Source organism: Eretmochelys imbricata, unplaced genomic scaffold (genome assembly GCF_965152235.1).
Source record: "Eretmochelys imbricata isolate rEreImb1 unplaced genomic scaffold, rEreImb1.hap1 Scaffold_35, whole genome shotgun sequence".
Taxonomy (NCBI): Eukaryota; Metazoa; Chordata; order Testudines; family Cheloniidae; genus Eretmochelys; species Eretmochelys imbricata.
In genome coordinates this window covers 1-112024 of record NW_027554347.1, presented here as the reverse complement: position 1 = coordinate 112024, position 112024 = coordinate 1, and the positions used below count along the sequence as shown (strand labels likewise).

The 112024-nt window shown below is 62.1% G+C and overlaps 11 protein-coding genes across 12 annotated transcripts; 8 read left to right on the top strand and 3 right to left on the bottom strand.

Annotated features, from left to right (window-relative positions):
• The first annotated feature begins 1346 nt into the window (after positions 1 to 1346).
• EFS (embryonal Fyn-associated substrate) lies at positions 1347 to 5921 on the top strand. The gene is made up of 6 exons (XM_077806916.1): positions 1347 to 1439; positions 1856 to 2155; positions 2347 to 2445; positions 2545 to 3114; positions 4147 to 4251; positions 4532 to 5921. Exons 1-6 carry the CDS (start codon positions 1434 to 1436, stop codon positions 4943 to 4945), a joined length of 1494 nt encoding a protein of 497 aa, XP_077663042.1. The 5' UTR covers positions 1347 to 1433; the 3' UTR covers positions 4946 to 5921.
• Positions 5922 to 7763: 1842 nt separating this feature from the next.
• Positions 7764 to 11041, bottom strand: PABPN1 (poly(A) binding protein nuclear 1). Of its 2 annotated transcripts, XM_077806929.1 has the most exons (8): positions 10912 to 11041; positions 10290 to 10404; positions 9621 to 9688; positions 9435 to 9541; positions 9201 to 9288; positions 8777 to 8928; positions 8338 to 8361; positions 7773 to 7910 (listed from the first exon to the last, which is right to left on the bottom strand). In XM_077806929.1, the coding sequence occupies exons 2-8, from the start codon at positions 10369 to 10371 to the stop codon at positions 7901 to 7903; spliced, it is 531 nt and encodes a 176-aa protein (XP_077663055.1). In that variant the 5' UTR covers positions 10372 to 10404; positions 10912 to 11041; the 3' UTR covers positions 7773 to 7900. The 2 variants fall into 2 exon arrangements, with proteins under 2 accessions (XP_077663054.1, XP_077663055.1); XM_077806928.1 differs by having other exon boundaries at positions 7764 to 8361.
• A 3069-nt stretch (positions 11042 to 14110) lies between these two features.
• On the top strand, positions 14111 to 15200 carry PPP1R3E (protein phosphatase 1 regulatory subunit 3E). The gene is made up of 2 exons (XM_077806930.1): positions 14111 to 14527; positions 14742 to 15200. Exons 1-2 carry the CDS (start codon positions 14111 to 14113, stop codon positions 15198 to 15200), a joined length of 876 nt encoding a protein of 291 aa, XP_077663056.1.
• Positions 15201 to 16158: 958 nt separating this feature from the next.
• On the top strand, positions 16159 to 23362 carry HOMEZ (homeobox and leucine zipper encoding). The gene is given in 4 exon segments (XM_077806918.1): positions 16159 to 16233; positions 16236 to 16288; positions 20869 to 20930; positions 21100 to 23362. Coding segments are annotated over 4 exon segments (1503 nt in total). The 3' UTR covers positions 22413 to 23362.
• Positions 23363 to 46334: 22972 nt separating this feature from the next.
• Positions 46335 to 56527, top strand: SLC7A8 (solute carrier family 7 member 8). The gene is made up of 11 exons (XM_077806914.1): positions 46335 to 46461; positions 50015 to 50219; positions 50300 to 50451; positions 51836 to 51961; positions 52544 to 52697; positions 53037 to 53160; positions 53748 to 53851; positions 54050 to 54146; positions 54357 to 54506; positions 55989 to 56166; positions 56352 to 56527. Exons 1-11 carry the CDS (start codon positions 46335 to 46337, stop codon positions 56480 to 56482), a joined length of 1548 nt encoding a protein of 515 aa, XP_077663040.1. The 3' UTR covers positions 56483 to 56527.
• A 1864-nt stretch (positions 56528 to 58391) lies between these two features.
• On the top strand, positions 58392 to 60125 carry CEBPE (CCAAT enhancer binding protein epsilon). The gene is made up of 2 exons (XM_077806915.1): positions 58392 to 59129; positions 59793 to 60125. Exons 1-2 carry the CDS (start codon positions 58749 to 58751, stop codon positions 60096 to 60098), a joined length of 687 nt encoding a protein of 228 aa, XP_077663041.1. The 5' UTR covers positions 58392 to 58748; the 3' UTR covers positions 60099 to 60125.
• A 1370-nt stretch (positions 60126 to 61495) lies between these two features.
• Positions 61496 to 63218, bottom strand: CUNH14orf119 (chromosome unknown C14orf119 homolog). Its single transcript, XM_077806907.1, has 2 exons — positions 62921 to 63218; positions 61496 to 62526 (listed from the first exon to the last, which is right to left on the bottom strand). The coding sequence occupies exon 2, from the start codon at positions 62524 to 62526 to the stop codon at positions 62173 to 62175; it is 354 nt and encodes a 117-aa protein (XP_077663033.1). The 5' UTR covers positions 62921 to 63218; the 3' UTR covers positions 61496 to 62172.
• Positions 63219 to 63372: 154 nt separating this feature from the next.
• On the top strand, positions 63373 to 83255 carry ACIN1 (apoptotic chromatin condensation inducer 1). The gene is given in 19 exon segments (XM_077806906.1): positions 63373 to 63630; positions 66807 to 66872; positions 67373 to 67484; positions 68493 to 68587; positions 68948 to 70279; positions 72832 to 73014; positions 73252 to 73337; positions 75410 to 75551; positions 78683 to 78728; positions 79054 to 79190; positions 79592 to 79744; positions 79857 to 80001; positions 80405 to 80550; positions 81439 to 81546; positions 81629 to 81736; positions 82008 to 82311; positions 82475 to 82575; positions 82732 to 82874; positions 82876 to 83255. Coding segments are annotated over 19 exon segments (3675 nt in total). The 5' UTR covers positions 63373 to 63492; the 3' UTR covers positions 83006 to 83255.
• A 9141-nt stretch (positions 83256 to 92396) lies between these two features.
• On the top strand, positions 92397 to 101498 carry CDH24 (cadherin 24). Its single transcript, XM_077806913.1, is given in 16 exon segments — positions 92397 to 92600; positions 92848 to 93142; positions 93228 to 93347; positions 94176 to 94337; positions 94934 to 95015; positions 95017 to 95113; positions 96208 to 96461; positions 98203 to 98339; positions 99845 to 99966; positions 100075 to 100189; positions 100505 to 100603; positions 100606 to 100697; positions 100700 to 100757; positions 101137 to 101235; positions 101238 to 101362; positions 101364 to 101498. Coding segments are annotated over 16 exon segments (2196 nt in total).
• A 2179-nt stretch (positions 101499 to 103677) lies between these two features.
• On the bottom strand, positions 103678 to 104590 carry PSMB11 (proteasome subunit beta 11). Its single transcript, XM_077806922.1, has one exon. The coding sequence runs from the start codon at positions 104588 to 104590 to the stop codon at positions 103790 to 103792; it is 801 nt and encodes a 266-aa protein (XP_077663048.1). The 3' UTR covers positions 103678 to 103789.
• Positions 104591 to 107067: 2477 nt separating this feature from the next.
• Positions 107068 to 109472, top strand: PSMB5 (proteasome 20S subunit beta 5). The gene is made up of 3 exons (XM_077806926.1): positions 107068 to 107299; positions 108230 to 108536; positions 108962 to 109472. Exons 1-3 carry the CDS (start codon positions 107096 to 107098, stop codon positions 109261 to 109263), a joined length of 813 nt encoding a protein of 270 aa, XP_077663052.1. The 5' UTR covers positions 107068 to 107095; the 3' UTR covers positions 109264 to 109472.
• The last annotated feature ends 2552 nt before the right edge of the window (positions 109473 to 112024 follow it).

Below are 112024 nucleotides of genomic sequence, written 5' to 3'. Positions count from 1 at the left end.
TAAAAACATTCTGGATTTCTGCATTTGCCTAATTTCTGGAATTTTTGATAAATTAATTAGCAGAATTTCTCAGCAATTTCCACCCCAAGATAATGATTTTTTTGCTAGCTTTGCTTAGAAAGTTTGCAACATTTCTGGATTTGTGAATATGCACCACTTCTTCTGTGGAAGGAGATTCAGGATTTAAGGACGCGATTTTGGTGAGGGTTCTGGAGTTTTTTGAGAGTTAGATTATTTTTTTCTTTCATTGTGGGGAAAAAGACTTGTCTAGATTTGTAGGGAGTCTGTGATTTTTCTGGAGATTTGAACTTGTTAAAAAAAATCTGGATTTGCAAAACCAGTATGTTTTGAGGGATATTTCATGGCATTTCTGGTTATCCAAACTTGCAAAAAAGGGCGGAAATTTTGAGCTTTCCAAAAATCGTCTTGATTTGGGAACGTTTGCAAAAGCAGGAGTGTTGATGCTTGCGAGAATTCTGGAGTTTGGAATGGTGCCACATTTCTGGCTTCTTTGGCTCAGGAAAATGGTCTAAATTTGGGGGAAAGGTCGCAAGATTTCTACACAGTTGCAAGATTATTTTGCAAAAAATTGTCTGGATTTTTCGCTGGCAAGATTACGCAAAGGTTTGCAAGCTTTCCTGGATTGCCCAGGTCTGCAAAACCCCAATCTTGGATACTCTGAGCTTTGGGGAGGACCCTCTGGAAATGCCTGCCCTTTGCTTTCTGGTTGCAACTCAGTCCTGTTCTTGCAAAATAGGATTTTGTCCTAACTTGTTGAACCTCCTTGCGTGCCTCCCTCCACGCACCATGAAAGCAGCCAGGCCTCTCTGCATGCGTCTGTGCTCGCTGGATGTATTTTGCTGACCAAAGAAGCTGTTTGCAGAGCAGAAAAGACTCCTCGATCCTCTGGAAAATGACCGGGATTTTGCTCTTCCACGTCTGGACTTTTTGAAAAGAGTCGTGTTTGGATCCGAGGGGAAACCCAACGGATTTGCTGAGTTGGCTGGAAACTACTTAGGCTCAAAGTATTGGGCTTGTTTGTTTGGCCTCCAAAACTCATGGAAGAAAGACTGAGGGACCTATAAGGAACTGGGACACTTTGAAATGATACTTTGACAAAAGTTTACAAGAAAATTGTGATTCTCTCTCTATCTCTTTCTTTCTCTCTCTCTCCATCCCCATATGCCCCCCACCCCCCATTCCACAGCAGAAAGAACTAAACAAATCTATAAACTCCAACGTATAATCTAGGCCTTAATTTACAGTTTAGAGGAAAGCTGTGATTGTCTTTCTTTCATTTCACACTCTTTTCTTCATCATTCACACCCTTTCCCAAGTTCACTCCCTTTGCTTTCTCCTATCACCCCACCTTCCTTCCTTCCTTCCTTTTCCCATCTGTCTCTTCCAACACAAGACCCCTCCCTGGAAGCACCATGTCTGTAAGTAGATTGAAGCTTGGGGTTACAGCCTTCCCATTTTCACTCTGACCTGGAATGGGTTGGCTGGGAATTTGCAGGTGGTGGGGGGTTGTCTCTGCCACACCGACTGGGGGAAATGAGCCCTGTACTGGGGGATACTGGTCTGCCACCAAGCAGCACTGGGAGTACTGGTCCCTCTGCACACAGGCCCAGCCAGCCCTGGGGGTCCCAAACTCTCTTCCGGCAGGCCTCGGGGTCCCCGGTCTCTCTCCTAGCCAGCCCTGGGGGTCCCTGGCCTCTCTCCCGGCTCCCTGGGGGTCCCCAGCCTCTCTCCCAGCCGTCCTTGGAGGTCTCCGGCTTCTCTCCCGGCTGTCCCTGGGGGTCCCTGGTCTCTCTCCCAGCCGTCCCTGGGGGTTCACTGCTCCCTCTGCCCCCAGGCCCAGCTGGCCCGAGCGCTGTTCGACAATGTGGCTGAGTGCCCAGAGGAGCTCTCCTTCCGCCGGGGGGACCTGATGCTGGTGCTGCAGCCCAAGGTGCCTGGCCTGGCCGGCTGGCACCTCTGCTCGCTGCATGGGCAGCAGGGCATCGTCCCGGGCAACCGCGTCCGCATCCTGCCCGAGCCGGGGCCCCCCGACCTCTCCCCGGCGCCCCACAAGGAGAGCGCACCATCCACCCTCTACAACCCACCCCGGGGCCAGAGGAGGAGCAGGGCAGGGCAGAAGGAGGAACAGCAGGAGGTGAGAACCCAGGCGTCCGGGATCTCCCACCACCGCCTCCCTTCCCCCATCCAGCCAAGGAACCCAGGCTTTAGAGGTCCTCCAACACAATCACCCCTGGGGATCCCCCGTACCACTCCCCATCCCCATCACCCACAGCTCGGCCTGAGAACCCAGGTGTCTGGGCCCTGACCCCTCTCTGGCCCCCCCAGGTGTACGTGGTGCCCCCACCTGCCTGGCCGTGCCCGACCACCTGTGATGATATCTACAAGGTGCCCCGTGCCACCCGGAGAGACAGGGACCCCAGTGAGGTGAGAATGGGGGCTGGTGGGGGGAGAGGAAGGGGGCAGGGAGATGGGGGGGACCAGTGTCTGAGCCTTGATTCACTTTCTTTTCCCCCCGAACCCCAGGTCTACGACGTCCCCTGCTCCCTCCCGCGGGACGCTGCCCTGTCTGATACTTATGACACCCCCACGCCCTTCCCCAAGCAGGCAGCGCCGGACACCGACCCCTACAACGTGCCCCCCCGAGCCGTGCCCCCCCTGGGCCAGGAGGAGGAGGAGGAGGAGGAGGGATGGGAGGAAGAGCCGGCCCCCATCTACGCCACCCCATCCAACCTGCGCCGGGCGTCCGCCCTGCTCAACCTCTATGAGTCACCTGAGGAGCTGCTGGGGGGGGAGTACGACCTGCCAGGGCCTCCCCCGCCAGAGGCGGCCCTGGGGGGGCTGAGCCTGGGTGAGACGGGGGGCGTGGGCGGGCGCCCCCGGCTGCCCTCAGCCGAGAGCCTCTCGCGCCGCCCCCTGCCGGCTCTGCCCTCGCCTGGTGCCCCCCGGAAGGGCAGCATCCAGGACCGTCCCCTGCCTCCGCCCCCGCCCCGGCTTGGGGGACTGGCTGGGGGGCTGGATGAGGGGGCGGGGGATGGGCACAGCGACTACGAGGGGATCCGGCTGGCAGAGGAATACGACTACGTCCACCTCAAGGTGAGCCGGGGGTGCCCTCGCCCCCCGAGCCCGGCTACCCGAGCCCTGACCTCTGAGCCCTAACTCCAACCCGAGCCCGGCTACCCGAGCCCTGACCTCTGAGCCCTAACGCCAACCCGAGCCCGGCTACCCGAGCCCTGACCTCTGAGCCCTAAAACCAACCCGAGCCCTGACCTCTGACCCCTAACACTAACCCAAGCCTGGCTACCCACTCCCTGACCTCTGACCCCTAACACCAACCCGAGCCCGGCTACCCGAGCCCTGACCTCTGACACCTAACACCAACCCGAGCCCGGCTACCCGAGCCCTGACCTCTGAGCCCTAAAACCAACCCGAGCCCTGACCTCTGACCCCTAACACTAACCCAAGCCTGGCTACCCACTCCCTGACCTCTGACCCCTAAAACCAACCCGAGCCCGGCTACCCGAGCCCTGACCTCTGAGCCCTAAAACCAGCCTGAGCCCTGACCTCTGACCCCTAACACTAACCCAAGCCTGGCTACCCACTCCCTGACCTCTGACCCCTAACACCAACCCGAGCCCGGCTACCCGAGCCCTGACCTCTGACCCCTAACACCAGCCAAACCTGGCTACCTGAACCCTGACCTCTGACCCCTAACACCAACCCGATCCCAGCTATCCGATCCCTGACCTCTGACCCTGGTCCTGACTCCAACCCAATCCTGGCTACCTGATCACTGGCCCCAATGCCAGCCTGCGCCTAGCTACCCAATCCCTGACCTTGGACCTCTGCTTCATCCCAGCTTTCTGTCCAATAACCTCTTACCCTAATGCCACCCTGACCTCTGACCCCAGCCCCCAACCTCTGACTCCAGGTCACTGACCTCTGACCTTGACCCCAAAGCCAACAAAGCCCCAGGGTCCCTCACCTCTGACCTCAACCTCAGAGCCTGCCCCAAACGCCAATCGGACACTGCATTCCCTGACCCCTCATGTCAACCCTGTCCCACAATCACTGACCTCTGACCCCAGCATCGACCCTGACCCCAAATCTGACCTCTACCCCCTCCAGGGGACAGACAGGCTACAGCCCCCGGCTACAGACTGTGACCCCCCAGAGGAGGTGACCGGCCCCAGACTCCAACCAGAGACCCCCATTTTGCTGGAGGAGGAGGAGGTAGGAGTGGTCCCTTCCCGGATGCTTGGGTCCCTTTCCCTGGTGGTGGATGGGGATCAAGCTGTCCCGGGTGCCTGGGTCCCATTTTCAGAAGGGTGGAGTCCTTCCTGGAGGGTGGGTGGGTGAATGGGGGGCATCAAGATTCCCTGGATTCCTTGGTCTCATCTCCTGGAACAGGGGGTCCCTCCCGGACTCCTGGGTCCTTCCCACCCCCTTCTCCCCAGCCTGGGGCAGGAATGACCCCTTCTAGCACTGACACCCTCCCTCCGCTGCCCCCCAGGTGCCCCCCAGCCCTGAGGACGCCCAGCTGTTGCAGTTCTACGCGGGCCAGTGCCGGACACACTGCGCCACCCTCCTGGCGGCAACGGAGGCCCTGCTGGCCAGTGCCGGGGCCAACCAGCCGCCGGGCGTCTTCGTGCCCCACGGGCGCTTTGTGCTCGTCACGGCGCACAAGCTGGTCTTCGTGGGCGACACGCTGGCGCGTCAGGCGGCCTCGGCCCCCCTGCGGGCCCGGGTGGGAGCAGCTGCCGGCGCACTGTGCCAGGCCCTCAAGGGGGCCGTGCTGTCAGTCAAGGGGGCGGCACTGAGCTACCCCTCACCCCCTGCTGCCCGCCTGCTCCGGGAGCGCCTGGCCGAGCTCTCCCGGCGGGCCCAGGGCTTCACCAGCCTGCTCAGCACCCTGGCGCCCTCCTGACCCCCGGGACCTTTGACCTCTGACACCAACGATCCTTGGGTGACCTCTGACCCCCTCCCCAGGGTCCTCTGTGCCAATGAAACCCATGACCTCTGACCCCTGCCCATTAGCCCTGTATGACCTCTGACCCCCCTCCCCAGGGTCCTCTGTGCCTCTGCCACTTGGTCCTACCTGACCTCTGACATAGTCCCAAAGCCTCCTAGCAAATTATCCCCATGTGACCTCTGACCCCAAAAGCCCTACCCAAACCAATTGTGACCTCTGACCCTAGCCCAAGGCCCTCCCAGATCCAATGGCCTACTGCAACCTCTGACCCCTGGCTTGTTTCCCCTAAGCCATGACACTGTGACCCTTGCCCTTTGCCCTTTAGCCTTCCACAACTGCTCTTCCCCTTTGCCCTCCGCCCCTCTTTGACCTGGGTGCCCCGTTACTTTCACTCTTGATTCCACCCAAGGGCACCCCCTCCTGGCCTGGCCCCCCAACCAAAAAGCCCCTTGAGCCTTGCCCTGTGACCTCTGCCCCAGTCTAACTCTCACCCTGCAAAGCCCTGACCCACTTCATAGAGGGGAATCTTCGTATCATTGATAGTTCAGGTCTGGACCCATGGAGGGGGATGGACCTCACCCCCCCAGCCCCAGGGACCCCAGAATTGCTTGGGGGGGGTCAGAGCAATGCCAAAGACTTGACTGCAGTTGGGCAGCACAAGAGGAACACCCCCCCACCCGGAGACGGGACAGCAGCGAGGGGGGTCAGCCAACACCAGCGGGGAGCAGAGGATCATGGGAGAATGGCCAATGCCAAGCAGAGGATTACAGGAGACTGGCCAAGGCGACAGGAAGCAGAGGAGTCTGGGTAAAGCTCAGCAAAGGGGATGGTCCCCGTCCGCTGACGACTCCCCAGCCCCTGTACCCCCACTTCACAGCCCTGCCGGTGCCCCTCACTCCCAACCCGCAGCCAGGGAGCCCATGGGGTGACCTGTTCTCTCAGGAAAGATTTTTTCTATGTTTGTAAATAATAAATCAATGAAAAAAGCCAATTGTCTCTGTTCCTTGGGTGGGGGGAAGGCTGTGCACGTGTGCCCCCCCCCAGCAGTCAGCCTGCCCCTCTGGGGCCAGATCAGAACCAGCAACCCCCTCCCCCCATATTCTATTCCCTAAGAAAGGTAGGGAGGGGACGGAGGGGCTGTTGGGGGGATTAGTTGGGAAGGGGCTATGCTGGGCGGGGCGGGAAGAGAGTCTGTGAACAGGAGGGGAGTTAGAGGCCAGGCTGTGGGCTCCAGTGGTTAGAGCAGGGGGGCGTCTGGGAGCCACGGGAGAGGGGAGTGAGGTCTAGTGGTTAGAGCAGGAGAGGTTGGGAACCAGGACACTTGGGTTCTTTCCCACTTCTGGGACGGGAGTGGGGGCTCGTGGTTGGGAGGCGGAGGGGACCCAGGACTCCTGGGTTCTCAGCCCAGCTCAGGGAGGCACCACCACCCCAGGACTCACAAACAAGCGCACACTGCTAGGCCCATCCAGGGGTGTGGGCGGGCCAGGCCCAGGAACACGCCTCGCCAGGTGACCATGTGAACTCCACGCCAGTGCCACACCTGGACTTATGGCAGGCCTGTGCCAGGCAACAACACGCCAGCAGGCCCGTGACACGTGAGGAACATGCCAACGACATTGCCAAGTGCCCAGCACACACACCAGCAACACACCAACTCCATGCTTGGCACATGCACCCACCCCATGCCCAGACATGCAAGCACACACGGGCACCCTGCCAGCACCACACATGGGGCCAGGCTGACAGGCCAGCTGGCAAGGGGCATCCTCCAGTGGTGGGCAGTGGGATAACAGCCTCCTACTGAGGATGGCAGGGACCTGGGTTCAAATCCCAGACACCCACTCCCACCACCTCTGCACTGCCCCCCCTCACCAGCCTGGCTCCCACCTCATCTCCCCTGACATCAGAGGAAGGGGGCCAAAACATCTGGGCTCCCTGGGAGGGTGATGAGGTCTAATGGTAGAGGGGGGCAGCGGGCCCCTTGTCCCTGCTGTCTGCCCCCACCTCAACAGCTGAGACACCCCAGGGGGATGCCCCCATCCCTCTACAACTCCCTAACCTTTACTGGGGCCTGCTATGGCCTCAGGGCCCCCCCCCAACCTTGCCAGACCCCATCATTCTCTGGGGTACCCCCTAACCCCCTTTGACCCCAAATGCTCCCAGGGATTCCCCATCCTTATCAGGACCCCCCCCCAGTCTCCCCAGAACCTCCAGAGGCCCTCAACCATGCTGGGACCCTCCCTCTTCTATGGCACCTCTCACAGGACCCTACCACCCCCATCAGCAGAGACCCCAGAGAACCCCACCCCCGACAAACCCCCAACTGAGAGACCACCCCCCCTGCCACTGTCAAGGGCCCTTTTCACAGCACCTGCCCCCCATGACCCTGGTCATATGACACCCACTCCCCAAACACCCCCTCCAACCCAAGTCACATGATCAAGAGAAGACACCCAACAGACTGGACTCAAGAGCCTAGATTTAGGACCCTCCAAACCCCACTCCCACCAAGGGACGGCAGAGCAAGCCAGCAGCTCAGGTCCCCTCCCCCGTGGGGGGGGCTGGTTATCCAGGGACCCCTTGCCCCAGGCTAAGATGCACCCCCTAACAACCCAGGAGTCCTGGTTCCCCACCCCCACCACAAGAGAACCCAGGTGTCCTGTCCCCTCACAAATCACCCTTAACCCCCTTTTCTTTCTTCCAAAAACATCTTTTATTTTTTTTCCACCCTCAAAACATTTTTTTTAAGTTTTTTTTTCTCCCCCCTGCCCTTGCCCCCCCCGCCCCCCAGCCTGGAAATTAAAATAAAGGGGGGAGGGGAAAGGCCCCCCCAATCCCTGCTCCGCCCCCCTCCCCCGAAATAGTTAATCTGGTCGCAAGAGCTCCGTGCGGCTCGACAATTCCTTCAGGCTAAAGCCACCTGCAAAGATAAAGACACTGAAATACGGCAGGTAACAGCCCCAGCCCGGACGGAGGGAAGGGGACAGGGGCAGCGGAGGAGAGGAGAGAGCCGGGCAGGGGGCAGAGCCAGGGCCAGGGCCCACCCGCAGGGGGGCGGGACGGGGACGAGACGGGGGGAAGGGAGGAGTGAAGCGCCGCCTGCCCAAGGCGGAGAAGTGAGGGGCCGGGCGCAGAAAGCGGGAAGGAAGCGGGCCGCCCTCGGACGGATGGCGCGAAAAGGGGGAGCGAAGAAGGACAGAGAGGAGGAGTGCCCTGTGCTCAGCGAGCCAGCCCCCGCCCCCCGCCGCGCCCCACGGGGCTGCTGCAACACTGTCACATTCTTCTCTTTTTTTTTTTTTTTTTTTCTTTTTCTTTCCCAAAAAACACTTTTTTAGTAAGGGGAATACCATGAGGTTGCTCTTGCCCGGCCCCTGCAGAGGAGAGAAGAAGGGAACGAGTTAATAAACCAGGGGGAAGAGAGAGGAGAAGAGAAATACAACCGAAGAACCCAGGAGTCCTGGCTCCCAGCTCCTCCTGCTCTAACCATTACACTCCCCCACCCCCAACACACACACACCCTCCGCTCCACTCAGGAGTCCTGGCTGCTAGCCCCCACTGCTCTAATCACTAGCCCCCCCACACTCCCAAGCTGAGCAGAAAATCCAGGAGTCCTGGCTCCCAGCCCTCCCCCTTGCCCCTGCTCTAACCACTAGCCCTCACTCCTGGGATAGAACCCAAGAGTCCTGGTTCCCCAGCCCCTGCTGCTCTGACCACTAGACCCCACAGCCCTCCCAGAACCAGGAGAGAACCCAGGCATCCTGCCTGCAGCAGCCTGGCCCCCCAGACCTGTATGAGCGTCCGCGGGCTCGGCTGCTGAATCCACTGTAGAACCGGGCCCGGGAGCTGGTGTAGCCAGAACCGCGCCCTCGGTACCGGGCCCGGGGAAAGCCCCGGTCTGTGGTGCTGATGCCGGGCCGGTTGGTCCGCTTGGGGATCACCTGTGGGGGAAGAGGGGGGTCAGAGAGGCCCAAGCAGGGGGAGGGAAGCGGGGTGCAGCAAGGCTCAATGAGGAACTTGGGGGCAGGGGAGAGAAATGGGGTTCAGACCCAGGCTAGAGAAGGGAAGGTGGGGCTGGGGTTCAGGGACAGAACCTTGGGGTTCAGGGTGATGGATGAAGCTCCTGTAAGCCAGGAGAGAGCCTAGAGATCAGGGCAGGATAGGGGCCCAATCTCGGGATTCGGGGGCCTGGGTTTTAGGGTGTGGGGCTCACCTTGATCTGTCGCCCCCTGAACAGGGATTCATCTAGCGCCATGGAGGTGCGCACAGACTCCTTGTCGGAGAACTCGATGTAGGCGAACCTGGGGGGGGATCCCACATTAGACACCCCAAAAACATAGCTCCCATAAAAACCAGCCCACAGGGCCACAGCTTCTCCTCCAGCCCCTCCCTTATGATCCACACTCCTCCTCCTGCCGCTCCACGAGCCCCCCAGAATCTCACTCACCCTTTGGGGTGCCCACTGTATTTATCACACAGGATGGTGACGCGGTTGACAGACCCGCAGCCGTGGAAATGAGCCTCCAACTCTTCAGCCGTCGCCCCATAATCCACCTGAAAAAGAGGGGGGGCAATGGGCTGAGAAACAGTGTCCCTTGAATCCCCCCAGCCCCTCCATGGCTCCCCCACTTACATTACCCACGTATATGGATCGAGCGTCTGCCTCCATCTTTTCCTCTAGGGACATTATGACTGGGCCAGCTGTGAAGAGAGAACGGGGGCTTAGTAAGGGGGGGCTGTACCCCAAATCTCTTCCAGGGCACACCTCCTTTCCCAGAACAGAGAGGGGAAGACCCCCCTTTCTGCATTGGATTTATACCAGCATCTGGCATAACTAGTATAGACAGATGTATAAACAAAGATGTTTATACAAGCCCTACACAAACAACCCAAGGGGTAGCGTTTATGTAGGACCTACCTAAAAGGTTCAGAACAGCATGAGTGAGGTCGGTGTTTACATAGGTCCTATGCAAACCAGATGGGAACATTTATGTAGGTACTACACAAACAAAATTCAGAGGGGCATAATTTGCACGTGTCTCTAGGCTTTACAATCGCCAAGGGGGTCTGAGTTTGAATGTGGGGGGCGGGGAGGTTACAGTTTACATAGGTCCTACACGAATACAATTCAGAACAGTGAGACCCCCCTGGAGTCTGGAAATCACCACCATCCACATGGTCCAAGGGCGATATTGCAGGGATGGTTCAGGGCAGTGCAGTTCACAGATGCCCCCTAACTTCGCCACGTACAGGGGACCTGAGGTTTATGGGGGGCCAGACAGGGGGTGCGAGGAGGTCTCACCGTTGCCAGGCGGGGGGCTCATGTTCATCTGCTTCTCCACCTCGTTCTGCAACTCCTTCAGCTTCTCCGCTTCCTCCTCCATCTCCCGCACACGGGCTTTGATGGCCTCCAGCTCCTGGGGCGCAGGGGGGGGAAGATTGGGGGCCTGAGTCACCGCCCTCACTCCCCCGTTGACATCTGCCACCCCCATGTCACCCTCCCCCACCAACTCCCCCCATAGCTCTGCCCTGGCCCACAAATCTCCTTCCTACCCAGGACCCCCAGCAAAGAGCCCAGCGCCCCAAATCAGCACCCCCCTCCCTACAGCCCCCTCTCCTGTTTAGTCCCCTGAAAACTAGCCCCACCCAAGACCAGATCTGCCCCCTCATGGACAGCCCCCCCCTCGTGCCCCTCCCCCCCACGGGCCCCAGATCCCTCCCCCCCTCCTCGTGCCCCAGATCCCTCCCCCTCCTCGTGCCCCAGATCCCTCCCCCCTCCTCGTGCCCCTGATCCCTCCTCGTGCCCCAGATCCCTCCCCCCTCCTCGTGCCCCTGATCCCTCCTCGTGCCCCAGATCCCTCCCCCCTCCTCGTGCCCCAGATCCCTCCTCGTGCCCCTACCCCCCGTTCCCCCGCCCCGCTCACCGGGTCCTCGATGGCGGGGTCTCCGGGGTCCCCCTCTCCCAGCCCGGCCTCCTCCTCCAGCTCCTCGGGGGGGCGGTGGGCACCGGGGCCCCCCCCAGGCCCGACCCGGGGGGCGGAGGCGGAGGGGGGGGGCGGGTGCGGGGGCCCCCCCCCGTGCGCCGCCCCCGGCCCGGCCCCCCCCGTCCAGCAGCAGCTCCCCCTCCTCCTCCTCTTCCTCCTCCGCACCCCCCGCCCGCCGCGCGCGGGGCCCCGCCCCCAGTTCCGGCCCCCCGCCCAGCCCGTTCCCGTACTGCGCGGGGGGGCCCCCGCCCGCCTCCGGCCCCTCCCCCGCCCCGCGCGCGCCCCCCGCTGCCCCGCGCCGACGAGGCCATGGCGGCTGCGACTCTGCCCGCGCTGGGCCGGCCGCTGCGCCGCGCGCCGCTCCTCATTGGCTGCCCGAGCTGGGCCCGCCCCCTCACCCCCACGCCATTGGCTGGCTCGGCGGAAGGGCCTGGAGGGCGCGTCTGATTGGCCGACGGCCCACCATCGCTCTATTCCATTGGCGAAGGCGCCCGCTCGTCTACGGAGCTCTCCCGTGTGATTGGTCGTCCGCCGGAAGGGCCGTGCCCAAACCTCTGATTGGCCCAGTGTCCGCTATCGCTCGAATCCTATTGGGGAAGAGTCCCGCCAGTCAAGAGATCGCTGCCTTCCGATTGGCTGCCGGGGGCCAGTGGCGGGGCGTACACTCTTGACCGGCTGAGCATCATGATTCGTCACGTCCCTCCCCGTGGCTGCGGCCCTGATGGGATAAACCGGCCCAGCCTCATTGGCGGGGGGGCTCCGCCGCCCTGAGCAAGCCCCGCCCACGTCGGACCTTTTGACCCCAACTTGAGCCCCTGGGCCCCTGACCCCTCCCTGCTTCACCCCTCCCAGGGGCCTGGCCCTGAGACCCCGCCCCCGCCCCCCAGGTCGCTAAACCAACATGGCCGCCCCGGGCCTGAGTCAGTCCCCGCCCCACGCACCCCCCACCGGTCTGGGGCTGCCGGGGCCGGGGGCTTCTTCAGGCTCCGTGATGGCACCTGCTCCCGCCCCGCCCCCGAGCCCCTTGCTCCCGCCCCGCAGCCCCCTCCTGGCCCCGCCCCGCCCCCACCCCCCGGTGCCCCTCACTCCCGACCCGCAGCCCCCCCGGCCCCGCCCCCACCCCCCCATGCCCCTCACTCCCGACCCGCAGCCCCCTCCTGGCCCCGCCGCGCCCCCACCCCCCGGTGCCCCCTCACTCCCGACCCGCAGCCCCCCCGGCCCCGGCCCCGCCCCCACCCCCCGGTGCCCCTCACTCCCGACCCGCAGCCCCCCCCGGCCCCGCCGCGCCCCCACCCCCCCCGGTGCCCCTCACTCCCGACCCGCAGCCCCCCCCGGCCCCGCCGCGCCCCCACCCCCCCCGGTGCCCCTCACTCCCGACCCGCAGCCCCCCCGGCCCCGCCCCCACCCCCACCCCTCCGTGCCCCTCACTCCCGACCCGCAGCCCCCTCCTGGCCCAGCCCTGCCCCCCGCCAGCTCTGCCTCCCCTCAGTCCCCCCCACACCCATTCCCTGGCTGGCTTCCCAGGATCCATTAGCTGCATCTTGTCTCATGAATTATTGATCCCAGATTGGAACATTTTAGACCCTTCACCTCTCAGGTACATGGTGTCCCCAGCTGGGCCTAGACTCCCGGACGCCTGGGTTCCTGCCAGGTTAACTCCGTATGGTCTGGAAGGAGCAACTACCCCACCCCCACCTCCTGGCCAGGGGCGGGGGGGAAGGGGGAGCCCTGAGCATTGGAAGGAGGGGAGAGTGCTTGGAGGGGATGTGCCGTTTCTGAGCATTACAGTAATTGCCAAGTCAGATTTTGTGTGCACCTGGACCAGGAGGGATGGAGGGATATTGAAAGAGGGAGAGAGTGGGAGGGAGGAGGGGCGTCTGCTGGAGGAAAGAAGGTGAAAGAGACAGAGAGAGAGCCACGGTGAAGCCCCCTCGGAGCGACAGAACGAGACAGAGCAATAGAAAGATGGATCGCAAGGAGACAGAATGAACCAGCGGAGAGATCAAAGGAGGCAGTGACCAAGCCAGACAGAGCCCGGCCGGAGCGAGAGAACGAGAGAGTCTGGAGGAAAGGAAAGTGGCAGGCAGAGTTACGGCAGGATAGGAGGAGAGAGGAGACAGCGCAGAAGCGACAGAACGAATCAGAGCCTGGACAGAGAGAGACACTCAGACTCTCAGGAAGGGAAGAACCTGGAAGACAGAGTGACGGAGAGAGAGAACAAACCAGCGCCTGGCTGCAGTGATAAATTGGGACTCTCCAGAAAAAAGGAACAAGAAAGCAACAACAGAGAGATAGAAGGAGGCAGAGTCCAGACGGAGACGTAGTCTCGGAAACTCTGGAAGGGAGGAACGTGGAAGGCAGCGAGGAAGGAGTAGAATAAGCCAGCGCCCTACCAGAGCAATAGAACAAGACACGGCCGAGACGGAGAGAGAGAAGGAGAATTTCGGGAAGGGAAGAACGTGAAGATAGCGACAGAGCAACAGAACAAGTCGGGGTCCAGACAGAGAAACAGACTTGGACTCTCTAGAAGAGAACAATGTGGAAGGCAGCGATGAAGTGGTAGACTGAGCTGGCGCTGTAATGGAGCGATAGAATGAGACGCAGCCCAGATGGAGTGATAGAAAAAGGGAGCACTTTGTTGAAGCAGTAGAATGGGCAGAGAGCTAGGAGGACTCAAAACCCAGATAAAGCGATAGAGCGAGCCAGGGCCCAGAAAGAGCGATAGGAGGAGGCCTGGACGGGTGACAGAAGGACACAGAGCCTGGACGGAGGGACAGAATGAGGCCTGGACGGAGCAACAGACAGGTACAGCTCCCGGATGGAGCAACAGAATGAGCTGGTTCCCAGACAGAGTGATAGAACAAGCCAGCACCTTGACAGACCAATAGACCGACACAGTGCCTGGACAGAGCGACAGAAGGAGCCGGCGCCCGGGGGGAGCGACAGAAGGAGCCGGCGCCCGGGGGCAGCGACAGAAGGAGCCGGCGCCCGGGGGCAGCGACAGAAGGAGCCGGCGCCCGGGGGCAGCGACAGAAGGAGCCGGCGCCCGGGGGCAGCGACAGAAGGAGCCGGCGCCCGGGGGCAGCGACAGAAGGAGCCGGCGCCCGGGGGCAGCGAGCTGGCCTCCACCCCAGGCCCCATGGCACGCGCTCCCCCGCCCCCCAGCGACATCCCGCGCAACCTGAGCTACATCGCGGGGCTGTACGAGCGGGCGTACTACCGCACAGTCCGGCCCAGCCTGGGCGACGACTCCGACTCCGAGGCCGAGGGGCGGGCCCGGGGGGCCCGGCCGCGGGGACGGCAGAGCCGCGAGGGTGGCGGGGGGGGGCGCCGGCGCCGCAGGGCCCGCTCCGCCCCGGCTGGGGGCCCCGGTGGGGGATCCCGCAGCTGCAGCCCCGGCTCCCGCAAGCGGGTGCGCTTCGCCGACGCCCTGGGTCTGGAGCTGGCCAGCGTGAGGCGCTACTGGCCGGCCGAGCTGCCCCAGGTCCCTGAGCGCGTCCACACCCAGCTCCGGCGCGACGCCCTGCGCCACTTTGCCCCCCTGCGTCCCTTCCAGGTAACGGGGGGCGCGATTGGAGGCAGGGGAGAGCTAAGGGCTGGGGAGGGCAGGGGCAGGCAGGGTGGGGGCAGGGAAGGGGATGAGAGCTGGGGGGCACGTGCCTAGCTCTGCCCCCCCCAGCAGGGGGCACCGGGGTCCAGGGTGGGGAACAGCGTGACATTAATTTTCTTTCTTTCTCTCCATCCCCACCCCCACCGCCCGTTTTCTCCAGGACCCCCAGGACCCCCTGGAGGGGCGCCTGCCGCTGGCACCATGTTTCTGGGACCCGCTGGGGCTGCCGGACTTTGGGGCACGGCTGGGGGCGCAGGGCGTGTGTCTGGAGGGGGTGCGGGCCGGGGTGATGGGGGTGGCGGGGACCCTGCGGGTTCTCAACCTGGCCTACGAGAAGCGGGTCAGCGTCCGCTACAGCTGGGACGGCTGGGCCAGCTATAGGGAGGCCCCCGCCGCCTACGCCGGCCCCTCCGCCGGCCCCCCCTCCGACCGCTTTGCCTTCCGCCTGCCCCTGCCCCCTGGGGGCACCCTGGAGTTCGCCCTGCGCTGCCACGTGGGGGGCCAGGAGCTGTGGGACAACAATGCGGGACAGAACTACATCCTGCGGGGCGGGGGGCGGGCCGAGGGGCCCCCCAGTCCCCTGCAGGATGGAGACGGGGGCTGGATCCACTTCCTGTAGGGGGCCCCACATCCTCTGCGGGGACTGAAACGCGGGACCCCAAAGCCATGGGATGGGGGGGCAGAAATAGGGGGTGAGATACAGGGAGCGTGGGGGAGGGGCCTGATGGGTGGAGGGGGGAGACAGGACTTCTAGGATGGGGTGTCCAGCGGAGGGTGGGGCTAGGATGGGGGCGGAACTCAAAACAAAGACGCCCCCCACATCAGGCACTGCCCCCTGCCCTCTGGGACCTGCACCCCCACCCAGGACGTTGGGGGAGCCATTGCCTTATAGGGGACACTAAATCCCATCTGAACCTGCCCCCAGCTCGAGGGGAGGGACTGGCTGTATCGGGGGGGTGGGGGGCAAGGACATTGGGAGGTCATTAACTGGTGGAACTCCCTGCTGGTGGACAGTGCTGCACTCAACCTGCTGCAAGCCAGGACCAGTCAAAGCCACCCGACAATCTGGGATGGGGGTCCGTATCACAGTGGTTGGGCCCCTGGGGTGATCCAGGGGGGATGTACCAGGCTGGCTGTTGTGGGCAGGTTTCCCCCACGACCGCAGCCCAGAGGGGGGAGGGAAGGTGCCACGTTCTCCATGGCACATTTGTCCGGACACCAGGGCTGCCCACATCTTGGCACCCAACCCCCCCTCGGACCAGCCCCCTGCTCCCCCAGCCCTGCCTCTGGCCTCTGACTCCCAACCTGCAGTCGCCTGCCGCCCCAGCCCTGCCGGTGCCCCTCACGCCCGACCTGCAGCCCCCTGCACCCTGCCGGTGCCCCCTGCAGCCCCGGGGGCCCCCCTGGCTCTATCGTGGGCCGGTTTCCCCAGGGCAGCAGCCGGTTTCTCTTCCAGCCCAGAGTAGCGTCTGTGTCTGAGAGAACCCAGGAGTCCTGGCTCCCAGGCCCCGCAACAGGGACGGAACCCAGGCGTCCGGCTGGTGGCCGGGTTTCCGGGCTGGGCTCTGTGGCAGCCAATGGCCGGGCCGGTCCCGCCCCCCGGGCCGCGGCCTCCAATCCCCGCCCGGAGGGGCCCAGGCCAGGCCGAGCCGCGCCGGGCAGGGATCGGGATGGTGCCGGCCCAGCCCTGGCAGCACCGCAGGGAGGGTGAGTTCGGCCGCCCTTCCCCCCCCCATCGGCGCTGGCCTGGGTCAACCCGTCCCCGCTTTTGTGTCCGGGCTCCTTGCCCCCTCCCAGGAGAGAACCCAGGCATCCGGGCTCCCAGCTCCTTCCCCTCCCAGGAGAGAACCCAGGTGTCCTGGGCGCCCTTAAAGGGCCAGTGCAGGGGAAGCCCCGCCCCCTGAGTCTCCATTACCCAGGATGCAAGTGGAGCAAAGTCCCAAAACTTGGGAGGAAACTAAAATCGGAGGAGGAGGGAACGTGTGAGTGGGGGGAGGGGCTGGGGGCTCTTGGGGGAAGAGAGGAGGTTTGGGGGGAACCCCGGAGAGAAAGAGGGGGATTGTGGGGGGTCCCTGGGGGTTGCGGGATACCAGGAGGAGAGACTGAGACAAGGGTCGGTGTCGCAGAGAACCCAGGAGTCCTGGCTCCTAGTTCCCCCCACCCGCTCTAACCCACTGGACCCCGACCTCTCAGAGCCAGGGAGAAAACCCAGGCGTCCTGGCTCCCAGCCCCCCACCCCAACCCACTGGACCCCCCGCCCCGCCCTCTCAGAGTCAGAGAGAGAACCCAGGTGTCCTGGCTTCCAGCCCCTCCCCGCTGTAACCCACCAGACCCCGCCCCTCTCACAGCAGGGATAGAACTAGGTGGGGCTGGGGGTCTCGGAAAGCGTAGGGGGCTAGAAGGGGGTCGGAGGGAGCTGGGAATTGGTGAGGAAACTGTCTGTGGGGAGGCCGCTGGGGATGGCTGGGGGAGGGGATGGGGAATCTCTGTGGGGTTGGGGGAGCTGGGGGATCTTGGGAAGAAGCTGGTGTGGGGGTCTCTTGGGGAACTGGGGAGAAGCTGGGGTTTGGAGGAGCTGGGGTCAATGGGGAGCCTCTGGGGGAGGGACTGGGGAGAAGTTGGGGGTTTGGGGAGGTATCTGGGGTTTGGGGGCCTCTGGGGAACAGCTGGAGAGTGGGGATCTCTGGGGGAGGAGTTGGGGTTGTGGGTGTCTGGGAGGTGGGGAAACGGTAGGGTTGGAGTTGGGGGGTCTCTGGGGGAGGAGCTGGGGTTGTGGGTGTCTGGGAGGTGGGGAAATGGTAGGGTTGGAGTTGGGGGGTCTCTGGGGGAGGAGCTGGGGTTGTGGGTGTCTGGGAGGTGGGGAAACGGTAGGGTTGGAGTTGGGGGGTCTCTGGGGGAGGAGCTGGGGTTGTGGGTGTCTGGGAGGTGGGGAAAGGGTAGGGTTGGAGTTGGGGAGGGTCTGGGGGAGGAGCTGGGGTTGGGTCTTTAGCATATTAGGAAGCTGTATTCGCTTATTTTACACAATTCCCACATGGTGGAATTTCTGGGCAGTTCCCTACTAATTGGTCACTGCTGAGGAGGCTGATTGGCGGATAACCACCAGGGACTTGCTGGATCTTGGGTGACAAATCAGGATGCTCTTTTCTGGAGGTGGAGGCGGGGCACCTATAAGACCAAGGCCCTGCAGGGATGTCTGGTCACCCCCGGATTGAATCTAATTCCTCGTTCTTCAGGTTTGTTGGGCATTGCTTGGCCCATGACCTGGTAATTGCTAATCACTCATCCGTTATTTCCGTAACGAGGGGCCCGTCAATTAATAGTGGAGTGGTAACGAATAGGGGCTAATTTCAGGACTGGTGAGTTCTCGGTCCAGCTTGGTGAGCAAGGGAAAGACCCGATTGGCCCCAGTGATCTTGTTAATGTAGGGTCTGGGCCATTGTTACATTTCAATCATATTGACAGGATCAGTGCTTAGTTACTTTAATTAGATTGATTGGTTTACTTTAATGAGCTCTGTTCTTTGGGGAACAACAAGAACTGTTGCTGTACGTCTGCTGCAGGTTAGGAGCCAGGACTCCTGGGTTCTATCACTGGCCCTGGGAGAGGAGTGGGGGTCTAGTGGTTAGAGTAGCAGAGCTGGGAGCCAGGACTCCTGGGTTCTAGCCTTGCCTCTGGGAGAGAAGTGGGGTCTAGTGTGCCAAGCATAGTGAGGCCCACCCCTCCAATCAGTGACATTTCTCTGTTTGTCTGTAACACGATGACCTTTGAATGCTGCATCCAACCGAGTCCAAAACGTCCGGAAATATGGCAGGCGTTGGTGGAGAGAACCCCATCTGTTGGGAGTGAAACCCGGAGACACAACAAATGCCCTCACACTGACAACCTGCTCGGCCGACATCGGGTACAAAGTCTGAGACCCCAGAGCGAGCCAACGGTTTTAGGGAAAGTGGTTTATGACCGTTAGGATTGCTAAAAATTAGAAAACCAGCAATGGCTCCTCTACTTAGAGCTCTAAAGGTTGATAGTTTGTGTGCTCCGGTACCACTGGGTTGTACCTTACATACATTCACGGTCCTAGTTCCTCTGGCTGCGTTGCTCTTCTGCTCATCCACAATAAGGATTGGTTGATAAACCTCAAAGACTGTGGGTTGGAACCGAACTAATGAGGATTCGTAGAGGTGACAGCCAGTTGACACACTAGATCATCCAGTTTGGATCACAAGCTGTTCAATTTACCCATTGTCCCTCTATTTAGCCTTAATAACATGCATTGGACTAAAGCGTATTTTCCAGTCTGGATTTGAAGAGCTCAAGATATGGAGATGCCACTTCCCTTGGCTGTTTGGGCCAATGGTTTTCTTCCGGAATTGGGGCTGTCTTTCCAATCGGAATTTGTCTGCCTGCCGCGTTCAGCTGTTGGTTTGGATTCTGCTTTTTTCCGCTAGATTACAAAGCCCTTCGGCACTGGGTATTGGTACGTAGACACCATCGGAGAAGGTGGAAGAATGGACAATGTTCTTCTAAAAAATGGGGTTCTCCAGTGCTCCATCCTCTGGGCATTGGCTGAGCTGAGGAAGCCCTTATGTAGGAGTGATAAGATCTGATTTTGAATTTTATAGTTCACTGTCTATCCTGCCCAGGACCAACAAGCAACCAGCAGCAACCAAAGCAAAACGTCAAACCACGTGGTGTCAACAGTGTCTGCAGACCAAGGATGCGCTGCGTGCCATTACCCAGGTGGTGGAAGCCAGCACCTGGTGTCACAGGGAGAGCGCCAGGGGCTAGTTCATGCCATGGAGATGGCTCTCCAACAGTGGCTGCAGGGGGACCGTTGTTGCCATGTCACTACCTGTGCCTTGGAGACACTGGTCAAATACGCCAGTCAGTTGGTAGCGCAGAGAGCGCACCAGCAGCAAGCTCGCACCATGGAGATGCCTCTTCAATGCCAGTGGCAGCTGCAGGGGGACCCCTGGCGCCAGGTTGTTGCCCACACAATGGAAACGATGCTACAAAGCTAGCGGCATCTCCTGGAAGAGCAAGAGCATCATGCATTTGCCTGCATCACGGAAACGAAGCTCCACCATGAGCAACATCTGGAAGACGAAGCTGGCTGCGCCGTGGACGCTTCGGCCGAAGGTGCTGATGGATTGTTGCTTAAATGGCCCTTCCATGGGAACCTGGCCCATTAGTCACTTACGACGGCAAGCAGCCAGATGTGATCAGGAAGAGGTTACCAATGCGGATCCATCTCAACTTGATCGCACGGCTCTAGGGTGCAGTGAAGACCAGGGGCGTTGGGAGCGATTTCTAGGAGCGGTCGGAGCCGGGGGCTCTCGGAAGCAGCACACGCAGTAAGCCATTTGCACTGAACTCAAGGGGCCAGCCGAGCTCGGGGCTCGTTAGCCTACTTCGAAGTGCCAGCAGCCATGCCAGTTCTCGGTAGGGTGGTTACAGTCCCTGCTGCCTAGAGCCTCCCTGGCAGCGTCGGAGTGGGTCGGCCGCAGCATTACAGAAAGACGGAGAAGCAACCAGCGTGGGCTTGGATAACGCCCGGCGCCTGGCTTCCATAAGCGAAGAAATGCACGACCCTCCAGTTTCCAAATTACCGGTCAAATATTTTGTGGTATTAGTGACTAATTAGTAATTATTGGTCAATTATTTAATTAGCCAGTCAATAATCAAGCAATCCTTTCCAGGAGCTAATTATTTTTATAACAGTTTGACTCTTTCTTTAATTGTTAACCAGTCAGTTCATCACTGAGCAATCCTTTCTTGAAGGTAATCACCAAGTAATGCAATCGGGGTTCGCTTATTTCTTAGCCAGTAATTACGCATTAAAACAAATTGCATTATTAGTAATTATTGTGTGTCTTGTCCTAGCATCTCGGCAGCCTTGTCACAGACACACAAGCACGATTGCTGCCCCAGAAAACTTATTTTAAGGTCCGATCAGCTATGTCCCTAGCTAACGACTGACTCGAAGACGTAATTGGCCCTAATTAGCTAAAGAAGGTAGGAGCTGGTCCTTGAGTCCCCTGAAATATGATGGAAATGAATTCCTGGGTATGTATTTCATTTCATTATTTGAATGTTTCTGAGTTCTTTGAGGCAAGAACTGTGCTGTGTGTTTCCTGCCTGGTGGGGGGTGGCTGCCAGGACTCCTGGGTTCTATCCCCAGCTCTGCGAGGGTAGCAGGGTCTAGTAACTTAGGGAAGGGAGGGAGCTGGGAGTCAGAACTCCTGGGTTCTATCCCCATCCCTTTCACCGGCATGTGTCTCTCTTCTCAGGTCTCAGGCTCCCCGGGGGGACGTGGGGCTGACAATTTGGGGTTCAGACCCCCTTACAGCAGGTAAGAGCCTTCGCTCCCCATTGCTGTCTGGGCGGGGGGGCAGCAATCACCCCCAAACCACCCCCTGGGGGGAGGAGATTGCCTGGCTTCCCGTAGAGCTCTGGGGCACCCCACACCGCCCTCCTTGGTGTCTCCTGCTCATTGTGTCTCGCACTCTCTCTCCCCACAGCTGTCTCCGTGGGCCAGCTGGCCCCGGAGCCCCAGGCCAAGGACCCCCCGGTGGCAGGGCCAGCCATGCCCCCCAACAAGGAGTCGCCAGGCCGCCCCGGCTCACCAGCGGCCCTCATCTGCCTGCCGCCCATCTCGGAGGACCTGCAGCTGGTGTGGACCCAGGCGTCCCAGACCAGCGAGCTGGACGGCCACCAGCCGCTGCGCCAGGCCTTCAGCTACTTCCCCTACCCCAGCCTGGCTGACCTGGCGCTGCTTTGCCTGCGCCATGGCCTGCAGTTGGAGAAGGTCAAGGCCTGGTTCATGGCCCAGCGGCTGCGCTGCGGCATCAGCTGGAGTGCCGAGGAGATCGAGGAGACGCGGGCGCGGCTGGCCTGCCGCCAGGACCGCCCGGCCTTCGGGGCCCTGCTGGCCCCCAGCAACCCCCTGACGCAAACTGGCAAGGCCCCAGGCGGCAGGGAGGTCCCTGCAGCCACTCACCACAAAGCCAAGCCCCAGGAATCCCCGGGGAGCTGTTCGGCTGCAGTCCAGGGGCCCCCAGAGCCGGGGAGAGCTTCTGTGGCCCCCCAACCCAAAGCCAAAGAAATGCTGACACCACCCCCCAGCCTTTTCCCCACGCCGCCCCCTCCGTGCCGGGCCTGGGCGGATCCTCCAGCCAGCGCCAGCCACCTGGACATCGCCTGGGACCTCAGCAAGCCCTGCCGGCTGGGGGTGGCTGACGTCGCGCCGCCCTCCTCTGGAGCTGCCGCCAACGGGCCCGAGGTGTGGGCCCGGCCCGGCCACCCCCACGGCACCCTGGAGGCCCAGCGGCAGCGCAAGAGCCGGCGGAAGAGCAAGGAGCAGCTAGCAGTGCTGAAGTCATTCTTCCTGCGGTGCCAGTGGGCAAAACGGGAGGATTACCAGTGGCTGGAGCGGATCACCGGCCTGCCGCGGGCAGAGATCATCCAGTGGTTCGGGGACACCCGCTACGCCCTCAAGCACGGGCACCTGCGGTGGTTCTGGGATAACACCGTGCCCCCCGCCGCTGCCCTGGAGCCCGGGCCCCGCACGGACACGGGCCCGCTGGAGCGGTACTGGGCCGCCCGGCAGCAGCTGCGCCAGGACGACCTGCCAGCCCTGTGCCGCGAGTCGGGCATGGGGGCCCAGCAGGTGCTGAACTGGTTCTATTCCCGCTCGCCCGAGCCGGCCGAGGTGGTGGTGTGCCTAGGCGAGGAGCCCGAGGATGAGGACGAGGAGGCCGGGCTCATGGTGCAGGACGATGGGGAGGAGGAGGAGGACGAGCCGGAGGAAGAGGATCTGGGCGCCCAGGAATGAGGAGTTTCAGAGACTCCCGGGAGGGCGGAGGTTCGGGGGAACCGACCCGTGCACTGGGGCCCTGCTCTGTCTAGTTCTTCCCTCTGCTCTAGAACTCAGATCTGGGTCTTGCATCTAGTTCCCCCTCCCTCTCCAGTCCTGGGCCCCACGTTCCCCCCTGCCTCTCCCCAGCTCTAGAACCCGGGTCCCAGGTTCTTTTCCCTTTCTGTTCTGGAACTTGGTGTCATGCGGTTCTGCTTCATAGCTCACTGTTGTAATTTGCTCTCCGTGCCTCAGGTTCCAGATCTGGGTTCCTTCCCCCCTCATCTTGGTGATCTAGAACAAAGTACTGGTTCCTCCCTGTTCTAGAATCTAGAACCCCCCCGTGTTCTAGAATCCCAATCACACCCTGGTCCTCTTCCTCTTCTAGAACAGAGGGCCACCCCCAAGCTCTGCCACAGACCCTAGAACCTGGAGCTCTTGACCTAGAACCCAAGTGTCCGGTTCCCTCTACCGTGCTCTAGAACCCAGGTACCATTTCACTCCTAGTCCCCAACTCTAGAATCTATGTTGTCCGGTTACTGGTTTGTGCTCTAGAACCCAGTACCTTCCGACCAGTTGTCTGGATTCAGGTATGCTCCCTTCTCCAGACTTCCCCCACCTCTCCCCCCTCCTTCAGGCGCCTCTGTTTCTAGAGTCTGCCCTGGTTCGTCCCTCCCCCCCTTCTAGATCATGTTACGGCCCTGTCCCCCAGAGACACTTGTGTGGAGGGAGCCGGGTGGGGGCGGGAGCTGGTCTGTCGGGGGCTCTCTGGGTTTGGTTTTACAAACTGGGCAGGAGCGAGGGCACAGAAAACTGGGCAGCGGAGAGCGGGCGCGGGACTGACTTTCCCTGGCGGCTGTCGGTCCTTTCTGGAGTTGTTAATTTATAACGCCCTGCCAATGGGAGTTAAAGCGAGGTTTGAAGTTGAACCCCACGCCTGTGGCCTGTGTCTGATTGGCGGGGGGGGAGGGTCTGGATGGGGGGCACGGGGAGCAGGGCTTTGGTTCATTCATTCACTCACGTTCTCAGTTCTTGTTCCCTCGTTGGTAGCTAGCGCACGTCAGTGGGGAGGGGTCCCTGACACTCAGTGGGGGTGGGTCTCCCGTCTCCCCTTCCTTTCTCCTCTGGATTCCCGGTCACTCGTTTCCTCCTCTCCTCCCTCATTTCCTCTTCCCCACACCCTCCTTCTCCTTCCGCGCCCGGCTCCTGCCATCCCTGTTGCCCCCTTGCCCCACTCCCTGGCCTCACCCCCTCCCACTAGGGCTCTGGGAGGTTGGGGTTCACCCCCTAAAAACCCACAGTCAAACCATCCAACCCTTCCCCCAGCAGAGCCCCCCAGGGCAGGGGAAGAGCGGCTGGGGGGGCAGGGAATCGGGTTACATCCCCCCAGGGTAAGGGGCAGGGGGGTTACAGCTGAGTCTCAGTTCTTTTCCCCCAAAACACGCAACACCCCAGTTGGAAGAGCCCAACATTTATTGTCAACCTGCGGGGGAGTCTGGGCTCCAGTGGGGTGCCCCCAAGTGTCTCTGATCCCAGCTGGGGGGTGGGGATAACAGGCCTGGCCCTGGGGCTGGCTGGGTGGGGAGGCAGGTGCATGGGGAGTTGGAGGAATGGGGGACCCCTGGGCCGGGCCAGCGGGGGTAGTATGGGGGGGCTGTTAGGGAGTGTGACAGGGTGGGGAGGCTCCCCTAGCTGTACCTCCCACCGCACCCCGGCACAGTCACTCCGGTCCCTAGGGGGCTGCAGGGGCAGAGTCCGTTGGGTGCTGGGGAGCCTGGGCAGTTTCTGTGCCCCACATGCTACAGTTGGGGGGCCCGGCTGGCACTGGGGGGCCTGCGGGGAGAGAATCCTAGTGAAGAGACAGAACAGCCCCTGGGAGGGGTCCCTCCCCTCTGAGCCCCGTCCCTCCCCTCTGAGCCCCCCCTCCCCAGACCCCTCTTTTGGGGGCTCACCCCCTTCTGAGGCCCCCTCCCCCAGACCCCTCTGTCTAGGGTTGTCGCCACCCTCTGAGCTCCCCTCTGTCAGACCCCTCTGTATGGGGGGTGACCCCGTAATCCAGTCTCACTCACCTGCCATGCTGGGAGGGGGTGAGCTGGGGGGTGAACCTTAGCTGGAGGAGAGAAGAAATTACCCAGAATGCTGCAGACAGACATCCTAAGTCTGAGCCCCCCATCCCCAGCCCACTCTGCTCCCGAGCACCCTCCAGCTTAACCCCCAGCCTGTTCAGCCCCCCAGCTTGACCCCTACCCCACCTCCGAATCCAGTCTCCCCTGCCCCCCCTCACCTGTATGGGTCTTGGTCTCTCTGCGCTTTGGCTCCCCCGAGGGGTGCCCCTCTCTCTCAGATCTGTTAGGCAGATGGGAGGGGTTAGTGGGGCAGATTGGGGATGCCCTGTGGACCCTGCTATGGGCTGGGAGGGGCATCCCCTGACCTCTCATTCCCATCCCTCCCCAGGTCTCCCAGGACAGGGTGTGGGGCTGGCTGAGTTGGGGGGCCTGGCTGCCATTGTGGGTCCTGTGTCTCATCCCCCTGGCTCACCTGCGAAGATGCTCGGTGCCAGCATGGGGGGGCCCCGGCCCTGCCCAGCCTCACCTTCCACTGGCCCCTGCCCAGGGGGGCGCAAGGGGAAGGTGCCCAGCCCAGGGGTCTGGTTGGAGGAGGAGGAGGCCCTGGGGGGAGAAGAGAGGAAGTTAGTGGAGGGGGGAAGAAACAGAGAGACCCCCCCGGGGGAATCCTAGGTCCCAGACCCCCACAACCAGAGAATCCCAGCCCCATAGACCACACCCCCCCCCCACTGGGTAATCTGAGTCCCAGAGACCCCCCCCCCCCACCTGGGGCAATCCCAGCCCCACAGCCCGTGCCCCCCAGGGAGATGCAGGGGCACCCCACACACACACACACTCACCAGTAGGACAGGCTTTGGGTGGAGGCTGGAGACGGGGTGGCTGCAGAGCAGAGGGCAGACAGTTTAGGGGGGGTGTCATGGATTTGGGGGGGCCCAGCCCTGAGAAGGGAGAGTGAAATTGGGCAGGGAAAGGTGGGGAGCGATCCAGTCCCCTGGTGGGGAGGTGGGTGGGGGGCAGCCATGACTCTGAGGCCTCATCCCTGTGAACACAGTTGGGCCAAGCTGAGGTCAGTTCTCAGACTGCTGTGGGGCTGCCCTCTGGGGCCCCTGAGCTAGCTGGCCCCCCAGTCCTCTCACCAATGCTGGAGCCAGTGGGGGTCTGGGCAGCTCCTGCAGCCTGCTGGGAAAAGGAGAGATGGAGTGAGTCAGAGTGGGGTGCCCGGGCAGCCCCCCCATGCTCCCCCACAGCTCCTGTGGTCCCAGGCACCCACACACCCCACATGGCCCCCAGCTCCTGCACGGCCCTCATGCCCCCCACACCCTGTGTAGTCCCCAGGCCCCCCCCACAGGCCTCCCACTCCCCAAGGGGCACGCGGGTGACTCACCGGCCAGCTGGGGGTGCTGGAGAGGCGGTAGGGGATGGACTCCAGTGAGGAGGAGCGGCTGTGGGGGGAGAGACCTCGTTACATGGGTCACGGGGGGCACCCCCTGCATGGGCACATACACAGCAGGGCTCAGCTCTGCCAGCAAGGGACACAGGGACACACACACACCCCGCAGGGCTCAGCCCCGCCAGCAGGGGGCGCAGGGACACAGACCCCCCCCCCCACCGCAGGGCTCGGCCCCGCCAGCAGGGGGCAGAGATGCACGCTCACCTGACCACTTGGCTGCAGAGCTGGGTGCGGGGCCGCGGGGCACCTGCGAGGAGGGACGGGCATTAGCTCCAGCGCCAGGTGAAGACAGGGAGTCCAACGCCCCACCCCCATTCACACACCCACCATCCCCCACTGCCCTCGCACACCCATTGCCCCACGGGTACCCCTTGCAGGCCCACCACCCCACAGGCACCCCTGGCCCTGGTATGCCTGCTGTCTGTGGGCACTCCTGGCCCTCATATGCCCACCACTTTGTGGGCACACCCAAGACCCTGTGGGCACCCCCCAACCTTGCATGCCCACCACCCAGTGGACACCCCCCACTCTCACACACCCATTCCCCCACAAGACCCCTCAGCGCTTGCACACCCACTGTGCCACACCCCCCACCTCACATTCCCAGCATCCCCGGCCCTCACATGCCCAGCGCCTATGCGCACCCCCACCTTTGCACACTCACTGCCCCCACCATGCCTTCACACACTTGTCACATTTGTCCTATTTCAAGGAGGCTCCCTGGTGCCCCCCCAGAGTTCTCCTTACCACTCTGTGAGGGGGAGGTGATGCCAACCGGCCGGGGGGTGCTGCCCCTGCCCAAGGGAAAGGGACACAACTCAGGGCTGAGAGGATAGGGGCACCTTCAGTGCCCCAACTCCCCATACCCCCATCCAGCACTCCACCCACCCCACCCCCGCCCAGCACCCCACTCCCAGTGCCCCCAACTCCCCATCCCCACCCAGCACTCCACCCCCACCTCCCTGCCCAGCACCACACCCCAGTGCCCCCCAGCTTCCTACCCAGCACCCCACTTCCAGTGCCCCCAACTCCTCATCCCCCACCCAGCACCCCAGCCCCCATTGCCCCAACTCCCCACCCCCCCGCTCAGCACCCCAACCCCAGTGCCCCCAACTCCCTGCCCAGCACCCCATGACCAGTGCCCCCAACTCCCCATCCCACCCCCAGTGCCCTCAACTCTCCACACACAGCACCCCACTGCCAGTGCCCCCAACTCCCCACACCCTCCCACCTGGCATCCCCACTCCCACCACTCCCCATCCACTGCCCAAGGCTCCCATGTCAGACCCCACTCCTGCCCCACAGACCCCCCAGGTCACATGCCCTGGGCCCAGGAGGGGTTTGCTGACCTGCTGCCCTGGCATCGGCTGGGCGAGGCCTGCAGAGAGAGGGGCGGAAGGGGGGTTAGTGTGTCCCAGGGGGCAGCAGAGAGACGGGGGCACAGGCTGCCCATGGGGTGAGTGGCACAGATGGACAGACAGCAGGCGGGACAATGCACAGACAGACAGACAGTAGTCAGGCGACACACTGACAGATGGACAGACGGCGGGCAGGATGACACAGTGACGGACAGACAGACAGTGGGCAGATGACACACTGATGGACAGACAGCGGGCAGGATGACACACTGATGGTCAGACAAACAGCGGGCGGGATGAAACGCTGATGGTCGGAGGGCAGGATGACACATGAAGGATGGAGAGACAGTGGGTGGGATGACACACTGACGGATAGACAGACAGCAGGCAGGGAGGACACACGGACAGACAGCATGCAGGATGACACATGAAGGATGGATAGACAGTGGGCGGGAAGACAGACAGCGTGTGGGACGACACATGAAGGATGGACAGACAGCGGGCAGGACGACACACTGACAGATGGACAGACAGCGGGTGGGATGACACACTGACAGATGGATGGACAGCGGGCAGGAATGACACACAGATGGATTGACGGACAGCGGGTAGGGATGACTCACTCATGGACAGACAGACAGCGGGCGTGATGACACACTGATGGACACACAGTGGGTGGGATGACATAGACGGACAGACAGACAGAGGACGGGGATGACTGATGGACAGACGGACAGCGGTCGGGATGACACACTGACGGACCGACAGACAGCGGGCAGGATGACACACTGACGACCGACATACAGCGGATGGGGATGACTGACGGACAGACAGACAGCGGACGGGTATGACTGATGGATGGACAGACAGCGGACGGGGATGACTGATGGATGGACAGACTGCGGGCGAGATGACACACTGACGGACTGACAGCAGGCGGGGAGGACGCACAGAAAGACGGACAGACGGGCGGGATGACACATGAAGGATGGACAGACAGCGGGCGGGATGACACACTGACGGGTGGACAAACAGCAGGTGGGATGAGACACAGACAGACGGACAGACAGCAGGTGGGATGACACACCAATGGTCGGAAAGACTGCGGGCGGGATGACACACTGATGGATGGGCAGACAGCAGGCGAGCTGACACACCAACGGATAGAGAGACAGTGGGCGGGGAGGACACACTGATGGACACACAGTGGGTGGGATGACAAACTGACGGACGGACAGACGCTGGGTGGGATGACACACAGATGGATGGACACACAGATGGTCAGACACACAGACAGCCCTCGCCTTGAGGATGCTCAGATATTTCTTCAGCTCGCCGTTCTCCTGCCTCAGCGCCTCCAGCTCCCTGGGGAGGGGAAGGATACATGGGGTCAGAGGGGCTGGGCACTGCCCCGATCTGCCCACCCCTGGGTCCCCCCACATGCTGGGATGTATGCACAAGTGCCAGGCTTCGTGTGTGCTGTGCCGAGCAGGCCAGGCGCCGTATGCCAGCCATGCCCCAGGGATGGCGGGTGCTCTGCCCAGCAGCGTGTCACACATAACGGGGACATGGGGGTGAGTCATATGTCCCTGGTGACCCCCAGTGGCTGGGCTCTGACCTGTCGTGGGTGGAGAGTTTCTGGCGAGCCTCCTGCAGGGACCCCTCAGCCTGGGATGCCCTGTCCTTGTAGAACGAGAGCAGTCGCTCGCTCTGCGCCCGCTGGAAACTCCACACCTGGGAGACAGACACAGGGAATGGGGCACAGGCCGGACCCTCTAGGGGGTGCTGGCTCCCATCCAGCCCCAGGGCGGGGACTGGCTGGCTTGCGGGGTGGGCAGGGAATGGAATGTGAGGCCTGTCCCCTCTGGCCCGAAAGCAGGGACCGGCTGGTTTTGGGGGAGGCAGGGAATGGGACATGGGGCTTGTCTCCTCTAGTGGGCACCAGCTCCATCCAGATCCACAGGGGGGACTGGTTGGCTCAGGAGGTGAGATCCAGAAGCGAACAATCTCTGGGACTATCAGAAGTGCTGCTGACAGCTCTAAAATCCCCTGCGATGATTAACTTTCCATCTCCATTCATCTCCCTCCTTATCTGGCTTCGTTAGGGTAAATAATTAGCGAGAGCATGGGGGAGGAGTTCCAGCAAAGCCCTTGCACTGATTATTAACCAGTCCCCAGCTTGGCTATTAACCCAGGCATCTTTGCCTGACCTCGAATTCCCCCGGCTGCCTCACCCCTTCGAAGATGTGGGACCCTGCCCGGAGTCTGGGCCCCACTCAATCCTCTCTGATAACTCAGCAGAGCGCGCTCACTGGTGGCTTCTCCTCCATCTTTGTTGTTCCCCTGGCTCAGCTCTGCCCCTTTCCTGTCACAGGCGCCCACCAGAGCTGCATGCGACCTGCCTTGATCGGTCTCCACTCCACCTCCAGAGTCTTCGGGGTAGCCCCCTGAGCTCGCTTTCAGCTGCGTGTCCACCCTGACCGCTGGGTCCGTTTTAGAGTCCCTGCTGGCCTGGCCTGCGTGCCTCCATCCTGGCTGGAGAACTTAATGTTTGTCTGGGTTGAAATGCCGTTGGGTGGAGTGGGCCCAGCTCACCCAGTGATCCAGGTCACCATGGGCTCGTCACCACTTCCCACTCTACCAACCCTTGGTGCATTAGCAGACCTGACCCCAGTGATCTTATACTGACTTCCCATCAGTGAGGAGCATCCCAGTGTCCTAGAAACGTTGCCAAGGCAGGACCAAGTAAACCTAGACCAGCCCTGATGCAGGTTTGTCCAACCAGATCTTTAAAATCTCCAACAGGAATCCTCAGTCTCCCTTGCTGTGGACTAAGCCCCTTAAGTCTTCTCCTACAGTCAGTGAACATAGAGAACAATTGATCCCCATCCTCTTTATAGCAGCCCTCACCAGATTTGAAGACTGTTCTCACTCCCCTCTCAGTCTTCTTTTCTCATGCCTAAACATGCCCTGTTTTCTTAACTTTTCCTTGCAGGTCAGGTTTTCTCACCCTTTGATCATTTTTGTGCTTTCCTCTAGACTCTCTCCAGTTTGTCCCCCTCTTTCCTAAAGTCAGGCGCCCAGGACTGGACACAGTACTCCAGTTGAAGCCTCACCAGTGCTGTGCAGAACAAGATAATGACCTCCCATATCTTATAGACAACGTACCTGTTAATATGCCCCAGAATATTTGACTTTTTCTCAACTGCATCACTATGATTCACTCAAGCCCCCAGTGCCTTTGCAGCCGTGCTATTCCATACCTAGTCCTTCCCTATTTTGTAGCTGTGCATTAGATTTTTTCCTTCCTAAGTGAAGTCCTTTGAATTTTCTTTGCTGAATTTCATCTGGCTGAAGTCAGACCAATTCTCCAATCTGTCAAGGTCATTTTGAATTGTAATCCTGTCCTCCAAAGCCCTTACAACCCCTCCCATCTTGGTGACAGACGCAAATTTTAGAAGCATGCTTTCCGTTCCATTATCCAAGTCATTAATGCGAATATGACCCTGTCATAAATATAAAGGGAAGGCTAACCACCTTTAAATCCCCTCCTGGCCAGAGGAAAAACCCTTTCACCTGTAAAGGGTTAAGAAGCTAGGATAACCTCCCTGGCACCTGACCAAAAGGACCAATGAGGAGACAAGATACTTTCAAAGCTGGAGGGGGGGAACAAAGGGTTCTCTGTGGTGTGTGTTGTCTTTTGCTGGGACCAGAGCAAGAATGCAGGTCAGAACTCCTGTAAAGGGTTAATAAGCAATCTAGTTAGATATGCGTTAGATTCTGTTTTGTTTAAATGGCTGATCAAATAAGTTGTGCTGAATGGAATGTATATTCCTAATTTTGTGTCTTTTTGTAGCTTAAGGTTTTGCCTAGAGGGATTCTCTATGTTTTGAATCTGATTACCCTGTAAGGTATTTACCATCCTGATTTTACAGAGGTGATTCTTTTACTTTTTCTTCAATTAAAATTCTTCTTTTAAGAACCTGATTGCTTTTTCCTTGTTCTTAAGATCCAAGGGTTTGGGTCTGTGTTCACCAATGCAAATTGGTGAGGATTTTAATCAAGCCTTCCCCAGGAAAGGGGGTGTACGGCTTGGGGGGATTTTGGGGGGAAAGACGTTTCCAAGTAGGCTCTTTCTCAGTTATATTTGTTAGACACTTGGTGGTGGCGGCAATAAAGTCCAGGGACAAAAGGAAAAATAGTTTGTACCTTGGGGAAGTTGTAACCTAATCTGGTAAAAATAAGCTTAGTGGGTTTTTCATGCAGGTCCCCACATCTGTACCCTAGAGTTCAGAGTGGGGAAGGAACCTTGACATGGTGGCAGAGCGGTAGGATTAACTTGAAATCATTTTGAGATTTTTTGAACCAGAAGCACAGATTTTAAAAGGAAATATTTTTTTTCCCCTTTGGGCTGCTGGAAAGCAGGTTTTAAGCTGAAAGCAGTTAAGAGTTTTTTGTGTCTCTGCTTGGGGGACAGAGCAGAGACAAAAGGGAATTGTCTTTTGTGAGCTGGAGTTTTCTCTACCTAAAGGCAGGGTAGTTAACCTCCTGCAGGGAAATTCACAAGTCTTCACAGACCTGAAGAGGGGGGTTGTTTTTTGTTTTTTGTTTTTTTACCTAAGAGCAACTAGAGGGGTTTTCTGTCTATTTGCCTGGAGACAAAGGTGTTAGTTGTTTTTTTTTAAAGGATTTTTCTGTAGGCTGACAATCACTATCAGAGAACATCGGTATCCGGTTACAGTACAACCTATATATATATTTTTTTTTTTACAAGCCACATTTTTTTGTTTGTTTTGTTTTATTTCTAACTCTCGGGTGTAAAGTAAGTTAAAAACAGAGAGGCAAACGTGACAGAGTCCAAGGCAGAAACAGCGAAAGAGGCTGCCCACAGGAGAGAACGGGAGGCAGCGAGAGAGAGAAAAAAAACAAGAGGCTGCCCACAGGAGAGCTATGGAGGCAAAGGAAAAAGAAATGGAGGAGAGGGAAAAAGAGAGGAAGCATGCACTGGAGATGGAGAAGGTAAGGGCTGAGCAGAATCTACTGGATAACCCTTCCCCAACAATCCTTCCCCAACAATCCACAAATGGGAAAGACTATGTCCACAGTATGATGAATCCAGTGATATTGCTGAATATTTTCTCACCTTTGAGAGACTGTGCACTCTCCATAAAATTCCTGAAGGCACAAGATGACCATATTGGTCACAAAATTAACTGGAAGAGCTCTGGACATATTCAATAAGATGCCAATTGATGAGGCTTCTGACTATAATAAGTTCAAGGATTTGATTTTAAAGCAATTTCAAATTACATCTGAAACATACAGAGTAAAATTTTGAACCCTTAAGAGAAGGCCTGGACTAACTACTGTGGCTTATCTAAACCAGATGAGGGATCTGTTAGATAAATGGATCCAAGGAAGGGGTGTCACTAGCTTTGACAGAATGTGTGATTTGATAGCTCAGGAGCAATTCCTGAATATGTCCAAGGAGGAAATAAAACAGTGTTTATGGGATAAGGAAATGGACTCAGCAGAAAGTCTTGCTTCTTATGCTGATCGATACGAGCAGTCCCAGACCGCCAGAGAGGCGGGGCAAGCCGAAACAAAACGGGTGGAGGGAGTAGAGAGGAACAACCCTGGTTGCAGTTGGAGCGGATACCAGAAGGGACACCCTCAGACCACACCCTACTACCGGGGGCAGCCCAAGGCCCCAACTACACACCAAGGAATACTCCAGACACCTTATCGTCCTGCCACACTGTTCTCCAGCAACCCACCTCACCCCAGTGACCCGTCAGCTGGACAATGTTTTAAATGTAATGAGTCGGGGCATGTGAAGGCCAACTGCCCCAAGAACCCCAACTGATTACAGTTCATTGCACCGGAATAACACCAGACGTCCTCAGGCCCAGATACCTCCCAGATACCCTTGGAGCAGAGGGAAACTGTGAGTGTGGGCGGGAAGAAGGTCACCACATGGAGGGACACTGGAGCACAAGTGTCAGCTATCCATGCTTCCTTAGTGGACCCAAATTTAATCGACCCAGAGATCCAAGTGACAATTCAACCCTTCAAGTCCAACTCTTTCAATTTGCCTACAGCCAAGTTGACTGTCCAGTACAAAGGCTGGTCAGGAATGTGGACTTTTGACATCTATGATGATTATCCCATCCCCATGCTGTTGTGGGAAGACTTGGCCAATCATGTGAAGCTAGCCAAGAGGGTGGGAATGGTCACCCGCAGCCAGGCTAAACAAACCATGACTCCTAGCTCTGTTCCGGAAACTTCTACCAGGATTCAGTCGGAGGTGATGGAACCGGACCCCATGCCAGCATCTGTAACAGCAGTACTGGATCCAGTCTCAGAGACCCAGACAGAGCCAGTCCCAGGGCTGGAACTGGCAGAACAACCAGCACCAGACCCATTGCCAGCACTGAATCCAGTACTTGCAACCCCAACACCAGAGGGCCCCACCGAACCTGAACCGGCAGCAGCCGATAACCCTACACCAGAGGCTCAGCTGGAGCCTGAAACCCAACATAGTGCACAAGTGGAGAGCAGTTTACAGTCAACGGAAACAGCCCCATCCCCTACATCGCTTCCAGAGGGACCAAGCCTAGGTCCACAATCCAATGAGGAACTGATGTCTCCAGCATCAAGGGAACAGCTCCAGATCAAACAGGAAGCAGATGAAAGCCTCCAGAGAGCTTGGACAGTGGCACGGAGCAACCCACCGCCTCTCAGCTCTTCTAATCGATCCAGGTTTGTTGTAGAAAGAGGACTTTTATACAAGGAAATTCTTTCTGGTGGACACCAGGAAGACTGGCATTCTCAGAGACAGTTGGTAGTTCCAACTAAGTACTGGGTCAAGCTCTTGAGCTTAGCCCACGATCATCCTACTGGTCATGCTGGGGTGAACAGGACCAAAGACCATTTGGGGAGGTCATTCCACTGGGAGGGAATGGGCAAGGATGTTTCTACCTATGTCCAATCTTGTGAGGTACACCAAAGAGTGGGAAAACCCCAAGACCAGGTCAAAGCCACTCTCCAGCCACTCTCCATCATTGAAGTTCCATTTCAGCGAGTAGCTGTGGATATTCTGGGTCCTTTTCCGAAAAAGACACCCAGAGGAAAGCAGTGCATACTGACTTTCATGGATTTTGCCACCCGATGGCCGGAAGCAGTAGCTCTAAGCAACACCAGGGCTAAAAGTGTGCGCCAGGTACTAGCAGACATTTTTGCCAGGGTAGGTTGGCCTTCCGACATCCTCACAGATGCAGGAACTAATTTCCTGGCAGGAACTATGGAAAGCCTTTGGGAAGCTCATGGGGTGAATCACTTCGTTGCCACCCCTTACCATCATCAAACAAATGGCCTGGTGGAGAAATTTAATGGGACTTTGGGGGCCATGATATGTAAATTCGTAAATGAGCACTCCAATGATTGGGACCTAGTGTTGCAGCAGTTGCTCTTTGCCTACAGAGCTGTACCACATCCCAGTGTAGGGTTTTCGCCATTTGAACTTGTATATGGCCATGAGGTTAAGGGGCCATTACAGTTGGTGAAGCAGCAATGGGAGGGGTTTACACCTTCTCCAGGAACTAACATTCTGGACTTTTGGCACCTTAGAGAAACACCCTCCGAACCTCTTTAGCCCTTGCTAAAGAAAACTTACAGGATGCTCAAAAAGAGCAAAAAGCCTGGTATGATAAACATGCCAGAGAGTGTTCCTTCAAAGTAGGGGACCAGGTCATGGTCTTAAAGGTGCTCCAGGCCCATAAAATGGAAGCATCGTGGGAAGGGCCATTCACAGTTCAGGAGCGCCTGGGAGCTGTTAATGATCTCATAGCATTCTCCACCTCCAACCGAAAGCCTAAGGTGTACCATATTAATTCTTTAATTCAGTTTACAGCCCAGGGCGGAGAGGACGCTGAGTGGCCTGAAGGTGTCTACTACGAAGGGAAAAGTGCTGGTGGTATGGAAAAGGTGAACCTCTCCCTGACTCTTGGGCGTATGCAATGACAGCAGATCGAGGAGCTGTGCACTAGCTACGCGCCGACGTTCTCAGCCACCCCAGGACTGACTGAACGGGCATACCACTCCACTGACACAGGTAATACTCACCCAATTAAAGTCCAACCTTACCGGGTGTCTCCTCAAGCTAAAACTGCTATAGACCGGGAGATCCAGGATATGTTACAGATGGGTATAATCTGCCCCTCTGGCAGTGCACGGGCATCTCCAGTGGTTCTAGTTCCCAAACCAGATGGGGAGATACGTTTTTGCGTGGACTACCGTAAGCTAAATGCAGTAACTCACCCAGACAACTATCCAATGCCACGCACAGATGAACTATTAGAGAAACTGGGATGGGCCCAGTTCATCTCTACCTTGGACTTAACCAAGGGGTACTGGCAGGTACGACTAGATGAATCTGCCAAGGAAAGGTCAGCCTTCACCACACATCTCGGGCTGTATGAATTTAACGTACTCCCTTTCGGGCTGTGGAATGCACCCGCCACCTTCCAAAGACTTGTAGATGGTCTCCTAGTGGGATTAGGAGAATATGCAGTCGCCTACCTTGACGATGTGGCCATATTTTCGGATTCCTGGGCAGAACACCTGGAACATCTACAAAAAGTCCTTGAGCACATAAGGGAGGCAGGACTAACTGTTAAGGCTAAGAAGTGTCAAATAGGCTGAAACAGAGTGACTTACCTTGGACACCAGGTGGGTCAAGGAACTATCAGCCCCCTACAGGCCAAAGTGGATGCTATCCAAAAGTGGCCTGTCCCAAAGTCAAAGAAACAGGTTCAATCCTTCTTAGGCTTGGCCGGATATTACAGGCGATTTGTACCGCAATACAGCCAAATCGCCGTCCCACTGACAGACCTAACCAAAAAGAAACAGCCAAATGCCGTTCAGTGAACCGAAGAGTGTCAGAAGGCCTTTAACCAGCTTAAAGTGACACTCATGTCTGACCCTGTGCTAAGGGCCCCAGACTTTGACAAACCGTTCCTAGTAAACACAGATGCGTCCGACTGTGGTGTGGGAGCAGTTTTAATGCAGGAAGGACCGGATCAAGAATTCCACCGTGTAATGTTTCTCAGCAAGAAGCTGTCTGAGAGGGAAAGCAACTGGTCAGTCAGTGAAAAAGAATGTTAAGCTATTGTCTACGCTCTAGAAAAGCTACGCCCATACGTCTGGGGATGGCGTTTCCACCTGCAAACCGACCATGCTGCGATACAGTGGCTTCATACCGCCACGGGAAATAACAAAAAACTTATTCAGTGGAGTTTCGCTCTCCAAGATTTTGATTTCGACATCCAACACATCTCAGGAGCTTGTAACAAAGTGGCTGATGCACTCTCCCATGAAAGTTTCCAAGAATCAACTGGTTAAAATCATCCTTGAAATGTGGAAAATATTGTTAGTCTTTATATACTTGGTAGTATATTTAGAGGTGCATGTGTCTTATTAACTCTGTTTTTTCCTTGAGCTCCAGGAAGAAATCACAGCCAGCGTTTCACCCTATCTGTGATTTGGGGGACTTGTCATAAATATAAAGGGAAGGCTAACCACCTTTAAATCCCTCCTGGCCAGAGGAAAAACCCTTTCACCTGTAAAGGGTTAAGAAGCTAAGATAACCTCGCTGGCACCTGACCAAAAGGACCAATGAGAAGACAAGATACTTTCAAAGCTGGAGGGGGGGAAACAAAAGGTTCTCTCTGTGTGTGTTGTCTTTTACCAGGACCAGAGCAGGAATGCAGGAATACAGAACTCCTGTAAAGGGTTAATAAGCAATCTAGTTGGGTATGCGTTAGATTCTCTTTTGTTTAAATGGCTGATCAAATAAGTTGTGCTGAATGGAATGTATGGTTTTGTGTCTTTTTGTAGCTTAAGGTTTTGCCTAGAGGGATTCTCTATGTTTTTTTAATTTGATTACCCTGTAAGGTGTTTACCAGCCTGATTTTACAGAGGTGATTCTTTTACTTTTTCTTCAATTAAAATTCTTCTTTTAAGAACCTGATTGCTTTTTCCTTGTTCTTAAGATCCAAGGGTTTGGGTCTGTGTTCACCAACGCAAATTGGTGACGATTTTTATCAAGCCTTCCCCAGGAAAGGGAGTGTAGGGCTTGGGGGGATTTTGGGGGGAAAGACATTTCCAAGTAGGCTCTTTCCCGATTATATTTGTTAGACGCTTGGTGGTGGCGGCAATAAAGTCCAGGGACAAAAGGAAAAATAGTTTGTACCTTGGGGAAGTTTTAACCTAATCTGGTAAAAATAAGCTTAGTGGGTTTTTCATGCAGGTCCCCACATCTGTACCCTAGAGTTCAGAGTGGGGAAGGAACCTTGACAGACCCGACCCAGGACTGACCCCTGTGGGATAGCACTTAATACACCCTCCCAGTTTGCTAGTGAACCATAGATAGCTACTATTTGAGGATGCATCCGATGAAGTGAGCTGTAGCTCACGAAAGCTCATGCTCAAATAAATTGGTTAGTCTCTAAGGTGCCACAAGTACTCCTTTTCTTTTCGCGAATACAGACTAACACGGCTGTTACACTGAAACCTGTCATATTTGAGGATGGTCTTTCAACCAGTTGTGCACCCATCTGCAGTATCATCAAGATCAGATTTCCCGAGTTTGCCGTGTCAAAGCCTTACTAACATCAAGCCATATCACCTTTACGGCTGCCTCCCAGCAGTTAAGCCAGTAACCCTGTCAAAGGAGGCTGGTTTGGCATGATTGTTCTTGACAAATCCACTGTAGCTATTCCTTATACAGTGTTGAAGATTGCCAGGCCTAGAGCTGACCTCTCTTAGTGCGACCCCACTAGAGACGTCCCTATTGGATGGTGATTCCCCGTCAAGAACTATTTGTTGAGATCTGTCCCTTAGCCAGTTCTTAACATGTGCACCGTTGACATTGGATCCCTGCCCGTTCTTTAATCAGGGTGTCAGGCGGTGCTGTGTCAAACACCTTACAAAATCCGGTCACATCTACAGTTACCTTTACCAACAAAACTTGTGATCTCCTCAGAGAAGAAGGTCAGGTGTGTTTGGCTGAGCAGTTTTCCATATAACCATGCTGACTGGTGTTGATTATACCTCTGTCCTTCAATTCTTCATCAACTGAGTCCCATATAGCATGTTCACACTTTAGCCCGGGATTGTTTCCTGGCCTATAGTTACCTTGGATGGAGGCTTTCCCCTCTAGGGGGTGCCGGCTCTGATCTGCCCCCTCCAATGGGGACCTCTCTGCCCCTTACCTGGGAGATGTGGGCCAGATATTTGAGGGCCGTTTCCACCGGGCTCTTGAAAAAGACCTTTTCTTGGGGTTTCATCTGTGGGCAAGAAAGAAATAGGCAAAGCAAGTACGGAGCAGCTCCCACCCGGCTTGGATCATGACACCCCCAGTGATGCAATCCAGGCAAAAGGGACTGGCATCTGAGGGGCACATCTGAATGAAGATCGAGAGAGACATATCTACAAACATATGTGCCTCAGTTTAATAAAACCTAAGGCTAGAAAGCTCTGGAGATTTTATCCCGAGCTGCACAGTCTTTTGTGATTTTTTGCTAGTTGTCAGCACCCACAGCACCGTGATTATGGGAGAGTTTCAGCTTTCATTTATACCAAAAAATCCCTATGTTTCTAGCCTTCATGACTGGGGTGGAAGGCTTGACAATGTGAATACAACTGAAGCAAAGGAAAAGAACCCCCAATTTATGATCTCATACAAGCTCATGCTTCAATCATGGTTATTCTAGGGGCTGATGCATGGTATGTTTGACTACTTGGGTCAGCGGCTCTGAAAGCTGGGACTTGAAACAAATCAACACAAGACTTGGGATTAAGATGGTGAGGCTTGCACAAATTTGCACATCTCCAATTTTGGGTTGAAGTCTTTCAATTAAGAATGGAAGAGCCTTTCAAAGCTCAACCATCAGATATGGGCTATTTTGGTAGGGCACCTTCAAGCCACATATGCTGCACTGTGGACCTGCATCCCAGAGTCCTTTGCACTGCTTTCAGGCTTCCTGGGGGATTTTCAGGGAGGACCGTGGACACCTGAAGTGGTCAGAGGCCATACACCAGGATCCTCCTGGAGCTTTTGAGCCAACATGAACAGATCATTTTGGGGACCTGAAACAACCAAAGCAAAATTGTTCAGGGCTAAAACTCCGAAAGAGCCTTATGCTAAATTGAAATCACAACTGGGTAAAGACCATATCTCTAGTTAAACCAGCATCACCCTGCATATGTAGACGAGAGAAGGAAGGGAGAATGGTGGAAAAGGAGGAGAGCAACTCACATTATTGGCAAGACACAGATATTTGCAGGTCACTCCACAAATGGGGCATTTCTCTGCAAGGGTTGAAACAAGTGATTATTATTATTATTTTATTTTATTGTGGTTGCAAGTTCTGTACAGAATGATTTAACTAAGCCAGGGAGTTGAAGTGGTACAGTTTGTGTGTGCAGGCAAGGCACTCTGTTACTATTCCCCTCCCTTGTTTTCTAGTGAAACAGAGAGTGTGAAAGTGAGAGAAAATGCAGGAAAAAAACATTTTTGCTTCCTTTTTACTTTATTTTTTCCACTGGAAAAAGCTGATTTTTTAAAAAAGGTACTTTCTCTCGCTTTTTAACATTTTTAAAGCTATTTTTGCACTTTTCCTGTGGGAGAAAAATGTGTGAAATGTGGGGAAGAACTCGCTTTTTACTTTCCCCCCCGGAAAAGAGGGTGGAAAAGAGATTTTCTATCATCTCCCCCACCCCATTCCCCCATATTTTTTGAGTTGGGGGAAATAGTGCAACTCTGACCAACTATTTTCCCTATTTTCTATTATTTTCACAATTTTTCCAGTCAGAAAAAGTTAGTGAGGGTGCAAATATGGGTTTCCCTCCTCACTTTCTTTAACTTTATAGTTTGAACATTCCCCCTCCTTTTTCCAATGGGTCAAGGGTGGGCAAAGTTAAAAAACCACAGAAAACAGGAATTTTCCTGTGTTGCTAAATGACAAATGTCAGTTTCCTCTTGAACTTCATCAAAATGATTTTTTAAAAGAAAAAATTAATCTTCAAGGCGGAAAATTTTGAGAAAAATGCAATGGTTGAAAATCTCTTCTCAAAACGAACCAACAATGATTTTTGGGGGGAGGGAAAATTTTTCAGAGAAATTTCGTTTTTGAAGGAAACATTTTTCAGGGGGCTCCAATGATGGCCCACTATGTGCATGGTCCCAGAGGCTTCTGGAGGGGGCCGGACCCCATTCCCTGCCCCTCAGAACCCAGGGGGCAAAGCACGGAGCATGCCCTGAACCTCACCTGCAGCAAAGCATTTCCTGCAGAAGAGGTGTCCACAGCTGGTGATGCAGAAGTCAGCACCATCTTGGCAGAAGCACTGGTTGCAATGGAACCAATCCATGCTGTGCGGGACATGGACAAGGAGGAGTTAGCTCTGGCCGGCCTGCACTGGAAGGGAGGGATAAATGGGGGTAGGTGGATAGATCCAGGGACAGATGGATGGAGAAGGATGGAGACATGGATGGATAATGGGATGGGTGAGTGTGTGTGAGGATGGAGGGAGGGATGAGGGAGGGTTGTGTGGATGAATGGGTGTGTATGGGGATGGATTGATCGAAGGCAGAGTGCGGGGGAAGCTAGAGGGATGGATGGTGTGCGGGGGATGGATGGGTGGAAGGGTATGTATGGTGATGGCTGGATAAAAGTGATCAAGTTCCTTATTAATGAAACAAATATGTATGATTAATTAACTTTTTAATATTGATTTTTATTTCTTAACACTTTGATGGTAGTCTATTGACTGAAATGTTATTTACTTTATTAGCTATTAAATATTTATTATTAATTATGTATAACCACTTAACTATAAAATATTGTTAACAAATAGTGTTAATTATTTGCTAATTGACCATTGATTTTTATCAATAACTGATGTAAAATATTTAGGGCAGTTCTCTGGCCTCTGTCATCCAGGAGCTCAGATGGAATGGTCCATTCTGGCTTTATAATCTATGAATCTCTATTCTGATATGGTTTCTTTAGTTATCATCAGTCATTAGTGGCCATTCATCCTTTGTGGATTATTTTTGGGCTTGGAAGGATCAGATTTTTATTGCCAACATTAGTAAACATTGATTTCGCTGCAGACACACAAAACTTTTCCATCAATAATAATTGAAAGTTATAGCCACTACTTCAGAAATGATTGGAGTTGGATTTCTGACTATTGACTGTGTATGTTTTGTCATGTGACCGTTTGTGTTTATCAGTTATAAAGCTTTAACTTTTTGAATTTCAGTGTCTACCATCATTAAATAATTACTGTCTGACACCCACCCATTATCGATCCCGCTCTAATTTCCCACAATGGTGAAAATTTAAATAAGTAAAACTAGAAAAAAAATACTTTTAACTCTTTTTTCTGCACAATTTAAATCAAGAAAAAATGGCTAAGCACTGATGTGATCCATCAAAATTATAACAAAATAAAAATTGAATTCTGCCAATAATCATTAATAATCTGTGAATCTGTATTCTGGGCAGTGGTTCTTTTGTTATAAGTGGCCGTTTTTCTTTTGTGTATTATTCTATTATGTCTTGTGGGTTATTTATGAATAGCATCATGTATTTAATTAGGCCTGTTTTATGGGTTATTTCTTTACAACAAAATATTGTGGATATTTACTAGTTATTTCAGATTGTTCACTAATTGTCTGGCTCTTGGTTGCCTTTTGATTGATTATTTATCTGTTACCATGGGCCTTTGAGGCAGTATTTAATATTTATGAGTCCTTTAATCATGGCCTGTCATCAATTTGCTAATTATTCAGAACAAGCTAATTATGGGCTCCATGTTAATTATGGGTTTTTTCGGCATGTTGGCTTTTGAATGACTGTTTCCTGAGTATGGTGTATTGATTATATTGGAGGTTATTAATTGTAGCCCCTTTATTAATGAGGGATTATTGGTTATTTAATTAACTGGGCTATGTATGAATGATGTTAATTAGGGGTGATTGGCTCTCGTTATTGATGTTAATTAGGGGGGATGTTAATTAATACTTTTTTGATAGTAATGCCAGTGATATTAATGATCGTTATTGATATGAATGACATTCCCGCAGGGTGATTGGCTACCGTGAGGCTATCCTTAACATATTAATTACCCTGCGGGGATCAGTTGGGTGTTAGGCGCCATGGGCGACTGGGGGGTCAATATTAGTCTTTATTAACGCATTAATTACCTGTGTTAATTAGCTGTGCCCAGGCTATTATTGGCAAAGGCTTAATGACTGGGATTTCTAATTAGATGCTGGGGGAATGGGGCTGCTGGGACAGAGCCAAGAGGTTAATTAGCTCGGGGAGGGGTTAATGGGGTGGTGGCCATGGCCAGGTTATTGCCATGAGTTATCGTCCCTCGGGGAGAAGGGTTTAATTCATTAGCTGGGCATGGCTACTTAGGGGGAGCTAATTAGCAGGCTGTGACGTAGGGAGGAAGCACTGAGGGGGGATTACTATCCCCTCCCCCCCCGACTCAAACAGAACCGCCCCTCCCTCCAGCCGCCCAACGGTCACCTCAGGGCACGAGGCGGGGAGCGACCGTTGGAACGGGCGGGAAAGCGGAGGGAGTCGCAACGGCCGCGGCGCGAGGCCAGGGGGCGGGGCTGGGGAGGGGGAGGAGGGAGCAGTGGAGCGGGGGTTGGGAGGGGGCTGGAGGAGGGAGGGAGTAGGGGGAATGGAGGAGGGGAGTAGGGAGGAGTGGGGGGTTGGGGAGGACGGGAGGAGGGAGTAGAGAGGGAGTGGGGAGGGCTGGAGGAGGGAGGGAGGCGGGAGTAGAGTGGGATGGGTTGGGGAAAGGCGGGAGGGGGGAGTAGAGAGGGAGTGGGTGGGTTGGGGGAGGGCTTGAGGAGCGAGGGAGTAGGGGGGGTTGGGGGAAGGGGAGTAGGGAGGAGTGGGGGGTTGGGGGGGAGGGAGGGAGGAGGGAGTAGAGAGAGGGGAGGAGGGAGGGAGTGGGGGGTCTGGAGGGCTGGAGGAGGGAGGCAATGGGGGGTGGGAGGGGCCACAAGTCCCACTAGAGCTGCCCTGCGAGGCTGGGCCATGGTGGGGCACTGCCACCGGGGGGCAGGGCAGGCTCAGCCTTGACTCAGGCTGTGGGGGTCTGTGTGTGCTGCGGGTGGGGGCTGAGAACAGCTTCTAGCCTCTCCCCCACCCCCACTCCCACAGCAGGATCCCCTCCCCTTGGGTCTCTGCATCCTGTACCCCCTCCCCAATTCCTGCCCCCCCCTGGGGCTGGGGGTGCCCCCAGGATGGGGAGGGGCCCTAGGCCCAGGTGCTGGGAGCTCCTGAGGGTGAGGGGACAGTGGCTCTCTCCCCCTCCCTTTTCTCAACTCTGCTCTTGGGGAACCAGCCGGTGGCCCCCTGACTCCACAGTCAGAGTGTGCGTGACCAGGGCGCACGGTGACCCCCGGCCTCCATCCACCTCTGGGATCCATCCATCCACCCGCCCACCCCCCGCCATACCTTTCTTCCCCTCACCCCCACTTCCCCGGCTCAGCACATTGCCCCGCTGGCAGGGGAAAGTCTGGGCCTGGCCCCATTATCAGCGTCTCCCAAGGCCAAGTGGGGGCAAAGGTTGGGCTGGAAGGAGGGATGGCAGTGGTGGAGGCACGGGGTGGGGGATGGGCAGGCAAGAAGTTCCTCCTCCAGCCCTGGGCTGGATGGGATGGGTGGTTAGCGGGGGTGGGGTGGAGGGGGTGTTGGCCTGGGGGATGGGGCAGATGGGCCCAGATCCTGTCCCCCACACAGGGGGGTAGAGGAAGAGGAGAGCTCCCTGGGGAGGGAAGGATGCATGGATTGATGGAGGGGTGGGGGGGGCAAATGGATGGTTATGTTGATGCAATTACTCTGTGGAACTCCCTGCCACATGTGGAGCAAGGTTTCCTAGAGAGGGGCCAGCCTAGGCCTCCCGATCCAGGGAGGGGTTGACCCCAACTCCCAGGGCTGGGGAAGCCGCGCTGGGGCCTCTAGGGGGTTGTGCTTCTCCTTGGGGGGCACCTGGGCTAGATGGGGAGAGAGAAAGAAAGAGGGAGATGGCAAAGGGAAAGAAAGAAAGAGGGAGGTAGGTAGGTGGAGGAACAGAAAGAGAAAGAAATAAGATGAAGTGATGACAGGAAGAAGACAAATTGAAGTGAAAGAACAAGAAGAAGAAAGGTGGACTGCGGAAGAGAGGAAGCGATAAAAGGAGAAAGAAAAGAACCAGAGGGAGAAGCGGAGTGATGGAAAGGAGAAAAGAACCAGAGGGAGAAGCGGAGTGATGGAAAGGAGAAAAGAACCAGAGGGAGAAGCGGAGTGATGGAAAGGAGAAAAGAACCAGACGGAGAAGCGGAGTGATGGAAAGGAGAAAAGAACCAGAGGGAGAAGCGGAGTGATGGAAAGGAGAAAAGAACCAGAGGGAGAAGCGGAGTGATGGAAAGGAGAAAAGAACCAGAGGGAGAAGCGGAGTGATGGAAAGGAGAAAAGAACCAGACGGAGAAGCGGAGTGATGGAAAGGAGAAAAGAACCAGACGGAGAAGCGGAGTGATGGAAAGGAGAAAAGAACCAGACGGAGAAGCGGAGTGATGGAAAGGAAAAGAGGGAGTGAGGAGGAACTCAAAGAGGGATGTAGCCAGCAGAAGGGAAGTGGCTCTGGGCTGGCCGAGGGAGGAGTCTGGGTCCCCCGGTGGTCGGTCGCTGGGAGCCGGGGCTCCAGCCCCATGTGAGAACGAGGGAGTGAGCCAGAGAGACGGACGGAGAGGAACACACTGCCGGGGAGCAGAAACCCCCTGGCAGAAGGAGAACTCCGCGCTGGAAGGAGGGAGCGAGAAAGTCCTCGAGGGAGGAGTGCCGGGCAAGAGAGCCTTGTATAACCTCTGGGCGAGCGAGTGAGAGGTGCAGAGGGAGAACTGGGCGCCAGAAAAGGGGAGCAAGAAAAGCCCCCGGGGAGGAAAGAAGTCCCAGAGAATTCCCAGCTGGAAGGCGAATATCCCCGGGCTGGCGAGCCCCTTGTAACTGGAGCAAGGGAAGGAAGCGGGCGGCGAGAAGGAGGAAGCCGAGCGAGATCAAACCGGTCTTGGGTTTCCACGCTGCGCGCTCTCCCCTCCTCCGCCGGGGATAGGACGGAAGAGGGGAACGAGTAAACAAGGAGGGACAAGTGCTGAGATTTCGCGAGCAGGGGGCCGGAGCGGCCGGTTCCAGAGACCTCGGACTGGACCGCACCAGAACCAGTTCCCGGTCCGGTTCTGGAAGGAGCCTAGTACCAGCGCCGTCAGAATCAGAGTGCCAGGTACAGAACTGGGCCAGTTCTAGGGGACAAGAGCCCAGAACTCGTGTGAGAGGGAACTGGACCTGCATGTCTGGCCCCAGAATCAGAGGCCCAGAACCAGCCTGGATCTAAGGGTACCAGATCCAGAGTGTAAAACAGAACAGTCCCATTCCAGAACCAACTGGGTTCTAGGAGATTCAGACAGAGGCAGAACCAGTCCAGTTCCAGGGACTCCAGAACCAGAGAGAGAGAACCAGCTGGGAATCCAGACCTAGACTGAGACAAAACCAACCCAGTCCCAGGGAATCGAGAACCAGCTGGGTTCTAGAGGATCTGAACCCAGAACCGGCCCAGTTCCAGGGATACCAGAACCAACTGGGTTCTAGGAGATCTGAGTCCAGAACAACAGTGACAGAACCGCCTTGGGATCGAAGCCTAGAACCAAGAAGACAGAACCAGCTGGGGACTAGGGAGCCAGATCACAGAACCAGACCAAGAGGGAAATATACAGAACCGCCCTGGTTCTAAAAGACCTGAGACCACAACCAGCAGGACAAAACTGCTCTGGTTTTAGAAGATCTGAGCCCAGAACCAGCCCAGTTTCCAGGCATACGTGTCCAATACAAGTGACTCCAGAGCGGCTCGCTCTGGATCGGTGCCCGGTGTTCCCCAGCACCATCTGGTCTGGTCCCCTACCATGGAGGAGGGTGCGCGGCGCCGGGGTGGTTCCGAGAAGGCCACAGATGGCCCAGATCAGCTGGCAGAGGGTGGCGTGGGGCTCAAGAAAGAGATCGGGCTGGTGAGCGCTTGCGGCATCATCATAGGTGAGTGGCGGGGGGTGTGGAGGGACCCCAACTCTGGTCCAGGGGGCCACTGGGGTCCCCCCCCCCGCTCTGTGTCATTCTCTCCTTCTATCTCTCCATCTCTCTTTTCCCCCTTCCTTCCCCCTTCCCCCCCTCTGCCCCCAGCCTGGCTGGCTCTATAAATAGCCTGGAACTGCCTGTCACCTTGTGGTCCTGTTATTCTGATCCGATTAGTGCTGCCAGCCTTCCCCTCACCCAGCGAGGGGGCCCCACCCCAGAGCCAGCCGCCTCTCAGCGCCGGGCAAGGGGTCCCCGTATAACCAGCCCCCGCGCCCCACCCCAGAGCCAGCCACCTCTCAGCGCCGGACGAGGAGTCCCAGTATAACTAGCCCCCATACCCTACCCCAGAGCCAGGCGCCCCAGCCTGCAGTAGCAGGGGACAGGGGGTCTGGGCTTTCCACTTCGATGGATCGGAGCCATGGACCGTGAATTCCTGGTGGCTCCATTAATCCTGCTCCAGATGGTGCTGCTCAGCAGGTGCCCGGAGACGCCAGCGCGTGGGAGGGAGGGGGGGTTGGGGGCTCAGAGACAGGCCCAGCCCCCTACTCACCCCCTGCACTGCCCCTCACTCCCGACCCACAGCCCCCTGCTAGCCCAACCCTGCTCCCTCCCAGCCCTGCCGGTGCCCCTTCCCCCCACCGGGTCAGAGTCCCTCCCCATAGCCTAGTTTATGGGGCGAAATCTAACCTGATACGTTTCAGTGTAACAGCCGTGTTAGTCTGTATTCGCAAAAAGAAAAGGAGTACTTGTGGCACCTCAGAGACTAACCAATTTATTTGAGCATAAGCTTTCAAGAGCTACAGCTCACTTCATCGGATGCATCCGATGAAGTGAGCTATAGCTCACAAAAGCTTATGCTCAGATAAATTGGTTAGTCTCTGAGGTGCCACAAGTACTCCTTTTCTTTTAACCTGATAAGATTACAGTTAAGGACTCTGCCCCACTCCTTCCCTTCCCACATTGCTCCCTTCTCCCCAGCCAGGATCCCCCCCAGTGCCCCTTCCCCTGCGACTCCTCCTAGTGGGGGGGTCCCCACAGTTCTCTGCCAGCCGAGAGGTGGGGCTGCGGGTTGGAAGTGAGGGGCACCCTCTTTGTAATGCCGCTTGAGTTGCCATGGCGATCATTAATGAAGGGCTGGTTGCTAATGAGGGGGTTAGTTCTGAGTCTAGAGCCCCCATCCCCCCACCAGGCCCTGGGCCCTCTGCCCCCCTCTCCTCTTATCTCCACTGCCCTCCCCCAGTAAAACCCCATCTCCCATTCCCCCCCAGCCTTGAACGCATCCCCCTCTCTTTGTAATGCTGTGCCCCCCCCACCAGGCATGCAGCTCCGCCACCCCCACACCTTGGCTCCCACCCACAGCCGCAGCAGTGTAATTTGCTAATGGAGCCCATGGAGCCAGGAAAGAGGGCGGCCGGGAGGTGAAAGAGAGACAGGGATGTGGCAGGGAAGGGGGGGGCGGCGGATGGCAGCTCGGCTAGAGGAGGGGATGTGGGGTGACATTTTAAATGTTATCATTAGACTCCAGAGATAACACTCCCCTGAGATGCAGGAGGCAGGTCACCCCTCTCCGAGCGACTGCCCCAGGCTCTCGGCAGACTCAGGCAGCGGCCCGGCAGGTCACCCCTCTCCGAGCGACTGCCCCAGGCTCTCGGCAGACTCAGGCAGCGGCCCGGCAGGTCACCCCTCTCCGAGCGACTGCCCCAGGCTCTCGGCAGACTCAGGCAGCGGCCCGGCAGGTCACCCCTCTCCGAGCGACTGCCCCAGGCTCTCGGCAGACTCAGGCAGCGGCCCGGCAGGTCACCCCTCTCCGAGCGACTGCCCCAGGCTCTCGGCAGACTCAGGCAGCGGCCCGGTAGGTCACCCCTCTCTGAGCGACTGCCCCAGGCTCTCGGCAGACTCAGGCAGCGGCCCGGCAGGTCACCCCTCTCCGAGCGACTGCCCCAGGCTCTCGGCAGACTCAGGCAGCGGCCCGGTAGGTCACCCCTCTCTGAGCGACTGCCCCAGGCTCTCGGCAGACTCAGGCAGCGGCTCGGCAGGTCACACTTTTCCGAGCGACTGGCCCAGGCTCTCGGCAGACTCAGGCAGCGGCCCGGCAGGTCACCCCTCTCCGAGCGACTGCCCCAGGCTCTCGGCAGACTCAGGCAGCGGCCCGGCAGGTCACCCCTCTCCGAGCGACTGCCCCAGGCTCTCGGCAGACTCAGGCAGCGGCCCGGTAGGTCACCCCTCTCTGAGCGACTGCCCCAGGCTCTCGGCAGACTCAGGCAGCGGCCCGGCAGGTCACCCCTCTCCGAGCGACTGCCCCAGGCTCTCGGCAGACTCAGGCAGCGGCCCGGTAGGTCACCCCTCTCTGAGCGACTGCCCCAGGCTCTCGGCAGACTCAGGCAGCGGCTCGGCAGGTCACACTTTTCCGAGCGACTGGCCCAGGCTCTCGGCAGACTCAGGCAGCGGCCCGGCAGGTCACCCCTCTCCGAGCGACTGCCCCAGGCTCTCGGCAGACTCAGGCAGCGGCCCGGCAGGTCACCCCTCTCCGAGCGACTGCCCCAGGCTCTCGGCAGACTCAGGCAGCGGCCCGGCAGGTCACCCCTCTCCGAGCGACTGCCCCAGGCTCTCGGCAGACTCAGGCAGCGGCCCGGCAGGTCACCCCTCTCCGAGCGACTGCCCCAGGCTCTCGGCAGACTCAGGCAGCGGCCCGGTAGGTCACCCCTCTCCGAGCGACTGCCCCAGGCTCTCGGCAGACTCAGGCAGCGGCCCGGTAGGTCACCCCTCTCCGAGCGACTGCCCCAGGCTCTCGGCAGACTCAGGCAGCGGCCCGGTAGGTCACCCCTCTCTGAGCGACTGCCCCAGGCTCTCGGCAGACTCAGGCAGCGGCCCGGCAGGTCACCCCTCTCCGAGCGACTGCCCCAGGCTCTCGGCAGACTCAGGCAGCGGCCCGGTAGGTCACCCCTCTCTGAGCGACTGCCCCAGGCTCTCGGCAGACTCAGGCAGCGGCTCGGCAGGTCACACTTTTCCGAGCGACTGGCCCAGGCTCTCGGCAGACTCAGGCAGCGGCCCGGCAGGTCACCCCTCTCCGAGCGACTGCCCCAGGCTCTCGGCAGACTCAGGCAGCGGCCCGGTAGGTCACCCCTCTCCGAGCGACTGCCCCAGGCTCTCGGCAGACTCAGGCAGCGGCCCGGCAGGTCACCCCTCTCCGAGCGACTGCCCCAGGCTCTCGGCAGACTCAGGCAGCGGCCCGGCAGGTCACCCCTCTCCGAGCGACTGCCCCAGGCTCTCGGCAGACTCAGGCAGCGGCCCGGCAGGTCACCCCTCTCCGAGCGACTGCCCCAGGCTCTCGGCAGACTCAGGCAGCGGCTCGGCAGGTCACCCCTCTCCGAGCGACTGCCCCAGGCTCTCGGCAGACTCAGGCAGCGGCTCGGCAGGTCACCCCTCTCCGAGCGACTGCCCCAGGCTCTCGGCAGACTCAGGCAAGGCAGCCCTGTCTCTAACTCCCATCCCCATCTCTTGCTTCCCCCGCCAGGTAACATCATCGGGTCGGGGATCTTCGTGTCGCCAAAGGGCGTGCTGGAGAACGCGGGCTCCGTGGGACTGGCGCTACTGGTGTGGATCATCACAGGGCTGATCACGGCTGTGGGAGCGCTGTGCTACGCCGAGCTGGGTGTCACCATCCCCAAGTCCGGCGGTGACTACGCCTACGTCAAGGACATCTTCGGGGGGCTGGCTGGGTAAGGGGGCGGGGCCCCAGGGGGCTGGCTGGGGGGCAGCCAGGCCCAGACCCCTTCTCATGCCCTGCTGTGCCCCCCAGGTTCCTGCGGCTGTGGATCGCGGTGCTGGTGATCTACCCCACCAACCAGGCCGTCATCGCCCTCACCTTCGCCAACTACGTGCTGCACCCGCTCTTCTCCACCTGCCTGGCGCCCGAGAGTGGGCTCCGCCTCCTGGCGGGGGTGTGTCTGCGTGAGTACCCCCTGCCATTCCCATTGGTGCAACCACTGGTCTAGCTGGCACCTGCAGACCGGCACCAGCTGCGCCCAGCCGAGACGGGAGTCGCTGAGTCAGTGCTGGGTCAGCAGGAAAGCATCTGCGGGCGTCTGTCTGGCCAGGACGTCTGTCTGGCCACGTGTCTTGCCACTCCCTGCGTGGGGACAGGCCAGCAAAGCTGGCGGGGGGGAAGGGCTGGGCTGGCTGGGGCTGTGGGTTGGGAGTGAGGGGCACCGGCAGGGCTGTGGGGGGAAGGGCCGGGCTAGAAGGGGGCTGCGGGTTGGGAGTGAGGGGCACCGGCAGGGCTGTGGGGGGAAGGGCTGGGCTGGCTGGGACTGCGGATCAGGAGTGAGGGGCACCCGAGGGGCACCGGCGGGATGTGGGGGAGTGTTATCTGGGGCTCGGTTTCCTGGGTGCTGAGGCCATTTGTGGGTGCTGGTGACTGCGGGGGGTGTGTGTGAATGCTGGAGCGTGTGCGGTGGGGGGTGGCGGTGGGGGGTGTGCATGGGGGGTGTTGGAGGGATGTTGGGTTGGGGAGGTGCAGGCGGGTGCTGGGGGGTACTGAGCGGCGGGTGGCTCTGGCAGGGGCTGGGCTGGGAGTTATTTACACCCTGTGACAAGAGGGGGAACCCCCCACACACTCCGCCTGTCCTGGTCTCAGGTTCCAGGTGGGGGGTGGCAGCAAGGGGAACGGGCTGTTTGGTTCTGTTGGGGCCTGGGGCCTGCCCCCTCACCCCCGCACCAGGCTGGGTCACAGACAGGAGCTGGGCACGGGACCCAGGCATCCGGGGCACTTTTGTCAGTGGGGCTCTGAGGGCGGCTGGAGCAAGGGCCAGGCGCAGGGGGCAACACTGTGTGTGTGCTGCCCCCGCCACAGCCCCCCCCACCCAGTCCCCCATTCCCAACCCCTCCCTTGCTCCCCATTACCAACTCTGCTCCATCCTGGCCCCCAGATTCCTGGCCCCCAGATTCCTGGCCCCTCCTGGCTCAGCCCCCCTATTCCCAGCCATACCCACCCTCCACCGCAGCCCCTTGTTCCCAGCCCTCCCCCAGTCCGGCCCCCTATTCCCAGCCCCCGCCTGGGGCCCACCTGCCCCAGGTCTGGCCCCCCATTCCAAGCCCCCCTCCGCCACGGCCCCTCATTCCCAGCCCTCCCCCAGCCTGCCCCCCATTTCCACCCTCCCCAGCCCAGCCCCTGGCTCAGATCCCCACAGCAGGCAGCTCTGGGTGTGGGGCTGACCCTCTGTTGCCACAACATCCCCACGCCAGGCTGGTTATCTCCCCGGTGGGGCAAGGGCAGCCTTGGGGGGGGGGGAGTGCCCCACCCTGTCCCCACCCTGAGCCCTCCCTCTGCCCCCAGTGCTGCTGACTTGGGTGAACTGTGCCAGCGTGCGCTGGGCGACGCGGGTGCAGGACGTCTTCACGGCTGGGAAGCTCCTGGCCCTGGCGCTCATCATCATCATGGGCATCGTGCAGATCTGCAAGGGTGAGACGGGGGCACTGGGACTCCTGGGCCAGCTGTGGGCAGGGCACCGGGGGGCATTGGGACGGCTGAACCAGCTGGGCACAGGGCAGGGCACCAGGAGGGCAGGGGGACAGCTGGGCGCAGGGCAGGGCACCGGGGGGCTCTGGGACTCCTGGGCCAGATGGGGGCAGGGCACTGAGGGGGGGCGGCGTTGGGACAACCGGATGACGGGGCACAGGCCAGGGCATTGGGGGGGGGGGGGCGTTGGAACAACTGGGCCGGCTGGGCACAGGGCAGGGCACTGAGGGGGAGCATTGGGATGGCTGGGCCAGATGGGGGCAGGGCAGGGCCCTGGGGGGGGGCATTGGGATGGCTGGGCCAGATTGGCGCAGGGCAGGGCATGGGGGGGCAGGGGGGTGGCTGGGTGCAGGGCAGGCCACCAGAGGGGCAGGGAAGGGCCAGGCGCAGGGTAGGGCACCGTGGGGGGGGGGCGTTGGGACAGCCGGGCTGGCTGGGCGCAGGGCAGAGCACCGGAGGGGCAGGGGGACAGCTGGGCTGGCTGGGTGCAGGGGGTACCCATGCCATGGTGCCACTCTTGCACAGGGCACTACTACTGGCTGGAGCCGCGACACGCCTTCGAGGCCTTCACGCCGGTGGACGTGGGGATGGTGGCGCTGGCCTTCCTGCAGGGCTCCTTCGCCTACGGCGGCTGGAACTTCCTCAACTACGTCACCGAGGAGCTGGTCGACCCCTACAGGTCAGTGTGGGACCCCGGTGTCCGGGCCCCCCCTGGGATCAGCACCCCTCTGGGGAACCCCAAGGTCAGCACCCAGCTGGGGAAACCCTGCATCCAGGCCCCGCCCCTGCCATTAGTGCCCAGCGGGGAATCCCTGGTGTTCGGGCCCCCCGCTGTTAGCACCCGATGGGGGAACCCCAGCATCTGGGCCCCCCACAGCTGCTGTCAGCACCTGCCTGGGGTACACCGACGTCTGGGCACTGCCGACTTCAGTCCCTCCCTTCCCTGGGGTCAAAGTGTGCCCCATTATGGAACCCCAGCATCCGGGGGTTGCACACACTCACACTGCCGCCTCCCCAGGAACCTGCCACGGGCCATCTTCATCTCCATCCCCGTGGTCACCTTCGTCTACGTCTTCGCCAACGTGGCCTACGTCACCGCCATGTCGCCCCAGGAGCTGCTGGCCTCCAACGCCGTGGCCGTGGTGAGCCCCGCCCCTGGCCTTTGCCCTGCCCACAGCCCCCCAAACCACTCCCACAGCCCCCCAACCCCGCCAACATGGCCTACGTCACTGCCATGTCGCCCCAGGAGCTGCGGGCCTCCAACACCGTGGCTGTGGTGAGCCCCGCCCCTGGCCTTTGCCCTGCTCACAGCCCCCCAAACCATTCCCACAGCCCCCCACCCCGCCAACGTGGCCAATGTCACTGCCATGTCGACCCAGGAGCTGTTGGCCTCCAACACTGTGGCCATGGTGAGCCCCGCCCCTGGCCTTTGCCCTGCCCACAGCCCCCCAAACCACTCCCACAGCTCCCTAATCCCACCAATGGAGCCTATGTCTCTGCCCTGTCACCCCAGGAGCAGCTGGTGAGCCCCTCCCACAGCCCTGAGCCCCTCCTCTAGGCCCTGACTCCACCCCTTGGCCCTGAGCTCTGCCCACAGTGCCTGACCGCACTCCCTTGGCCCTGACCCCACCCCCTGCCCTGAGCCCCTCCCCTTGGCCCTGTCTCCGCCCTTTGGCCCTGCCCCTGCACTGAGCTCTCCCCCGATCTCCTCCACTCTTTCCCCCCCCAGACGTTCGGGGAGAAGCTGCTGGGTGTCATGGCCTGGATCATGCCCATCTCCGTGGCCCTGTCCACCTTTGGGGGTGTCAACGGCTCCCTCTTCACCTCCTCCCGGTGAGTGACCCCGCCCCCCCACAGGCCCTGCCCTGGGGGTGGGGGGAGGGGATGGAGTCTCCTCTCCCATCTCAGATCCCAATTTCTGCAGCCTGACGTTCACCCTGAACCCTACTGATGGCACCGAGAGCCAGGTCTGTTGGGCCCGGAGCTCCCGCATTCTACCCCCCACTCTTACATCTCCCCTCCCCCCCACAGGCTGTTCTTCGCAGGAGCCCGTGAGGGCCACCTCCCCAGCCTGCTGGCCATGATCCACATGCGGCGCTGCACCCCCATCCCTGCCCTCCTCTTCACTGTGAGTCACCTGGGCCTGCTGAGGGCGGGGTCACTGGGGCGGGGGTGGAGTTTGGGGAATGGGGGCAGAGTCTCTGGATCAGGGAGCATGGCTTGCGGAATGGGTGCAGGGTCTCTAGGACAGGGGTGGGGCTTGCAGCATGGTGGTGGGTGGGGTCTCATATGGGGCGGGATCCGGCATGACCCCGCCCCATAGTCCCCCTCCCTACAGTGCCTGTCTACGCTGCTGATGCTGGTGACGAGCGACATTTACACCCTGATCAACTATGTGGGGTTCATCAACTACCTGTTCTATGGGGTGACCGTGGCTGGGCAGATCGTGCTGCGCTGGCGCCAGCCCCACATGGCCCGGCCCATCAAGGTGAGCCCACCCCCTGCCCCACATGGCCCGGCCCATCAAGGTGAGCCCACCCCCTGCCCTGCCCCCATTCCCAGCCCCCAGCCCCACGTGGCCCGGCCCATCAAGGTGAGCCCACCCCCTGCCCCACATGGCCCGGCCCATCAAAGTGAGCCCACCCCTTGCCCTGCCCCCATTCCCCACCCCCAGCCCCACGTGGCCCGGCCCATCAAGGTGAGCCCACCCCCTGCCCTGCCCCCATTCCCCGCCCCCAGCCCCACGTGGCCCAGCCCATCAAGGTGAGCCCACCCCCTGCCCTGCCCCCATTCCCCACCCCCAACCACACATGGCCTGGCCCATCAAGGTGAGCCCACCCCCTGCCCTGCCCTGCCCCCATTCCCTGCCCCCAACCCCACATGGCCCGGCCCATCAAGGTGAGCCCACCCCCTGCCCTGCCCCCATTCCCCGCCTCCAGCCCCACATGGCCCGGCCCACCAAGGTGAGCCCACCCCCTGCCCCACATGGCCCGGCCCATCAAGGTGAGCCCACCCCCTGCCCTGCCCCCATTCCCCGCCTCCAGCCCCACATGGCCCGGCCCATCAAGGTGAGCCCACCCCCTGCCCCACATGGCCCGGCCCATCAAGGTGAGCCCACCCCCTGCCCTGCCCCCATTCCCCGCCTCCAGCCCCACATGGCCCGGCCCATCAAGGTGAGCCCACCCCCTGTCCCACATGGCCTGGCCCATCAAGGTGACCCCACCCCCTGCCCTGCCCCCATTCCCCGCCCCCAAGCACACATGGCCCGGCCCATCAAGGTGAGCCCACCTCCTGCACCCATTCCCCGCCCCCTGCCCCACATGGCCCGGCCCATCAAGGTGAGCCCACCCCCTGCCCCACATGGCCTGGCCCATCAAGGAGAGCCCACCCCCTGCCCTGCCCCCATTCCCCGTCCCCAACCACACATGGCCCGGCCCATCAAGGTGAGCCCACCCCTTGCCCCGCCCCCATTCCCCGCCCCCAACCACACATGGCCCGGCCCATCAAGGTGAGCCCGCCCCCTGCCCCCATTCCCCACCCCAGCCCCACATGGCCCGGCCCATCAAGGTGAGCCCGTCTCCTGCCCCCATTCCCTGCCCCTGCCTCACCCCCTGCCCCCGTTCCCCATCCCCATTCCCACATGGCTCGGCCCATCAAGGTGAGCTCGCCCCCTGCCCTATTCCCCCCCCGCCCCTGGCCCCACAGGGCCAGGCCCATCAAGGTGAGCCCCTCCCCTTCCCTGTGTGCCCTGCCCCCAGGGCTTGCCTCCTGCCCCACATGCCCCACCCCCTGCCCTGCCCCAACAAGGTGAGCCCCACCCTCCCCCTGATGTCCCCCAACCCTGCCCCATTTGCCCCACGTGCTGAACCGCACCAAGGTGAGCCCCACCCTGCATATCCTGCCCAGCGTATGAAGGTGAGCCCTGCCCCCTGTATGCCTCGACCCCAGCTGAGCCCCGTGTCCCCCCCAGGTCAGCCTGTTCTTCCCCGTCGTCTACCTGCTCTTCTGGGCCTTCCTGCTGGTCTTCAGCCTGTGGTCGGAGCCAGTGGTGTGCGGCGTGGGGCTGGCCATCATGCTGAGCGGGGTGCCCGTCTATGGGCTGGGCGTGGCCTGGCACCGCAAGCCACCCGCCGTCTACACCTGCCTGGGTGAGTGGGGGAAAGGGGGCGCAGCCGGCTGTGCAAGGGACGGGGGTTTGGAGGCAGCCGGCCTGGGAGCGGGGGAAAGGGGGCACAGCTGGGGTGCAGCCGAGCGGGGGAAGGGGAGCAGCTGGCCAGGGGGCGGAGGAAGGGCCCGTGCCCCCCTGCTCTCTAACCCCCCCGTCTCCCTCCAGCGGCAGTGACGCGGGTGGCCCAGAAGCTGTGTGGGGTGGTGTACCCTGAGATGGAGCCCCCCAACCCTGACCGCACCGAGCAGCTGGAACCCATGTGCAACATCGGGGACCCCAACCAGCCCCACGACTGAGCCCCCACCCTGCCATGGACTGCACCCCACAACGCCTGCCCCTGCCAACGGCCCACTCCCCACGGCCCCCGCCCCGCTCTCCACGGCTCCCCACGGCCCCTGCCCCGCTCCCCACAGCACCCCCTGCTGCCAGAGGTGGGAGCTCCATCACTCACAGATGCCTTAACCCTGTTCTCTGGCCCCCGACGTTCGGGCCCCAACTTTGTGGCCTTTCGACCGTTTGTCTCTGGTTTTTGATGTAATAAATACAATGACCTCAACACTGTGGAGCCTAGCTGGGGGGCTGAGGACATTGAGGACTGGGAACCCCCATAACCGCCCCCTGCTGACACCCCGCATAATGCACCTTGCTGGTACCCCCGGGACCCTTCTTGGGCCCCTCCCAGTGCCCCCTGCTGGGACCCACAGGGACCCTGCTGAGACCCCCTTCCTGGGACCCCTTAGTGCTCCCTGTTTGCACTCCCATGGGACCCCCCCAGCACCCCCTCCTGGGACCCCCCAGTGCTCCCTGCTGGGACCCCCTGCACCCGATGCTGAGATCCCCCCTGCACCCCATGCTGAGACCCCCCAGTACCCCCTATTGGCACTCCCCTGGCACCCCACAGCATCCACTATTGAGACCCCTGTAATTCCCCCCTTTTGGAACCTACACCCATAGCCCCCCCTGCTGGGACCCCCCCCACCTAGTGCCTTCCAGCACCCCCTGCTGGGACCTACACCCCCAGCCAGTGCCCCCACTGCACCCCTTCTTAGGAGCTCCCCCACACATAGCGATCCCTGCCCCATAGTGCCCACCCTATGCCAGTAGCTCCCCCCCCCCCCCAGCCAGTGGCCTTCCCACAGCACCTGGGATGGGATTTTTCATGTAATGGTGCCACCTTGTGGCCAGTGATGGCCCTCACACCTCAGGCCTGCCCCACTGGGCTGACGGGCCCAGGGCAACTGTGTGGGGTAGAGGGTGGGAAGTCCAGGGCTAGGCTAGCAGGGGACTGTGGGTCAGGAGTGAGGGACACTGGCAGAGCTGGGGTGGGCAGGGGCTGCGGGTCAGGAGTGAGGGGCACCAGCAGGGCTGCGGGGGAGGAGGGGTGCAGGGCTGGGCTAGCAGGGGCTAGGGTGACCAGATGTCCCAATTTTATAGGGACAGTTCCGATTTTGGGGTCTTTTTCTTATATAGACTCCTATTACCCCCCCGCACCCCCTGTCCCGATTTTTCACATTTGCTGTCTGGTTACCCTAGCAGGGGCTGCGGGTCCAGAGGGAGGGGCACTGGCAGGCCTGGGGGGCCCAAGGCTGGGCTGGTGGGGGCTGCAGGTTGGGAGTGAGGGGCACCGGCAGAGCAGGGGTGCAGGGCTGGGCTAGCAGGGGCTGCGGGTCGGGAGTGAGGGGCACTGGCAGCAGGGCTGGGAGGACAGGGCTGGGCTAGCGGGGGTGGAGTCAATCAGTGGATGTGGCTTGTGGGGCATGGGGCGGGGCTGGGGGCTGTGAGAGGTGAAGTTGGGGTGTTATTTGAAAAGAGGGGGCATAGGGAGGGGTTGGTGCTACGGCCCCCAGGGCTCCCCCAGACATCTGGGGGGAGATGTCCACTGCCATCAGCCCAGCCTCCTTGGAGGGCAGGGAAGGGGGCCCCCTCTCTGGGGCTGTCGCAGGGTGGGGTCCCCTGGGGCCATCAGCAGGGGGAGCCGGGGAGCCCATCGGAAAGAGGAAGGAAAAGGGGGGCGGGGGGATGGGGGGAATGAGAGAGAGCGAGAGAGAGAGCGAAGGAGGCAGAGCTGGGAAGAGAAGCGGGGGAGCGCGGCAGAGACCTGGACGGAGAGAGGGAATGAAACAGGGCTGAGAGAAGAGAGAGAAGCTACAGGGGACTGCAGGGGGCGGGGGGGGGGGTGGATTAGACACAGACAGAGGGGAGGAAAGACAGCAGGAGAAAGGGGCCAACGGAGAGAGGGAAAAGGAGCGAATCTGAAAAAAAGGAGAGAAAGAAAATCAGCGAGAGAGGAAAACCCAAGAAAGAGACGAACAGGTGGAGAGGGGGACGAAGGAGAAAGTGACTGACGGAGAGAAAGAAACGAAGGAACGAATTGGCGTGAAAAAGAGGAAGAGAGGCAAGACCAAGCGGCAGACACAGCCTGCGAGGAAGGAAGGGACGAGAGAGAACAAGAGAGAAACAAATAAGAAAGTGACTGAGAGCAAAGAGGTTCGAGCAAGTGGCGAGTGGCGGGAGAGAGGCGAAGGAGCGAGCGAGGCGCGAGCGCAGGGAGAGAGCACAGCCATGTCGCAGGGGGGGTTCTACGATTGCGAGCGGGCCCCCCCGCGTCCCATGGCGTCAGAGCTGGGGGCACTCGGGGAGCATGAGGGCTCCATCGACCTGGCTGCCTACATTGGTGATGAGCAGCTGCTGTCGGAGCTTCTGCAGGGCCCCCCGCAGCGGGCACCGAAGAGCACCCCGTACCCGGGCTACCTGCAGGGGGAGCCCTGGGGCTACGGGGCCGCCCACAAGGGCTACGGCACCCTGGTGAAGGAGGAGCCACGGGGGGCTGAGCCCGGGCGCCGCAGTGGCTACAACCCCCTGCCCTTCCAGGTGGCGCATTGTGGGCAAACGGCCATCAGCCTGCCCCCAGGGGGCGCCGGCCCGGCCCTGCGCACACTCAAGGTAAGGTGCCCCTCACTCCCGCCCCACAGCCCCCCACATCCCCCAGTGCCCCTCACTCCCAACCCGCAGCCCCCAGCGCCATTCCACTCCCCTCCCGCAGCCCCCCCCACCCCTCCGGTGCCCCACACTCCCGACCCGCAGATCCCCTGGTGTCTCCCTGCTTCGCCCCCCCAGCACCCATCCTCTCTCCACCTGCAGCCCCCCACACTCCCTGGTGCCCCTCACTCCCGGCCCGCAGCCCCCAGCGCCATTCCGTGCCCCACACTCCCGACCCACAAATCCCCTGGCATCTCCCTGCTTCACACCCGCAGCCCCCCCAGCACTCACCCTCTCTTCACCTGCAGCCCCCCACACTCCCCGGTGCCCCTCACTCCCGGCCCGCAGCGCCATTTCGCTCCCCTCCTGCAGCCCCCACCCCCAACCCGCAGATCCCCGGCGTCTCCCTGCTTCACACCCACAGCCCCCCCCCAGCACCCACCCTCTCTCCACCTGCAGCCCCCTACACCCCCCGGTGCCCCTCACTCCCAACCTGCAGTCCGCCACAGTGCCCTTCACTCCTGACCTTCAGCCCCCTGCTAGCCCAGGCCTGGGCTCCCTCCCAAAAGCTCTGCTGGTGCCCCTCGCTCCTGCCCCACAGCCCCAGCTGGCCGTTTCTCTCCACAGGGCCCCCCCTGCAGCCCGCTGCTGGCCTCGCCGGGCCCGGGGAAGGGGAAGAAGGCGGTGAACAAGGACAGCCTGGAGTACCGGCTGCGCCGGGAACGGAACAACATCGCCGTGCGCAAGAGCCGGGACAAGGCCAAGCGGCGGGTGCTGGAGACGCAGCAGCGGGTGCTGGAGCTGGCGGCGGAGAACGAGCGGCTGCAGAGCCGGGTGGCGCAGCTGAGCCAGGAGCTCGACACCCTCCGGGCCCTTTTCCGCCAGGTGCCCGAGGCCGCCGTGCTGGGCAAGGGGCTGGGGGCCTGCAGCTGAGCCGGCCAATAAACCTGCTTACACCTCCAGGCCTGGTGATCTGTGGGGGGTGAGGTGGGGGGGCCGGTCGCGGCTCCCCGGGGTCACTGTCCCAGTGATCCGTGGGGGCAGGGCCGGGGGGGCCAATGGCTGGTCCCCGGGGTCACTGGCCCGGTGATCCGGCGGGGCTGGGACACCAATTGCTGGTCCCCGGGGTCACTGGCCCGGTGATCTGTGGGGGCCAATCGCTGGTCCCCAGGGTCACTGTCCTGGTGATCTGTGGGTGGCAAGGGGGAGCCAATTGCTGGCCCCCAGGGTCCCTGTGATCTGGGGGGAGGCAGGGGGCAGTGATCCCTGGCCCCCCAGGTCACCGTCACAGGATGTCCTGCCCATTTCAGAAGCCCAGCACCCCATGATCATTAGATGGCCCCCTCCCCAGGGAAGGATGTGGGGCCGCAGGGGGCAGGCAGGAATCGGATGAACCAAGGGCTGCAACCCCCCATTTGGAAGAAACACTGGGCTGCGGGGTGTTGTGGGAAACTGAGGCAGAGGCGCAGCTAGACCAGAAGCAGGGCAGCAACCCTGGTCCAGCCACAAAGGGGGGGAGGTCACCTGTATTAGGGGGCACAGAGTGGGGGGGGCTGAGCAGTGGACCCTTGCAGCTTGGGGGATCCCAGTCAGGCTGGCTCACTGCCCCCCAGCCACCGCCCAGACTGCTCAGGGCTTGCCCAGATCCCATCCCAGGCTCTCTCTGCTGGCCTGGGAGCGATGGGGGACCCGTGGGGCACTGGCCTGGACGCCTGGGTCCTTGGCTGTGGCCTGTCTCCCCTCCCCCGGCCGCAGGCGTTGTGCAAGGCCGGTTGGTTCAGCCCGTGGTTGGTGTCTCAACCTCCGGACCTGCCTGGGGGGCGGGACAGAGACACTGTCTCTTCCCCCCCCCCCCCCGGAAGCGGAGCATCCCCCCCTGCCCTCCCCAGCGTGGGCCAAGGCCCTCCCTGCCCCCCCCCCCGGGGCAGGGAGATTGCACTGAATTGTGAAACAGGCCGTTACCCCCGCAGCCCCCCCGGGCGTTTCCATGGGGCCGGTTTGCGAAACTCCAGGTCTCGGTCTCGCCACCCACAAGGTGGAGCTGAGAGATCCCCTCCCCTACTCCCTGTGCACCCCCCTCTCCCGCCCCTTGTGCGCCTTCCCCTGCCACCTGTGTGCCCCCCCGCTGCACCCCCCCACCCCAACAAGGGAAACCCTCCCCCTCTGCACTCCCCTCCCCCTCCATCTCTCCATCCCACTCCCAGACCCCCTCCTCTCACCCACCAGACCCCACCCCCTCCCAGAGCTGAGGAGAGAACCCAGGAGTCTGGGCGCCCAGCCCCCACCCCGTGGCAGCACTGTGAACAGACCACACGGGGACGCTGCGCTGGTACTTTCGGACCCGTTCAGTTTATAACTCAGTAACCGTCCCGCTCCCCAGGCCTCTGCCGGCTGCTCCAGGCACTCAGGACAGGCCTGTAGGTCGTACGTAAACAAGTCCCCATGAAGAAACAGCCACTAGTGTAGCCCATGCAGGGGGTGGGGCGCATAAAGTTGTGTCAGGCCTATGTCAGCAGATGCCACCGTGGTGGCTGGCATGGAGTGGGTCGCCCTGGGGCCTCGGCAACCCCCGCTGGGCACCTGGCTGGCTGATGTAATTATGTGTAGGTCCTACGTAAACAGACTCACTTATTGTAGGTCCTATGACAATGGAAGTCACCTGAGGACAGTGATGTTCATCCTGAGGTAAGGCGGGGAGGGATTTGCCACAGGGTCTTTGTGCCTTCCCCACAGCTGCCAACTTCTTGTAGGTCTTACATCAACAGGCCAACTTACTGTAGGACCCACATAAACAGAAGTCCTCTTGATGAAATTGAGGCTCATCCAGCCACACTGGGGGAGGGGTTGTCACAGAGCCCCCTGCTGGTGATGCATTGCCTTATTGGTAGGTCCTACATAAACCGCTTCAGCGGAATGGAGACTGGTGAGCAGATGTGGGGGGTTTTCACCCCCCTGCACAGAACGGGAAGGGGGTCCCTGGCACGGTGCGGGGGGCAGCCCCAGCCACCTACTCCTGCCCAGCGGTGGCTGCGAGCTGGCAGTAGAAGTGGGCGGTGAAGTCCGGGTCGACCTGCTCCAGCCGGGCCAGGAAGTGGTTGCGCTCCGGCTCGCTCCAGCCCCGGAACCACTGGTCCCAGAGGCGCAGCTGGCACTGGAAGAGGGAGGGGGGCGGGGCAGGAGCCCCAGAGAGGCTCAGTGCCTCCAGCCCCTCCAGCAGGGGGCGCAGCTTGCCAGGCACAGCCTTGGCCAGCAGGTCACGCAGGAAGTGCTGGCGCTGGGGGGGTGCCCAGCCCGAGAACCAGTGCAGGACACAACGCATCTCCTGGGCCGCCCCGTGCACCGGCAGGGGGCGCCCCGCCATCTGGGGAGAGAAGGGTCAGTGCCTGGGTCAGTGCCCTGCCTTCCTGGGCACAGCCCCGCCCCGGTGCTGTTAGCCCCGCCCTCCTGGGCACAGCCCCGCCCTCCTGGGCACAGCCCCGCCCCGGTGCTGTTAGCCCCGCCCTCCTGGGCGCAGCCCCACCCCGATGCTGTTAGCCCCGCCCTCCTGGGCACAGCCCCGCCCCGGTGCTGTTAGCCCCGCCCTCCTGGGCGCAGCCCCGCCCCGGTGCTGTTACCCCTGAGCCCGGACACAGCCCCGCCCCGCCCCGCCCGGGCTAGCCCCGTCCCAGTGTTGTTAGCCCCGCCCTGGGGCAGAGAGGGGGAGGGGCGGGGCCCGAGTGGGGCAGAGCCCAGCCGGGGCAAATCTCAGTCCTCACCCAGGTCCACACCGCGATCGCCAGGCGCCTCCACGCGCAGCCCCAGGCCAAGCCTCGTTTTCACCCTGGCCCCTCCGCGCGTGGTGGGCGGAAGCATCCGAGCATTTCCGGAGCGGCCCGAGCGCACGCTTGTTTCCTTCGCCTGTCGGCGGAAATAACCGAGCGCGTTCGAACGGTTGGCGACGGCCGCATGCGCAATGACGAAACCGAGTCGGCGCCGGACGTGCTAGATGTTTTCCGAGTGAGGACGGACTCATCCAAGCACCGCTGGACCTCACTTCCGGGTCCCTCTACCCGGAAGCTCCCGAGGAGTGACGGAAAGTCCCGAAGTCCACTTCCGGGTGCGCGCCGGTACCGGCGCAGCCCGAAGTGAGGCCGAAAAGACCCGAAGAGCCGAGGCGGGCACTTCCGGGTGATCGAAGATCGCCGAGCGGCGCCGGAAAGAGCCGAAGGCGGACGAGGGGCGGCCCGGAGGCGGCCGAGCGGCTCCGGAAAGAGCCGACGCGCGGCCGGAAGTTGCCGAGCGGGCCCGGGCCGGGCGAGGGAGGAGGCCGGTAGCGGCGCCACACAAGATGGCGGACGGGGAGGAGGTGACTCTGGACGGGAGGCCGCTGCAGGCGCTGCGGGTCGCCGACCTGAAGGCGGCCCTGCAGCAGCGCGGCCTGGCCAAGAGCGGCCAGAAGAGCGCGCTCATCAAGCGGCTCCGTGGGGTGAGGCGTGGGACGCAGTGCGCATGCGCAGGGGGACCCCCGCTCCCCGCCCGGCACAGGGCCCCGGGGCCCCGGAGGGAAGCCAGCGCGCATGCGCGGGGATCCCACCCTCGCACGGGCGGGGGGCGCGGAAAGGGGGAGCCCGGGGGGCGCAAGGGTGGGGGGAGGGCCGGGGTAGAGCCAACTGCCGCCAGCAGGGGGGGCGGGGCTTGGGGAGATCTCCCTGCCCCCACCAACGGGGGGCGGGGCTTGGGGAGATCCCATTGCCGGCGCCAATGGGGAGCAGGACTTGGGGAGATCCCACTACTCCCACCAACGGGGGGACGGGGCTTGGGAAGATCCCACTGCCCCTACTAAGTGGGAGCAAGACTTGTGGAGATCTCACCCCCCCACACCAAGAGTCAGGGTTTTGGGGAGATTCCACTGGCACCACCAGCGGCAGGGTGGGGCTTGGGGAGATCCCACTCCTGACTCCAATGGGAAGCAGGGTTTGGGGAGATTCCATTGCTACCACAAATGAGGGGTTGAGGCTTGGGGAGATCCCACTGCTACCATCAACAATGGGCAGGGCTTGGAGGAGATCACACTGCCGCCACCAATGGCGGAGGGCTTGGGAAGATCACACTGCCGCCGTCCTCAGGGAGCGTGGGGCTTGGGGGATCCCCTTGCCACCACAAACCATAGAGGTGAGGCTTGGGGGGATCCTCTTGCTACCACAAATTCTGTAGGACGGTGAGGCTTGGGGAAATCCCTCCGTTACCACCAATGTTGGGTGGCAGGGCTTCATGTGGATGTTGTGTTGGACAGTTCATGGTTGGTAGAGTTGTGGTTGAGGGACACAGTCGGTTTGGTTGGAGGGTGAATGTTGTGCTAGCACTTGATGTTGGATTATTGTTGAATGACATGATGGGATTGTATTAGATGATGGATGTTGAGTTGGGTTGCGTCTGAGATATCATAGAATATCAGGGTTGGAAGGAACCTCAGGAGGTCATCTAGTCCAACCCCCTGCTCAAAGCAGGACCAATCCGCGACTAAATCATCCCAGCCAGGGCTTTGTCAAGCCTGACCTTAAAAACTTCTAAGGAAGGAGATTCCACCCCCTCCCTAAGTAATGCATTCCAGTGCTTCACCACCCTCCTAGTGAAAAAGTTTTTCCCAGTATCCAACCTAAACATCCCCCTCTGCAACTTGAGACCATTATTCCTTGTTCTGTCATCTGCTACCACTGAGATATATGGTGGAATAGATCGGATGGCAACTGTTGTGTTGGGCATTCAACATTGGGTTGAGTTGTTGGGTTACAAGATGGAATTGGATTGGATGGTGGTGGTTGTTGGATTGGGCAGCCAATGTTGGGCTGGGTTCTAATTGAGTTGTGCAGTGGGATTAAATGGTAGTGGTTGGATTGGGCATCTGATGTTGGTTTGGGTTCTAGTTGAGTTGTGCGATGGAATTGGATTGGATGGTGGTGGTTGCATTGGGCAGCCATTGTTGGGTTGGTTTGTAGTTGAATTGGGCCATGGAATTGGATTGGACGGTGCTGGTTGGAGTGGGCAGCCAATGTTGGGCTGAGTTCTAGCTGAGTTGTGCAGTGGAATTGGATTGGGCGGTGCTGGTTGGGTTGGGCAGCTGACGTTGGGTTGTAGTTGAGTGTGTGGTGGAATTGGATTGGGAGGTGGTGGTTGGGTTGGGCATCCAATGTTGGTTTGCTTTGTAGTTGGTTTGGGCGGTGGAACTGGACTGGGGGGTGGTGGTTGGGTTGGACACCTGATATTGCACTGTGTTGTAGTTGAGTTGTGCGGTGGAATTGGATTGGGTGGTGGTTGTGTTCAGAAGATTAGTTTACGTATATCAAGTGACTGGGTCAAGTGACTAGTCCAGTGCCCTGGGGTTTTTCCAGCTGAGAGTAGAAATTGGCGATGGAATCTGGCGTTTTGTCTGATGCAGTTTTGTTTGCTTACCAAGAACGTACATAATCTTGTTTCTCTGAATGCAGGAGGAATCCAACACCAGCAGCTGGTTCCTGTGCTCACTGTCCCGAGCTTTTAGTTTTCTCTTCAGGCCATGTTACTGTGCTTCCAATCTGTCTGCTTGGCTTTCTCCCTCTGTCCATGTCTCTCTCTTGCTTGTGCTGAATCTAGTCTTCCCACACTCTGACCCACACATACCTCTGTGTCTGAGTTGTTTGTATTCATGAGTGGCCTTGACTTCTACTGTTACTTGTGCTAAGCCTGAATGAAGGACAGCTTTTCATCTCATTGATAATAATGGGCTTTGAACCCAGTCTGTAACAGAGCGCTGACCTGGGTGGGGTTGGAAGGCCACTCTTGTGTTGTTCTGTTGGGTTGATGATTTGGCAGGCGCGGATATGGGCAGCAGATGGATTGAGGTGGGCTGAAGCTGGATGGGTGAGTTGAAAGGTGGCTTTTGAGTGGGATGCATGGGGATGTTGGCGGATGGAGTATGACTGACATGTCTTGTGTCGAGGTGGAGTTGTTTTGGATGGCGGATGTCCTGGGACGGTCCAGGAATGTGGCAGAGACTGTTCAGAGTCTGGTGCAATGGTGGATTTTCAGGGCTATGTAGCTAGGTCTGTGGCTTGTGGAGGGGCAGTGGGTTGGATGGCACACACTGAGTTGGTCAGGCCATGGGCATTGTGTTGAGAGAGTCGACTGGGGGGTCTTGGGTTGTGGGGTGGGTTAGAGAGCAGACATTGCATGGGTAGGGTTCAGTCAGGCCTTGAATGTAGGCTTGATGGGATGACTGCTGAGTTGGAGGGGCTGCGAACGGACATTGGGTGGGAAGGTGGCCGTTGGGGTGGGCTTAGCTGGGTTGGGTCAAGTCACGGACGAAGGCTGGGGGGAGGACGTGGCTTTGGAAGAGTGGGGAGATGGTGTTGGGTCAGGCTGCAGAGGCTCTGTGCAGTTCGGCGGGCTGTGGCGGTGCATTGAGGGAGTTGGGTTGTGGATGGGATAAAAGAGAGCACTTGGATGGTTGTGTTGGGTCACACGTGTGAGGGTCAGGCTCAGCTGGGCGGGGGCAGGCCCTGTGTGTAGGGTTGGGACAGGAGGACTTGGAGGAGCTGGGGAGTGGAGGCTGGGCTGGGGGGCCAGGGCTGGGGGCCCCTTTGGCATCAGGGATCTATCTCTGAGCTCGGTGTCTCTCCACCCCAGGCCCTGATGCTTGAGAACCTCCAGAAGCACTCAACCCTGCACGCCACCTTCCAGCCTAACTCCCAGGTGAGGCCCGTCACGAGTACCGGGGGGCCTGAGTGCAGGTGCAGGCAGCACAAGGGCTCTTCTGTCACCCCAGCCACCGCCAGCCCACAGTGAGAGCGATGAGCTGTTCCTTCTTCTAGCCCTGCCTCTAACCACTACGACCCACTGCCTTCCCAGAGCCAGGAGAGAGCCCAGGAGTCCTGGCTCCCCCCCCAAGCACTAGAGCCCACAGCCTTCCCAGAGCCAGAAAAGAACCCAGGAATCCTTGCTCCCAGCCCCACCCATTCCCCCCCGCCCTAACCACTAGAGCCAACTGCCTTCCCAGAGCCGGGAGAGAGCTCAGGAGTCCTGGCTCCCAGCCCCCCCCACCCTAACCATTAGAGCCCATTGCCTTCCTAGCGCCAGGAGAGAGCCCAGGAGTCCTGCCTCCCAGCCCCACCCCCACTCTAACTACCATCCCCCCACAGAGCAAGGGATGGAACCCAGGCATCCTGCCCCCTCACCCTCTCATCTCCCTGCAGATCGGCGAGGAAATGAGCCAGAACAGCTTCATCAAGCAATACCTGGAGAAGCAGCACGAGCTGCTGCAGCAGCGGCTGCAGAGGGAGGCGCGGGAGGCAGCCGAGCTGGAGGGTGAGTGTGGGGAGGGCCCAGTCCCTAGTATCTGTGTGTCCAGGGACCCTGGTTCTTCTCAGCCTGTGTGTGGGCACCGGGCACGTTTGATTGGCTGGAATTCGCCTCAGCATTCAGCCAGTGGGCATGAGGCTTCTTCAGAACCCAAGCCACCAGATGAGGTGGAAATGGGTGCCTTTGATTGGCTGACTGCAGAGGGGGTGTCAACCAATGGCAGGGCTGCTGCCAGGTTTGCATCTCTGGGTCTGCCCAGTACTACCTGCGTCCTTCTCTGTTTCTGTGACTGGAGCGAGCTTTGCCCTCTGCATCTGGAGCCGGTGGCTGACTGGACTCTAGAACCCTGGGATCTGGAACAGCATGCTCTGGAGCTGGTGTTCTGGAGTGGGATTCTGGAATGACTGGTCTGGAATCTAGAAAACCTAGCACTGTGACTGGTTTAGAACATGCAGCCCCAGTCCAGGATTCGATGCAGAAGGGTGTGTGGGACCCAGAAAGCTAAGGTGATCTAGAACCTCGCTCTCCCCAGGGGTGTGTCATTGCCTCTGCTCATGAGCTCTCTTTGCCACAGTAACCAAGCATTTTAGAATCAGGGGGTCTAGACCGAGACACCTAGAACATTGCTTGGGTCCAGACCCCTCGGTGCACTCTTTCAGACCATATACAGCAGAGATCTAGAATGCTGTCCTCACTGCCTGAGGAGATAGAAAAGCGGAGAGGCAGCAAGAATGGAGAAAGAAGGTGCTGGGTCTAGAACAGGTGGGTTCTGGCTCAGAAGGAGCGAGGTCCTAGATCACGGGGTGCTGGGTTCTGTCCAAGCTTGGCATGGCCTCTAGAACAGGCACACATCTAGACTTCCCTGGTGGGATCTAGATTCAACAGAGTGGGCCTGGCCTGGGGATCCAGAAGGGAGAGGTTCTGGATCAGGGGGTGGTGCAAAGGTCTAGAGCAGGATGCAGGCTGGATTCCAGGCCCAGCCCTTTGAGCTGATGGTTCCCTGTCATTTCCCAGCCTCTGGGAAGAGCTACCCCATCTCCCGGGAGAGAAACGACTCTGACGAGGAGGGGACCAGGAGGCAGGAGCGCCGCTCCACCAGAGTCAGGCAGGTCAGTGCTGCAGCATACAGCAAGGGGGCGCTGGGCTGCAGAGAGCAGGGCAGGGGCTCACCGGGGGGCTGGGCTGCAGGGAGCGGGAGCAGGTGCAGCGGGGGGCTGGGCTGCAGGGAGCGGAGCGGGTGCAGCGGGGGGCACCGGGCTGCAGGGAGCGGGGTGGTGCAGCGGGAGCGCTGGGCTGCAGGGAGCGGAAGCGGGTGCTGTGCTGTGCTGTGGGGAGCGGGAGGAAGACGGGGCGCTGTGCTGGAGGGTGTGGGGGGTGCTGTGCTGTGGGGAGTGGAGGGGACAGAGGGTGCTGTGCTGCAGGGGGGCAGCAGGGAGCGTCCTCTATCAGCCACTCCCCTTCTCTCCCAGGCCAGAGCTGCCAAGGCCCCGGAGGGTACCCAGGCCGTGGGGCTGGAGGAGCGGGAGGCGACCCCAAGGGGCCGGAGGAGTGCGCCGCGGCCCGCCCTGAAGCTGGAGGAGGAAGAAGAGGAGGAGGAAGAGGAGGAGGAGGAGGAAGACGACGATGAGGAGGAGGAGGAAGAGGAGGACGAGGAGGAGGACGAGGAGGAAGCAAAGGATCCAGAGGGGAAGGAGTCTTCCCGGGGGATGGGGGAAGCCTGGCCCCCAGGCCCTCAGGCAAGCAGCTCACCCCAGGAAATCAGGGGGTCCTGGCAGGAGAAGGGGGGCCTCATGGCCCCAACACTCCAACAGACAAGAGTGCCCAGATCCCCAGCACCCCAGGAAGTGGGGGGGCCCAGATCCCCAGCACTCCAGGAAGTGGGGGGGCCTGAGGCCCAGGGAATGGGGGGCCCCAGATCACCAGGGCCCCAAGGAAGGGGGTCAGCCCAGGTTCCGATGCCCCTGGAGACAGAGGGGCCCGGAGGTCCTGAGCCCCAGGAAAGGGGGGTGACCAGGTCCTCGGAACCCCAGGGAAGTTGGACAGCTGTGACTCCAGCCCCCCAGGAGAAGGGGGAGCCCAGCCCACCAGCCCCTCAGGAGAAGGGGGAGCCCAGCTTGCCAGACCCCCAGGAAAAGGGGGAGTGCAGCCCAATGGTCCCCCAGAAGGAGGAGGAGCCCAGCCTGCCCTCCCCCCACAAGAAGGGGGAGCCCAGCCTGCCCTCCCCCCACGAGAAGGGGGAGTCCAGCCCGACGGCCCCCCAGGCAAAAGGGGAGGCCAGCCCGACGGCCCCCCAGGCAAAAGGGGAGGCCAGCCCACCGGCCCCCCAGGCAAAAGGGGAGGCCAGCCCACCGGCCCCCCAGGAGAAGGGGCAGCCCAGCCTGATGGCCCCCCAGCTGAAGGATTCCCCAGAGAAGAAGGGAGCGGCTGGGGTCCAGGATGACAAGGGGGCCCCCCAGGAGGAGGCAGAGGGGCCCCCTGAGATCTCACAGGAAGGGGGTGCATCTGCAACCCCCGGCTCCCCAGCCCCTCCCCAGCTGTCAGAAGGGGAGGCACCGATGGTCCCTCCTGGGGAGGATGAGCCCCCTCCCCCACTGCTGACCAAGGAGGCCCCCCCAAGTCAGAAAAGGCCATCAGGGGCCCACCCAGCATCACCTTCCCCTCCCCCCCAGCGCCGGCGGAGGGGTGGGTCCAACTCAGACTCCGACTCAGACTCCACCTCCTCCGGGTCCCACTCCAGCCGCTCCGAGTCGCCCACCAGGAAGCGCCAGGCCTCGCGCTCCAGCTCCAGCTCCAGCAGGAAGGTGAGCCCCAAGCCACCTGCCCTGCTCCCAGTGCGATCTAGAACCCAAACCTATGCTAGAGCCATGCCCTAGAGGGATAGGCCTGTTCCAGACCCAGTCTTGGTATTCTAGATCCCCCTCCCCACCAGCTCCTGCTCCGTGTGCAATCTAGAACCCAACCCTATGCCAGAGCCATGTTCTGGAGCGCTAGGCCAGTTCCAGACCCAGTCTTGGTGTTCTAGATCGCAACCCCCCATTATAGGCCCAAAAGATGCCCCGTACCTCCGTGGCCTAGCTCTGGGCCCCATTCCTGCTCCCCTTCCTGGGGTGCTGGGCTCGCTCCAGGTGCAGGTGGGCGTTCTAGACTCTAGTCAAGCCCTGACTGAGAAGGAGCCAGAATTTACCAATGTACATTGCCAAAGAGCCACAGTAATACGTCAGCAGCCCCCCCACGAGCTCCCGGCGCCTCCCGTCCATCGACTGCCCCACTGATCAGCTCCTCCCCCTACCTCCCAGTCAGCTGTTTTGTGGCATGCAGGAGGCTCGGGGGGCGGGGGGGGCGGAGCGAGGGCGCACCAGGCTATGGGGAGGGGGCGGGAAGGGGTGGCGTGGGGGCAGGGCCTGGGGCAGAGCCAGGGGCTGAGCAGTGAGCACCCCCCGGCACATTGGAAAGTTGGCTCCTGTAGCTCCAGCCCCAGAGTCGGGGCCTAGACAAGGAGCCGCACAGTAACTTCTGAAGAGCCGCGTGGGGCTCCGGAGCCCCAGGTTGGCCACCCCTGCCCCAGACCCTGCAGGGCACTTGCCTCTCTAGGCCTCTGCTCCAGAATCCATGTGGATCCTGCTTCTGGCGCTGGCTATTAGTGACCATAACACAGAGAAGTTGAACATCACAGGGGGGCGCCCCCACAGTAGCATCTACATTCAGAAAGGGATCGATGGCAACGGAGGCAGCTGGTGACCCGGAAATTCAGAGGACCAGGGTGAAATGCCTGCAAACTGCAGGGAGAGTCAGAGAGGCTCAAATTTCAGAAATCCTCCAAATTACAAATAGTCAGGGGAGGAGGTGCGGAGAGGCCAAAGGCGACTCAGAGAGGAGCTGACCCCCGGCAGGGCCAGAGGAGCCGCTTGCAAGAGACACGCAGTGTCACAGGAGGAGTGGCCGGAAGCCCGTCGGAAGCAGGGAATCTGGCACTAAAGGAGCCCAAGGCCGTGGCAGAGACACGCTCTCAGCATTGCTCCTCGCTGCCCGGCCACAGGTCAATTCCCACCTCCCTCCCCAGCTGTTCTCTGGGGGTGATGGGGCTGAGGATGCGGAGTGCGGTGATGAATTAACCTAGCGTAATGCCCCAGGCCCAGGGCTCTGTGCTAGGGAACCAGCCTCGCGCCCAGCAGGCTGGCACCTCCTGTGATGCCTGTTTCTCCTGGCAGCGCTGGGCCCGGGCTGAAGTTCCGTGCCTGGCTAAACTCTAGCAAAGGGCCCCATGGGCTGTGAGAAGGGAAATCTCCCTCGCCAGACTCTGGCGATCCATGGAGGGGGCCCACGACTGCGGCGCCATGGGTGGGGTGGGGAGGGGCAGAGAGCCTGGGCCAAGGTCCCTCCCCAAGGGCTCCTAGCCCAGCGAGCGGGGGCAGGGGGAAGGTCTCTCCTGGGTCAGTGCGCTGGACGCACGTGAGAGATCTCGAAGCCGCAGTTTGTTCCCGGCAAACAGCCACTCACCTTGCAGCTGCCCTCAGAAAAGCTCCTGGTGCATTAGAAGAGAGAACGAGACAGGAAATCTCATCCTACCCCTGTCTGATGCCCACCCCTGGCATCCCGCACGCACAGATCCAGGGCACTGGGAGAAAGACCAGAACCAGGCTGTGGGGGCTGGAGTGGGCTCCGTGTGAGGAGAGATGGCAAAGCCGGGGCCTGCTCAGGAGGGAGAAGGGGCTACCGCGAGGCCACGGCAGAGGGCTGGGGCGGAGACTGTGACTAGGGCTGACACAAACTGGAGGGCTCATGAATATGCAGCAGGTTTCCAGCAGGCAGGATTTCAGTTAACCTGTGGAACTCACTGCCAGGGGATGGGTTGAGGCCAGAAGTAGAAGGGGGTTTGACACACAAGGAGCCACATTTCTAGAGGCCGGGTCCAGCAATGGCCATTGGCCAAGCTGGTCAGGGGTGCAGCCCCCTACGCCGGGTGGCCGCAAAGCTTGGGCTGCCAGGAGCTGGGTGGCTTGCTCGATGATTGCCCTCTTCTGGCCAGTCGGACACAGGGTCCTGGGTGAGAGGGTTCCAGTTCTCTTTGATGGGCCTTTGATGTTCTAGACCCTGAGGACATTCCCCCCCCCCCCAGTTCTGTTCAGACCCCAACCCTCTCCAAACCCTACACCCTGGTTACAGATCCAGCTGGTGGTTCTAGATCCTAAGCAAGTTCTCAAGCCCCAAGGAGCCAGACTCCTGCTCCCCATCGGGTCGATACTCTAGATCCAGCTCTAGGTCTCCTCCCCCTGTTCCAGATCACACCTGGCGGTGGGGGGCAGCCGGGGTCAATGCCTCACTAAAGCTCTGTCTGTTTATCTGGATGCCCCAGTCGCGCAGCCCTGACGCCTTGTGGGCTGGCCCCAGTTCCCCACGCACCAAAGAACCCTCCCCAGCAGGACAGCAGGAGGCGCCGGAGAGTCCCATGGCAGAGGGCAGACCGGCCCCCTCGCCCCCACCGGCCCCCCAGAGACGCCCCAGCCACGGGCACCGGCACAGCCCGTTGTCACAGCAGGTATGAGAGAGAGGGGCACGGGGCCTTTTCCTCGGGGGGCCGGGAATGGGGTACCTGGGGGCATGGGGCATGGGGCCTTTCCCCTCCAGGGGGCGTGACTGGCTGGGAGGGATGGGGCTTTTCCTCTCCGGGGATGCTGGCCCAGCTCCGGCCCTGGGGCCAGAGGGGGGACAGGCTGGCTGGGGGGCAGGCCTGGGACCCCTCTAACACAGGCCCCTCCTCTGCCTCTCCCCGCAGGGCAGCTCAGAGACCCCGGGGGGCCCAGCCAGGGCAGTGCCCACGGGGGACCCACCGCGCCAGGCAGAGCAGAGGCAGCCTACGAAGTAAGTGTCCAGGCTCAGACGCCTGGGTCCCTGAGCCTGCAGGGAGGGGCTGGGATGGGGGGAGGGGTGGGCTTGGACGCCTGGGTCCCTGAGCCTGTGGGGAGAGGCTGCACTAGGCCATGCTAGTGGCCAGCCACTGTGCAGGCTGGAGATGGGGGAGGGGCTGAGGGGGCGGGGCTGTGAGTTGAGGGGGCTGTTGATGGGGGAGGGGCTGTTGATGGGGGGCTGAGGGGGCGGGGCTGTGAGCTGAGGGGGCCGTTGATGGGGGAGGGGCGATGGGGCGGGGCTGTGAGTTGAGGGGGCTGTTGATGGGGGCGGGGCTGTGAGCCGGGGGGAGTCTGAGGGGGCGGGGCTGTGAACGGGGAGGGGGCGTTGATGGGCTCTGAGCGGGGGGTCTGAGGGGGCCGTTGATGGGGGAGGGGCTGTGAGCCGGGGGGGGGTCTGAGGGGGCGGGGCTTTGAGCGGGGGGTCTGAGGGGGCCGTTGATGGGGGCGGGGCTGTGAGCCGGGGGGCCGTTGATGGGGGCGGGGCTGTGAGCCGGGGGGGTGTGAGGGGGCCGTTGATGGGGGCGGGGCTGTGAGCCGGGGGGGGTGTGAGGGGGCGGGGCTGTGAGCCGGGGGGGCGTTGATGGGGGCGGGGCTTTGAGCGGAGGGGTCTGAGAGGGCCGTTGGTGGGGGCGGGGCTGTGAGCCGGGGGGGCGTTGATGGGGGCGGGGCTGTGAGCGGGGGGTCTGAGGGGGCCGTTGATGGGGGCGGGGCTGTGAGCCGGGAGGTGTGAGGGGGCGGAGTTATGAGCGGGGGGGCCGTGAGCCGGGCGGGGGGGCTGGTGAGGGGGGAGGGGCTGTTGAGAGGCGGGGGGGCTCCGGGGGGCTGCGGCGGTCCCGCCCCCGCGCGGGGGCTGCTGGGTAGCGGTAAAATGGCCGCCCCGCCCGCTCGCCGCCCGCCGCTGCCCCGGCCCGGTCCGCAGCCCTGAGTCGCCATCGCCGCCGCCATGCCGGGCCCCCGGGCCCGCGGGTGAGACCCGCCCCCGCCCCCATAGCCCGCCCCCCCGGCCCGCGCGCCGCCCCCCATTCATTGCCGGCCCCTCCCTGCTGCGCCCCCCCATTCATTGCCGGCTTCCGGCCCGGCGCGTGCCCCTCCCCCCATTCATTCCCTCCCGGCCCCCACGTGCGGCCCGGCCCCCCCGCCCGGGGTCTCCCTCCCCTCCCCCTCCCCGCCGCGCCTGGGCTGAGCTGGCCGGGGAGGGAGGTTGGGGTGTTTGCAGGGGGCGGGGGGATGTGGAGGAGGGTGTTTCCAAGCTGTGCTTTTGGGGGGTGGGGGGTGAGGGATGCGGGAGGGAGTGGGGGCGGGCCAGAAGTAAAGGGCCCTGGGATGCGGGGAGCTCTGTGGGTGCAGGAGGTGGAGGGAAGGGGGCGGGAGTGAAAGGCCTTCGGCGTGCACGGGGTGAAGGGGCTGAGGGTATGGGGGGGCTGGGAGTGAAGGGGCTGGAGGTGTGGGGGGCAGGGAGTGAAGGGGCTCTGGGGGTGAAGGGGTGCTGGGGATGGGGAGACTGGAAGTGAAGGGGCGCTGGGGTGCGGGATGCTCTGGGAGTATACGGGGGCCAGGGGTGAAGGCTCTGGGGTGCAAGGAGCTCTGGGGGTGAAGGGGCTGGAGGTGAAGGGGCTCTGGGGTGAAGGGGCGCGGGATGTAAGGGAAGGGCTGCAAGTGAAGGGGCAAGGAGCTCTGGGGGTGAAGGGTATGGGGGCTGGAAGTGAAGGGGCTCTGGGGTGCGGGGTGCTCTGGGGGTGAAGGAGGTACGGGGAGTTCTGGGGGTATGGGGTGGGGCGAAGGGGCTCTGGGGGGAAGGGCTTGGGGTGGGGGGGGCCAGGAGTGAAGGGGCTAGGAGTATGGGGGAGCAGGGGTGTAGGGGCTCGGGGTAGCGGGGAGCATTGGGGGGTGAAGGGACACTGGGATGAGGGGAGGCTGGGGGTGAAGGGCCTGGGGGTGAAGGGTGGGGGCTCTGGGGGTGATGGGGCACTGGGGGTGAAGGGATGTAGGGCGCCCACCCCCCAGTAACCCCCCATTTCCTCCCAGTAACCAGGAGGAGAAGGAGGAGGTGCCTATGGAGTTGGAGCCCCACCAGGCCGGCGCCAGCCCCCCGGCCGGCCCCCCTGCTCAGCCCCCCGGCCCTGACGAGCGCCCCGACGGGGGCCCTGAGGACGAGGAGAGGAAAGAGGTAGCATGGCGGGGCGCCCCATGGCATGGTGGGCAGGTGGGGGTCCCGGGGGGGTAGCTCAGCCAGCAAGGGGCAGGGCATGGGTTGGGGGGCGCCAATGGGGAGGACTTTGCTGGCAAAACCAGGGTGGGGGAGGGGTCTGCCCCCCTTCCAAGGCATTTGTGGGAGGTCTCCCCAACTTCCAGAGCTGCTCACAGTGGAGGAGACGGGGGGCTGGGATAAGCCCGCATGCGCTGCCAGCCAATTTGGGGGTGCTCTCCTGGGCACCCCCTGCCACGGGAGGGTTTCCAGAACCCCCGCCAGAGCCAGCCAAGCCTCCCCCTGGCCCCCCGTTTGCTGTAGTTTGGGGACGCAGGGCCTGGGGGGCTGTGGGGGCGGTGGTTGGTTCTGCAGAATGTCGCCTTGTCACGAGGTCCATCTTTCCCGAGCTCCACCCCAGTCCTTGGTGCTCCCCCCGCCCCGGCTGGGGGCACCCCCTCTCCCAGAGCCGCCTCCGGGGACGGGCAGGACCCCCCACGGCCCCCCCAATCCCCCGTTGACCTTCTCCTCTGGACTCCTCTGTTCTGATCCACGTTTTTAAAGAGCATCCGGCCCAGCGGGCGCACGCGCCAGAGAGATGCGGAGAGAGAGACAGAGAGCGGGCGGGGGGAGGGAAGCATGAACCCTGGCGTCCAGGCGGTCCAAGCTCCCAGCCGCGGGGGGCCCCTGGAGACACTGCTCCCACGCAGCTCCGCTGGGATGTCATCTGCATGTGGGGCCGGGGGACCTGCTGCTCATGAACCTTGGCCCCTGGGGTCTCCAGGCTGATGGACTGTCCAAGGACCTGGGGGTCATCTCCAGGCCCCCAAGGTCACTGATAGCCCTGAGGGTCTCCAGGCTGGTGGATTCACTGCAAACCCCTCTGTTACTGACCTGCGCCCCCGAAGGGTCGGTGCTGCCAGGAGCCTCCACCGCTCCTGGGACTCTCTCCAAGGACCTCCGGCCCCTGGGCATCTCTGCTGCTCCTGGGACTCCTTCCAAGGACCTCCGTCCCCCGGCGTCTCTTCTGGCCCCAAGGGTCTCCGCTGCTCCTAGGACTCTCTCCAAGGACCTCCAGCCCCTTGGCGTCTCTTCCGGCCCTCGGGGTCTCTGTTGCTCATGGGACTCGACACCCGGGGGCAGAACTCAGCTGCTCAAGGAATGAGCTCTGAAGACCTTCACCTCCTGGGGGTCCCTGCAACTCTCACGAGTCATTCCAAGGATCTCCAGCCCCTGGGGTCTCATTTGCTCTCAGACCATGCTAGGATCTCCAGCCCCCAGGAATTTCCAGCTCCGGGGTCTCCATTGCTCTCAGACCATGTGAGGATCTCCACTCCTGGGGTTCTCCTTGATTCCAGGCGTCTCCGTTGCTCGCAGACTCGCTTGAAGGATCTCCAGCTCCTGGGGTTCTCCTCCCCTGGGGAGTCTCCACTGCTCTCAGGACTATGCCAGGACGTCCGGGCCCTGCGGTGTCCACTGCTCTTGGGACTTGCTCCAGGACCTCCAGCCCCTGGGTGTCTCCTCCAGCCCCCGGGGACAGAACTTGTCTGCTCAAGGGATGAGCTCTGAAGATCTTCATCTCCAGGGAATCCCTGCAACTCTCAGGGGTTGCTCCAAGGACCTCCTGCCCCTGGGGTTCTCCTCCATCGCGCTCGGGACTTGCTCCAAGGACCTCCTGCCCCTGGGGTTCTCCTCCACCCCGCTCGGGACTTGCTCCAAGGACCTCCTGCCCCTGGGGTTCTCCTCCACCCCGCTCGGGACTTGCTCCAAGGACCTCCTGCCCCTGGGGTTCTCCTCCACCCCGCTCGGGACTTGCTCCAAGGACCTCCTGCCCCTGGGGTTCTCCTCCACCCCGGGGGTCTCCGTTGCTCTCAGGACTTGCTCCAAGGACCTCCAGCCCCGGGTGCCCGCTCTCTTGGGACTCTCCACCCAGCCCCCCGCCGGCGGGCGGCTCCCACCTTTGCCCTCTCTCCTCCGGGACGCCAGCCAGCGCTAGGTTCCTCCGCCACCACCACCTTGTCTCTTGCCGCCCCGCCCCGCCCCTCCAAACCTGGGAGGGTGCATTGCGATTGGACCGGCCGTTGCCTAGATACCCTGGGCACTGCGGTGCGATTGGCCGACGAAGGACGCCCCAGGTGTGAGATGGTACCTGGCGCCTCTGGCTGCACCTTTATTTCTTCTTGTCTCTTTGGTTTCCTTACGTTCTTTAAAGGCAAAGGAGGTTTTTGGTTAAACTCTTTGTGTGGAGATTTTTGGGGGAGGGGCCCAGCCTCCAAGGTGTTAATGGATCTGTGGGGCAGCAGGGTCCCCAGCTCCCTCTTTGGGGTTTGAGCTTTCCAGGAATAAATCCAGGGGGGCAGCGTGGGGCGTGGAGGTTCGGGGGGCAGAGTTGGGTCACAGGGCTCACAGAGAGCAGGATGGGGCCAGCAGCTTGTGGGGGGATGGTGGGGGGCAGCATGATGGATCGGGCTTATGGGGGGCAGTGGGGGGATGGGTCATGGGGGGCAGAGTGTCGTGTTGGGGGGCAGTGTAGGGGGATGGCGGGGACAGTGTGTCGGGTGGGGGCAGTGAGGGGGATCGGGGTCATGGGGGGCAGTGTGTGGGGTTGGCGGGGGGCAGTGAGGGGAATCGGGGTCATGGGGGGCAGTGTGTGGGGTTGGCAGGGGGCAGTGAGGGGAATCGGGGTCATGGGGGGCAGTGTGTGGGGTTGGCAGGGGGCAGTGAGGGGGTCAGGGTCATGGGGGGCAGTGTGTGGGGTTGGCGGGGGGCAGTGAGGGGAATCGGGGTCATGGGGGGCAGTGTGTGGAGTTGGCGGGGGGCAGTGAGGGGAATCGGGGTCATGGGGGGCAGTGTGTGGGGCTGGCTCTGGGGTAGACCCCCTTTCCCAGGACTCTGAGCCCTAGCTGTGCCCTGTTGCTAGGGGGGAGGGTGCCCCGTTATTCCTGGACTGTCTGAGAACCCCCCCGTCTCCCAGCCCGTTGGCCTCATCTGAGCCACTTGCGCCCCCACCCCAGCGGGTCTGGGGGCCGCTGCCTCACGGAGAGGTGCTGACTGGCCCCCTCCCCCTGTGTGGGGCTCTCTCCCCTCCTCTGTCTCGTTCCCTCTCTCTGCAGGCTGCGGCGCAGCACAAAGCCTTCAAGAGGAAGATCTCCGTCGTGTGTAAGTGACGTCCCGAGACCAGGCCCCCCTGAGACCTGGATGGGTTCCTAGGACCCCTGACTCCATAGGTGCCCGTGGGTCAGGGATGGGCTCGCGGGGCAGTGGGATTGGCCATAGGGGAGGGGCACTCGGTCCCTGCCCCATGTGCTGATTGGCTGTAGGATTGTGTGTGTGGGGAGGGGGAGAATAGGGGGTGCCCCTGGATATTAGGGGTGGTCCTTGTGGGGATCCCCATCCTGTGCTCTGATTGGCTGTTCGGGCTGGGGGTGGCCCAGGGATAGGGCAGTGGCCTAATGCTCTGCTCTGATTGGTTGTTGGGTTGCAGCAGCGGCCAAGGGGGCAGCAGCGGGGAACAGTGACACGGAGGGCGGCCAGTCGGGGGGGCGCAAGCGGCGCTGGGGGGCCAGCACGGCCACCACCCAGAAGAAGCCGTCCATCAGCATCACCACCGAGTCGCTTAAGGTATGGGGGACCCTGCCCTGGACACCTGGGTCCCTTTCCTTCTTCCAGCCTCTGCCCATGGGGGGACACGCGCCATCCCCAGATGCCTGGATCCCTCGCCCACTCTCTCCCCACCAGGGGGTCGGTACAGTGGGCACTAGGTGGTGGCCCCAGACACCTGGGTCCCATGGCTCTCCTGGGCTTTCCCTACTGGGGGGTTGGTGCAGTGGGCTCTAGGTGGTGTCCCTAGATGCCTGGATCCATCGACCCCACTCTCCCTGCTGGAGGGTTGGTGCAGTGGGCACTAGGTGGTGTCCCCGGACTCCTGGGTCCCATGGCTCTCCCTACTGGGGGATTGGTGTGGTGGGCTCTAGGTGGTATCCCTGGACACCTGGGACCCTTTTTTCTCCTGGTGCCCACAGAGCCTGATCCCCGAGATGAAGCCGGTGGCGGGGCAGGAGGCGGTGGTGGATCTTCACGCCGACGACTCCCGCATCTCGGAGGACGAGGGGGAGCGCCACGGGGAGCCGCCCGCCCATGAGAAGGGGCTCAAGATCTGCCGGACGGTCACGCAGGTATGGGGGAGCCAGAGAGCCCTGCACTGCCATCCTGGATGCCGGGCTCCCATTCCCCCCTGCCGGGGCGACATTGTCCCGTTCTCCACGTGCTCACTCTCTCCTGTGGCAGGTGGTGCCAGCCGAGGGGCAGGAGAATGGGCAGGGCGAGGAGGAGGAGGAGGAGGAGAAGGAGCCCGAGGAAGAGCAGCCCGAGGCCCCGCAGGTCACAGCAGAGTTACCGCTGCCCCCGCCCGTGGAGCATGAAGTCAAGAAAGGTCAGGACTCAGGTGGGGGGCAAGGCCAGGCTGACCTGGGGGAGTGATGGTGGCTAGGCGGGAGGGCTGGGGGCACCTGGAATGGGGGACTGGGCTGGGGGAGCGTGGGTTGTGGGGCTGTAGGGGCCTGGAATGGGGGTGGAGGCTGGGATGGGCTGGGGGGCAAGGCCGAACGAGGCTCCAGGCAGTGTGGGAGGCTGGGGGTGCCTGGAGTGCAGGGCAAGGCCTGGCTGGGAGGCAGTGTGTGGGGCTGGGGGGGGGGGTCACAGGATTCAGTGGGGGAAGCAGAGACCATGGGAGTGGGCTGGGGGGGGGGGTGACTCGGGGGTCAGGGAGGCATATGAGGGGCAGGGGGAGTCGGGGGCTCCCCCATGGCTACCTGACCCCTCTCTGCCCCCCGCAGTGACACTCAGTGACACCCTGACGCGCCGCTCCATCAGCCAGCAGCGCTCGGGCGTCTCCATCACCATCGATGACCCTGTGCGCACGGCCCAGCTCCCGTCGCCCCCCCGCGCCAAGCCCAGCCCCATTGTGCATATCTGCAACCTGGTGAGTGGGGGCTGAACCCGGGCCCGGCTCCGGGCCTGGCTCTGCCGCGCCCTGCCCAGTCGGGGCCCGGCTCCGGGCCTGGCTCTGCCGCGCCCTGCCCAGTCGGGGCCCGGCTCCGGGCCTGGCTCTGCCGCGCCCTGCCCAGTCGGGGCCCGGCTCCGGGCCTGGCTCTGCCGCGCCCTGCCCAGTCGGGGCCCGGCTCCGGGCCTGGCTCTGCCGCGCCCTGCCCAGTCGGGGCCCGGCTCCGGGCCTGGCTCTGCCGCGCCCTGCCCAGTCGGGGCCCGGCTCCGGGCCTGGCTCTGCCGCGCCCTGCCCAGTCGGGGCCCGGCTCCGGGCCTGGCTCTGCCGCGCCCTGCCCAGTCGGGGCCCGGCTCCGGGCCTGGCTCTGCCGCGCCCTGCCCAGTCGGGGCCCGGCTCCGGGCCTGGCTCTGCCGCGCCCTGCCCAGTCGGGGCCCGGCTCCGGGCCTGGCTCTGCCGCGCCCTGCCCAGTCGGGGCCCGGCTCCGGGCCTGGCTCTGCCGCCAGGCATGGAGTGAACGGGGCAGGGGCTGAACCCGGGCCCGGCTCCGGGCCTGGCTCTGCCGCGCCCTGCCCAGTCGGGGCCCGGCTCCGGGCCTGGCTCTGCCGCGCCCTGCCCAGTCGGGGCCCGGCTCCGGGCCTGGCTCTGCCGCGCCCTGCCCAGTCGGGGCCCGGCTCCGGGCCTGGCTCTGCCGCGCCCTGCCCAGTCGGGGCCCGGCTCCGGGCCTGGCTCTGCCGCCAGGCATGGAGTGAACGGGGCAGGGGCTGCTGGCCCGGAAAGGCCAGGCTCAGGCTGCTCCGGAGAGGTGGGAGCCCTGCTCTGTCTGCCACTGCCTGGCGTTGCCCCGCTCAGCCCACCCCTCTCCTGCAGGTGCGGCCCTTCACGCTGGGCCAGTTGAAGGAGCTGCTGGGCCGGACGGGGACACTAGTGGAAGAAGCCTTCTGGATCGACAAGATCAAATCACACTGCTACGTCACAGTGAGTGTGTGTCCGTCCGTCCGTCCTTCCCTGCCGCGGGTCGGTCCCCACCGCCCCTGCTCCATCTCTCTCTCCCCCGCAGTACTGCACGGTGGAGGAGGCTGTGTTGACCCGCAACGCCCTGCACGGGGTGAAATGGCCCCAGTCCAACCCCAAGTTCCTGTCCGCCGACTTCGCCGAGCAGGATGAGGTACCAGCTGCTGGCAGGGCGGGTTGTCGGGGGGCACCACGCCCCCTCTGATCCCTTCCCCTCGGCTGGATTACCCCATGGGGCTCTGTCGGGGGAGGAGTTTGGGGGGTCAGGGCTAGTTTGCAGGGGGTCGTTGAGGACTGGGAGGAGTTTAGGGGGATCAGGGAGTATCAGGGCACTGAGGATTTTGGGGCAATTGGGGTGGGGCTGGGGGGTTGTTGGGAGTTTGCGGGGGGGCAGGGGCAACCTCTGACCCACTCTCTCCCCTCAGCTGGACTTCCACCGGGGGCTGCTGCCAGAGCGGGTGGTGGAAGCAGCGACGGCAGCCCCGGGGGCTGGGCCAGCCGGAGGGCGCGGGGGCCGGCGCTCAGCCCCCCGGGAGCGCTCGCGGGAGCCGGAGCGGGCGGTGCGGGAGCAGTGGGCGGAGCGGGAGCGCGAGATGGAGCGGCGAGAGCGCACACGGGCCGAGCGCGAGTGGGACCGCGACAAGGTGCGCGAGGGGCCCCGCTCCCGTTCCCGCGAGCGCCGCCGCAAGGAGCCACCCAAGGCCAAGGAGAAGAAGGGCGAGAAGAAAGGTACTGGGGCGGGGCCTGGCCAGGGATGTGGGGGCGGGGCCTGGCCAGGGATGTGGGGGCGGGGCCTGGCCAGGGATGTGGGGGCGGGGCAGGGCTGGGGCTGCACCTGGGGGTGTGACCCTGCTGAGCCCCCCACTGACCCTTGACACCCTGCCCCCCCCAGAAAAGGCCCCAGAGGAGCCCCCCGCCAAGCTGCTGGACGATCTCTTCCGCAAGACCAAGGCCGCCCCCTGTATCTACTGGCTGCCCCTGACTGACACCCAGGTGAGCGTGGGGGGTCGCCCGGTTCCCTGCCCCTGCTCAGTGTGGGAGCTGGTGCCACAGGGCAAGGAGGCTGGGGGGGCTCTGGGGCGGGGCTGGCCAGGGCTCTTGAGTGGGACTGGGGGCTCCCCAGCCTGGCACTCACCCCGTCTCTCACAGTTCGTGCAGAAGCAGGCGGAGCGGGCAGCCCGGGCGCGGGAGCGCGAGCGGCGCCGCAAGGAGCTGGAGGAGGAGGAGTTGCGGCAGCGGGAGCGGAGCCGCCAGGCCGAGCGGGACAAGCGACGGGAGCACAGCCGGGAGCGGGGGGCCGGGGGTGCCCCAGGGGCGGCAGGCGGCGCTGAGCGGGGGGGGCCGGGAGCGCCGGGAGGCCAAGAGGCACAGCCGGAGCCGGAGCCGCAGCACCCCAGTGAGGGACCGCGGGGGGCGCCGCTGAGTCCCCGTTGGCCAGCTGTGGGGGAGGCAGGCCCAGCCCCCCATGGGGCCACCCTGGGGCTCTACCGGGGGCTGCTGGATTTCTGAGTCGGATAACTCTGCCTCCCCTGGGCAGATCCACCTTCTCCCGCTGCCCCCCCGGGGCAGATCCCCTCCCGAACCCCATTAATTTGTATTTTATTTTGGGACAAATGTTTTTTTATTCTGCTGTCGCTGGGAATCGAGAGGAATAAAAGCCGGAGTTAGTTTCATACGCGAGGGGTGTGTGTGATTCCTGGGGGGCCAAGCGCCAGGATTGTGGCCCCTGGGTGGCTCTTTGGGGTCACCCCCAAGGTACAGCCAGCCCCCCACAAAACCTACTCAGTGCCCTGCCCCTGCTCTGCTGTGGGGCTGTTCCCAGGACCAGCCGGAAGAAGTGAGTGGGTGTTTGGGGGAAAATCAACCAAATCCCTTTGTAAAACCCCAGGAAGATGGTATTTTTCAAGTGGTGTTTTTGCTCCTGCCACCCCAAATTCTCTCTCACACACACCCCAGCATTTCTCATCTGGTAAAAGTGTTAAAAAGTGGGGAAGGTTGGCGGAGTTGAAAGTGTCGTCACTCGTTAGCCAGGCTGCAGTTGTTAAACGAGGGGAAAGGCCCTTTTCCCAGTGGTTTTCTTTGTAATTTTCCAGGATAAAAACACTTTAAACCAGAAAAACATATCGCAAGCGGGAAACACGCTGACAGGTTTGAAATGGCCCCAAAGCAACAGGCGAGGTGATGGACCAATTCTGTAGCTTTGCAGGGTTTAAAACCCCAAGAGAAACAAGGGACCTGGCCTTGATTTTTCCAGAGATGGGGGGATTAGCCGTTTCCTCGCCTGCTGCATCTCTGATCTCCTGGGGCCGGCTGCAGCTGTTTGGCAACATTGGGGGGAAACAGACTGTTCAAGGGGAGGGAATGCAACCATTTTTAGCAGGTTTTTCCAGTTTTCCTAGGACAAATACCAACTTGTGACATGAAGAGAGAACCCGCACTTTGGAGAGAAAACCCTTTTACACTCCAAGTTGATTTAATTTTGCACTCTGCAAACCAATTGAAGTGGGGATTGTGGCCCTTTTCAAACACTTCCCCAGGTGAAAAAATAACGTTCCCATTGAATGAGGAATTACTCTGCCCGCTGGGGAAAACAGATCTTAAAATATTTTAAATTGATTAAAAAGGGACTAATTTTTTTTAAAACAAGTTTTATTTTTTAGGCTAATTTAAAAAAATGCCAGCCTGTTTAAAAATGTAGGTTTTCCCTCATTCTCTCCCTTTGTGAGTTTTAAAAAAACTCAGTGAAATCTGTGAAGGAGCGAAAATACTTTACTGGGATGAAATTACTGACAATTGGAAGAAAGGGTTGGGGAGGAGGGGCTTTTTCACACACACGCTTGCATCCATTCCATGTTAGGTGTGTGCTGTGTGATGGTTGCTGGAGATTTTTCCCCTAGTGGTATCCATAGGGGCTGGGCCTAGCGCCCCCTGGAGCCCTGCGCTCATGCACTGGTATAAAGGGGCACCACTGCCCCCGCACCCTTCGATTCCTTCTTGCCGCCTGAGACAGTTGCCGGAACATCTCTTGCGATTGCAAGTTTCCTAGTGGTTCTTGGACTTGTTCTTGGAGTTTTTCTCTTGTGTATAGTTCAGAGTTTTACTTTAGTTACTTAGTTCGGTGTCCCGCTTCGGGTGCCTGGCTTTCCAACCGTGAGCTGCCTGCCGTAAGCCCAGGCCAGCAAGCGACCTGCATGCGAGCTGCTCAAAGTGCTTCGGGGAAGCTCACGTCAAGGACAGGTGCAAGATCTGCAGAACTCCGCACAGCTGAGGACAGGGACGTTCGCTTGAATGCCCCGTTATTGGAAGTGGCTCTTAGCCCAGGAACATTGGCCTTGGTGTACACCGGGCCCCTCCGAGCACCACGGCACTCCCTTTCACCACTCTCCATCTCCCATGCCAAGGAAGAGGCACAAGAATCAGCGAGCAGAAACCTGATGCTCCCTGGTGCCTCGGAGGACAAGGTGAGACCCACGCCAGGCCAGTTGTCCTCCCCAGAACCATGGGCTGCAGCAGCAACGGTCCCCCAGGCACCAAGCCTGGTCCAGGACCCATCACCGACTCCTGGAAGCGGTCGGGGCACCTTCCACCTACAAGCTCCATTGATTCCTGGAGGTGTTCCAGGCAGTGAGGTGCTTAAAGTCTCTCCCGGTGCCCCCCACGTCCTGGAACCTCAACCAGCCCCTTCCAGGGGAAGTTCCCCACCCATGGGCCCACCATGGTCTCCAACCCGACGCAGCTCTCCGACCTCACAGCACCGTTCACCAGCCTCCTGAGCAACAGTTTCTTGGCATCAGTCCCCAGAGCCACAACACATATCCCTGGTGTTGCAGCACCTTTCTCGGGCTTGATGCCACTCCCCGGCCCCCCATCACCGCCAGTACGTGGACATAGCAATGGCTCCACCATGGTCCCCAAGGGAGGAATCGTCTTCTGACTCCAGGGTTAATCCATCCCTCCCCCAAAGAGGCACTGGTACCAGTCGTACACATCAGACCTCAGTGCAGATCTGTCTGCAGGTGCTTGGACACCTGGGCATTGGCCGGCACATTGGCCTTATTGGAACCCTTGGAACCCGTGGACCTTACTCCCAGATGTCATCCTCAGTGGTCTCCGAGGAGTACCCCAGTACTGGACCTGGATTCAGACTCCGTCCCTAGTACCGAGCTTCCATCTGTCGCAGTGGAGGAGGAAGCAGCCCCTGATGGTTTCAGCCACTACCAAGCAGGGCAGACAGGGAGGAACAAGCACCACCCCTGAAAATAAGGATATGAAAAGACTCGATTGGTTTGGTAGGAAGGTGTGTTTGGCAGCCAGCCAATGACTTCGTATCTCCAACCAGCGGGCGTTGCTGGGGAGACGCTACTTTAATATTTGGGACTCTGTGGCCAAGCGTCAAGACCCCCATCCCGGGAATCGAGGCAGGAACTCTTGGCCATCATGGAGGGAGGCAAGACCGCCTTAGACGTGGCCGATTTGGCAACCAGATCCTTGGCATCAGCTGTGTCTGTGCGGGGCAGTTTGTGGCTGCGGTCTTCGGGCCTTTCTTACAAGGCTCAGCAGTCAGTCCCAGACCTCTCCTGTGGAGCAGACGAACCCTGAGCTGGACGGCTTGAAGGACTCCAGGGCCACGCGCTGCTCTCTACGCGCCCCGAGCCTCAGAGATACTTCTAGCCACAACCACCTCTCAGGTTCTCGGGTCTCCCAGGAGCAAGGCCTGCAAGAAAAAGGGGAGAGACTGTAAGTGCCAGAACTAGTAAAGTCAGTACAAACTACAATTTTATACAGACGACAACTTGGTTATACTGCTCTATAGACTATACACTGAAAGGTAAGTACCATGTTTACATTCCAGTTGATTTATTTTATAATTATATGGTAACAATGAGAGAGTATTTTTTCACACAATGCGCAGTCAACCTGTGGAACTCCTTGCCAGAGGATGTTGTGAAGGCCAAGACTATAACAGGGTTCAAAAAAGAACTAGATAAGTTCTTGGAGGATGGGTCCATCAATGGCTATTAGCCAGGATGGGCAGGGATGGTATCCCTAGCCTCTGTTTGCCAGAAGCTGGGAATGGATCACTTGATGATACCCTGTTCTGTTCATTCCCTCTGGGGCACCTGGCGTAGGCCACTGTCAGAAGACAGGATACTGAGCTAGATGGACCTTGGGTCTGACCCGGTCTGGCCATTATGTTCTTAAAGGAAGCAGGTTTTCAGTACTAGCGTGCTGTGACGCTTTTTTATTTTTGTCTGATTTTGTAAGTGATTTAAGTGAGGTGAAACTTGTGGTTTGCAAGACAAATCAGACTCCTGAAAGGGGAACAGTAGTCTGGAAAGGTTGAGAGCTGCTGATTTAAAGGACACTTATTTCCATATCTCCCATCTTCTGTGGGCACGGGTGATTCCTCCGGTTCGTGCTGGAGCAGCACCCGTACCAATTCACTGCACTCCCCTGCGGTCTCTTGTCAGCCCCAAGAGTTTCCACAAACCACATAGCGGTGGTGGCAGCTTCCCTGAAATGTCGGGGCTTACAGGTCTGCCCATACCTTGACGGGCAGTCCAAGGCCATTCACAGGCTCAGGTCCAACACAGCATGGTATGGGCCACCTGTCGGGAGCTGGATCTGCTTATAAACAAACAGCAATCAGCTCTGATACTGGTTCAGAGGATAGAGTTTGTAGGAGCGGTGCTTGACTCCACTTGGGCCAGGGACCACCTGCCGGAGGCCTGGTTCCAACAAGTAAGGCAGAGCTCGCTGTGCTGCTCTGTGCTGGGAGGCTCTTCGGTTATGGGGTTTCTGCGTGGAACACGCTGTTCGCCTCGAGGCGTCGCACCACCCCCAGGACGCGCAGGGGCGGATCACCTCAGCAGGCCCTTCTCCTCTCCCCACAAGTGGTCCCTCCTCCCAGAGGTCATCAGCGCTGTCTTTCAGAGGTGGGGACTCCTTGGTGGACCTGTTCCCCTCCAGATGGAACAGGAAATGGCAGCAGGTTTGCTCAATGCACAGGCTCAGCATCCGACGTCGTCTGTTCTTGTGGGCGGGGGTGACTGCTGTACACCTTCCCACCGACACGCTTGGTCCACAGCGTCCTCTTAAAGACCAAGAGAGACAGGGCGAGGGTTATTCTGAGAGCCCCAGTGGCTTGGCATGTTTCTGGACCTGTCGGTGGCGGCCTTGTTCGAGCTCCCACTATTCCTGGACTCGCTCTCGCAGAACAGCGGTCGGTTGCTTCATCCAAACCTCGTGTCCCTGCATCTGATGGCTTGGCTGCTCGATGGCTGAACCCTGAGGAGGGCCTCCTTGGAGCAGGTCCAGCAAGTCTTACTGGGTAGCAGAAAACCCTCTCCCAGGGCGATGTGTGGCCAAGTGGAAGCATTACCACATGTTGGGCCTTGGATTGGGGTCTGTCCCCATCTCAGTCCTCTCTGCACCCAGTCTTGCTCCACCCGAAGCACCAAGATCTGGCCCTATCATGCATCAAAGTCCACCTGGCAGCCATCTTGGCCTTCCACCCTCCGCTCTGCGGGAAATCCGACTTCTTGCATGAGATGATGGTCAAGTTCCTTAAAGGTCTGGAAAGGCTCCGCCGTCAGGTCCATGACCCAATTCCCCCGTGGGACCTGAGTCTGGTGCTGTCAAAGCTGCTGGGGGGCCCCCTCTTCAAGCTGTTGGCATCTTGTTCCCAGCTTCTGCTGCTCATGGAAGGTGGCCTCCCAAAATCAGAGCCCCCACTTCTGATTGTCCTTTGAGGACAAGGTCTGTCTGTGTCCTAACCCAGCCTTCCTGATGAAGGTGGTGTCCCAGCTCCCTAACAACCAGGACATTTTTCTGCCTGTCTTCTTCCTCGGGATTCGGCTGAGGAACGTTGCTGTCAACGCAGCTCTTTGGTGGCAGACAGGACAAAGGGTCTGCTGGTGTCATCTCAGAGGATCACGGACTGGATACCCCCCTGGAGCTGGGTATGTTACAGGCAGACAAACGTTTCCCTCGGGTCATTGTCACAGCGTTCCTCGCGCCAGTACCAATTCAGGACATCTGCCGGGCCGCAGAGTGGGCATCGGTCTGTCCCCTCGCAGCCCGCTATACCCTCACCCAGCAGGCCCAGGCGATGCCAGCGTTGGGAGAGAGGTCCGGGGACACTCCTTGGGAGTCACCTGTTGTGGAATGGATGGGAGCCAGCACTCGGAGAAAAGACGCTGATTGACCTTCGTAACTTGTTCTTCGAGATGTTGCTCACGTCCAGTCCGGACCCGCCCTCCATCCTCGCTGGCTCAGTCGCTGACGAGGAACTGAAGGGTACAGGGCTGGTGGGACCCCTTCTACGGGTGCATGAGCGCAGGGGTCCAGGGGGCACCAGGACTGGCCTCCAGGGTACCACTAGGGGAAAATCTCCAACCATGGTGCCTGTGGCACACGCCTAACATGGAACTGACGTGAGCGTCACATCTGCAAGGTCGGTAACCACTTTCTCCTCGCCTCAAACCGCGCCCAAGTGCCATTAAGATTGGGCCGCCCCCTTCCCAGGCTTCAAAACCAGCGCACGCAAAATTCTAGAAAGGAGAAAAATGGGGGACTTTTTTGGTTGCTTTTCCCTGGAGGATCTCTCACACGGCTTTGATATTTTTTTTTAAGTGGTATTTATTTTTTGAGGGTTCCAAGAATTAAGATTTCAGAGAATGGCAAAATTGTGACCATTCTTAGTCTTTTTGTTCTGTTTTTCCCAGGAGGTGGTGGCAGAAATATGAAAACGGGGAGGGGAGGGGTCGCTCTAATTGAACACTTTTCGAAGGGGGAAAACTGCTCTAGACATGAGAGAACAGGCCCCTTTATCCAGCTTTCGCCAGGCTAAAAACCTTGAAAAGGGGGGGGCACCATTTTTTGGTCACTTCCTTTTTCCTCTGCTTTTATCTGTTTTCTTTTTGCTTGGAAAATAAAAGAAGCAGAGAAACGGCGCTGGTCTTGGTTTGTAGGGTTCTGACTATAGTTGGAGGTTTTCAAAGGAAAAAGGAATAAATGAAACCTGCTACGAGGGAGGGGAACGGGCTGAGTTCTTAATTTTTGCCGGGTCAGCAGAGGAGAAGAGCAAATGTTTTCTCGCCTGATGCTGAAAAAATAATTTTTAGTGTGAAAAATGAGAGGTTTGGTGAGCTGTCTTGTGGGGGGGTTGGATGGGGGCACAAGAAAAGGAGGTTGAGCCTCCTCGTGGGAAGGGGGCTTCAGATACCAGCCTGAGACTCCCTCTAAGAATTGCTACAGCCTGGAGAAAGGTTGCCCTGGCCTAGTGAGGGGGAGACAAGTGGGGGAGGCCCCTGCCCCATACATGGGGGGCACTCCAACCCCCCTGGCACCAGCTGCAGGAGGGAAGAACACTGGTGCTTTTTGGCCCCATGACCTTTGACCCCCGTCTCTCTAATGCTAAGCCCCACAACCTAGAATTCACTGCCCCACTCTGCCCCCCGGGCCTACCTGCCCTTATCTGCCCCACTGCAGGAGGGGCCCAGGGACTAGGGGAACAACATCCCTCCCCCAATTCCTCTGGCCCAAAGTACTAACCCCAACTCCCTCCTAGATGGTCGCCTGCGGCCCATAAGGCCATTAACAAAACTCTACCCCATAGTGCCCCTCACTCCTGACCCACGGCCCCTGCTAGCCCAGCTCTGCCCCCAACCCCAGCCCTCCTGGTGCCCCTCACCCGGGCGCTGGGTTCTTTGTAGGCCAGGGCTGAAGGCGGCCAGGGACTGTATCAATTTGGCTTTCACAAACTTTCCCGGTTGTGACTCCGGGGGGCCCAGCTGGGGATAAGAGGAGTGCTGGGAGGGCTCCCAAGGGAGTTGAGTGTCCCCCCGCTGGGTCACCCCTGTCCCTGCTCCCCATAAATCTCCCCCCCCACACCCCACTTAAAAATTCAACAGCTCATTAAAAACAATCACATTTTCCGGTTCCCAGCCACTGCGGAGGGCAAGTGATGCTCGCCCAGAGCTGGGAAAAGGGGGGCAGGAGCGGCAGGGCTGGGCTATCGGGAGTGAGGGGCACCGGCAGGGCTGGGGAGGTGGAGGGGGGCAGGGCTGGGCTAGCAGGGTCGGTAGTAAGGGGTACCAGCGGGGGGCCCCAGGGCTGGGCTGGCAGGGGGCTGCGGGTCGGGAGTGAGGGGTACCAGCGGGGGGCCCCAGGGCTGGGCTGGCAGGGGGCTGCGGGTCAGGAGTGAGGGGTACGGGGGGGGCAGGGCTGGGCTGGCAGGGGGCTGCGGGTCGGGAGTGAGGGGCACCAGCAGGGCTGGGGGGGACAGAGGAAGACGCGGAAGGGGGTTGGGGGGTCTCTTATCTCTCCCCCGCAGCAGGCGGCTCGGGGGGCCGGAGGGAAGGAGGCGGGCGGAGGGGTCCGGGGGGGCAGGACTCAGCTCCGTCTCCGCATCCTTCGCTCGTGTCCAGGCAGCGGCTCCCGCTCCTCTCCCGTCCCCCCCGCCCCGGTTCCTGCCCCTGCTCCCCCCACCGACCCAGGGGCCCCAGGCCCAGGTAAGTCCCTGGGGGGCGTCTGTGGGTGTTGGAGAGCGGGGACGGGGGTCCCCCCGAATCTCCTTCCCCCACTTCCACATTCCCCTGGTGTCTCTTCAGCTCTGGGGGGGAACCTGCGGGAGGATTAGGGGGGTCAGGGGAGCTCAGGGGCTCAGTGGGGGGATCTGGGCTGGGGGGAAAGTGGGGAGCGCGGGGCCGGGGGGTCTGGGAGAGCGCGGGGAGGTAAATGCGGGAGATCGAGGTGGGGGGGCCCAGGGACTGGGGGGGAGTCGGGAGGTGGGGCCCAGTCTGGGGGGTCGGAGTCGGGGGGGGGCAGGCTGGGAGCTGTTTGTGTTTCTCCCCCCTTGTCTCTTCCTCCTTCCCTCTCTCCAACCCCCCCGATAGGGTGTCTGGGATGGGGGAACCCGGAGGGCAACGACTCCCCCCTTCTTTTGTCCGACGGGCGCGTCCGGAGACATTAAATATTGACTGTGACAATCGCAATGGCGGGGGAGGGGACGCGGGGGGGGGGGGCGCGGGGATCTTCTCCGTCTGTCTCCAGCGGCTCCGACCCTCATTAGCCATTTCGGTCACGCAGCTCGGCTGTAAATCTGCCTCCAGACCCACGGTGCCCCTCACTCCCGACCTGCAGCCCCTGCCCCCCTGGCTCTGCCCCCCCCGCAGATCTGCCGGTGCCCCTCACTCCCGACCTGCAGCCCCTGCCCGCCCCCCCCCGGCTCTGCTGGTGCCCCTCACTCCCGACATGCAGCCCCTGCCCCCCCCCCGGCTCTGCTGGTGCCCCTCTCTCCCGACCTGCAGCCCCTGCCCCCCCGGCTCTGCCCCCCCCAGCTCTGCCGGTGCCCTTCACTCCCGACCTGCAGCCCCTGCCCCCCCCCGGCTCTGCCGGTGCCCCTCACTCCCGACCTGCAACCCCTGCCCCACCCCCGGCTCTGCCAGTGCCCCTCACTCCCGACCTGCAACCCCTGCCCCACCCCCGGCTCTGCTGGTGCCCCTCACTCCCGACCTGCAGCCCCTGCCCCCCACCCAGATCTCCTGACCCACAGCCCCCAGCTCTGTTGAATTCTCTGCTGAGCCCTGGAAGCTCATCACACTGGACGCTGGTTTCTCTGCCCCCTTTGCTCACCCCTTGTGCCCCCCTCACCTGCTCACGGTGGATTTTATGACATCTCAGTGCTTGGAGGGGGAGGGGCTCTAGGGTGTCTCCCTCCACAGCTGAGCCCCATTGGTGCCCCCCAATGGGGTAGCTGGGCGGGGGCCCATGGGCAGTGCCCCCCGCAGGAGGCGGCGTGAGTGGGCAACATGCCCAGCATCCTGGGGCTCCTGCTGACCTGGCTGGGGGGCTATGGCTGCGCCAGACGCCTGGGTGCCTCCTGGCCGGGCTCCCGGGGGGCCCCAACCCAGGGCTGGGAGCGCCCCCTGCTGAGATCTCGACGTAGCTGGGTCTGGAACCAATTCTTCGTCATCAAGGAGTATGCCGGCCCCGAGCCTGTCCTCATCGGCAGGGTGAGTGCCCGAACACCTGGGTCCCGTGGGTGGGAGGAGGGCCTGGAAATCTGGGTCCCGTGGGCATGGGGAGGGCCTGGACACCTGGGTATTCTGGAAGGGATGAGGCCTGGGGTCTAATGGTTAGAGCGGGGGTGGAGCTGGAAGCCAGGATTCCTGGGTTCTCTGCCTGGATCTGGGAAGGGAGCGGGTCCTTCAGAGGGCTGCAAGCCCGGATGCCTGGGTCCATGCGCCCCTCTCCCCACAGCTGCACTCGGACGTGGACCGGGGCGAGGGGCGGATCAAGTATGTGCTCACGGGCGAAGGGGCCGGGACGGTGTCTGTGATCGACGAGCGGACGGGGAACGTGCTCGTGACCAAGACCCTGGACCGGGAGGAGAAGGCCCAATACACGCTGCTGGCCCAGGCTGCGGACCAGGCCTCCAACCGGCCCCTGGAGCCGCCCTCCGAGTTCATCATCACAGTGCAGGACATCAACGACCACCCGCCCGTCTGCCCGCGCGGCCCCTACCATGCCACTGCGCCCGAGATGAGCAGCGTGGGTGAGTGCGCCCGCCCTGCACCAGCCTGCCAGTGCCCCTCACTCCCGACCCGCAGCCCACCCCCCTCACTGCGCTCTGCCCCCAGGGACATCCGTGATCCAGGTGACGGCCCAGGACGCCCATGACCCGAGCTATGGGAACAGCTGCAAGCTGGTGCACATGGTGCTGGAGGGGCTGCCCGTCCTCTCCGTCGACCCCCAGACCGGTGTGGGCAGACGCCGCCCGGAGAGGTGGGGGGAGACGGGGTGAAGCCTGCTGGGGGGCTGGGATACAGGTGGACCATGTAGGGTTGGTGTTGGCTGCGGGGGAGGAAGTGGGGGTGTGTGTGATGTGGGGCCCCAGTTTGTCCGTCTCCCATCCCCTGAGTGTCTGTGCCCCCCTGCCCCCTCCAACCCATCTGCCCCTGCTCATGGCTTCTGTGGCCTCCACCTGCCACAGTGTCCTCCCTCAGAGCATACGTCCATCGCCCCATCCGTCCCTCCCTCCGTCCACCCGTCCGTCTGTCTGTCCACCCGTCCCTCCATCCATCCACCCATCCGTCTATCCGTCCACCCATCCATCGCCTCTTCCACTCATCCGTCCCTCCGTCTATCCCTCCCTCCATCCACCCGTCCCTCCCTCCATCCACCCGTCCGTCTGTCCATCCACCCGTCCCTCCATCCGTCCATCCATCCGTCCACCCATCCATCGCCTCGTCCACTCATCCGTCCACCCGTCCCTCCCTCTGTCCCTCCGTCCGTCTGTCCGTCCACCCGTCCATCCCTCCATTCACTCGTCCCTCCATCTGTCCGTCCGTCTGTCCACCCGTCCCTCCATCTGTCCACCCGTCCCTCAGTCCGTCTATTCCATCCACCCATCCCTCCTCCATCCCTCTGTCCATCCACCTGTCTGCTCCTCCATCCGTCTGTCTGTCCATCCGTCCACCCGTCCATTCCTCCATCCGTCCGTCTGTCTGTCCATCTCTACATCCGTCCACCCACCCACCCGTCCATTGCCCCCTTGGTCTCTGACTGCCCCCTCTCTCCCGTGGCAGGCGTGGTACACACCGCGATCCCCAACATGGACCGGGAGGCACAGGCCGAGCTGCTGGTGGTGATCCAGGCCAAGGACATGGGGGGCCACGCCGGGGGGCTGTTGGGGAGTGTCACTGTCACCCTGAGCGACGTCAATGACAACCCACCCAAGTTCCCCCAGAGTGAGAGACCCACTGCCCCCCCCCCGGGTCCTCTGCCGCCCCTGCCCCTCCTCCACACCCCTTGACTCCCTCTCCTGCCCTGCTCATGTACTCAGCCCCCTGGCCCCCACCCCATGCCCCCTTTTCTCCCTCAGCCCCGGGACCCAGCCTCACATATCACCCCCCACCCTGTATCCCCAAGCTGCTGTGCCCCCCAACCCTCTCTACCCCACCCCATTTCCCCAACCTCCCCACCCCCGAAACCACAACTCCTGTGCCCCATGCCCCTCCTTTGGCCTTTAACTCCCCCCCATCGCCCCTCACTTCCCCTTCCCTCCCCCTTTCACCTTCCTTCTGTTTACTGGGGGGGCACTGGGTGTGTGTGGGCTCCCAGCGGAGGGACGCTATGGGGTGCAGGGGGTGCTGGCTATGGGGGGCTCCCAGCGGAGGGGCGCTAGGGGGTGCAGGGGGTGCTGGCTATGGGGGGCTCCCAGTGGGGGGCGCTATGGGGTGCAGGGGGTGCTGGCTATGGGGGGGCTCCCAGTGGGGGGCGCTGTGGGACACAAGGCTGGCTGGGGGGGCGTCTCCCTCTGGCTGACCCCCGGCCCCCCCGGCAGGTTCTTACCAGTTCTCGGTGCTGGAGACGCTGCTGCCTGGCTCCCCCGTGGGGCGGCTCCGGGCCCACGATCCGGACGAGGGGCAACGCGAGGCTCCAGTACCGGCTGCTGGACGGGGATGGGCCCTTCGCCATCAGCACCGACCCGCTGGGCCGGGCCGGCCTCCTCACCCTCAGCCAGGTGCCCCACCCGGACACCTGAGTCCCCGCGAGCCTCCCCTGCCCTTCCCTAGACCCTGGGGTCCCATCCAGCTACCCGCCCCCCCGCCCCAAGGTCCTGCCGCCCTACCCAGACCCATCCCGCCTGGACACCAGGGTCCCGCTGTGCCCTCCATGGCTACGTGTCTTGCTGCCCCCTTTCCCTACCCCCCTTCCTGGATGCCTGGGTCCCTTTGCCATTCAGCTTCCCAATGCCCTCTTTCCCAGGCTGGGATCCTCCCCTCGGGGCCAACTGCTAACCCCCCCGTTCTCCCCCCGAGCCCGGCTGCTGACGCCCCCTGTCACGGGGTGCCCGGGCGATGCCTGGGACTGCTCCTGACGAAGCCAGGCAGGACTCTGGGGGAGCCTCCTCTCGGGGCGCAGCCCGTCTGCAGGACACACAGCTCCCCCGGCTCCACCTTCCTGGGTCTGACCTCGGAGCATTCAGCCTCCTCTGTCCCTCCGTGCGCTTCCCACAGCCAGTCCACCCAGGCGGGGTCCTGGGGGGCAGAGGGTCCTGCCCCCCAACTCAGCAGTCAGACGTGACTCTCAGCCAGCCAGTAAAACAGAAGGTTTATTAGACGACAGGAACAGGAGCCAGAACAGAGCTTGTAGGTACAGGAAACAGGAGCCCGAAGTCAGGTCCATCTTGGGGCCAAGGAGGCCAGAGCCCCGTCTGGGCCCCGCTCCATTTCCCCAGCCAGCTCCAAACTCCATTTCTCCAGCCCCTCCTGTGGCCTTTGTCTCTTTCCCGGGCCAGGAGGCCACCTGATCTCTGTGTTCTCCAACCCCTTCAGTTGGCTCCTTGCAGGGGGGGCCCCAGGCCACCAGTGGCCAGGAGACGGGGTGTCGGCCATTCTCTGTGCAGACAGCATCACGCTGGCCCACTAGGGCTCTGCAGCAATCACACCCCCTTATCCCACCCCCGAGATACTTCAGAACTGCATAGGGGAAACTGAGGCACCTACACCGTATTCCGAGAGAACATTAAGAACAGTCCCACTTCGTCACACCCCCATCTCCCCCAGAGACTGACTGCTAACCCCCTCCTCTTCCCCCCACCCTGGCTTCCCCCAGCCGCTGGACTTCGAGCAGCGCCCAGCATACACCCTGCGGGTGGAGGCCGCCAACACGCAGGTTGACCCACTGTACATCCGCCAGGGGCCCTTCAAGGACGTGGCCACCGTGCATGTGGCCGTGGAGGACGCAGCCGAGCCCCCAGCCTTCGCCCGGCCCAGCTACCAGCTGGGTGTGCCCGAGGACAGCCCCCCCGGCACCGTGGTGGGGAAGATCACAGCCTCCAACCTGGACATGCCCAGCAGCGCCATCCGGTACCAGCCACACCCTGCAGGGGGCACTGGGGGTGGTGGCCATGGGGGGAGCTCCCAGCAGGAGGCACCGTGGGGCACACGGAGGCAGTGGCTGTGGGGGGAGCTCCCAGCAGGGGGTGCCGCGGGGCACAGGGAGGCGCTGGCGGGGGGGGAGCTCCCAGCAGGAGGCGCTATGGGACTGGGGGAGGCACTGGCCATGGGGGGAGTTCCCAGCAGGCGGCACCATGGGGCACGGGGAGGTGCTGGCTGGGGGGAAGCTCCCAGATGGGGGTGCCGTGGGGCACGGGGAGGCGGTAGCCGTGGGGAGAGTGCCCAGCAGGGGGTGCTGTGGGGCACAGGGAGGCGCTAGCCGTGGGGAGAGTGCCCAGCAGGGGGTGCCGTGGGGCACAGGGAGGTGCTGGGCGTTGGGAAAGCTCCCAGCAGGGGGCACCGTGGGGCACGGGGAGGTGCTGGCCGGGGGGAAGCTCCCAGCTGGGGGCGCCGTGGGGCACGGGGAGGCGCTGGCCGTGGGGAGAGTGCCCAGCAGGGGGTGCCGTGGGGCACGGGGAGGTGCTGGGCGTTGGGAAAGCTCCCAGCAGGGGGCACCGTGGGGCACGGGGAGGTGCTGGCCGGGGGGAAGCTCCCAGCTGGGGGCGCCGTGGGGCACGGGGAGGCGCTGGCCGTGGGGAGAGTGCCCAGCAGGGGGTGCCGTGGGGCACGGGGAGGTGCTGGGCGTGGGGAGAGCTCCCAGCCGGGGGCACTGTGAGGCACGGGGAGGTGCTGGGCGTTGGGAAAGCTCCCAGCAGGGGGCACCGTGGGGCACGGGGAGGTGCTGGCCGGGGGGAAGCTCCCAGCTGGGGGCGCCGTGGGGCACGGGGAGGCGCTGGCCATGGGGAGAGTGCCCAGCAGGGGGTGCCATGGGGCACGGGGAGGTGCTGGCCGGGGGGAAGCTCCCAGCTGGGGGCGCCGTGGGGCACGGGGAGGCGCTGGCCGTGGGGAGAGTGCCCAGCAGGGGGTGCCGTGGGGCACGGGGAGGTGCTGGGCGTTGGGAAAGCTCCCAGCAGGGGGCACCGTGGGGCACGGGGAGGTGCTGGCCGGGGGGAAGCTCCCAGCTGGGGGCGCCGTGGGGCACGGGGAGGCGCTGGCCATGGGGAGAGTGCCCAGCAGGGGGTGCCGTGGGGCACGGGGAGGTGCTGGGCGTTGGGAAAGCTCCCAGCAGGGGGCACCGTGGGGCACGGGGAGGTGCTGGCCGGGGGGAAGCTCCCAGCTGGGGGTGCCGTGGGGCACGGGGAGGCGCTGGCCGTGGGGAGAGTGCCCAGCAGGGGGTGCTGTGGGGCACGGGGAGGCGCTGGCCATGGGGAGAGTGCCCAGCAGGGGGTGCCGTGGGGCACGGGGAGGTGCTGGGCGTTGGGAAAGCTCCCAGCAGGGGGCACCGTGGGGCACGGGGAGGTGCTGGCCGGGGGGAAGCTCCCAGCTGGGGGCGCCGTGGGGCACGGGGAGGCGCTGGCCGTGGGGAGAGTGCCCAGCAGGGGGTGCCGTGGGGCACGGGGAGGTGCTGGGCGTTGGGAAAGCTCCCAGCAGGGGGCACCGTGGGGCATGGGGAGGTGCTGGCCGGGGGGAAGCTCCCAGCTGGGGGCGCCGTGGGGCACGGGGAGGCGCTGGCCGTGGGGAGAGTGCCCAGCAGGGGGTGCCGTGGGGCACGGGGAGGTGCTGGCCGTGGGAGAGTCCCCTGACCCACCCCGATCTCTTGCTGCTCCCCCAGATACTCCATCCTGCCCCACTCAGACCCCAGGCGGTATTTCAGCATCAGCCCCCAGGACGGGACCCTCCGCACGGCCCTGCCCCTCGACAGGGAGACGCTGGCCTGGCACAACCTAACTGTGGTGGCCACTGAACTAGGTAAGGGGGGGGCCAGCCGGAGGCAGCTGCCCAGGGGGGCTGACACCACTGGGGGGGAGGTCTATGGGGGCCCAGTGGGGGGCAGCTGCCCTTGCAGGGGGTGCTGACAGTTCTGGTTTGCCTTAGTATGTATTCACCAGCCTTTTCTCCCCCTCTGTGTCTGCGTGTTGGTGGGATGGTGTTTGCATGTTGTTGGCGTGTTCTTTGTGTGTCGGTGGCCTGTGGGCTCCGCACTCGCCCTGGTGTTTGGCCTGTGGCAGTGTGTGGGCTGTGTGTGCGTCGTGTATCGGGCATGGCTGCCCCGTGGGCTGCATGTTGGTTGCGTGTGGCCCCGGCTCTGGGCGTGGTTTGCGTGTGGCCTATGTGTTGGCTGGCTGGTGGCTGGCCCTGGATTGCATGTGGGCTTTGCGTGGTGGCGGCATATTGTTGATGCTCTGGGACTCGTGCACGGCTTGTGCATCATTACCTGTTGGCCGCGTGTGGACTGACACGGGCTTTGCACATGGGCTGTATGTTCTGTGTTGGCGGCATGTGTGCTGGTGTTGCTGTGGATCATGGCACGCTACCCGGCGCGTGGTGGGCGTGTCCCTGCGCGTGACGGGTGTGTCCACGTGTGGCGGGCGTGTCTCTGCTCGCGGTGGGCGTGTCTCTGCGCGCGGTGGGCGTGTCTCTGCACGTGGTGGGCGTGTCCCTGCGCGTGACGGGTGTGTCCACGTGTGGCGGGCGTGTCTCTGTGCGTGGCTGGCGTGTCTCTGTGCGTGCCGGGCGTGTCCACGTGTGGCTGGCGTGTCCCCCCGCGTGGCTGGCGTGTCCCCCCGCGTGGTGGGCGCGTCCCCCCGCATGGCTGGCGTGTCCCCTGCGTGGTGGGCATGGCCCCGTGTGTGGCGGGCGTGTCTTTGTGCATGGCGGGCGTGTCCCTGCGTGTGGCGGGTGTGTCCACGTGTGGCGGGCGTGTCTCTGCGCGTGGCGGGCGTGTCCACGTGTGGCGGGCATGTCTCTGTGCGTGGCTGGCGTCTCTCTGTGCGTGGCGGGCGTGTCTCTGTGCGTGGCTGGCGTGTCTCTGTGCGTGCCGGGCGTGTCTACATGTGGCGGGCATGTCCACGTGTGGCGGGCGTGTCTCTGCGCGTGGCTGGCGCGTCCCCCCGCGTGGCTGGCGTGTCTACATGTGACGGGCGTGTCCACGTGTGGCGGGCGTGTCTCTGCGCGTGGCGGGCGTGTCCCTGCGCGTGACGGGCATGTCTCTGTGCGTGGCTGGCGTCTCTCTGTGCGTGGCGGGCGTGTCCACGTGTGGCGGGTGTGTCTCTGTGCGTGGCGGGCGTGTCCACGTGTGGCGGGCGTGTCTCTGTGCGTGGCTGGCGTGTCTCTGTGCGTGCCGGGCGTGTCTACATGTGACGGGCGTGTCCACGTGTGGCGGGCGTGTCTCTGCGCGTGGCTGGCGCGTCCCCCCGCGTGGCTGGCGCGTCCCCCCGCGTGGCTGGCGTGTCCCTCCCCGTCTGTTGCTCCAGACAGCCCGGCGCAGGCTGCGCCCGTCCCTCTGGCTGTGCACGCCCTGGACGTGAACGACAACGTGCCCCAGCTGGCACCAGGGACCGAGCCCTTCATCTGTCACGGCACAGCGCCAGGCCAGGTGAGCGCCCGGATGCCTGGGTCCCTGCCTGCCGGGGCCGATGGGGGTGCAGTAGGGGTGGGGGCTGGGAGCCAGGACGCCTGGGTTCACGCTCTTCTCCTCCCACAGCTGATCCAGACCATCTGGGCGCGGGACCGGAACGACGGTGGGGCCGGGAGTCGGGTGACAATTCGCTCCGCCCCGGGGCTGGGCCCCCCCAACATCACTGTGCGGGACAACGAGGGTGAGAGTGGCCCCCCCTGCCCTCCCACTTCCCCTCCTCCCCCAGCCCCCCATGCTGTCCCCCTCCCCCTCCCCACCCCTCTGCCAGCCCCGCCTCATTCCTGCGCTCCTCACCTCTGCTAACTGCCCCCCCTCTGTCCCCCCACGCTGTCCTCTGTCCCCGGCCTTCCCAAGGTCCCCCCACTTCCCCACGCCTCCCCTGGCCCCCCACGCTGTCCCCCTCCCCCTTCCCCTCTGCTCACCACCCCTCCCCCAGCCTCGCCACTTCCCCACCCCTCCCCCAACCCCCTCACTTACTCTCTGCGTCTCCCCCCAGATGGTTCAGCCGCTCTCCTGCTCCAGGCCCTGTGGCTGCCCCCCCCAGGTGGGCCCCCCCTGCTGGTGCCCCTGGAGCTGGTGGATGGGGGACGTCCCCCCCGACGGGCACCCCCACCCTGACGCTGAGCATCTGCCAGTGCCGGCCCGATGGCAGCCTGCGCTCCTGCCAGCCCCCCCCCGCTGCCCGTGCCCCCCCGGGCTCAGCACTGCTGCCCTGCTGGCCATCCTGGGCTGCGGCACCAGCCTGCTCGGTGAGGGGGGTGTGGGGTCTGGGGGGACGGGATGGGGGAGGGGCTCTGTGGGCCCGGCACTGACCCCCCCTCCCCTCAGCGCTGGCGGGGCTCCTGGCCCGGGGGGCCCCAAGGCAGGCATGGATGGAGGAGGGGAACCGGGGGGACGGGCCAGGTGGCACCCAGATGGGGGGTATGGGAGGGCTGGGGGCAGGATAGGGGAGGGATGGCTGGGGTAGGAGGGCCTCTGGGGGCCCAGCACTGACCCCCCCTCCCCCCAGCGCTGGCAGGGCTCCTGGCCTGGGGGCGCCCCAAGGCGGGGGCGGGATGGGGCAGGAGCTCTGGGGGGCAGGAGGGAGGAAGGGGCTCTGGGGGCCTGGCACTGACCCCCCCCCCCCAGCGCCGGCAGGGCTCCTGCACTGGGGGCGCCCCAAGGGGGGGGCGCGGGCAGCGCCGGCGGAGGAGGGCGAGGTGCGCGAAAACATCATCAGCTACGACGACGGGGGGGGGGCGAGGCCGACACCCAGGCCTTCGACATGGCTGCCCTGCAGCATCCACCCGCCCCCGGACTCCTCCCTGGCCCCCCCCACAACTCGCTGCAGGTCTACGGCTACGACGGGGGGGGACACGTCCTGCGGCAGCCTCAGCCCCCTGGGCTCCTCCTGGGGGGGCAGCGAGGGGGAGGGGGGCGACCCTGGTGAGTGGGGGCCCCTCTTTCGCACCGTGGCCGAGCTCTATGGGGGCCAAGAGGGGCCCGCCTGAGGCCACGCCCACCTCCCAGCCACTCCTGAGAGGCCACGCCCCGCCCTCTGGGTCATGCCAGCATGGCCACGCCCACCTCCAGCCATGCCCTGGGCATGCCACTTGACCACGCCCACTTCCTGACCACACCTGCAAGGCCACGCCCCCTGTAGGACATACCAGCAAGGCCACGCCCACCTCCTGGCCACACCCGTGAGGCCACGCCCACCGCCAGGCCATGCCATGGCCACTCCTGCAGGCCCACAACACTCTCCTAGCCACGCCCCCAAGCAGGCCACTCCCACTTCCAGCCACACCCCCTTCTCAGCCCCCAAGGCATGGCCAGGGCCATGGGGGCGTGGCTACATCTGGCCATGGCACCCACCCCTCCCCTGCTCCGCCCTGCCCCCTCTCAGTGCTTCGGCCCCACGGCCTCCCCCGCCCCAGCTCGGCCTTTGTCCTGTGTTCGCCCCCATGGCCACTCGCCCACTGTGACTGACCGTGACCCCCCGCCCCCGATTAATGCCATATCCAGCCCCCCCATCAGGCTGAGACCCCCACCGTCGCATCCTGCCGCCGCCCCCAGCCAGGAGAGCCCCAAGAAATCCCAGGGGATGAGGGCATGGGCTGGACCCCACAGATCTAGGAACCTCCCTGATCCACCAGACCCCTGCCCCCCCCAAGCCACCGGACCCCTTGACCCCCCTTGGATTCTGCACTGGGACTTTTAATCGCACTGGATACTGCGGGGGGGGTGCCATTGTGTAGGGTGGGAGGGACGTACGATTGTGTTCGAGAAGAGGGGGAAGTGTCCATGTTATAATTTCGTAATAAACACTTTATTTTGTAAACTACAAACCTCTGCCTCATTGCGGGGCCCAAATGCCTGGGGTCCCTCCCGGCTCTGGGAGGGGAGTGGGGTCTGGTGGTTCGAGCTGGGGGAAGGGTTGGGAGGCAGGACTCCTGGGTTCATGCAGGGCCCCGGGGGCGGATGCTATAATGATTGTTCTGCCCAAGTGTCTTTGTCTCCAATTTAATTTCTATGTAAATGAGAAGGGGAGGGGGGCCAGCAGGACCCCCCCAACAGTAGCAAAGAAGGGTGGGGGCACTGCTCCGCTGGCCCTTCCCCCTCCCTCGCTCTGCTGGAGCATGAAGGACCTGCTAATGGGGCCCCCGTGAACACTGGGGTCCCCCCAGACAGATGGGGAGGGGGTTCAGCAGGGGCTGGTGGGACAGAGCAGAGCAATGGGGGAAAGAGGGGAGCAAGAGATGGTGGGTCAATGTGAGAGCAGGAGGGAGGGAGTGGGGCAGGGACAGAGGGATGAAGGGAGTGGGGCAGGATGGAAGGAGTGGGGCAGGGACAGAGGGACGGAGGGAGTGGGGCTGGACGGAAGGAGGGGGCAGGGACAGAGGGACGGAAGGAGTGGGGCAGGGACAGAGGGACGGAAGGAGTGGGGCAGGATGGAAGGAGTGGGGTAGGGACAGAGGGACGGAGGGAGTGGGGCTGGACGGAGGGAGTGGGGCAGGGACGGAGGAAGTGGGGCAGGGACAGAGGGACGGAGGGAGTGGGGCTGGACGGAAGGAGTGGGGCAGGGACCGAGGGACGGAGGGAGCAGGGCTGGACGGAAGGAGTGGGGCAGGGAGCGAGGGACGGAGGGACAAAGACGGGGCGGGCAGCTGGCTGCGTGGCAGGGCCGTGGGGCCGTGGGGCAGTGCAGTCGGAGGGGGAGCGAAGCAGCCGAGCGGAAGGAGGAGTCGGGGGGAGCCCAGACCCTGCCGCCCCCGGACCCCAGTTCAGATCAGGGAGTGACACGCCCAGGGCGTGGCTGGAATAACACCCCCCAGCAGCCGGGCGCGTGGGGCTCCCAGTTACTCCAGTCCCAGCCTCGCCTGCAGGGGGCGCTGTGGGGCGGGGGATGGAGGGCTCGTGCCAGATGGGGAGATAAACATGGACCCCCCCCCATACGTCTCAGCCCCCAGATACCGCGCTGCCCGGCCACAGCCGCGTTTCTTGCTCATCTGCTGCTTTATTCCAGTTCCGGCCAGAGCCGCCTGCGCCCAGGGCCCCGCTGCTTGGGCGGTCCCAGGGGGTCCGGCAGGGTGGGCTGGTGGCGCCCGGGGCCTGCTGCTTCGCGGGAGGCCAGGCTGGGTTACGCCGGTCCGGCGCGGGGCTGCTGGAGCGGGGTGGGTCCAAGCCGGGTGTAGTCACGGTGCCCGGCTGTTTTGCGCTGCTCTAAGCCACGTCGTGCTGCTGAGCGCTGGGCCGCGCCGATTCATAATGCTCCAAGTCCGTTTATCCTGGTATAGACGGGCTAATGATGCTCCAGGCTGGTTCCTGCTGGTTTATACTGGTCCACACTGGTCTGTTCTGCTCCCTCCTCCTCCTCGGCGGGCCCCGGTGCCCGGGCCAGGCCCCCCAGCTCCCCCACGTCGCCGCGGGACACCCAGACCCAGCCGCTCTGGCGCACGTGGAAGACGTCGACGCAGCCCCCGGAGTAGGCGTCACGGCGGGCGGCGTGGGCCACGGCGCGGCGGGCGAGGGCGTAGGCGGCGGCGGGCGGCATGTCAGGGCGGTAGGCCCCGTCCAGCAGCCCGTAGGCGTAGGGCGAGCCGGAGCCCACGGCCACCACGTCCAGGGGCAGGCGGGTGCCGTCGCTGTGGACGTACCAGAGGCCGGGGCCGGCGCGGTCCCAGCCGCAAAGCGCCACGGCCACGCCCAGCCCGCGCCCCCGCCACGCCCGCAGCCCGCCCGCCAGCAGCGCCGCCGCCTCGGCCACGCCCGGCTCCCGCCCGTCCTCCTGGCGCCGCAGGGCCAGCTGGCAGCGCAGGGCTCGCAGCCACGTGGCGCAGTCGGCCGAGGTCCCCGAGGTGGTGGCCAGCAGCCGGGCGTGGACGGGCAGCACCTTGCGGGAGGCCGGGCAGGCCACGTAGGTGCCGCAGGACGAGCGGGTGTCAGCTGCTGCCACCACGCCCTGGGCCAGCCGGAAGGCCAGCGTGGTGGTGCCGTGGGGCAGGGGGCAGGGGGTGTCAGCAGGCACCGGGCAGGGGGGTGGCAGGGGCCACGGGGGCGGCGGGGGGCGGGGCCGGCAGCACAGTAAGTCCTGCAGAGCCATGGGGCAGCCAGGAGAGTGGGGCGGGGAGGGAGGGTACCAGCAAATATAGGGGGACGGGGGAGGGGAATGTCGCTGGGGGGAGGAGAGACAGTGTCATTGGGGCAGGAGAGAGTGGGGGGGAGGGGGAGCAGCGCTGGGCGGGAGGGAGCCCCCCGGTCGGTCTCTGATTCCCCCCCACCCAGACGCTGCCTTGTCAGCTCCTGTCACGCTCCACTGCTCAGCCCGGCGTCCCCCCACCCCCACGCCGCGTCCCCTGCCCAGAGCTGGGGGCAGAGAGAGACGCACAGGGGATGTGTCAGGTAACAGCACCGGACCCCTCGCCCCACACCTACCAGGGCTGGGGGGGCTGCGGGGGAAATGGGGGTGTCTCCATGCTCAGGAGGGGAGTGGCAGCACACACACCCGAGGTGGGGAGGGGGTTGCACGCGCACAAGGGGCTTTGCACTCGCACAAGGACTTTTGCACGGTCTCAGCGGGGCTTTGCATGCCCAAGGCGTTTGGAGGGTCAGGGGGGAATTGGCACACCTGCCATCTGCTTTCCACGTGCCCAGGTACGTGGCACACCCAAAGGCATATGGCCAGGTGCAAGGGGTTCTGTACAAATGGGGTGGGGATGCACTCAGAGGAATTGTACATGGGGCATGGCAGAGCACTTCGCACACTCAGAGGGGATTGTGCACATGCATGTGGGGGCTGGTGTGTTTTGATCCATACAAGGGGTAGCTTGTACACAGAGACAGGGGAGCCTGAGAGGGGGGCTGCACCTGCATAGGGAGCCACTGGCTGCCGTGCAAAGGGGGCTGGCCCAGCCCCAGGCATTTTGCACACTTGAGTTGGGGTTGTACACACACATGTTGACGGGCAAGGAGCCACCCTTACACACCAGGCATTTTTGTGCACATCAGGGGCAGCTGACTCCAGCACAGGGCTTTGTTTCACCCCCACCTCTCCAAGAAGGTTTGAGGGAGTTGCATGCTCTGGGCGGGAGGGGGGAGTTGCACACAGAGACAGTAGCTTGCACATTCATGGGGCAATTTATAGGCTCCCAAGGGAATCTGCATATTGCAAAGGGATTTTCACGCCCAGCAAGAGGTTTGCATGCACACAAAGGGGTTTGCATAAATGAAAAGGGGGAGTTGTGCACTGGCAAAGAGGGGTTGCACAGTCAAGGGGGTGTTGCACACTCACAAAGGGGGTTGCACACACCCAGGAGCTTACCAATTTGCAAAAAGGGCTTGCACACTCATCAAGGGGGCTTGCACACTCATGTGGCAGGTTGCACACTCCCAAATGGTTTCCACACTCCCAAAGCGGGATTTGCATGCTCCCGGGAGTTGCATGCTCACATGATAGGATGCACAAACATGCGGCAAAGAAGGGTTGCGCAGTCGAAAGGGTGTTGCACACTCACGTGGGCTGTTCCACACTCCCAGGTGGTTTGCCCATTCACAAAGGGGCTTTGCACACTGCCCCCCAGAGGCTGCCAACTGATAAGTGAGTGTGCAGGGGGGGTTGCACTAGGGGTCTCAGGTGTCCAGTTTTGGACAGGAATGCCTGCTGACCGGGCCATTAAGAGTCTGGTCAGTGTCACGGCAGGGCTAAGGCAGGCTCCCTGCCTGCCCTGGCCCCGGGTGGCTCCTGGAAGCAGCAGCATGTCCCCTCTCCAGCTCCAAGGGGTAGTGAGGGGGCTCCGCGCACTGCCCCCAGCCAGAGCCCTAACCCCCCCACGCCAACCCTGATCCCCCTCCATCCCAGCCCCACCCCAGTGCCCGCCCCCCCCAGCCAGAGCCCTCACTCCCCCAGCCCCAACCCTGATCCCCCTCCATCCCAGCCAGAGTCCTGCCCCGCCCCAACCCCACCCCAGTGAAAATGAGTGAGGGGGCGGGGCCTCGGGGAGGGGCGGGGCCAGGGTGTTCGGCTGGATGGGAGTAGAAAGGTGGCAGCCCGAGGTTGCACGGCCCTTGCACACGGACCGCAGGTGTGACCTGCCCCAGGAGGATTTGCACGCGCTGGGGGACGGGGCCCTTTCCAGGGCCAGTCATGCCCCTAATAAAGATGGCCGCCGCTCACCATGTGTTAGACGGGAGCGAAGTGAGGCTGCTCATAACCAAGATGGCCGCTGCGGGATCTGTCACGTGATCTTCACTGACCTCGGAAAGATGGCGGACCGCCGCTTTCAGCAGGTAGTGAAGCCGCCTTGCCTGTTTCCAAGATGGCCGCCACGCACAGCTTTACGCAAGCCCATCACCCCAACCCAAGGTGGCCTCCGAACCCTGTGAGTGACCTAGGTAGTCTAGCCAGCTCGCCTTCAAGGCGCATGCGCTGCCCTCACCGAAGATGGCGCCCACGCACCATACATCTGATAGGAGGTGAAGTCACAGAGCCCTTCCGTACAACATGGCGGTCACAGTGCCGCCGAGTCACGCTGTGCCCTCACCCAAGATGGCGGCCGGCCTTACATATGGGACAGGACGAGGCCACGCCCCCATCCTGCCCTCACCTAAGATGGCGCTGGCCAGCCTGCTGCCGCCGGAGCTGCCCGTCAACCGGGCCGGCTTCTTCGGGCTGGCGGGGCGCTGCGAGCTCCAGGCCCCCGGGCCCCGTCCGGCCCTAGGCCCGCCCGGCTTGGCCCCGCCCGCCTGGGGGCTCCCGGCCGCGGGGGACGCCAGGATCGAGCTGCTGCACGGGACCACCACGCTGGCCTTCAAGGTGGGCGGGGCCGGAGTGGGAGACCCCCCTCGCCCCAAGGGCAGCGCCAGCCCAGGGGCGGGGCGAGGCTGGGAGACCCCCCGGGGGGGCGGGGCGAGGCTGGGAGACCCCCCGGGGGGGCGGGGCGAGGCTGGGAGACCGCCCCATAGGAGGAGGGGGCGGGGCACAGACTCTGCTATGTGTGTAGGGGTGGGAATTAGGGGGGTGCCCCCTGTGACATGCTGCAGGGAAGGGGATTGAGGGCTGCGCCAGAGTCCATATGGGGGGCACAGTGGGGTCAGGGTCAGCCCCTCTGCTCCGGAGTGGGTTGGGCAGTGATCTGGGGTGGAGCGAGGGTGTAGGAATGGGGCTGCCATCCTCGGAGTGGGGGTGCCTTGCCCCAGGGGGGCCATACCTGAGCTTGGGCCCCTGATCCGCCCACCCCTCCAGTGGCAGGAAAGTGGCGGTGGGGGGCACTGTGCTCCGGGGGGGTGTACCCCAGCTCGGTGCCCCCTGACCCCTCCTCCCCCAGTTCCAGGAGGGTGTGGTGGTGGGGGGCACTGTGCCCTGGGGGGGCGTGCCCCAGCTCGGTGCCCCCTGACCCCTCCTCCCCCAGTTCCAGGAGGGCGTGGTGGTGGGGGGCACTGTGCCCTGGGGGGGCGTGCCCCAGCTCGGTGCCCCCTGACCCCTCCTCCCCCAGTTCCAGGAGGGCGTGGTGGTGGGGGGCACTGTGCCCTGGGGGGGCGTGCCTCAGCTCGGTGCCCCCTGACCCCTCCTCCCCCAGTTCCAGGAGGGCGTGGTGGTGGGGGGCACTGTGCCCTAGGGGGCGTGCCCCAGCTCGGTGCTCCCTGACCCCTCCTCCCCCAGTTCCAGGAGGGCGTGGTGGTGGGGGGCACTGTGCTCCGGGGGGGCGTACCCCAGCTCGGTGCCCCCTGACCCCTCCTCCCCCAGTTCCAGGAGGGCGTGGTGGTGGCGGTGGACTCGCGGGCCACAGCCGGCTCCTATGTGGCCTCGCAGACGGTGAAGAAGGTGATCGAGATCAACCCCTACCTGCTGGGCACCATGGCGGGCGGCGCCGCCGACTGCAGCTTCTGGGAGCGGCTGCTGGCCCGGCAATGCCGCATCTACCAGCTGCGCAACAAGGAGCGCGTCTCCGTGGCCGCCGCCTCCAAGCTGCTGGCCAACATGGTGTATCAGTACAGGGGGCTGGGCCTCCGCTTGGGGACCATGATCTGCGGCTGGGACAAGCGGGGCCCAGGTGAGGGCACCCCAGCCCCCTCCCGGGAATCTCCCTGCCCCCCCGGGGCCCCAGAGCACCCCAGCCCCCTCCCGGGAATCTCCCTGCCCCCCCGGGGCCCCAGAGCACCCCAGCCCCCTCCCAGGGTCCCCCCTCCATTCACTTGTCCCAACCTTCCCCCTTGGGATGATCCCCTTATCTACACCTTCCAGGGGATCCTCATTGCCCCATCCCCTCCCCTTGGGCTTCACTTTGGGGAGAGGAGTTACGTGTGCAGTGCCCCCTGTCCCTGGAAAGAGGGGGGACCCCGTAGCTGGGGAGGGGGAGCCCCCTGTCCCTGGAAAGAGGGGGGACCCCGTAGCTGGGGAGGGGGAGCCCCCTGTCCCTGGAAAGAGGGGGGACCGCATTTCCGGGGGGAGCCTGCAGTAACCCCCCTCTTCCCTCAGGCCTGTACTATGTGGACAGTGAGGGGAACCGCCTCTCAGGCACCGCTTTCTCCGTGGGCTCGGGCTCGGTGTACGCCTACGGGGTGCTAGACCGCGGCTACGCACCCGACCTGTCAGCCGAGGAGGCCTACGACCTGGCCCGCCGTGCCATCTACCAGGCCACCTACCGCGATGCCTACTCCGGGGGCGAGGTCAACCTGTACCATGTCCGGCAGGACGGCTGGGTCCGTGTCTCCACCGACGACGTGGCCCAGCTTCACGCTCAGTACTGCGGGGACCCGCAGGGGGACGGGGCCGCCTGAGTGTGGGCTGGGGCCGCGGGGGGGGGGGCAACGGATTGGCCATGGGGATTCCCTGAAGGTTACAAAGGAAGGGGCTTGGCTGGGGTAACTGCACATGGCAGGGGACATGGCCTATAGCTGGGGGTGGAGCTAGGGCCATGGGGTGGCTGCAGGGGCCCATGGTGTGAGGACCCTGCTGGCTCCCTATAAATCTTGTTTCTGCCCCACTGCTGGAGAGTGTCGTCATTTGGGGGGGTAGGGGGTGGGCCTAGTCCTAAGCTGGGCTGCTAGTGAGCCCAGCCTGGCCCGCCTGCGCCACCCACTCCCTGGGCATCAACCTGCCCCGGATCAGGGGGAGCCTGGCTCGGGGAATCCGGTGCGGGGTGGGGAGGCAGGCTGGGGGCTGGACGCAGTGCTCTGACCCTGAATTCTCTGGCCTCCCAGGAAGGCTGGGGGAGGCACAGGGGACATCGCCGATGGGGGGCAGTCAGGATCTGCAGGGCCAGTGCCTGGCTGCTCCCGGCTTTACAGCCTGAGGGGCTACCCCTACCAGCTGTAAATCCCCAGGGACAGGGCCCGGGGAACCTCGCCTGACCCTTGCGCATTGCTGGCTTCCAGGGAGTATTGTGGCACTGCCCAGCGGGCCCCAGTTCATTAATTCCTCGAACAAAGGCTCAGCCAGCTGGGGGCGAGCGAGGAGGCTCTGCCAGTGCAGCCTTTCCTTGCGGTAGAAGCTGGCTGCCTGGCAGATCCCCAGAGGGGAACTCACCAGGGCATCGGCCGCCTGTCAGGTGCGGTTTGTCATTCGCCTGCCAGGGGCCGGCCCGTGGTGCTTGACCCCGCAAATGGGGGAGTGGGAAATGAGGACGAGCTGGGCGTGAGCCAGTGCTACAGGGGTGAGTACAGCTGTGTGGGTACAGCCGGGAGCGACTGTCCCAGCCAGTGCTGCGGGGGGGAGTGCAGCCCTATGGATACAGCCGGGAGCGACTGTCCCAGCCAGTGCTGCGGGGGTGAGTACAGCCCTATGGATACAGCCGGGAGCGACTGTCCCAGCCAGTGCTGCGGGGGGGAGTGCAGCCCTATGGATACAGCCGGGAGCGACTGTCCCAGCCAGTGCTGCGGGGGTGAGTACAGCCCTATGGATACAGCTGGGAGCGACTGTCCCAGCCAGTGCTGCGGGGGGGAGTGCAGCCCTATGGATACAGCCGGGAGCGACTGTCCCAGCCAGTGCTGCGGGGGTGAGTACAGCCCTATGGATACAGCTGGGAGCGACTGTCCCAGCCAGTGCTGCGGGGATGAATACAGCCCTATAGGTGCAGCCGGGAGCCCCTGTCCCAGCCAGCGCTGCGGGGGGCAGTGCAGCCGGGAGCCCCTGTCCCAGCCAGCGCTGCGGGGGGCTGGAAGGTGAAGCTGGCCAATGAGGGTGTCAGTGGCGACAGGTGGATTTGCTCTGTGCAGCCCACCCCAGAGCCAGCCCGGGGTCGCTGCCATCCGGCCGGATCATGTTCCATGGGCTTCGGAACCGGCCCTGTGCCCTGCCTTCGCCTGCGATGCCGAGGTGGCTGCATGTCAACAACCCACCAGGGAGCAGCAAGGAGACGGGCATAGAACCCAGGAGTCCGGCTCCCAGCCCCACTGACCAATGGACCCTACTTCCTTCCCAGAGCCAGGGAGAGAACCCAGGAGTCAGTCCTCACTCTCAGCCCCTGCCCACTCTAACCACTAGACCCCACTCCCCTCCTGGAGCCAGGGAGAGAACCCAGGAGTCCTAGGCTCCCCCTAAGTGGCCCATGCTCCTCAATCCTGCCTCACACACCCCATCTCACCCCCACTTCTCTTTGCTGGGTCACTCTGTGGGAGGTGACCCAGGGTTAACCTTGCCCGCACCCCATCTCTGCTTGACCCCACTGCCCATTCCCCTGTATCCCCACCGTAGGGTGAGGAGTGGGAAAGAGGGGATGGAGGTGGGGGGAGAGTAAGAGAGACAAGGGTGCTCCGGAGCTGGGGCATGAAGAGAGGGAGGGTGGAGCACCGGGGGAGAGGGGGACAGGGAGCCAACCCAGGAGGGGAGAAAGGACAGAGAGAGGGTGCTGAGGGGGACTGGGAAGGTGGGAGCATGTTGGGGTGTCCCTGGCAGGGCCCCACTGAGGCATGCAGGAGAGGGAGATGTGTGCAGCTGGGGGTGTCCACGCTGTGGGCCCACATGTGCAGCTGCGGAAGGGGGGGGTGGGAGCCACCGGGGAGCAGTGCATGCTGGGGGTGGGCATATGCAGCTGAGGGGGGGGAAGCGGTTGGGGGATGGGAACAGCTGGGGTGCCCCTGGCAGGGGACCCACCAAGGAATGCATGTGGGGGGGAGGCAGGCGTTGTGAGCAGCTGGGGGTGTGTGCGCTGTGGGTGGGTGTTTGTAGCTGGTGGGGTGGGAGCAGCCGGGGGAGGGTTGAGGGGGTGGGAACAGCCGGGGGAGCAGTGTGTGCTGAGGGTGGGCGTGTGCAGCTGGGGGGGTGGGAGCAGCGGGGGGGCGTTGAGGGGGTGGGAACAGCTGGGGGAGCAGTGTGTGCTGAGGGCGGGTGTATGCAGCTGGGGGGGTGGGAGCAGCGGGGGGGGGTTGAGGGGTGGGAACAGCTAGGGGAGCGGTGTGTGCTGAGGGCGGGTGTATGCAGCTGGTGGGGTGGGAGCAGCGGGGGGGAGGGTTGAGGGGGTGGGAACAGCTGGGGGGAGCAGTGTGTGCTGAGGGCGGGCGTGTGCAGCTGGGGGGGTGGGAGCAGCCGGGGGGAGGGTTA

What these genes read in the sequence shown, in the direction of transcription:
- PPP1R3E (XM_077806930.1), top strand. Translation starts at nt 14,111, where the DNA reads ATGGCACGCGCTCCCCCGCCCCCCAGCGACATCCCGCGCAACCTGAGC. An exon ending in CCCCCCTGCGTCCCTTCCAG is followed by an intron (nt 14,528 to 14,741) that starts GTAACGGGGGGC and finishes CGTTTTCTCCAG; the next exon opens with GACCCCCAGGACCCCCTGGA.
- PABPN1 (XM_077806928.1), bottom strand. Translation starts at nt 10,371, where the DNA reads ATGGAGGAGGAAGCGGAGAAGCTGAAGGAGTTGCAGAACGAGGTGGAG. An exon ending in TACAGTGGGCACCCCAAAGG is followed by an intron (nt 9,289 to 9,434) that starts GTGAGTGAGATT and finishes ATCCCCCCCCAG; the next exon opens with GTTCGCCTACATCGAGTTCT. An exon ending in GCCCGCGGACGCTCATACAG is followed by an intron (nt 8,362 to 8,776) that starts GTCTGGGGGGCC and finishes TCTCCTCTGCAG; the next exon opens with GGGCCGGGCAAGAGCAACCT.
- CUNH14orf119 (XM_077806907.1), bottom strand. Translation starts at nt 62,526, where the DNA reads ATGGCGGGGCGCCCCCTGCCGGTGCACGGGGCGGCCCAGGAGATGCGT.
- EFS (XM_077806916.1), top strand. An exon ending in AGAAGGAGGAACAGCAGGAG is followed by an intron (nt 2,156 to 2,346) that starts GTGAGAACCCAG and finishes TGGCCCCCCCAG; the next exon opens with GTGTACGTGGTGCCCCCACC. An exon ending in ACGACTACGTCCACCTCAAG is followed by an intron (nt 3,115 to 4,146) that starts GTGAGCCGGGGG and finishes TACCCCCTCCAG; the next exon opens with GGGACAGACAGGCTACAGCC.
- CEBPE (XM_077806915.1), top strand. Translation starts at nt 58,749, where the DNA reads ATGTCGCAGGGGGGGTTCTACGATTGCGAGCGGGCCCCCCCGCGTCCC. An exon ending in CGGCCCTGCGCACACTCAAG is followed by an intron (nt 59,130 to 59,792) that starts GTAAGGTGCCCC and finishes TTCTCTCCACAG; the next exon opens with GGCCCCCCCTGCAGCCCGCT.
- PSMB11 (XM_077806922.1), bottom strand. Translation starts at nt 104,590, where the DNA reads ATGGCTCTGCAGGACTTACTGTGCTGCCGGCCCCGCCCCCCGCCGCCC.
- SLC7A8 (XM_077806914.1), top strand. Translation starts at nt 46,335, where the DNA reads ATGGAGGAGGGTGCGCGGCGCCGGGGTGGTTCCGAGAAGGCCACAGAT. An exon ending in CATCGTGCAGATCTGCAAGG is followed by an intron (nt 51,962 to 52,543) that starts GTGAGACGGGGG and finishes ACTCTTGCACAG; the next exon opens with GGCACTACTACTGGCTGGAG. An exon ending in ACATGGCCCGGCCCATCAAG is followed by an intron (nt 54,507 to 55,988) that starts GTGAGCCCACCC and finishes TGTCCCCCCCAG; the next exon opens with GTCAGCCTGTTCTTCCCCGT.
- PSMB5 (XM_077806926.1), top strand. Translation starts at nt 107,096, where the DNA reads ATGGCGCTGGCCAGCCTGCTGCCGCCGGAGCTGCCCGTCAACCGGGCC. An exon ending in CCACCACGCTGGCCTTCAAG is followed by an intron (nt 107,300 to 108,229) that starts GTGGGCGGGGCC and finishes CTCCTCCCCCAG; the next exon opens with TTCCAGGAGGGCGTGGTGGT. An exon ending in CTGGGACAAGCGGGGCCCAG is followed by an intron (nt 108,537 to 108,961) that starts GTGAGGGCACCC and finishes CTCTTCCCTCAG; the next exon opens with GCCTGTACTATGTGGACAGT.